The 142,633-nt window shown below is 39.2% G+C and overlaps 11 protein-coding genes across 13 annotated transcripts; 4 read left to right on the forward strand and 7 right to left on the reverse strand.

Moving 5' to 3' along the window:
- Positions 1-23,667: 23,667 nt before the first annotated feature.
- Positions 23,668-25,792, reverse strand: LOC130720875 (photosystem II reaction center PSB28 protein, chloroplastic). The gene is made up of 2 exons (XM_057571576.1): positions 25,633-25,792; positions 23,668-24,386 (listed from the first exon to the last, which is right to left on the reverse strand). The coding sequence occupies exons 1-2, from the start codon at positions 25,748-25,750 to the stop codon at positions 23,920-23,922; spliced, it is 585 nt and encodes a 194-aa protein (XP_057427559.1). The 5' UTR covers positions 25,751-25,792; the 3' UTR covers positions 23,668-23,919.
- Positions 25,793-32,026: 6,234 nt separating this feature from the next.
- Positions 32,027-36,053, forward strand: LOC130720919 (MDIS1-interacting receptor like kinase 1-like). Its single transcript, XM_057571627.1, has 2 exons — positions 32,027-34,978; positions 35,437-36,053. The coding sequence occupies exons 1-2, from the start codon at positions 32,173-32,175 to the stop codon at positions 35,841-35,843; spliced, it is 3,213 nt and encodes a 1,070-aa protein (XP_057427610.1). The 5' UTR covers positions 32,027-32,172; the 3' UTR covers positions 35,844-36,053.
- Positions 36,054-36,718: 665 nt separating this feature from the next.
- LOC130720920 (auxin-responsive protein IAA11-like) lies at positions 36,719-41,014 on the reverse strand. The gene is made up of 5 exons (XM_057571628.1): positions 40,420-41,014; positions 39,028-39,356; positions 37,974-38,109; positions 37,264-37,325; positions 36,719-37,185 (listed from the first exon to the last, which is right to left on the reverse strand). Exons 1-5 carry the CDS (start codon positions 40,671-40,673, stop codon positions 37,136-37,138), a joined length of 831 nt encoding a protein of 276 aa, XP_057427611.1. The 5' UTR covers positions 40,674-41,014; the 3' UTR covers positions 36,719-37,135.
- Positions 41,015-55,492: 14,478 nt separating this feature from the next.
- LOC130720788 (uncharacterized) lies at positions 55,493-57,054 on the reverse strand. Of its 2 annotated transcripts, XM_057571485.1 has the most exons (5): positions 56,944-57,054; positions 56,425-56,535; positions 56,222-56,317; positions 56,031-56,126; positions 55,493-55,770 (listed from the first exon to the last, which is right to left on the reverse strand). In XM_057571485.1, coding segments are annotated over exons 1-5 (465 nt in total). In that variant the 5' UTR covers positions 56,945-57,054; the 3' UTR covers positions 55,493-55,609. The 2 variants fall into 2 exon arrangements, with proteins under 2 accessions (XP_057427468.1, XP_057427467.1); XM_057571484.1 differs by lacking the exon at positions 56,944-57,054 and having other exon boundaries at positions 56,425-56,928.
- A 1,956-nt stretch (positions 57,055-59,010) lies between these two features.
- Positions 59,011-59,763, forward strand: LOC130721214 (mitochondrial import receptor subunit TOM9-2). Its single transcript, XM_057571977.1, has one exon. The coding sequence runs from the start codon at positions 59,106-59,108 to the stop codon at positions 59,427-59,429; it is 324 nt and encodes a 107-aa protein (XP_057427960.1). The 5' UTR covers positions 59,011-59,105; the 3' UTR covers positions 59,430-59,763.
- A 2,337-nt stretch (positions 59,764-62,100) lies between these two features.
- LOC130721199 (plasmodesmata-located protein 2-like) lies at positions 62,101-63,087 on the reverse strand. Its single transcript, XM_057571953.1, has one exon. It carries the CDS (start codon positions 62,994-62,996, stop codon positions 62,178-62,180), a length of 819 nt encoding a protein of 272 aa, XP_057427936.1. The 5' UTR covers positions 62,997-63,087; the 3' UTR covers positions 62,101-62,177.
- Positions 63,088-63,529: 442 nt separating this feature from the next.
- LOC130717471 (uncharacterized) lies at positions 63,530-66,573 on the forward strand. 2 transcript variants are annotated; one of them, XM_057567702.1, is made up of 2 exons: positions 63,530-63,860; positions 64,074-66,573. In XM_057567702.1, the coding sequence occupies exon 2, from the start codon at positions 64,396-64,398 to the stop codon at positions 65,320-65,322; it is 927 nt and encodes a 308-aa protein (XP_057423685.1). In that variant the 5' UTR covers positions 63,530-63,860; positions 64,074-64,395; the 3' UTR covers positions 65,323-66,573. The 2 variants fall into 2 exon arrangements, with proteins under 2 accessions (XP_057423685.1, XP_057423686.1); XM_057567703.1 differs by having other exon boundaries at positions 63,533-64,447; positions 64,589-66,573.
- Positions 66,574-69,014: 2,441 nt separating this feature from the next.
- Positions 69,015-77,117, forward strand: LOC130717638 (probable inactive histone-lysine N-methyltransferase SUVR2). The gene is made up of 10 exons (XM_057567953.1): positions 69,015-69,281; positions 70,203-70,456; positions 70,547-70,594; positions 70,707-71,100; positions 71,920-73,085; positions 73,221-73,483; positions 74,417-74,483; positions 74,602-74,652; positions 75,893-75,989; positions 76,603-77,117. Exons 2-10 carry the CDS (start codon positions 70,271-70,273, stop codon positions 76,632-76,634), a joined length of 2,304 nt encoding a protein of 767 aa, XP_057423936.1. The 5' UTR covers positions 69,015-69,281; positions 70,203-70,270; the 3' UTR covers positions 76,635-77,117.
- A 2,104-nt stretch (positions 77,118-79,221) lies between these two features.
- LOC130720993 (uncharacterized) lies at positions 79,222-81,902 on the reverse strand. Its single transcript, XM_057571718.1, has 3 exons — positions 80,092-81,902; positions 79,683-79,932; positions 79,222-79,594 (listed from the first exon to the last, which is right to left on the reverse strand). Exons 1-3 carry the CDS (start codon positions 80,889-80,891, stop codon positions 79,415-79,417), a joined length of 1,230 nt encoding a protein of 409 aa, XP_057427701.1. The 5' UTR covers positions 80,892-81,902; the 3' UTR covers positions 79,222-79,414.
- Positions 81,903-114,548: 32,646 nt separating this feature from the next.
- On the reverse strand, positions 114,549-115,010 carry LOC130719535 (uncharacterized). Its single transcript, XM_057570156.1, has one exon. It carries the CDS (start codon positions 115,008-115,010, stop codon positions 114,549-114,551), a length of 462 nt encoding a protein of 153 aa, XP_057426139.1.
- A 19,456-nt stretch (positions 115,011-134,466) lies between these two features.
- On the reverse strand, positions 134,467-135,911 carry LOC130719536 (uncharacterized). The gene is made up of 4 exons (XM_057570157.1): positions 135,552-135,911; positions 135,283-135,507; positions 134,662-134,943; positions 134,467-134,550 (listed from the first exon to the last, which is right to left on the reverse strand). The coding sequence occupies exons 1-4, from the start codon at positions 135,909-135,911 to the stop codon at positions 134,467-134,469; spliced, it is 951 nt and encodes a 316-aa protein (XP_057426140.1).
- Positions 135,912-142,633: the final 6,722 nt, after the last annotated feature.

Genomic DNA, 142,633 nt, shown 5'->3' on the forward strand with positions numbered 1-142,633 from the left:
TATAGACAATAAGTTATGTGTTAAGCCGTCTACCAATAAAACATTATCAATGCATGGGCTACTATCTACACAAATAGTACCAGTACCAACAATTTTACCCTTTTCATTTCCTCCGAAGCCAACTTCGCCTCCAGGCTTAAGTTTCAGCTCTCGGAACATACGCTTTTCTCCCGTCATGTGACGCGAGCATCCACTGTCCAGATACCATGATTGGTGTTTCAGTGGAGCTATCAAGGATATCTGCAACATAGATAATCTTGTCCTTAGGTACCCACTTTCTGGGTCCTCTTTTGTTAGTTACCCCAGAGGTTCTGATCACCTTGGGTGTCTCAACATAATATTTTAAAGGAATATTTGCATGATATTTAGTCATAGAGAAAGATCCCTTTTTAAGAGGATGTTTAGCAACTTTAGCAGGTACAGGATCAGGCAATATGGTACCAGAGGGAACAAAGCATTCATACAAGGATTTAGCTTTAGACACAGAAGGCTCATTTCTAATTGGTTTAGAATAGCCAATGCCATGCATTCCATTTCTGCTTACGCCATAGATCATTGAAGCCATTAAGCTTCTATCCACGCTTTTAGCTAGGAATCTTTGAAAAGACTTTTCATACTTAGATTCATTCCTACAATCAGAGGCATCACAGGCAACAATTTCTTCTAACTTAGCAATCTGGTTCTTAAGCACAGAGTTAGAATTTACCAAAGCATGATTTTCATTTTTCAAATCAGAAATAATTTTCTCATGTTCAGAAGGAGTCTTGGAGACAGCAGATAAGTTCTTTTTCAACTTTTTATGCTTAGACAATAAAGAGTTATACTTATCCATGATATCAGACAAAGCATGTTTCAGTTCAGAGGTAGAGAAAGAAGCAAATACCTCATTTTCATCGTCTGAGTTAGGATCTCCTTCTGATTCTGAGTCAGAGTCAACAGCTTCCTTTGACTCTGCTCCTTTGTCTTTGACAATGGCCATGAGTCCTTGGACTTCACCATCAGAGTCAACATCCTCTGACTCTGATTCATCGAATGTCACCATCAGACTCTTCTTGGCCTTGAAGTGCTTGTTTGGCTTCTTGTCTTTCTTCAACTTTGGACAATCACTTTTGTAGTGCCCAGATTCTTTGCACTCAAAACATGTGACTTCCTTGATTGAAGGCTTCTTCTGGCCTGAGGACTCATACTTTCCTTTTGCCTTTCCAGAGCCTTTGAACTTGCTCTGCCTGTGCTTCCAGATGCGGTTGAGTCTCTTGGAGATCAGAGTCAGCTCATCTTCATCAGAATCTTCTGATGCTTCTTCAGATTCTTCTTCTTCAGCTTGAAGAGCCTTTGACTTCTCAACCTTAGCCTTTTCAGATTTGGATTTCAAGGCTATGGACTTTTTCCTCAGATCTTGCATCTCTGAGCGCTTCAGCTGATGGCATTTCAAAATGCTGATGAGTTCTTCTAAACTCATATTCTCAACGTCTCTCGTGAGCTCTATTGAAGTCACCAAGGGCATCCAACTTTCAGGAAGACACCTGATGACCCTTATGACATGATCTTTTGTTGTGTAGCTCTTGTTGAGAGGTCGTATGCCAGCTACAAGCAATTGAAATCTGGAGAACATTTCTTCAATGGATTCATTTGGCTCCATGATGAAGGATTCATACTTTTGGATCAAAGACAATGCCTTTGATTCTTTGACTTTCTTGTTTCCTTCATGAGACATCTTCAGAGATTCAAAAATGCCTTTAGCAAACTCACGATCTGTAATCTTCTGGTACTCTTCATAAGAAATAGCACTTAGAAGAATTGCTCTTGCTTTGTGATGTTGTGAGTACAGCTTCTTTTGATCTGCAGTCATCTCTGACCTTGGGATCTTCTTGCCATCTGCATCAACTGGACGCTCGTAGCCATCCACAATAATATCCCAGAGATCTGCATCGAAACCCAGAAAGAAACTTTCCAGTCTATCTTTCCAATATTCGAACCTTTGACCGTCGAACATAGGAGGCTTTGCATTGTAACCATCTCTTTGAGTTTCACTGGTGGTGGCAGCCATTGTTTTTCACACCGGCCCGGATCACTGAACACTGTTAGGTGTGGTAATCAGAACTTGCGCTCTGATACCAATTGAAGGTATGAAAAACGGTAGAAAGGGGGGGTTTGAATAACGTTTTCAGTACAAAACTTCCACCTTAAAGATTTTGACAAATCTTTCGAGAACTTAAGTGCTAAAGATAAGAGATAGAGAAGCACACAAGGATTTTATCCTGGTTCACTTGATAAATCACTCAAGCTACTCCAGTCCACCCGTTAAGGTGATTTCTTCCTTCTTAGAATGAAGACAATCCACTAATCAGGTAAGAGTTACAACTGCACTTGAAACCTACAAGTGACTAACAATTACACTGACTTAGCTCACACTAAGATTCACTCTCTTAGTCTTCTCTAGGATCCGATCAACCTTGATCTCCTAAAGGAACTAAACAAATTGTTTATCAAAGAAATGTTTACAAGAGATTTGCTTCTAAAAAGCTAATAGTAAACTCAATGAATTTCAGATGAAAGAAAGCTTAGAATATTTTGAATATGTCTTGCGCGTATGTGTTACTTCTTCTCGCCGCTTCTTTCAATCTTCAGCCTCTATATATACTCCAAGGATTAGGGTTGAGCGTTGCATGGGAAATGCTACCGTTGGAGGGCAGTTCTGGAAAATCCAGCTTCTGCTGTGGCTGAGAACGTTAGGTAGGTCGTCAGGAAGGTACACTTGCTTTTGTACTTGGATAGCGACTTGACCTTTTAACCTAGGAGACTTCTGATCAGAGGAATGCTTCGTATTGGAACTTGTGAAGCCGGTTGATCAGAGTCAGAGGGAAAGCACAGATCCTCTGACCATTGTATCTTCTGATTCTGAACTCAGAGGGAAGAACATGGCCTTCAGAGTTTCTTGCTTCTGGACTTCAGAGTTTCCACTATTCAGCTTCTGGATCTTCAGAGTCTTCTACACCATCAGAACATCTGAACCTTCAGTGTTTCTTGGTTATCAGAACTTCTGGATCTTCAGAGCTTCTAGCGACTGAGTCCACATCAGAGTTTGTATAGCTTCAGAACTTCTGAAGCTTTTCCACTGTTCATACTGAACATGGTGAATGCGAAAGCGTTGCTTGGGTTACCCTTTATACACAGTGCTTCTGATTTGTGTGAGATTGAGTTGAGGTCAGAGCCTGTAAATAGCACACTCAGAAAAACACGTTAGAGTACCACAATTGTTCATATCAAAAGATTAACTTGTAATCATCAAAACATAGAGTTGTACTACTAGATCAAAACTTGATCTTACACTTTGTGATTTGGGGGCGAGCATCAACTTGATGCCGCTTACCATGTTTGAGAGGTTGGATCTAGGAGAGGTGACACCAACAATGCTTTCTTTACAAATGGCGGATCGGTCCCTCAAGACACCATATGGGATTGTGGAGGATGTTATGGTGAGGGTGGACAAGTATGTGTTCCCCGTGGATTTCGTTGTGCTTGACATGGAAGAAGATGAGAAGATTCCGCTCATTCTTGGCCGACCTTTCTTAGCTACTGGTAGGGCTAAGATTGATGTCGACAAGGGTCATCTCATCCTTCGTGTTGGTAAGGAAAAAGTAAGATTCTCTGTTTTCAATCCCATGTTAGAGACTAACCATGTTGATGATTTTGTCTGTGATATGATCAAAAGTGTTCCAAAGGTTCAAGAAGAGACCCCCAAGGTGGGAAAGAAAGATGACGAGCTCCCTTCGACTCTCATAAAGCTTGTGAGTGGTAACAAGTATGGGGGGTCAAAGCACGAGAATCTCCATGCACATATGGTGAAGTTTTCCCTAGCATGTTCTCTTGGCAAGAAGGAAGGAATGAGTGATGATAATTTGAAAATCAAACTTTTCCCCCACTCCTTGACCAAGGGAGCAAGAGCATGGTTTGATGAGCAACAAGATATAACCTCATGGGAAGATTTGTTTCGAAGGTTTTGTGCAAGGTTCTTGCCTTGCGATTGTGGTAAGTCATTTGGAAGTAAGGAATTTCCTTCCTAACATCAAAGGAAGGAGAGTCTACCTTGGACTATAACAAAGGGCTGGATGGGAGACAACCCATTGTTTTATTTTTGTTGAAAATGCTTTAGGATAGTTTTTTTTTAAAAGAAAAAAAAAAGAAAAAAAAAACACATATTTTGCACTGGGCTGGCGCTCAAGCGCCAGCCTGCCCGTAGCTTCTGGCTGGTTTGGGCACCCAGGGTGCTCAAGCGCCCCTACTCAGCGCTTGAGCGCCCCAACACGCACACACACACAGTTTTTTTGTTTTAAACACTTCTAACTCTTCATTTTCCCACTTTATAACTTCCCTTTCTCTCTAAAACTGCCCCCCCTCTCTACATATACCCATTTTCTACTCTCCCCATCTCACTTACACACACTCTTGCCCACTCTCCTCTTCCCAAGTTTGCATTGCATCAAGAGCATCTCACTTGCACCCACTCACTCCAAGTTCAAGGTAAGTTCCAATTTTCCACTTCCTTCCATCTAAGTTTCATGGGTTTGCAAGTTTATGACTCTTGGGGGTTATGGGTGAGTGATTTTGAGTTTGTGTAAGTTGGGTTTGGTTTGTTTTTGCTTTTCATCGGTATTTTGTGCCAAATTTAGTAATGGGTGTGAGATTTGTGAGAGTTGGGTAGTTAGATAGAAGTAGTGTAGAGTAGCTTTGTTTTGTGCCTTCTAGGTGTTTGATAGAATGCTCCAATGAGTTTTTCTAGTCGATTTTGGGTAAGTGCTTTGTGGTTTATTTCTTCTCCTTGCCAATTTCACTAGAAAACTTGATTGGGTGCTCTTAGGGGTTCAAGTTTTAATTTTTGTACATACTTTTTATTTATTTTTGGCTAACATGACTAATGGTTTTGTGCGGCTTGTGGTTGTGCTAACTTTTGTGCAGATGCCTGCTAAGAGAGCAAGATATCCCACAAGGGCCGCGAGGTCCTCTTCCACTTCCCAGAAACTTTGACCGCTCTCGCTTCCTTTCGGCATAAAAGGAGGAATTCTATCAATCCGTCCTAGCACACAAGGGGTGTGTGAAGGAGCGAGGAGTATTTTATAGGGATGGAAGGAGAGACCCCCTCGGCATGCAAGAGGCCATGGAGACAAGGAGATGGAAGAATTGGGTGGATCCAATTCTTATTGCTTGTGAAGTCATGGTTAGGGAATTCTATGCGAATACCTACTGTGATGATCAAGACGACAAACCGGATCCCCCCACCTTCTTGTCATGGTTTAGAGGTGATGTGATTGACTTTGGAGCGGAAATGATTCGTAGCTTCCTTGGCCTTCTCACGGAGCATGAGGAGAATGCCATTTTCCCATGGAAGAGTAGGAGTACCTTCCACTACTTGCTTTCAGATCGTTCTTCTGAGTTCTTGAGGGATTTGGAAGTAGTGGTGGTTAGGCCTGGACAACATTGGGAGAATGATGATAGAGGTTACCCCACCTACTTGCTGAGACAAAACATGACACCGCTGGCTCGTGTGTGGGCTGAGTTTTTGCAGAATTCCTTGTTCCCTAGCTCCCACAAATCTGAAGTGAGAGTGGTGGTCCTAATTGCAATTTATTGCATTATTAGGGGCCATCCCATGGATGTGGCGATGATCATTTCTGAGAAGATTTACTCACACTACAATGTGGGTAAGGAGAAGCCACATCCTATCTTTCCTCACTAGATTACTGCTTTGATCCATGATGTTAGGGAGAAGGCTAGGAGACCTGCATTTCCTGTGCAGCAGAGGTTGTTGGTTTCCCCCATGCTGAGCAAGGGTCGGGTGAACCAACTCTTTCAAGATTGGATGTCTAGGATGCCTCAAGAGGAAGAAGAAGAGGAAGATCCGACAGAGCCAGCGGAAGAGGAAGAAGAAGAAGGAGGAGATTAATGAAGTGGTGAATGAGGTTGTTACTCCACCTCATGCTGATCCTTCACCGGCTTGGATGGAGGCCGCTTTCGGGCGGATGTTCATGAGACAAGATCGCCTTCACCGGGATCTTGATCTCCACTGGAGGGGAGGAAGCACCTCAGATCCCGAATACCAAGGCCCGATGGATTTCAACACATTGGAGCAGGGGATGATTGATTTGAGCATAATGCATGACGCCGGAGTTCATCCGGATTATGGTGGTGGAATGGGTGACCATGGCCCCATGGAGTGATTGTGATGAGGTAATTCTATCTTAGTTTAGGTCATGCATCTTTAGCATATATTTTTCATTTGTAGATTTTGTTTTCTTTTTATCATGCATCGTTTAGTTAATTGTTTTTATTTGTTTTGGGTCTTTTACTTCCCTATACTCACATATTTTTGCCCGCTAGTTGTGCTTCCCTACTTGTGTCGGTTTTGGAAAATTTGTTTCTTGTGGATACTCAAGTTGTTTTGGGGATGAGTGATTGTATGTTTGGGGAAGAGAGGAGGAGACTTCGGTCTTCCGAGTGATTCTTTAGAAAGGAGTTGGTTTGAGTCCATTAAGGGTGTATCTTTGACCCTTCACCATAAAATTTCCCTGGAGGATCCCGACTCACTTGCAATTCTTGGTTCTGTGTTGATTTCACTCATAGCATGCTTAGTGATTCTTGCTTTATTCTTGAGACTTATAGGATTTCTTGGGATTCTGAATTTGTTGGTTGAACATTATCCTTAGTTGCCCCATTTGAGCTTTATTGGAGAATTTGTTGTAGCCAAATGATTGGGGTGGATGTTTGGTTGGATTATTGGGGAGTGTTGGTCCTTGATTTGTTGTTATGGAGCTGAATAAGTTGCAAAAAAAAATTAGTCTCTTGCCCCAAGTAAAAAAAAATTGTTGAAAAAAAGAAAATGAAAGAACTCCTAAACAAATGTTGGAGTTGGAAAAGAAAAGAAAAAAATTGGAAAAAAGGGGGTCAAGAGACTTGTGCTGAAAAGTTTAATTGTTGAAAGCTCCGGGGGTACTAAGTCGGGACCACACTCATTGTGCTTTGAAGCCTAGATTTTCCTTAGGGACCGCCCACCATCAAGGTTAACCAAGCCAACGTTTCAACCTTTTGAAAGTCTCTTTGAATTTTTGCATGTTTGATCTTTGTTGCTATTTTGTGAATGACACCCAGAACCTATGAACTTGTTTGTGTGCTCAGTGCACTAGATTTATATCTCATCCTAGGATTTTTAGTTCTATATGCTTTCCATGAACGGGCTCAATATTCTTCTCTTTTCGAAAAGTTGCATGAAGTAGGTTGTTGGATTTTTCCTCTTGGAACCGGCTATAGTTACTTTGTCCCCCAGTTTTGTGTTGGGTATCCTCTCGAAAATTTGCACTTGTTTAGGGAGCATTTCTTGCGCTTGAGGGCAAGCGAGTGTATTCTACGCTCGAGGGCGAGCTGTCGTTGAGTATAGTGGTGTGATGACCCTATGTTAGTAATGGTTTTAGGGTCATTTCTTTGAGTGTTTTGAGTCTTTTTCTTTGTCTCATGTAGTGTTTCATGCATTCTCATGCATTTTTGTGTTTATTTGATGTTGAGTTAAGTTTTGGTAATTTTATGGTTTTATGAGGGTTGTTTTTGCATTTTTATAGAGTTTAGGACTTGCATGTGTTTTGTCATGGTTTTGTGAGGACTAAGGTGATTAAAAACCCTTTGAATTTCTTGATTTTACTCCTTGTCTTGGTCATTTAGTGCTGCAGCAGGTAACTTATGGAAAAGGAAGGCCAAGATGCAAAAGAATTGATGAGAACATTCAAAGAGGGGGTTACAAAAAGCTGAAAAGTCCCCAAATCCGAGTGTCTGGCGCTCAAGCGCCCTAGCCTGGCGCCTGAGCGCCAGCTTGCCAGAAGGGAAAGTGAAGCTTCTGCTTCATGGGCGCTCAAGCGGTGACTCGTCCAGAATGCCTATAAATAAGGCTTTAGGCCATTTTGTTCAGAACTTCTGATTTTTCCTTAGATTTTTACCAAGTATTGAAGCTTAGGAAGTGCTTTTGGGGCTTGTGTGAGGCTTCCACCTTGTATTTTCCAGGTTTTCTTTACATTTCTTGTATGGATTCACTAGCCATGAGTGGCTAGTACTCTCTTTTGCTTTGGGTTCAATGTGATTTCATGAATTTCTAGTCTTAATTCCTATCCCTATGCTCTTGTTCTTGAATCTACCTTGTATTTCAATTCTTTTATGCATGATAAGCTTGGGTGCACCTTTGCTTAAGGCTAAATTGCAATCATATTGGAAGATTGTTGTAATTTAGGGACTTGGGTTGGAATTGACCTCTCTTTGCTTGCTTCTAGGAATAGAGTGAGGAATTGGTTTTGTTGGCCTGAAAATTGCATGCTTATAAACCTCATATAAATGACTAAGTACACAAAGAATTGAACTTAGCTTTTAGTATGGGAGAATTGCTCATGTGAGGAATCAATGAGTGAATATCTAGGCTATAACAATAAGGGAATGATTCAAGGTTTCAATTGCATAGGGTAGGTTGTCTAGGAAGGATTGGATGAACATTAACCCAGAGCATTTTAATCAATTGATATTTTCATTTTCTTTACTATTGCTTATTTTGCAAACTCTTGTCACAAACAAACAAATCCAAGAACTGAATTTTATTTGCTTTCAAACTCACAAGCTTTGAGCTTAAACCACAATTCTCACTCACGGTCCCTGTGGATTCGATATTAAAACCCGGAGATATTTGTGCACTTGCAGATTGAACCAACACTAATTACATAAAATAATTAAACAGATAACAGTAAATGATACTGTTTGACTACAATTTTATAGAACATTGATAATATAATTTCCAAATGAAACAACGAAAATAAATGACATTATTAAGATATGAGTTGTATAGTTAATAATTATATTCATGTGTAATGTTAAAAAAAATTATATTGGTTGCTAATAAGTCAAACTTGGGGATGACCTAAATATCATGGACTCCGTCGCAAAATCGGTCACTATTTGTGACTGAAATATTTCGGTCGCTAAAGAGCAAATTTCTGGTAGTGATAATTGTTAAGATGATGATGTGGTTTTGATTTTTTGATTGATGCCTAGATATTAAAGTGATGACTTATTGTTTTGGATATATTCAACTCTTGGATTTCATGTCAATAATTTCTGGATTGTGGTATTGTAATTGTTGATTGTTGCAACTATTTGATGCCCTTTGTTTGACAGGAAGAGATTTAGAAAAAATGGGCAACATAGTAATTCTATACGAGGCTTTATTCGATGTGGATGAAAAATTGAAAACACGTGACACATCTATGATTTATTGATCAACTCACTAGTTATTGTTACTCTACTCTTTCTCCAAGGGGCCTTTGTATTATAAAATCCCAATGATTTTAAAAAAATAAAATAAAATAAAACATCAGGCCCTAGAGTTGTTTTTGGGTGGCCAAAGAGAAGAATATATTAACACAAGCACCAGAGGTGCAAATCACACAATATAGCTCTTTTGTTCCCTCATTTATCACGATTTTTCACTTTTGGTCCCCAATAAAACAATTAGCACTTTTGATCCTCCACATTGCTTAATATTTTGCAAAAATGATACCTATTTGGGACTAAAAGGGCAAGAGTCTGTAAATGTGAGAGACTAATTTTGCAAATTATTTTCTAGAGGGACCAAAAGTGCAAAATCGTAATAAGTGAGGGACCAAAATAGCTATTAAACCTATCGAGTATTTGCTATTATTAAGTAGCTTTGAGAAAAGAAAAAAAAAACCTATTCTCCCCTCAAACTATATTTTGGGTACTATGAATTAAATTCAATTTGAAAGTAAAAAGAGTAGTACTTGCAATTTGTAGAACAGAAGAAGGGTATTCACCTCAAAAGTCAAAATGGCGAAAGAGATTGAAACTTTGTCAGAAGAACAAAAGGATAAAGGATAAATACAAAAGAATAAATAAATAAAAAGAAAGATATAGGTACTGCGGGTACCCGGTCCCGTTTAATACTCGTTTGTTCAATGAAGGGTCCAGGTAAATACTCGCGAGTATCGGGGCGGGTACCCGACCCGTTGCCATCCCTAAATGTTAGAGACTTTGATTTTTATTTTAAACTACCGTCGGTAATTTCTTTCTAGATTTAGTGACGGATTACAGTCCGTCGCTAATATTCTCACGAATTTTTTAATAATAAATGGGTACCCGCCCCGCCCCACTTTCTTACTGGGTAGTTAAAATACCTGTTTCATCTGCCCACGGGTCCAATTACCCAAGCAGGTATTTACCCGCGGGTCCGAGTATTTTTGCCACCTCTAGTTCAAAGCTTATAATCTGCTGCTAGTATCTTTCTAGGTTTAGTGACGGATTACAGCCCGTCGCTAATATTCTCATGAATTTTTTTAATAATAAATGGGTACTCGCGGGTACCCGGACCTTCCCCGGGCCCACTTTCTAACTGAGTAGTTAAAATACCTGTTTCATTTGCCCGCTGAACCCGCGGGTCCTATTACCCAAGGAGGGGTATTTACCCGCCGGTCGGTAACACCTTGTACTCAGGCTTGTTTTCAATTTAATAAGTTCATTTGGTTTTAAAAAAAGATATTGTCTTATTTTTCTCTTGTAAAATGAATTCTATAAAGTGAATATTATGTGTTATATTCACCAGTCATCACTCATCACTAATTTATTATAAAATACATTGTTAGCATAGCTCATAAAATTCCTAGAATGAATACTACTTTATATTCAGAATGAGCACTCCTATATTCTTACTTTACAAACACATTTCAGAGAAGTTTTATCCTATTTTACTATTATAATTGGTTCTATTGCTCCATGCCTCATCTCATAGTTAAAGGTTCATCCACTTGTGGACTAGGCGGGACATAAAGACCTTCATGGGCGGAAGAACTTCCAGGCGTCCTATGGGCATACAACACGACTGAACAGACGAGCACGAAGGAAACCCCATATCGTCTAACTTATGGAACTGATGCCATGCTCCCAGTGGAAATTGAAAACCAAAGTTGGCGAGTAGCTCGGTTTAATGAGGACGACAATGGGTAGAATTTGATAGCAAATCTAATCATGCTGCCTGAGGAACAACGGGAGGCACACTTAAGGAATGAGGCGGGAAAGCTGAAGATTGCAAGGAAGTTCGCAACAAAGGTGGTCCCAAGAACTATGATGGTAGGAGACTTAGTGCTTCGAAAGAAGACTATACCTGTCAAGCATGACAAACTCTCGCCCAATTGGGGCGGGCCTTACAGGATAATTGGCGATGTTGGAGGTGGAGCCTATAAATTGGAACAACTTAATGGTCAAAAGATTCCACGAACATGGAACGCCTCACATTTGAAGCAGTACTTTAGTTAAGTGGAACAACAAAAATGAATGAAGCCGCACTCTTTTTCCCTTTCTTTGGAAAGGTTTTTAATGAGGCGGCATATGTAAAAATGAAGGGACAATAGCTCCCATGTATTGAAAAGCAATGAAAAGATCATTCCAAGAGATTGTTTATTTTTGATTTATATTACGAATTTATGCGGCGTAAGTCGTATCAAGGTATAAAATACCGCGAATAATCCTTTCGGAATAAGAAAGTATCGCCACCGAGTATTAAAAGCCTTGGCAATTCTAGTGGCCAGTAGAAACCAAGCCTCGTCGAAAAATCGGCTAAGGTACATAAACCTAAACGTTGGTAAAGCTCAGTAAATAACAACTTCAAAGTAACAACATAGTTAAACTGAAATTAACTTCATTAAAGATAGAAAATGGTGTGGCCCATACATGCTTTAAATAATGAAAAGAGGTGAAGCCCAAAACAAAGCTTGGCCCATAAACAAAATAAAACAACAAATAAGATCAAGCCAGGTTTTCATTGTTGGCATTGTTGTCTTGGCTTGCAGCAGCTTTTGGGTCCTTTTCCCCTTCATCCCCATTCTTGTTCTCGCCATGACCATCTTCACCATTTTCTTCCTCAGAATCACTTTCAGAGTTGAATTGAGGAAGAAGGTCAATATCAACATCATCATCGCCGACTACCTGCCCATCCTTAATCTCCTTCAAAAACCCAATACGGGAAAGGTCAAAGCCTGGTTCAACAACACTGATTTGCTCTTTAGCTTTGAGAAAGCCTTGAGCAAATTGAGTGGATGCACGCCCTAGAATGGAAGCATTCAGGCGGTCATACTTCTCTTCCATCTTCCGGCACTTGGCCTGAGCAGCAGTGTGTTTGACATTAATGGCTTCCTTCAACGATTTAGTTTTTTGAAGGAGTAAGTCAGAAGTCGCCAAGTCCTCAGTTAACTTAGCACATTTTTCCTCGGATGACTTCAGGTGCTTGTTAGCGGTTTCGGCGTCGACCTTCGCTCGCTCATACGCAGCCTTCCAATCAGCCGCCTTCTTTTCAAGACGATTCTTGGCTGAATGCATGTCCTTCATGTAATGAGCCATACCCGCCACGGTACTGGCGGCAGAAAGAGCATGGTGAATGGCCATGGAAGCAATGTTGGGGGGACCTTGACCAGAAATGTCTTTGTGGAGCCTGTTGTTGTAAGACCCAAGTTTTTAAGTTTAAAATAAGTGGAAGAGATTTCCATTTACAATTAGGCTTGATGCATCGTGAAGGAAAGCCTGAACAAGAGTTTATTGAATGAAATAAATTTATGAAGGAGAAAGTTCAGGAAAAGTCTTAGGATTGTATCAAAATCGATAAAAGTTATAGCACGATTGATATACGCTTAAACCTAGGGCAAAAACACTAGTAAATAGCTAGTTTACACTTAAAGACACGATGGAAACTAATTCCATAAATCTTCAGAGAAATGTTAGAACTTCTCTTAATCCATATATAACAAAAGTTTCAAGGCGAAACCCTAGAATGTACGAACGTCCGATTCCAATCCTCGGAAGTTTTCCGAAACTAAAACCCTGATAGTTCAAGAAACCTAGAATGAACGGTCGATGAAGACTTTTTCTATTCGGAGCTTCAAACGAAGATTCCACACGCGTACACCATTTCTCTTGATGTTTTCAATCTTTCTTCAGAAGGAAGTTTTCTCTTCCGACATCCACTGCAAAAAGTAACTTATCAGGTAAAATAGATTTACACCGACTTTGAATTATTCACCTTAATTCCAAGAAACCTCTTTTGAGTTTTGGAATTCTGTCGCCAAAACCTATCTTAGAATTCACGGAGAATGAAGCCGGAAAATCGGAATCGCGAAACTTTCATTTTCCCGCGTTTTCCCATCCTCTATATATAGCAAGAAAATGAGAAATTTTGGCAAAACGTACCCATTTCTCTCTCAAAACCCGCGAGCTTCATTGGAGGAGGAGGAGAAGAAGATTTTCGCCATTTCTTGATTGATCGTCGATTCAACAATTGCTACTTGAAGGTATCGAGGTATAGTTGCTAATCATTACCTCTGATCGTCGTTTCCGTAGCTTTTTACTATGTCTTTCTGTGCTCTTAGTTTTGAGCTTTTTGCAAAACTATCCAGATAACTTCTTCTTTCTATCTAAACATCTTCCCTACGTGCCCAAGAGCATGTTTAGCGAATAATATTACGCCGATTCTCGAAAAACTACCGTTGAGTTTCAATTCTGCTCCAAATACCCATTTTGAGACAAAGTTTCGTCCTTTGGGCTGAAAACTATCGACTTAGCTTAGTGCTAGTAGGAGTAGTCGTCATAAATGTCGTTGGTGACGTCCCCATCCAATTTGTTTTTCGATTGTCCAATTTTGAAATTCTGAGCTAAAAATATTGACCAAAATACCCCTGCGACATTTTTCGATCCGATAATTTTTCCGAGTTTAGATTCACCTTAGTTACGACTAATGATAACCTAGGAACCAAGTTTGATCGAAGAAAAATCGACACACACAATTGTGATGTGTGGCCGTGAGCTACCCTAGGGGAGGAGGAAAATTTCTTTTTCAAAAACTTGTCCTTTCGCGCTAGATTATCGTACCTCGGAGTATATGCTACTTCGTGTAACCTTAGTGAGTATTGATTGCTGAGTTTCTGATAGATTTTGATGGAATTTTGTGGTTTTTGCTCTGAAGGTTCTTTTGAGGAATTTCCCGAAGAACAAGGCGTTGATTGTGAAGGAGCGTTTGAAGAGAACCCTGGAGGAGCTACAGGTGAGGGCTACTCACTGAACTACTAGTTAATGCTTTAGGTGTCGACGCATTCGACTTGATTTACTGTTTATGCACTTGTTTGTGTTTGACTGGGAAATGTTTTCTTAGGCTTCGGCTGACAATGATGATTATTCATCTATTGACTGTTTTTGAGATTGATTCACATGCTATTGTGCTAAGTGGTTAATCTAGGATGTGTGATATTTGCCTATATGCTAAGTGCTACATGGTTAATCCAGGATGTGTTGATGTATGTGTCATGGTTGTTGGACTGTGCTAATGTAACGATGCTATAACACATATATCTGTTCGGGCATGTCATGCCGATTTTATTTTGAGATTTTGGGAAAGTTTGACGGGACGAACGGAGGTTCGGGCCTTGTTATTGTTTTAGTGGACCGAGACATTCTCTGGGAGTTAATTGAGATTATGGGATCTTGAAAACTCATAAGATTTGCGATAAGACTAAATGGAAACTATTTTATAAGGAAAATTCATAAGACATTAAACAACCTCTAAATCTTCAAATAATGATAACAAACTCGAAAGAAAGCTTAGGATTCAAATCATAGTTTTGGAAAATGAGAAGTGTCGTCGAGTCCAAGAGTTGAGAAAACTAATAAGTTCTGAGTATGTTGATACTCCTTTGCTCGAGGAGCAGTTGTGTTGTTGAGGCTATCTGAAAGATAGGCCGGGAAACGGGTAGTTTTCGAGTATGATGATACTCTTTGCTCGCTGAGCAGTTTGACCATCGGATGGAGATGAGTCGGATGATTTTGGAAATCATCATGAGATATTATGTTTGTAAAGAATTGTCTTTTGTCGCAGAATCGACTGTTACCTTAGGGTATTCTTTCTAGAGACAATAAGATAGTTAGAACACGTGGCGACGTGTCGAGTGAGGTCGGAGACGTTGTTTGGCTAATCACTTTGCATTGCATGCACGCATTAAGAGGTTTAAACACGGTGAGATGCCGGACCTCGGTGGATTCCAAAATGGTCATAAGACCCGGATTTCCGCGTAAGAGCATTGTTAGGTGACTCTTAGTAGCAGACCGAAATGGCAGGCCTTCGGGTCTTATGCTGATCTGACTACCGTTGTTGTTGGAGTAAGAGGCACGCGGGCCAAAATGGTCCCACCGTGGATGGTGCTAGGGCTAATCCGTTGATGTCCATCCCTCCGGAATGCATTTGGTTAACTGGGTTAACCGGCATTTGTATTTCATGCAACATGCATACTGACTTAGTTGCTGAGTGTGATTGATAATTGTTAATCCTTTTTTATGCATGCTAATTGTGAGACCCAAGTTTTTAAGTTTGGAATAAATCGAATAAAATTTCTTTTCACGATTAATTTGATGTAACGTGAAGGAAAACCTGAACAAGTGTTTATTGAAGGGAGTAAATTTGTGAAGGAGAAAGTTCAGGGAAATGTTAAGGATTGTATCAAAGTCGATAAAAGTTATAGCACGATTAGTATTCGCTTAAACCTAGGTCAAGAACGCTAGTAAATAGCTAATATATATTTTAAGACACGACGGAAACTAATTCCAAAAATCTTCAGAGAAATGTTAGAACTTCTCTTATTCGTCTATAAACGAGCGTTTCGTTACGAAATCCTAGAATGTACGAACGTCAAATTCCAATGCTCGGAAGTTTGCCGAAACCGAAACCCTGATAGTTCAGAAACCCTAAAATCAACGGACGATGAAGACTTTTTCTATTCGGAGCTTCAAATAAAGATTTCATCCGCGTGTGCCCACTCTAATCGACGTTCCAAATCTTTCTTCAGAAGGAAGTTTCTGCATCCGAGGTCAAAACCATAAAGTGCATAAAGTGCATTTTAAGCCGGTAAACATTAAAAACAAGCCTCGAAAACCAAAAATCATACTGATATTTCTTTGAAGAATTAGAAGATTCAGCGGGAAGAATATCGTGTCTAAAATACGTTGGAATCAGTAGGAAAAATCGGAATCGCGAAATTTTCATTTTTCCGCATTTTCCATTTCCTATATATAGTTTGAAAAATGAAAAAAAAAATCAAAAAAAAATTCACAAACACACACACACGGCCGAGGGGTGCAAGGAGGAAGGAGGAGAAAAGTGATTTTGCCAATTCTTGCCTGATCGTCTCACAGTTCGTTGCTACGCGTAGGTCTCAAGGTACTAATGCTTTTCCTTACCTCTGATCGTAAATTCTGTCACTTTTCTCTATGTCTTTCTGTGCTCAAAGTTTTGAGTTTTTTGTAAAACTGTCCAAATAAGCTGATTTTAGTGTCTAAACATATTCCCTGCATGCCCCTGAGCATGTTTAGCGGATTACATTTCGCCGAATCTCGTCGAATCGCCGCAGAACTTCAATTCTGCTCAAAAACCCATTTTTATGCTGAGGTTCCGCTTTTAGGATAAAAAAACTCTCGACTGGGCTTAGCTTTAGTAGGATTAGTTGTTATAAATGTCGTTAGGATCGACCTCATCTAATTTGTTTTTCGAAATTCTGATTTTGAGTTTCCGCGCTAAAAATATTGACCAAAATACCCCTGCGACAGTTTTCGACCCGATAATTTTTCTGAGAGTTTCCCTGGACTAGATATCGCCTAAGAATACCTAGGAATTGATTTAGATCGAAGAAAAAGTTCGAAAACCCTATTTTCCATAGTGGCCGAAACCTATTTGCTTGGGTACCGTGTCCAAAAATAATTTTTGGGTCTCTATGACCTGAGCCTTTGCGTAACTCTTTCAATTGTCGAAATTTTGGCGCCGGTTTCGTGTCATTCCGAGTTCTGTAGCTCGAGTTATGTACGTTTTAGCGAATAAAGTGTTTTTGTACAAAACTTGAATCGAGTCAAAACTCATCCATTCGGGGGAAGCCCTTCCATTCGTGCCTAAATGTTGTACTCTGAAGCTTCTTGAGCTTTGTCGAACGTTAGTTAGGATTGTTTCGACTGTATCGACTTAATTTGATTGATTTTTGATTTGTTTGCTCTAAGGTTCGTTTGTGGAAACCTTGGGCTTGACTGAGCAAGCTTGTGAGCGAGACCTGCACCGCGAGACTAGAACAACTCGAAAAACTCGAGGTGAGGGCAACTTACCTTGCTAGCTAATGTTTTAGGCGTCGATTAATTCGACTTGATATATTGTTTATGCACTTGATTATTGATTGACTGGGAAATGTTTTCTGGAGGCTTCGGCCGAGTGAACTTATATGAGACGTGTGTCTCCGTTTTCTGAGAGGCTTCGGCCGTTTACTGGTTTCCATCTTATTATTTCCGCACTGAGCTATTGTTATATAGATATTGATATTGAACTAAGCTATATGCTATTATTTCTGCTGAGTTTATGATGTTTTGTATACGCTCTATTGAATTGTACTGATTTGAGATAGTACTTGATTATATGATCTCGGAGTGTGGGGAAAACGTGAAGTTATGTCATGCTAATGACGAGGTTTGAGAAATGTTAGGCAGGCTCTGACCTGAGGTCTAAGCCATTGCCATTTTAGGATCGAGACCTTCTCGGGAATTATTTGGGTTTATTGGGATCTTTCGACTTATAGAGTTTTGAAACAAACGAAACCAGAACTTGATTTGTAAATGAAATTCATAATACATTAATCAAAGATAGAACACTTTTAAATAATGATGATAACCTCTTGGAAAAGACTTAGGATGTGAAAATGGTTTGGAAAACGGGAAGGGTCGAAAATCTAAGTGTGAGGAAAACCTTGAGTGCGATAGCACCTTTTGCTTCTTTAGCAGTTTATCTAGCCATCCAAAGGATGAGCCAGGGATGATTGGAAAGTCCCCAAGTGCGAGTGCACCATCTTTGCTCATTGAGCAGCCTTTCGGCCATCGAGCTGATGAGCTTGAGTAAATTGAAAAGTCATTGAGTGCGAGCAGCATTCCCTTGTTCGTTGAACAACTTATTTGGCCATCGAGCTGGTGAGCCAAAGTAACTTGAAAAGTCACTGAGTGCCAGATGCATTCTTTTGCTCGTTGAGCAGTTTGGTTGAACATCGAGACGGTGAGCCAAAGTGACTAGGAAAGTTACCAAGTGTAACTAGCACTTCCTTGTTTACCTTAGGGTATTGTAGAGACAATGTACTCTAGCTAGACACGCGTACCTTGGAGAGGAAGATCCGTTGTTTGGCTAACCATATTGCATTCATGCATACATTTTTGGGGAGCGTGCTGCTTTCCGAAGGACGATCTCAGATCGGACTTCAATGGAGCTAGATGCTTCACAAGAGCGTCCTGCTTCACAGGAGCGTGCTGCTTCATAAAAGCGAGGTGCTTTAGCGGAGCGAGATGCTTGGCTTGTCTCATCCATCGAGATGGTGACATTTTATCCAGATCATCTTTTGAGCATGACATTGCATTGTCACGCCATGCACCTATCTATATTTGTTGATGTGTTGAAGATCCAATTGCCATTTGTGATTTGATGTTGATAAACATCGTTATATATCTTGATGATTTGATGTTGATAAATATGCTATGTATATACCTTAGGGTAGGCAATACATAAGTTATACGTATATATACAACATCTATATATACCCCCTTATTCTTCACATGTTGCTTGTATTATCTACTATATTCCGTGAGTTGACCCTCGCGCCTTGGCTTTGTGTTCATGTTTGTGTTTGGGCGGTCGGCCTGCTGCCAGACGTTCAACAGCTGATTCGAGATGGTTCGTCGTTCGGGGAGGACCCGGAGCGAAATGACTACTACTGAGCCCTCGACGTGGACCCGGACTTCATGCAGGATCAGAAGAGGTTCGATGTTAGGAGTGTAGTATATCGGGTGTCGTTGTCATAGCTCTGATTGTCATTTCTTATTTTGGGGCAGGGTAGGTCCCCGACTATTAGCTTTTTGTGTGATTCCCTTCCATGAGGATCACAGGGAGTTTGTCGGACGTAGGAAGTCTTTTGGAGGCCGTTTTGGGCCGACTTACTTTCGTTGGAGGACTGTATTCAGAATACTTGACCTTTTGTTTTAGTTTGTACATATTTGCCCACGGGCACTACCTTTCCGTCACTGGAGGTTACTCGTGACGTGACATGCTACTTACAGCAGGGGCTGTAAATATATTTGTACATTAGTTGTTTTCATTTTTCGTCGATAAGTTTTATTTCGTCAAGTCTTTATTTACTTAGAACAAATATCGAAAAAGAAAAAAATATTCACGTTTTTCCGCTTTATTTTCTTTGGTTACTAAAGTGACGCCATCAAAATCGGGGTGTTACACTAATTGTTATTACTGTCGTTTATATTCATTGTGGAATATACAACCCTAGGATGTTATCTTTAACTTATAAGCCTAAGTGGCTATCTCTTATCTGTACCTAATGGAATTATTATCTACTTAATTCTTTGGAGTTGACCCTCGCGTCTTCTGTGTGTGTTTTGGCGGACTACGCCCATTGTCAGATGTCTTTAGCGGATTGGTTCACGATGGTCCACCCTTCGGGGGGGACTAAGTACGAAATGATAGATCAGGATGACCCCGGCGCATGGGTGGTCGACCCTGCTGGCCATCGAGCGACGTACTCGGGGAGGATCATGGAGGATCGTGTCGACAGCGTAGGACACTTGACGGAAGGAGTGCTGAGGAGGTGCACTGTCAGTTTCAACTTGCCACCCGGCGTGCTTTGCGGACCCGGAGTAGGAGCACCACCACCACCGTCGTCTTCGGATGATGAGGACCCCTCAGAGGAGGAGCCTGTGGGAGTGACTTCTTCAGAGTCCAGCTCACCCATCGTTGCTATCATTGATGATCATGGTTCGGGCCCTAAGCCCGTGAGGCCAGCACCGGAGCGCATCGCGGTTGCGAGAGGAGGACGGATGGTGTACATAGACTTGGTCGTTCTGGATTCAGATTCGGACGACGATCATGCTAGCATATAGTTTTGAGTGCTGGTGTGAGCTCCTCGAGATAGGATTAGTGTAGGAGTAGAGTCTTATCTCTGACCGTCATTGTTACTTTTGGGGACAGGGTAGTTTCCCGCCGATAGCTTTTTGTGTGGTTTCTCTACGGGAATCACAGAGAGTTGGTTGGGCTAGGAGGTCTTGTTTTAGGCCGTTTGAGCCAACTTATTCTCATTTTTGAAGGTTGTGTTGCGGACACTTAACCTTTTCTTTTGGATTGTACATATTGCCTACGGGCGTTACTTCTGTTACTTTCCGTCACTGGAGGTTTACTCGTGACGTGGTTTGCTACTTACAGCGGGGGCTGTAATTATTATTGTATATTAGTTCTGTTATCTTTTGTTGTAGAGTTTTATCTCTTTCAGTCTTTGGTTCTATTATCAAAAAAAAAATATTCACGTTTTTCCGCTTTAAGTTTCTTTTTGGTTACTAAAGTGACGCCACCGAAATCGGGGTGTTACAGTTGTCAAAGGTTCGATTCATGAAATCCAAACCGTTGAAATGAGGATCAGACAAACTCAGCAAGGTAGGAAGTGCCTCGCCTCCAATGGCTGCACTAGAACCGACATGAGCAAACGGAGTCAGCGGGCGGTTAATCATCGCTTTTGGATCTCCCCGGGGTGGCGGGACATTATCATGTCCCGTCTTTTTCTCCAACGGTTTACCTCTTGAGGCCAAACCGGATTGATTTAGAGTCGTCTGGTGCAAGAGTTTGTCACTAGCAGCTTTTTCAGTGGCGCTTGAAGTTTTATGGCGCTTAGGGTCTCTGATATTGTCTGAATCAGATGTACCTTCAAGTTTTTTCTTCTGCTCAGCATCAGCAGCTCTTTTTCTCGCCGCCTCAGCAGATTGGGCGAGATATTCTTTCATCTTCAAAGGGCTGGCATCGACCTTACCTTTACCCATCGTTGCTACACAGGAAAGTATCACAGTTAGAAGTGAGGCATGAATGAAAAAGCAAGTTATGTGTAAAGATCATTAACTTACTAAAAAATTGATTTAAGGTGCCAGTTTTTGACGCCTCAATCAACTCATGACCAGAGAATACCGGCAATGAACGAAGATAATCGGCAACCCCTCGCTCAGAATCGTCTAAGGCGTCATACGTAACAGAGATTTTTCGGCGAGGATTTTTTGTCCAGTAAAATGGGAAGAGAGGACAATTGTTGGAATCCCGGAACAAGTTCTTTACTTCAGGCGACTCAGCAACTTTAAAATATTTTTTCTGCCACACTTTGTAATGGCTCTTAAGAGCAGTAAACTGACTCATTTTCTTGCGGGCTAGGAGAGGAACCCACTTCACGGAAGTAGGTTTCTTAGTAATAGATTTATAGAAAAGAAAAAACAAAGGGTAGGTGGGCGTGAAGCTCAAATGATCACATAAGATTTCGAAGCAACGGATAAAGCCCCAGGCATTGGGCTGGAGTTGGCAAGGCGCCACATTCAGAAAGGACAAAACATGACATATGAAAGGCGAAAAATGAAGTTTAATGTTCAAATCAGTGAAAAAATAACCATAAACGAAAAAGAAGTCGGGCGACTCATCTGATGAATCTTTTCGCAAAAGAACACAGTCATCCTCGCCACAGGGAAGAGCATTTAGCTGAAGGTCCTCGTTACATGAAGTGGCGGGATTTACCTTTGTAAACCCTTGAGCAGATATTCGAAGCGAATTAATGCTCCCAATACTACCCCAGATAGAACGCCACAGACATTTGTCTTCAACCAAGTGTACATCTGTTCGCCATTCAGGCGAGGATAAACCTTCATTGGAGGAAAGGACTGAATCAACAGAACCGGCTGGTCCGGAATCCTCGTGAATGGAAGGCGAGGAATGAATTTCAATAACAGAGGGGGCAGAAATTTCCCCCTCCGTTGAAGGTGACGAAAGCTCTAAGGAAGAAACACTAACACTATTCAATGACATACTGGGTAATTTCATGAAAGTTAAAAGAAGAAGATGAACTGTGTCAAAGAAAGAAAAGAAAATGAGAAAAAAGGGTGTAAAGAACTCACCGGAGGAAGGGATGAGAGATTGGGTAAGGAGAATGTCGGCTAAAGGAGAACACCGCGCAATGACGACGGCCGGAGTAAGCAAGGATTCGCCGGAGTTCGAAGAGGAGAAATTGAGAAAGTTTCAGAAAGTAAAAAAGTGAAGAGGTAAAAGCGGTTTTATAGGGGAAAAGACGAGAGAGAATGAGTGGGACAAATAGCGAAACGTCGTGGGATTTGAAATTTAAATTTTTTTTAAAAAAAGGTGCGAAGTGAAAAGGTATAACTCCTCGAGACACACAAATAGAAACTGCATTCATGGCAAATGATGACGAATCCCGGAAAACAAGGATTGCGTGTGTCAGTGGAAAAGACTTGATTAACGGTTGAGACAATGGCGACATATCTCTATAAACACAAAAGTGGCGGCATAACAACAAAACATAAAAGTGGCGGCATAACAACAAAACAAAACAAGTGGCGGTATATCAACGAATATGGAAAGTGGCGATATAATAGCAAACGTGAAGGCGGTAGTGTAAAATAACCAATACATTCACAAACAACTTCACCAAAAATCACTCAATGAACAATGGAGGCATGCGACGAAATAGCATATTGAAGACATTTCGACTCAATCTACCTGAGCCTCATGTCTTGGGGGCATGTGGACTGGGCTGGACATAAAGACCTTCATGCCCGCCCAAAACAAGCAATCAGCTGGACGAAGGAAGACATGGCGGGAACTGGCGAAATACCGAGGATTGTCGCCCCCTTTAAGTGGACCCGCAAGCCAGCTGGAAGATTCTCTTGGATTTGTCCTATGTGCGTAGGGATTTGGGCCTTGGTTGTCAGGCCCAAATGTAGGAAAAGTTCACATCATGACCGTACCCTCTATAAAAGGGAAGGTCATCACCTTGTACCAGGAACTTTTTGACAATTAATGAGAATATTCTCTTTTATTACATCTTTGTTATTTTAGTGCTCTGCTAGGGTTTACTTTTTGTACCTTTCTTACTTGAGCTTACCTTAGAACGCAACAACTTGATTAGGATATATGTCTCAAAAAGTTTTCTTTAATAATAAACACCCCTTAGTAGAACATCCTTTGTCATTCTCCTTCCCCTCCCTCATCCTGACCCCCTAGACCCTAGTTAAAGGTTGTGAGGCATCCCCATAATCCCGAAAGGGTCTAGTACCACAAAGAAAAAATCATGCCACTCCTGTATATCCTAGAAGAAAGAGACTTATAAGCTTAATTTCTTTTGGACAAAGAGACGTAGATCCATTATTAGCAAGATCGACCAATAAATGTGTTTAAATACCGGATGAGTGCAATATGAACAAATTTTCATCACAATTGATAAGAAAAGTTCTATTAATTTTGAATTTCAAAGTGAGTGCTACTATTTGTTTGCACCAGTGCGTATCCAAACATAGCCTAAATCCCGGCTAAATTAGTCTCAAGCATCCGGGCAAAGGCATTCCATAATTATAAAAAGGGTAAATAGACACAAATGAATAAGTTAAGCAGATAGAACAGCAGACAGAATATGGTCAGAAATTACCAAGCATCATGCTGGGCATTTCATCCTTAATTCAAAACATAACAAAAGGAAGTCATTGAAAACAACAAGCTTTCCAACAAGCTTTCCAACTCTTTTATATAAAAACAGTCACATGAAAACTAATCAGCCGCAAGACAATGACCATTTTATAAAACAAAAATGGTTGTCAATAGGGATATGTGGACTTGAATTGAAGTTATGAGTCCGCCAATTTTGCATTTCACTCAAGTTCCATCTAACTATATTACAGAAATCAAACTTCTTGACAGAGGAAAAAAGAATAGAAGGGAAAAGTTAGTACATCAACTCATTTCTTTATGAATTGCAAACCATTTGCATTCGAGTACCGCTCCATGAATCTCATGAATCTATCCCACTCCCGTGGCGTCCGCATTATGTACTTGGCTTCAATTATTGAGGGCTTTCCATTGATAAATTTAGCACTTACATCAGTGGACTGAAGGACTCCTTCCTCATCAATCATGTACAAACCAGTGATATCACCTACTTCTCCAGAAGCGTCAAAGACCGAGGGTTGTTCGAACTTGAAGATCGCCATGCCGTTTGTTCCATCCCTTGATTTTGTCAGCCTCACATCCGGTATTGTTAGTTCATCATTTCCTTGAATGAACTGAATTGCTGGTTTCACCATCATGATAACAGGCGTGTGCATCGCAGTGTTTTGTGTTAGCTTAGGTAACCTCAAATGTGGAAGGTGTAAATGTTGACCATTAAATGAGGAGTTGGAGCTTCTTTGGACAATTGAAGATGGGACTGCATAAACAAAGAGTCTATCATGTTCACAATGAATGAAATCAGGCCATTAGCATTACTTTAAATTGCTAGTGATAAACATCTTCAAAGAAATCATATGCACTTCAAAAGTCCAAAGAACTTTTATAATTTTAGGGGCTAAGGGAAAATGGCACCCCTGCGAAATGTAGCTTGAGACTAAGAGTGTGTTTGTGAGTTGGATTTCCTAGGGGAGGGGAGGGAAGGGTGAGACATATGAGAATCTCTCCCCTTGTTTGGGAGATTTTAAAAAGGTGTGAAAGGTTTGAGGAATTCTTGAAAATCCTCCAAGACCCTCATTTAGTTGTTTTGTCGAGTTCCCAAAATTGGGGGGTTTAGAGGAATTTTGAACTTGCAAACAAGGCAAGGGCTTACCCCCCTTCACTCTCACTTGCCCTCCCCTCCCATTCCCCTCAAATCTTTCCCCTTCCCTCCCCTAAAAACTCACAAACACACGCTACTCTAAAGGAACTTATACGATTACTGCATAAAAAATACTTGATGGTGAGAATTTTTTAAAGTAGCATAAACAACATGTTACTTTTAATGAAAAAATCAAATCCTGCCTGTATTGTCAACATTACCCTGTATGTCACCGAAGCCATGTGATAGGTTTGTTGTGATTTTGTGTACACAGTCTATTCATAATATAGCTGTGCTCTTATCATCCCATATGCTTGAAAACTTCAGGATAGTGCTAATTCTGTTGTTAATTGTAGATTTTCAGTTTTCAAATTACTTTTCTCCACAACATGGGTACATCACTCCAAACTTACAACCGAAATCCTGCTTCTTCTTAAGGTTGCACAAATCAATGTATCACACTTTTTGGTCCTTCAATATGTTTATATTATACTATTATTCTAAATGCTTTGCTCTGACAATTTTATGATGTCAAGAAAAAACAATGAAAATGAAAAGAATGCCAGCCTCCTTTTGTTGTACAATAGGGACAAACCAATCAACCAATACAATGTTAATGACAATCCATACTATAATGCCTTAACACTAAAAACCCAATCTGAATGAAATTGTGGAATTTCAGGTATAGAACTTAAGATGAACAATAACCATAAATTTGAATCCCCAAGCAAACATGCTGACATAAATATCATCAAATCCATACAATGTCTAACATAATTGCATCATCCCAACTTGTATGAAGAGTCTCAGAATCTGAGTCTTTGCACACTTCATATACTAAGAAAACATAAGTGATTGTGTTTACCTGAGTATAAGCGTGGCTTCTGAATTGAGTTGGAAAGCGGAGAGGACAATGCAAGAGAGTGCAGAGTTGCCATTGAAAAATGAACTGTGTACAAAAAAATGGTTGCTCTGGTAGTCATAAAAGAGTAAAATTGTGGTCCACAAAAGGCTGGTGTGTAATGAAGACAGCCATTCATTTGTGAAGATAATCCTTTGCTTTTTGCAAAGGATTTTGTGTGTGACAATTGTTGATGCTTACATGGCAGCCCAGGAATAATACACGTTACAGGAATTATGATACTTATTATGTCAATTACACTCTTTTAATTTTTTGAGTAAAATACACTTACCCCTTCAAGGTTTGCTAGAAAAACACTTCACTCCATTCTTATTCAAAATATACACTCCACCCCACTCATTTTATCATGTTAACTCCAGCCAAAAGATGCTAACGGAATATTTCATTCAAATCAAAATTATTTAATGTAAACTTATTTTTTCATTTCTTTTTTTTTCTGGTTATTTTTTATTTTATTTTTTTCAAAAAAAAAACCTCAATTTCAAATAAAAATCATTTAACGTCAGTTCCATTTAAAAAAAAACGTTAGTTTCAACAAAAAAGAATATAACATCACAATTACTAGTAATACCCAATTTATAAAGGATTTTTATATATAGTGAATTATATAAAAATATTTCAAAATTAATTTCATACTAATTAAAATTTCACCAAATAAATACTAATTAAATTTCTTTTTCCTAGCTTTATAAAAAAATGTTGCTTATGAATTCATTGAGTAGTGTATGAATATTATTTAATAAAATTCTCTTATCATATATCAATAACATCCCTCATTTTCAATTACTAAAAGTAATATATACTTTAACATTTAACATATTATAACCAACACCATCATATTATCCAAATTAATTAATTAATTAAAATAATAATATAACTTTATATTCTTTTATGGAGTAGAAGTTTAACGTACTTTTACCATAAGTTTTAATTTAAAACTATTTCATACATATTTATTATTGAATTATTTTATAAAATGATTACTTTATATACCAGCTCCAACAGTATGTAAGCATTGAGAATATTTGTTTGGTCAAATATTAGAAAGTGACGTTTTTTTCTGGAAAAAAAAATAACCATAAAAAAAAGGAAAAATAAGTTTACATTAAATAATTTTGATTTGAATGGAATATTTTGTTAGCATATTTTTGAATGAGGTTAACTTGATAAAATGAGTGGGGTGGAGTGTATATTTTGAATAAGAATGGGGTGGAGTGTTTTTCTAACAAACATTGAGGGGGGTAAGTGTATTTTACTCAATTTTTTAGTTCCTAACGTACACTTACCGTTATAGACTGATCTCAAGTCTTAGGGACGACATTAAGTAAATAAGTTTCTTTCAACAAATTAATCTCCTGAGGAATCCAAGCTACACTGGTTAAAAACAGAAAAAAAAAATAGAAAGGAAAAGGATATATTAAGACTTTTTTTTTTTTTTTTTTTTTTTGGTCAATAATATATTAAGACTTAAGAGCTTCTTTTTTGGACCAATAGAGCTTTTTTTAATCCTATGCTGCTGACTGTTGCTATGGCCTGGTGTTTTGGGCCTTTGTTCTTCTTGGCCTGGTATTACTTTGAAAAAATATATTAATATGAAAATTATCATTTAAAATATTTTTTCTTTTTTGGTAGGTGAACAAAAAGATTCATAGACATAGGAGATTTCCCACATCTTAGCGACACATGATTTTAGGGTTGTGGCAGTGTGAAATTGCCACAAAATGTGCTCATGCAAAACATACACGCACTTTTTGTCGAGGTTTAAAAGAGCCATAGTTTTGTTTCGTATGTTTCTTGCAATGCATCCAAGTTGTAACAGTTAAAAATTGTCACAAACTAAGATGTCATCAGAGTGTCGATATATTCATGTATAACGACTCATGTGAATATCACGAGTCCAATTCATCTTTTCATTTTGTCGACCCCTACAACCTACGTCAGCTCATTGCTGAGAATTCAAATGTGAGTTGAAGTCTCACATTAATTAAATATGAATATAGTTGATGTTTTATAAGATGTGATGTGACTCATACACTCAATACTAAGATTTTAAATAAAAATATGTGGCATGTTTGATTACAGTTTTCATTTTCAGTTTTTAAAACAGTTTTTAGAAATAATTTTTAAGAACAGTTTTCATAAGAAAAAACAGTTTGAATGACATGTTTTTAAACATTTAGAAAACTGATATCTGAAAACTAAAAACAGAAACTGAAAATATCTTTTACTTGTTTTAGTTTTTTAGTTTTAAAAACTGAAAATGAGAACTGTTTTCAAAAATAATTTTTTAAAACAGATCGTACCAAACAGGACTGAAAACTGTTTTGAAAACTTCAAACAGACATGCTCATGATGTCTAGTTTTCTTGATGTCATTGCACATTGGCTCTCTCCAACACTCTTTATTTTTTGGTCCAACACTCTTTAACCACTTGAGCTGTTTAGATGGACTTTTAATTTTGTCCCTTCAGCCTCAATTATATATGCAGACCAAACTGAGGCCCTGATACTAAGTTGGGCCTGAAACACAAGAAAATGAAGAGATCAGTCCATCAAAGATCTACTTATTGCTCGGAAGTGTGAAGTATAAAACATACTATATATCATACATGTGCGATGCACAGGCTTACTTAAAATATTGTTTAACATTATATAAAAATTATTATAGTTAAATAATTAAAATTAAAATATTTTTCACTATAAATATAAAAAAATTATGTCAAGACATTTCAATAAATATTAATTATAGTTCATTTTGTATAAATAATTAATATTACTCAAATTTAATTATTAGCATAAAATAATTTTAACAATGAAAATTTTATTTATTTAATAATATGAAAAATTATTAAGTTAATTTGAAATATTTAAAATACTAAAAAAATGTTAAGTAGTAAGTGTTTAATGTCATGAAATAAGTTTTAATATCATTTTTTATATTTTTTACCTGGAAAAGTCATTTGGTGTGACATGTCAAGACCAAGAAGAATAAATTAATTTTAACTTTTTGAATTATAATAAGTGATAGCTTAAATAACCTTTTTACAAAAAAAAGCCCAAAATATTATCTTGTGAATATAATTTTTTTCAGCTTATTTGGTTTGAGAGTATTTTCTCACAGCCGATAGCCATGAGACTAATTCCTTAAGGCTCTACGATCACGTTAAGTGGATAGACCAGGCCTCTCACAGCAAACATTTATTCAACTTTGACCATTATTATTTTCTCTATTATGCTTCCTTGAGTAATTTTTATTAATATATCATAGAAAAAAAAACATATATTTTTTTCAATAATGCACATATATGTTATAGTTAATATTAAATACCTTGTAGCAGCATTTTTCAATTTTAAAATAATTTTAATTTTTAATATTTGTCAAATGCAAATAAATATTTATTGTTTTATGATTTAATGTTTTTAATGTAATACTCAAGTCTCCTTTACATTTTTTTTGGTACATCGGAAAGATAAATTGCACTCGCTAAGAATTGATTCCTGAACCTCCCCCTATCCAACTCATATGTCCCCAGCTCTTACCACTTGAGCTATCATACGGGACCAAATCTCCTTTACATATAAACTCAAATGCACATATTTGTTTTTAATTGTATTTTTTGATTGTAAGATCTTTATAATTTATAATTTTTTATAAATACAAGAAATATATTAAATAGAAGAAGAGTCACTATTTCCTTCACTATTGTCTTATAATTTTATTTTTTTTAATTAGTTAATGGCTTTAAACATTGCAATTTTATTAAGTTTTTAGAGTTGTGGTATACCACACGATTTCAAATTATAACCTCATTATTTTCTAATAACTGATGCTTAAATTTTTTTAGTCGGTTACATCTCCATGGATATGCATCTAGTATAATTTTTTGCGAGTTCATTTCATTGACCTTTCATTAAAAGAAAAATGCAAATACATCAGAAAACACAAATATATTCTAGGAGTACATTATTCATTGTATGTTGATTATACATATTCATCTATTTATTTATTTAACCATTATTTGGGACTTTTCATTTCTGTGAGTTTCTTAATCCTTACTCCCTCATATGCCAACTTACTAATGTGGATTATTATGCTTATAAAAAAAACTAATGTAGATTATTATTTTAATTCAATCTTTGTATTTAATACAATGATGAAGTCTCTTGTACATATACACATTTAATGCTTAAAAAAATATAAGTGTGTTTTACATATATATAGATAGATATGAAGATTTTGATCAATAACAAGGAGTGGCATGCAAAGAAATCTATTTTTTAAAAGTACAAATATGAGTTACATGTGCAATTATTAGAACCATGAACACTTTTGATCCCGTTTTAGCATCTCTTTGCTGGATGTATCATGTAATAAGAGTTTTCATTCTATCTTTTTTCCTTTTTTTTCTTTCTAGTTTTGCTTGGCACAGAGTCATGTGGACGTACGCACGTAAGTAAGGTTTTAAACATCCTCTCCAATCTAATCCTTCGGATTCCCATATGAAAAAATAAAAGGTTTATGAGAAAGAACAGCCATCAAATAATTCAACATGACCAAATTCATCATTATTTGAGATCTCCACTATGTGTCTCTCTCTCCAATAATAAGGAAAGATGGATGTACTTCACTAGGAAGCTGCTATTTCACATGGCTTCCATAACGTGGACAGGTGCCAAATGTGTTTCAGTTTCAGGCAATAGAAACGGCAGTGCATGCCACTAATGCTATCATCACTTAATACTACTTTCTTAAGTCCAACACGCCCACATGCCTGCATGTGAATATTGTAAGTCTGGAAACTGCAAAAACAATAAACAAATTGAAAACTTACCAACAAATTCCATTACAGTTGATAAATAGCTGAGATTCTTAAACATTTAGTCGAAGGGACCCTTAGTTGAAATGTGTGATCTCTTATCAATGTGTAAGGAAGGTGACAGAAGCCTACCCAAGAGTCTCGATAATATTAATCTCATGATTTCGAGAGTAGGAATACTTGATGCACACTAAAAAAAATTAAGAATTTAGATCTCAAAGAAGTGGCAGTTGGTGGGCTCACACCACACCATGATTGATTCAGTGCACTACTTTGCCCCCATTTACTTGTAGTTGTTGATTTCCTTTAATAATTTATTCTCTACTCTTGAGGGCATGCTACTACTTTCATCTATTGCAGTTTTGCCTTCTTATTTATCTTCTAATAAGGGAAAAAGAAGAAAACCTTCATCTATTGCAGTTTTACCTCAATCATTTTTTTTGTACTTTTATTTTCTTAAGAAAATCAATGAACAGTAGAATTGTCTTATTTTCATGTTACTTTCGCCATGTAACATGGAAAGATTCCCTTCTCTAAATCATATTGAATAATCAACATTTATGGGGGCTAAAACCATCAGGGGGAAAAATGGATAATGGTTCTGATATTCCCATTTGAATATTATCATATTGTTTTTATTTCACTCTTGTCTCTTCCTTCCTTCTTCTATACTCTTTTGTTAAAGGGTTTTGATATATTCATACCCAAATTTTCTTCCATCCCATTTCAACTGGCTTTCACTTTTTATCACTGTCTTGTTTTTCAAACACATCTCTCATATCTCTTTCTTCTATACTCATAACTCTCTTGGTGTAGGTGGATTTGTGATGTTAAATACAAAAAATTCCTCTGTTTAAGGATTCCAGTTTGGATTTTGTTGAGACAATTACAAGTACATCCATGTTCTGGTGGAACCTACCATTAACCATATGTTAGTTGGGCCACTTATGCATCATTTATGAATCTTTGTCATGGTTAGAACTTAGAAGTTACCTTCCAAATCCGCTGGAAATTCAACTTTCACAATCATAAAACACCCTTAAAGTTAGCTTAATGAACATTTTTAATGAATGTTTAGGTTCTGGCATGGTAAGATGCTTTTAGTTTAGATACTATTTATTAACACCCCATAAGGAAAAGGCTCTGAAAGCAGCCGTTGTAAAAGCACATACTTATAAAGTTCCCTCAACTGTAACTTTTTTTGTCACTTCTACACATTCCCCCACAACAGGTTGAATCTCAGTCATAGATTGCCAAATTGATATAATATAAATACCTGTGAACTGATGGAAAAAAAATGTACTGTTTAAATAGTTTCAATTGGGAAAGAAAGTTGAAGTGAATTATTTGGATCTTACATTCCTTTATTCTCCAATCTTCTTAGCAAGAATTAATAGAGACTCAAAATAAACAAATAGGAGAGAATCAATTGTTTTTAATAAAAAAAGTACAACAACTGCACCATTATTCCTCCTTCAAGTTGACAAAGATAAGTTGATAACAAACAAAGCAAGAAGTAGAAACTAACACAGTGTATGAAGGGTCACATTCTCTCCCATGTTTTATGTCGGAGAAACTTCCAATAAGTCCAAAGCTTTGCTGTCACAACTTTAACATCACTATCTTCTAATCAAAAACCAGTTCATAAACCTGACAAGACCTTAAAAATGATCAAAACTAATCAAAGGTTTATAATTAGACCAACCTTATCATATATCAAACCACATTTACATTCTCAATTACTACTTCCTCAAAAACTAGAGATAACACTCTCTGTCAATATTGTTCTGTCGACACCCTCAAATGGTGGACAATTGAGAGACAGATCAAGCAAGAACAAAATGCAGCTGAAACCTCAGTTTTCCTTCTTCTTCTGTTGCATTTGGTGTTTCTCTTATGCTGCTTCTGCTAATGATGAAGCATCCACTTTGATTTCTATAAAAGCAGGTCTCAGTGATCCACTGAATAGTCTTCATGATTGGAAAATGTTGGATAAAGCACAAGCTCATTGTAATTGGACTGGTGTTCAGTGCAATTCAGCTGGAGCTGTAGAGAAGCTTGATCTCTCTCACATGAATCTGAGTGGAAGCATCTCCAATGAGATACAAAAGCTTAAAAGTCTCACTTCTCTCAACTTGTGCTGCAATGGATTTGAGTCATCGTTGTCAAAATCCATAGTCAATCTCACCTCACTGAAGAGTCTTGATGTGAGCCAGAATTTCTTCACAGGTGACTTTCCTTTAGGCCTTGGAAAGGCTTCAGGGCTTGTGACCTTAAATGCATCCAGCAACAATTTCTCTGGTTTTCTTCCTGAGGATCTTGGAAATGCCTCTTCCTTGGAGACACTTGATATCAGAGGCAGCTTCTTTGAAGGGTCAGTTCCGAAATCGTTCGCTGGCTTGAGTAAGTTGAAGTTTCTTGGTTTGTCTGGGAATAATCTCACTGGGAAGATCCCAGGAGAGCTGGGAAAACTTTCATCACTGGAGTATATGATCATTGGGTACAATGAGTTTGAAGGTGGGATTCCAGCAGAGTTTGGAAATCTCACCAATTTGAAGTATCTTGATTTAGCAGAAGGCAATCTTGGTGGTGAAATCCCTTCTGAGTTGGGAAAGCTTAGAGTGTTGGACACAGTTTTCTTCTACAAGAACAATTTTGAAGGCAAGATTCCACCAGAGATTTGCAATGTGACTTCATTGGTGCAGCTGGATCTCTCAGATAACATGTTATCTGGAAATATTCCAGCTGCGATAGGTCAGCTGAAGAATTTACAACTTCTGAACTTCATGCGAAACCGGTTATCCGGTCCCGTGCCTTCTGGCCTTGGGAGCTTGCCTCAGCTAGAGGTGCTTGAGCTCTGGAACAATTCGTTGTCAGGGTCACTGCCTAGTGATCTTGGCAAGAATTCCCCACTGCAGTGGTTGGATGTATCATCCAACTCACTCTCTGGTAAGATTCCAGAAACTCTTTGCAACAAGGGAAATCTCACCAAGCTTATACTTTTCAACAATGCCTTTTCCAGTCCAATTCCGGCAAGCCTATCAACGTGCCCTTCGCTCGTTCGTGTTCGAATCCAAAACAATTTTATATCCGGGACTATTCCTGTGGGTTTTGGCAAGCTTGGGAAGCTTCAAAGGCTAGAATTGGGTAACAATAGTCTTTCTGGTGAAATTCCCCGTGACCTTGCTTCTTCCACATCCCTTTCTTTCATAGATTTCTCCAGAAACAACCTGCACTCTTCTCTTCCTTCCTCTATTATTTCCATTCCAAATCTGCAAACTTTCATTGTCTCCAACAACAACTTGGATGGTGAAATCCCAGACCAATTTCAGGACTGTCCCTCACTCGGAGTCCTTGATCTCTCATCGAATCGTTTCTCTGGAAGCATTCCGCCAAGCATTGCTTCATGTCAGAAATTGGTGAAACTAAACCTGCAGAACAACCAATTGAGTGGTGATATCCCAAAAGCATTAGCAAGCATGACCACATTGTCCATTCTTGAACTTGCTAACAACTCTCTAACTGGTCAAATACCTGAAAACTTTGGTATGTCTCCTGCTCTAGAGACATTCAATGTTTCACACAACAAGCTAGAAGGTCATGTCCCAGAAAATGGCGCGCTAAAGACAATAAACCCAAATGATCTAGTAGGCAATGCTGGCCTATGTGGTGGTGTTCTCCCTCCATGTGGCAAAACCCCTGCATATTCATTTAGGCATGGGAGCTCAAATGCAAAGCACATCATTGTGGTATGGATAATTGGAATATCATCAATCTTTGCCATTGTGGTTGCAACTTTGGTTGCAAGATCTGTATACCTAAGGTGGTACACTGAAGGATGGTGCTTTGGAAGAAGATTTTCTAAAGGTAGCAAAGGATGGCCCTGGAGATTGATGGCATTTCAGAGGCTTGATTTTACAAGCACTGACATTTTATCCTGCATCAAGGAAACAAATGTGATTGGCATGGGCGCAACTGGGGTTGTTTACAAGGCTGAGGTACCACAATCAAGCACCGTTGTGGCAGTCAAGAAATTGTGGAGGTCAGGATCTGATATTGAAGTAGGAAACAGTAGTGATGATCTTGTTGGAGAGGTGAATCTTTTAGGGAGGCTAAGGCATAGGAACATTGTTAGACTGCTAGGATTCCTTTATAATGACACTGATGTGATGATAGTTTATGAATTTATGCACAACGGAAACCTTGGAGATGCCTTGCATGGTAAACAAGCAGGGAGGTTGCTCGTAGACTGGGTTTCGCGGTATAACATAGCTCTAGGAATTGCTCAAGGACTTGCTTATCTTCATCATGATTGTCATCCACCCGTTATCCATCGTGACATCAAGTCAAACAATATACTGCTTGACGCAAATCTTGAGGCAAGGATAGCAGATTTTGGGTTAGCCAAGATGATGATCAGGAAGAACGAGACAGTCTCCATGATTGCTGGATCCTATGGATACATTGCCCCTGGTGAGTTACTAGTTCATAAATATGAGTAATGACTACTATGGTTTTTATAATAATGTAGGTTAGTAAAAAGCTCAAAGAGCATAACTGCTCATAATCAATTCTGGCACCCAGAAGCTACTAATAAAAGCTTCTCCCCCACAATTGATTTTGACTTTAAAACCAATTATAGAAGGATTTCCAAATATGCTATGATAGCATGTTTATCTGATTGACTTTAAAATCAATCAAATAGAAGAGAAGCCTGCCTATTTGTGAATAGAAGTTTCTTCATTAGTATAACATGTTTGGATCAGCTTCTAGTTCCTTAGAATCAATTCTGTCACCTAGAAGCTGCTCACAGAAGCTTCTTCCAAGAATTGATTTTGGCTTCAGAATCAATTGTTCAAGAATTTCCAAACATGCACTTAGATGTATAGTATTTACATTTCTAACTATTTCAGTGCTTTATTTTTTGGCAGAATATGGATACTCCTTGAAGGTGGATGAGAAGATTGACATATATAGTTATGGAGTAGTTCTGTTGGAGCTTCTCACAGGAAAGCATCCTTTAGATCAAGAGTTTGTAGAATCTATAGACATTGTTGGATGGATTAGAAGCAAGATAGACAACAAATCTCCAGAGAAAGCATTAGACCCCAGTGTAGGAAACTGCAAGCTTGTTCAAGAAGAGATGCTTTTAGTTCTTAGAATAGCACTTCTTTGCACTGCTAAACTCCCCAAGGACAGACCCTCCATGAGGGATGTTATAATGATGCTAGGAGAGGCAAAGCCAAGGAGAAAGAACAGTGGCAGCAATGAAACATTAGCAGCTAGCAAGGAGAGGCTTGTGATTAACACATCATCACCGGTTAATGGCCTTCTGTAAGAACTCAAACTGAAGTTTTTGCAAAGTCTCCTCAATTGTACTTAGAACTATTGTTAATTTCCTCTAATTTTGTAATCAGTCAAATCTGTAATCAAAATAGATTAGTTTTTGCAAATAAATATTTTTTCTATGTATCATGCTCAGTCACAAAACCAAAGAAAACAATTGTACCTACCTAATTTTAATAAGATTGACAGATTTTTAATCTCATTTTAGGTATATATATCCGTTACATAAAGTAATTATAAAGTCAATAGTTACTTATTAATGATCCGTTTGTGCTTGTCTAAATCAAACACCAACTACATCAAAATGAGTACCACAGAAGAGATTACTTTAGGTCAAATTTTCCTGGCAAGCATTCTTTACAAAACCCCATGATTGCTCGTGCTTTAAGTTTTTAACCACAAAAGTGGCGACAGACATATCACAACAAACATTTTAGCTTCATCTAAAGCCATAACCATTAATCCCTTTAGGTTCAGGCCTGCATTAAAGCAGACAGTCTTTGAATATTTGTTTGCACTAGTGCAATGTTAGTACACATTTCAAGACAAAATGTGAGCACATATCTTATGGAGCGATGAAAGTTTGTTCACATTGCACTCAATTAGTTTTCAACTTAATTAAGCGCTTATAACAATAAGCATTTATTGCATAAGCGCTTATTCATAAGGTAATTTAGAAACTCATTAAAATAAGCTGAAAATGTTATATGTAAGCATAAGCTCTTATTTAGAAGCTAATTTCTATGTAAGCATAATGTCCCCTTGAAATATTAAGGAATAAAAAATATTAATTTACCAATTTTAAATAAATATTTCATCATTTTTTTTTTCTTTCTTAACCCTATACTCCTGAAGAACTCATTAGCATTTGCCTCAAGAATGTGGCAAGAAGATACTTTCTCAAAATAGGTGTTCCCTCAAAGGAAAATTTGAGTTACAACAGTAAGAAAATTCAATCAGTAACTAAATGGCTGAGGAAGTTAGCAAGCATCCAACATTTACAGCATTAATAAAGAGCCTGACTTTTATGATCAGTAGTATAATATGAAAAACTATGATGCCTGCACCCTCCAAGTATAGAGAGGCAGTGACAAAATATACCAAGTTAAGCAAACACAAACTGAATCAATAAAGAACCAAAAAAGGGAGCTGGATCATTTAAATCTCAAAATCCATGTACTTCCTGTATTCCTTTGCTCTTCTCTTGTTTTTTTGTTTTCTTCTTCTTCTATTGCAGTTACTAACGTGATAAGTTCTCCTTATCCTTAGCCATTAAAACAATATCTATATGGGCTTGCTTTTCTGTCTGCTGTTCTTTTCTTCCAATCTTGGGGCTGCAAAAAAGTGATCACATTAGTAAAAGAATAATATATAGGGTGAGTTCAGGTAGGAATAATAATGCATCTATTTACCAAGTCCATTAGCCTCAGATGTTCTCATGATCCGTAGTCTCCTCACTGAACCGGTGAACATCCTGATTGCAATTTGAAAGAGTAAGATAAGTAAATATCAAACCAGAGAAAACAGAATATCCTAATTTTCAGCACCAAATGTTAAAAGACAAGCTAACTTGAAGCATGGTGTTAGAATATAATATAAAACCATTCATAAAACCCTTACCCAATAGCTTAAGCTTTTGAGATAATTGGTTGCTTGACATGGTATCAGAGTCTCTATGACTTAGCGGTCTAGAGTTCGATCCTTGCTCCCTAACTTTCTAATTAAAAAGTGGAATTTAAGCACATGGTAGGTGAGCCTGTTCATTTATCCACGCTTTAAGCCCGAAGGGCTCTTGCGTGAGGGGCGTGTTAGAATATAATGTAAAACCATTCATTTAGTCCCTACCCAATAGCTTAAGCTTTTGGGATAACTGGTTGCTTGACACACGGGAACATATGGATCCTCACACATAAAACCCATCCCCGGGCGTCATCCGATTTTAAAAACATTACTTCTTAGCGCACAGATACAATCTCGTAATTCTCTAACCAAATTAACATTACATGTACTATTTGACAGTCAACTGACAAATAAATTTTCCTTTTACAAAATGCAGCAGTATCAGTAAAAACATCACGGATTTGAACCTGAAATAATTGATGATTACAGAACAGTTTCTTACCCCCAAGGAACATCCCCGACCAGCATCCAATCTCCTTCCTTGTCTTCATAAGTGAGCACAAACTTGGAAGATCCATCCAACAACTTTGAATGCCTTTCTCCTCCAAAAATAATGCCACGATCATCCCCATTTGAACCTATTGACAATGATCATGTCAATACCATTGGGGAAAAACTAATAGAGCACAATTAAAATACAAGATTAATTGGTCTTTTCTAAATAGAAAATAGCATGGCATACACAAGAATTATTTTGTCGTATGTTGTTCACTTTTTTCCCTATGCCATTAGGAATTTGGGAAAGTTGAAAAATGTTTGCTCCATATCAAAGCTCTTGCAAACAGTTTATGAATTGTAGTTGAAGATAACTTAAACAAACAAGCTACTGTTTGGTAGTTTTTGTCTTTCAGGGTACGTTTGAATTGACGGCAGGTCATGGAACAGAAATCGGTGAAACATAATTAAACAGAACAGAATAAAATGGGAAAAAAAAAATCATACCACTGTTAGGATATTTTAAATTGAATGGAACATAGTGATTGAACAAAATGAGTTACAACATTTTTTATTCCTGTATTATCTTTGCTTTTAAAAACACTCATTAAGATTTATTTATTATGCTTTTATAAACTGATTTTCAACCTCATATATACTCCAACCAAAGGCTTTTACTTGGTATAATACTATAAAGTATAATATTCATGTCATAAGGCTTTTAAATCTAACCCAGATTAGGAGAAGAAGAGAGAGGAAGAGTAAAAGTTGAAACCCCTATCATCTCCACCCGCATAAAGTAATCCATACATGCTTGTTGGTTTTTGATTTTTCATTGATCTTCAGAATATATCATTTTTTATTAATCACAGCATATCACTAGATTTTCTTAGTTATGAAGAGAGGAAGCAACATGCTAAAGCAGATAGAGAAATGGTATACAATCAACAAAATATCCACAACACTGATGAAATCCTAGTGATCATGAAAACATGACACAAATCAATGAAGGAGTTGCATTCAGTTATCTTTATTATGAGTAGGAAGTCAGAGAAAGTCACCTTTGCAAGTGATGGATGCAGTTGATTCATTAAACATATCTTCCAATGTTTCTGCTAAGGTTTCATAGGAACTATGGGCGCTCAAATCAACTTTCCTTCCAATTGGTGTACCGTCCATGTTTACCTTGATGAACGGGGAACTCCTGATGTGTCTTTTGTCTTTGATATTGATTACGCTATTATCATTGCCATTTTCAGCACCCTTCCTTACCACAGTATTGTTGCTCTTACTCTTCTCAGCAACAGGGTCAAATACTTCAGTTGATTTGGCCTGGCTATTAAAGCTGTTCATTCTACATGCTGGAAGGGGAGGCCATCCAACTACTTGACTGTACGAGAAATTAAACCACAAGAGAAATGACAACACCATCAGTGAAGAAATGAGAATAAAATTGTTAAACATTTGATTCATAAAAAAGGCATAGCAACACCATAGACATCATTGAGAAAAATTATAATCATCTACATCACAAAATAGAAGTGTTATTTGCACATGGAAAACTTCTAGTTGAGAATTATTAAATTGCTAACCAACTTATTTAAAACAGTAAAAAGATGGCAATATAAAAGCATGAAAAATCTTCCACAACTTGTAGCAGGTTTGGATCAACTTCTTCTCTTTCTTATCAATTCTGAAACATGGAAGCTTCTTCCCAGAATTTATTATGGCCTCCAGAATTAATTGTAGAAAAAATTTCAAACATGCACTTAGTCTACTGATGCAAATCAATAACTCTGCACAGTACTTCATACACTAATGGGTAACTCCAACTCCAGAAGTTCAGTTGTAGCTTTGCTTTTGTTACACTGATTCTAATTCTGCCCCTGATAATAACTTTCCTTTTATCTCCTTTTTTCTTAATTAGGTGAATCTAATTATAAGGAAACTCTTAAGTTGGCATTAAATGAGAATTTTTAGGTTGTATCTTTATAAATAGAACTGGACCAAAAAACTTAATCAATCAAATTCCAGTACCATATAGTTTAAGCTAAGGAAAACTTCAGCATTCTTGCTCTTCTGAGTTGAAAAGTAGAAATTAACTGCTCCAGCTTTTGAGAATTTATGATACAGATTTTTTTCCATATATATGCAATCAATTGGGTCTAGATTATCATAAATATATAAACAGTCACTTGTAAATACACTATTTACTAAACCCTCTAGCGGATTGTGGCAAAACAGAAACAAAAGAAGTTCTCAAAGGACAAATTTGCTGTAATTGGTAACCTCACAATAAGATCAAAAAATTTAAAGCAACTAAAATTGCAAACATGTCCTCAAACTCATTCTATCCCATTGAATTTCTTAAGGAAAGTAACACCATGTGATCCATATATGAACAAAAAAAAAAGCTGAATTTCTCAAGGAAAATGGTGTTAAAGAAGAAAAACCTGGGCCGGTTAGTAGCAACAAGAGATTCAGCAGCTCTCTTGGTCCCAGCAGCAACGTTGGAGGAGGAGGGTGATGGTGCTGAAGAAGAAAAATCCTTAGCTGTGAAAATTCTAGCATAAGGGGCATGTTGATGATGAGACTTTGCATGGTGAGAAAGGCTTAACCCAAGACCCAAATCAAGCTCAGACTCATCTGGGGATGAAGAATCCTCAGAAGAAAGGGCCAAGTTATCATCTTTAGACGCCGTTGACATGACCAACCACAGAAAAAACAACTGGGCAGCTGAAAAATCTGGTTTTTCTGAAGATTTGAGGGAGACAGACAGAGGGAACAAAAGGGGTGGATGGATTTGAAGGTAAGATTTGAGGTTTGTGTTGTGTGTAATAAATGGTTAGGTGAGAGTGGTAATGGAATGAGACAGAGGGAGAAGGAGTAGAAGAAGAAGAAGAAGAAGATGAAGAGAGAAAGGAAAGGAAAGGAAAGGCAAAGTGACCCCACCTGTCTGGTCAAGTTTGTGCGTCTCCTCCATCAATGTTTTGCTTTACTTTTTCTATCTTTCCTTTTTTTTCTTTCTTCTCCTTCTAGATTCTCTCTCTCACCCTTGTTTTTTTCTTTGTCTACACTCCAAACTCGTGAATGATATTCAAGATTTTTTCAATTTCTCCTCCTCCTCCTCCTATCACGAGAAAGATAACATGGGGATTCTATTGGATTGGAATGGAAGGAATACTCCCAAGTCCCAACCTATACAATATTGGTAAGAACAAACTTTTGGTCCATTTATTTATTAAAAATGTATGTAATGTTCTGGTTGGCTCAAGTGGCCACAAGGTTTAACATTGTTTTGGATGGTCTAAGAAGTTTTATAAGTGAACATCATGTTGACTAAGTTAGGACAACTAAATGAAGGTTCTTCTCATCCAACTGTTATTAGCCGAATGAAACTAAATTGATACATTTTATTGAATAATTGCAACTCAAAGATAGTCATCATTTCATAAGCCATTCGCGAAGGTTTCATTAAGGGTATGTGCCTCAATTATGACTCTCACCTTGTTTATAAATACAAGTTTGATAGTTCATTTGCACAAGTATTACTCATTTTGTTAACTTTTGGTTCTTGTAAGGTTTTGAGTTTTATTATCTTTGCTCTAATACTGACTTAAGCGTCCGAGTGTCTTTGCAGGTACCCGTACCTCATTGTTGTGTCTACACCACACCACCATCTTAGTAGAATCATCCAGGATCGTGCACCACTGTCGAAGATTGAGAGCATCTGTCAGATCAAATTTGGAAAGAACATTTTGATGCGATTTGTGGGTAAAAGTAATCCAATCTGATGTCAATGATTCAAACGCGTAGAAGATAACAGTTTGACAGAGAGTCGCCGTCGAGAGAGCATTCTTTGGGAATGCCTCATGTGGAAGACGTTGAGGATTAAACTATTCACAATCAAATTAGGAATCATATTTCAAAGCTTGACAAATTCGTCAAGTGAGTCGAGCAACGACTCGGTGATTTAAAGAGGTCAATCCACGTGTCTCAAATTCCTAATTATAAAGAACTGATTAGAAATTAAGGGAAACCAAAAGACAGTTAGAAGTTGTTACAACGTGAGTTTAAGGTAGTGTGTCTTTGAAGTCACCTAAAAGGCAGTTAGAAGTCTCAAGTTTTTAACATTCTCTTAAAGAAAACAATTTGTATATATAGGGGTTATAACGTCTTTTCATACAAAAAATAATCTTCTCTTCTTTCATTATTTACTCAACCAAACAAGAAAATTCACATTATTTTTTCTCTTCTCTTTCTTATTTTTTTTTTATCAAACAACTTATAAAATCTACTCATTTTTTCACTTATATCTCTCTATTTTTCCTACGTATTTTCTCTCATAAACCAAATAAAATTGTAGAGCCTGCTTGGCCACTAAGTTTAGGTCTTCGCTATGGTCCTCACTCACTCATGCAGGGCCGGCCTTGGGCCTGTGCAAGCAGGCCCACAGCCCAGGGCCTCCAAAAAGAAGGGGCCTAAAAAAAAATTTGTGAGATATATTTCCAAACATATAAATTATTAATGTTCGAAAATACTCTAATATAGTGAGCTAGTTCAATGGAAAAGCACTATACTCTGGAACCTGAGTGGTACAGGTTCAAATCCTCCTCCTGGTGGCAATTTTTTAGCCATTAATTCGAATTTAAATTCAAAATTTATGCAAAAAGTCAGGGGTCTCTGGGATTCGAACCCGCGAGATTTGAACTGCATGGCCAGGAGATGCGTTGCCAAGCGAACCAACGCATTGCTAGTTGATGATTCCAGACATTAATTGTATATAACCGTGTTTTAAGAGCTTAATTAGCATTGGAATCTAGAAGGTTTCCTTGGGTTCTTCTACCTAATTTACTAGATAAGTGGATATTAACTGGTGAACCAATTAACTCTGAAAATGCTTAATGGGTTAGCATTGATAGCAATTGAGAATAATATGTTGGAGAATATATAATATGAAACTTGATTGAAAATTTTGCTTCAAAAAATGCTAGGAGAGAGGCTTTTTTTTAGTTAATTTTTTTTTGGCTTATTAGCACTTTTGGTCCCTCAGGTTTCAAAAATGTGCAAACGGAGTCCCTATAGTTTAAAAATAGCATTCTGCTACCCCAACGTTTGTCTCCGTCAACAGTTTTGGTCCCCAGGCAATTTTCCGTCAAAAAACTAACGGATCTGAGGGTAAATATGTAATTGAGCCAAAAAAAATTAATTAAAATAAAATCCAGAAAATTCATCATCTCCCTCTTGATCTTCCATCATCTTTACCATTTTCTCTATCATCAAAAACCCAGAAAATTAAAAATCAAAATCATCTTCATCTCCTTTTCATCTTCGTAACTCGACCCACTCAACCACCGTAACCACTCTCACGCATACAACCACCCTGTTCTCCCTCTTCGTCAAAACCGTCAACCCCAAAACCCTCCTCTTTGAAGCTGATCTGCACGATCTATGAAGAAGGATATGGATTTCTCATCGATTGGCATAGATCTTCTCAGAGGAAAAAGAACCGATTGTTCAGGGATTGTGGTGTTGGATTTCCCACCGATCTGTTCACCTTCATCCCCAACGGTTTAAAAGAAGGCAGGGATCTGTTCAGAGGGAGGAACGAGTGGAAAATTTGGGTCTGTTATTCAGCCTAGAGTAAAGAAAAGTGTGAGATTTGCAGAGAATGGGAACACTTATGAGGTTTATAACAGAAGCACTAGCGAACCAGATCTGAATAGGGATTTGACTTGCTCGGAGGGAAGTTCTTTTAGCGATGACCAGGTAGATATTTTGGAAAATTTTGAGTTGTGCAGTTGAAGATGCTGTGGATTCTTCTCAGGGTGCCAAAAAGGATGATAGTGGAGGATCACCACATAGCAGTGATGATAGGGAAAAGAATCTAATTGGTCTTTGGTTCTGTAAATGGACTTGTAATGTTCCACTTTAGTTGTTGTTTACTAAAAAAAAAGATGTTTCTAGTACTACCCAGTTTGAGTCGAACCTCTTGTTTTGTTATTTTGTTTCTCTACTTGTATTTGGGTTCATGGGGTTTGGGAAAAATTATTTTTCTGGGTTTGTTTTTAACTTTGTGGGTTTCAGGTGGTGGTGGGTGAGGAAGTAGGAGGAGTGGTGGTTGAGGGAATGGGTTTTGTGTCAAACTCAGTTTTGGGTTTAAAGATGATGAAGATGATAGAAGAAGAAGATGAAGATCAATGATTTTCTGGGCTTTAATTTTTTTTTCTCTTTTTTAAATTAATTTTTGGGTTCAATTGCACTTTTGGTCCCCGAATCCGTTAGTTTTTTAACGGAAAATTGCCCGGGGACCAAAACTGCTGACGGAGACTAACGTCAGGGTAGTAGAATGCTATTTTTAAACTTTAGGGACTCCGTTTGCACATTTTTGAAACCTGGGGGACCAAAAGTGCTAATAAGCCTTTTTTTGTTGATTATATTGACTAGAATATGACATTTTATTTATGTTATAAGTCACATATTTTTTAAGTTGTTGATGCTATTTATAATTTAAATATATAATGTTCTTTAAAAAAATTTATTGGGGGTCCATTTTTATTATTTGCCCAGGGCCTCCAAAATGTCGGGACCGGCCCTGCACTCATGTCACAACGATTTTCTCACCAATATAGTGCAACAACTACCCTTCTCAGCAACATATCGCGCGAGAACATAGAAGAAGAGATGATGTGGTTGGAGAAATGAAACGAGAAAATGATGAGATGGGTGGAAAGGAAAGAAAGAAAACAAAAAAGATGGGCAAGTGTGGTAGGGCCCAGGGACCAACATACATGCTTTCCAAACGACAAGCCGACAAGAGGTGGGACCCAACATCACAAGGCTCGGGGAAAGTAAGCTGCGTTGTGTGGAATGGGGACAGCCCACCGCACTACCCCCATTCACCATTATTACGTTAAAAACCAACTTTATTACTATTTGCCAAGGTGAATAAGGAAACATTTTTTTTATAACCAATATATTAGAAATTGGGAGGTCTATACTCAACCACAAAAGTTAGCTTAAGAGTTAAGGTTTGCACTACCCTTATAAAGGTTATCTATGCTCTATCTCTAGCCAATGTGGAACTTCTAACACACCCCCTCACGTCCAAGACTGAACAACCTGGAACGTGGGATCAACAATAACGGGTGACCCAATAATGGGAGGTCTCCACAACAAATAACAAATGAATCTAGGATAGGCTCTGATACCATATTAGAAATTGGGAGGCCTATACTCAACCACAAAAGCTAGCTCAAGAGTTAAGGTTTGCACTACCCTTATAAAGGCTATCTATGCTCTATCTCTAGCCAATGTGAGACTTCTACACAATCCAATATATTGAAATAAAGTACAAAGGGTACTTCAACCCAATACAAGAGAATGAAAAAGAAAAGTACAGGATAAAACAAATACAAAAAAATACAGCTCCATAATCCTGCTGAGAAAGAAACAAAACCCCATGGAGGTAAGACTCTATAAAAAATGTCTCATTAAAACCATACTAAGAAAAACTCCCTTGGGTAAAACCTAGATGGAAAAAGAGAACATAGATTATATAGACACAAACAAAACCTCTAAGGGGAATTAAAATACAGATTCTGATCCTATTCAATCCTTCAATAGCCAATCCAAACCATCAAGAAACTACAGTTTCGCATTCCTTCCAGCTCCACTGTGTATTCCACCAGCAAATACTTGAAAGCTATCCATTTTAAAAGCACAATATCCTCTGTATAATGGCAATGAATCCCCAGGCAGCACACAAAACGTCAACACATAGAATGCATACACTACGGTAGCGTTTGGTATACACGTTTGAACGGGACGGAACGGGACATATGAGTTATGTTCTACGTTTGCCACGTTTTTAAGATGGAACGGAACAGGACATGAGACTCTAGGAACGAGACATTTTGGTTCCATGAAAAAGGGTCGAACGAAAGAGAACGGAACGGAACACTTATTACAAAGACAAAATTACCCTGAATCTATTCTTGTATTTCCTTAACTTTTAACCCTTTCTTCTTCTCTATCTCATTGAGCCACCTGTGTTTCTCAAATTTGTCATTTTTTTTTACAAAAACAAATTGCCTCTTCACCCATCACTGGTTACCACCATTCATTTGCCGTCGTCGGCCTCCATTCTTCGCCATCGACCTCGGCGGCAGAACCACCATGCATTGCTGGGTGCCCAAATCGCCCAAGGGAGAGGGACATATGGTGCAGGAAGAGATCGAGGTAACACACTGGTTCACGATTTGGCTTCGTTTGCAGCGGCCTGAGTATCCACGACGACGGATCTAGCCATTGGGCGTAATGGTTTCTTGTTGCGGCGTGGCGGATGTCCGGTGGCGGACTGGTTGCGCATGATGGGGGCTCGACTTGATGGAGGCAATGCTTGTCGGTGGCTGTAGCAGTGCAAGGTCCTTTGGCTGGGAGAGGAAACGACCATGAAAGGGGAGAGGCCATTGAAGCTGTTGTTTCAGGCTTGCAGCGTTATGTTTAATTTGGGGAAGAAGCGTCTTTTGTATTTTCTTTTTCGCTTATTTGCACTTTTGGTCCCTGATGTATCACCTTTGTGCGATTTTCGTCCCGGATCTTTAAAACGAGCGATTTTAATCCCAAACGTTTACATAATGTGCAATTTTGGTCTTGCCGTCAATTGAAGACAGAAAAAGCTGATGTGGCCCTTTTAAATGACGTGGCACCTCTAATTAATTTTAAAAAATATTAAATAAAAAAGTAAAATGTTTTTTTTAAATAATTTTCTTCTTTCTTCTTCATCTGCTCTCTTCTTTCTTTCTCTGAAACCCATAAAACCAGAGAAGAAGATGCCATTGAGAAGAACCAGCAAACAAAAATTAAACCCAGAAAAAAAGACATGGAAACAAAGGAAAAATCCAGAAACAAACCCAGACTTCATCTTCTTCCCATCATCATCTAAAACACACTTGAAACTAACCCCCAAAACCAAAACACATCGAACCCCCAAAAACCCAAACTTCATCTTCGTCCCAGAATCAAATTCATGTTTTTCCCAAACCAAAAACCTAGAAACATCGAACCCCCATAAAGCCAGAAACACAACCTGAGAAATCTTCTACAAATCTCAGATTGATGTTGAGTCCAGGAAAAAAAAAAGAAATCGAAACAGGGAGAAAGAAGAGGAAGAAGAAGAGGGAATAAAAAGAGAGAGATAGAAAGAAGAAGAATAAACCGAAAGAAAGAAAGAAAGAAGAAGGGTGGTGTGGTGGCTGCGAGGGGTGGAGGAAGAGCCAGACTCAGAGAGGATATGGGGAGCTTCGGAGGCGGATTCAGGAATGTAGATGAAGAAAAAAAAGTATTGCAAAAGATTCTTTTTGTTAAAAAACATTTAGTTTGTTATTTTTTTAATTTTTACTAGCGCCACGTCACCTTTTTCCGTTTTCAATTAACGGAAAAAAGACGGAAGGACCAAAATTGCACATTATGAAAATATTTGGGATTAAAATCACTTGTTTTAAAGATCTAGGACGGAAATCACACAAAGGCGATACATCAGGGACTAAAAGTGCAATTAAGCCTTTCTTTTTTTTTTTGAAACTGACTTTATCTTTTTTTTTTTCAATGTGTTATCTTTTTATTCAATCCAATTTTTATATTTATCTTTTTTTTAAAGGAGTTTTTATGTTTATATGTATAAAACAAAATGTAATATGATATGAATTTTTTTTCTTTTGTTTGAACGTGGATATGAAAAAAATATTCTATTTGAAAAAATGTTTTTTAAATACTTATCTAATATATATAAACCATTATTAGGGGTATATGTGTAATTAACTTGATGGTTCTCATCTGTCCATAATGTATTTACCAAACGCAGTGTACAGAACATTATTGTCCTGTTCCTTCCCGTCATGTTCCGTTCTGTTTCGTTCCATTCCGTTCTGTACGATTTCCAAACGCTACCTACGTATCCTCCAAGCAAGCAATTGGTTCACTTACCCATTCTGACAAAGCATGATTAAAGTTCCTACTCTTTGATTTGAGCCAAAGCCAAGCTTTTGTCAGGAAACATGCTTTTTTTTTATGAATAATAAGGAAATATGCATAACAAAAATCAAAAGATTCTATAATTCTAATTCATTTTGAAACAATTAAAATAAGAAGAAAAATATTAGCGCTTGAATTTTTTTCCCGCTTCTTACCAGAAATTTTTTTTTGTTAAAATGTCAAATTTATCCATATTTTTCGTGTCTTTCAGAAAGTGCTTTCTTTACTAAACAATTAGACTGGGTTAAGTTTTATGTGTATTCAAATTTATATCTTTATTTAATTCTTTATTTTCTATTTTAAATATTTTAATTGTTAGACTGTGTAAATGTATAGTGTGATTAAACTCAATTTAATATTACAATTTCCCTTATGGAGCCCACTGGTTTGAGTCCCCGGTTGGTGAGTGCCATTCTCTTCTGTTAAAGGACTCTGGTTCCTTGCCCCCTCTGTTTGGTTTTAGTGAGCCTTAGTCAGTGGCGGAGTTTGACCGAAATCTTTAAAGGGGCCAAAATGAACATACTTGAAAATAAATTTCTCATAGAGTGCAGTACAAGAATGTTTTAAGAATTAAGAAAAATTTTAATAGACAACTTTTAACCTTTAATTATATTCATTGAAAATTTTTCATCAAGTTCAAACTTGTAAAACTTGTAAAACTTGTATCAAACGTCCCCATAAAAGTTTGTGTAGAGACAATGAGTATTGTCCAAGTTCAATATGTTGCAGCATGAGAGAGAAATACTCAATAATTAGACTTTAGAAGGTTTGATCTAACTCAACCTAAAAGCTACGCGATACCATATTAGAATTTTAGAGGTCTAAATCAACCAAAAATTTAGTTAATTCAAGAGTTGAAGATTGTTCTACCATATAAAAGTTATCTATGTATGCATCTAGACAATGTGAGACTAGTAACAATAATATTCAAAAAAGAGTTTTCAGAAAAATAATAATAACATTCGAAAAAGAAAGAAATTGAAACTCTTGTGAGAAGCTATATTTTTAGTAAATACAATTTTGTGAGAATCACACTTTAACCACTCCAATAAAATCTCAACTCAATCCAATTTGTGAGTTTTTTTTTTTTTTTGATAGGCAATAAGAATTATATTGAATAGAAGTACAAGGGGTACTTCAACCCAATACAAAGGAGAGAAGGGATAAGAAAAGAACTAACAAATACAGACAAAGATCCTACAACAACAAAACTACCCCACCTAATACTTCCAAGAAAATAGACTTCACAAAAAAAGCCTCATTAAAACCTTGCTAGGATAAAACCCCCTTGGAAAAACCTAGCAAGGAAAAAGAATACCAATTTTGCAAAGCCAAAAGAGTATCTTCAAGGAAGCTTACAAAAAGGTGTTTTGATACCAATATCTCGTCATAAAAAAGGTGTTATTAGTATTATGTATATTGATAGTACTGTTTTTTTCAAAATTTTGGGAGGGCCTAGGCCACTCTATGTCCTCAAGATAATCTGCCACTGGCCTTAGTGCTCGGGGGTCTTAGCCCCCTCCTTGTAACCAAAAAAAAAATTACAATTTACAATACTCCAAAAGCTTAGGGAGAGGGAAGCGTTAAAAAATTGAAACTCTCCTCCTATAGCCCTATAGAGTTTCTTCCTCTATTAGAGAATGTATAGTTTTTTTTCCTGCTTGTTCTGTTTTTTTTTTCTTTGAAAATGAAAGATATAATATATTAAAATATAAAGTTGAGAAACATTTCCTTGGGTACAGTAACCATGCCAACAAAACGTCAGCGAAAGCTCAACAACTATAGCCAAAAACCTCTCAAATACCTCAAAAAAACACACCGCAATAACCAAAACCCCCTACACTTGGCATCAAGGAAAGACTCCCATTTGAAGTCGAAAAAACAGTGACAAGAACAAACCTATCAAACTGCACGACACCTGTAAAACAGAGATATAACCTAGCCAACCAAACCAAAAAACCGAACAACCAACCCCCACAAAAGCGCCATAGAGCTATAGAGTAAGACAAAGAACCTAAAAGAAAATCAATATAAAATAAAACTAGATGTAGACAAGGAACTGGACAGTGGTTTTATAGCTTTTCAATCTAAAAATAATGATACCCAAAAAGAATATATTCATTTTGAAAGATATGTTAAAAAATTATCCAATCTAATAAAAATTGAAAATTGGATGAGAAATTAAAATATTCCAAATAAATAAAAACACAAATAATTATAGGGGGCTTATCAAGTGAGAGGAAGAAGAGCGAATAGCGTGATGAGGAAAATAGAGGCGCGTCTAGGATAAGGGGTTTTACCTATGCGTTGATTATCATCCAATGGTTAATATTAATTTTTCTCATCTCTCACAATAAAACATTCCTCTCACTTGATACGCCCATGTAATTATATAATTCGTAATTTTAAATTTATCTTCAGGCTTTGTTTTATTGGGAAAATTTTTTCACCGAGAAGGATTTTTGTTATTCTTTTTAGGAACCAATCTCTACACCTATATTTATATGTTCATCAACTTTTACAACTTGAATTATCCTTTAAGACGTAAATTTATCTATAAACTTTTTATAATTTATTTTGAGAAGAAGTCTCTCTTTGTCCATGATAGATTTGTTTTAAATAAAGACAACCACTTAGCAAGTTAGCATGAAGAAAGAAAACACCTCTCAAGCATAGTAATTTTACATTTTTTTTGTGCCGATTGTTTTTCTAGGTTTGGCCGCGTTTTGGGGTTCTTTATTGCCTATGAGTTGTATTCTCTTTGACTAATATATATATATATATATGGATCAAGTGAGAGGAGGGTTTCTTATGTGAGAGTGAGAGGAATGATTTTCAGCCTTTAGATCTAGATTAATAATTTCTGCTTTCTAAAAAAATTTACATTTTTTTTAATTTTAAATTTCATGTATGCATGCGTCATTATTTGATTTTTCATCATTTTCTCTATTAGAAATTGGTAGGTCTAACTCAACCCAAAAACTAGCTCAAGAGTTAAGGTTTGCTCTACCCTTTATAAGCATTTGGTTGGCCACACCCCCTCACGCCCAAGGCTGGACATCTGGAGCGTGAATTAACATCAAAGGGTGACCTAATTTCGGGAGGTCTTCACAACAAATGAATCTAGGATAGGCTCTGATACCATATTAGAAATTGGTTGGCCACATCTCTAGCCAATGTGGGATTTCTAACAATGTTAGAAATCCTAAGTTAGAACCACACACCACAAAACCTTAGGCTTAAGGCAATGGGTGTGTGTTCTTTATTATATATGCACTTGTGCACTTGCTAATTTAGGCAATGTGAGACTTTTTTGAGTCACCACTTTATTATCTCTATTACTCCCCCTCAATTGAGACTCCATTTTTTTTTTTGCCTGTGCCTTGCACTCCAGCGGGAACATCAGTGGTCGTCGGACTTGTGCTCCTTCGTCTGAGTCTGCCTTTCAACTTTCTTTGTCTGGGCTAGTACTCTAGCGGGAACATCGGAGTTCCTTGGACTTGTGCTCCTTCGTCTGAGTATGAGGCATTGGCTTGCGCAAATGGGACTACCATTTTTGCTTTTTTTTTCAATCTTTTTTTTTGGGAAGCGGAAGTCATGGCTTGGATCAGACCAGCTCTGATACCATGTTAGAAATCCTAAGTTAGAACCACACACCACAAAACCTTAGGCTTAAGGCAATGGGTGTGCGTGTTCTTTATTATATATGCACTTGTGCACTTGCTAATCTAGTCAATGTGAGACTTCTTTGAGTCACCACTTTATTATCTCTATTATTCTCTCATTTAATATGAAAATATTGTCATATATGAAGACAAATATGTTTTCTCTCATTTTCGTGGCGGTTTTTGGTTTATGGTTTGAAAATTTTAAAAACTAAAACATGATTTTTCAGTTCTGGTTTATAAATTTAATTTTTGTTTTTTGTGGTTTTCAGTTTTAAAATTGTTAACTTTGTAAATCTATAATAGTCACAACAATTAACAACTTTGTGGATCCACGACAATGGATGGTAGTTATGACTTCATAATGGAGGGGTCAGGTCGAAGTGGTGTTAGAGTTTTGATGTTACCTAGTGATGGTAATAGTGACAGTTGGGGTGGTGGAGGGTGGTAGTACAGTGACGGTGACGATGGAGGCTGTTATGATGGCGGTGAAGGTGTGGTGTTGGAGGGGGATGTTACCAAGTGGTTGAGGGCAGTGGAAGCGACATGGTGGTTGTGGTGGTAGTTGTAGTGGAGTCAACAGGGGTGGTGGATGTGGAAGTGGTAGAGGATGGTGGTGGAGGTGACAACGGTAGTGATGGAGGGTGGTGGGGCAGCGAGTGATTGTGGTGGTGGTGGTGGTGGCGCAAGTGTCAGTGGTGATGATAATTAATAATTTACATTTTCATGCATTACTAAAAATTCTTATTAGTGTAGATATTTTAAACTTACTTTAATTCTTTTTCATTGGTTGGTTGAAATTTATGCGGGATCCTCTAAAAATAAGGGTGTCACTTCCAATTCAATTAGAGTGTAAGACCCTCATGAATTTCAATTAATTAATAAGAGAGTGTTGAAAAGAAAATGTTAAATTAAGTATTATTGACATTCCTCAAACTTTTTTCTCATTAGTATCAACTATGTCTTGTAGGCTTGTAGCATAAACTAATGACATTATTATAAAACAATTATAATACCACTGTAACAGTGTATATTTATAATATATAGAAAATATTTTTTCCCAATATATTCCATAACAGGTAGCCACGAAACTAATCCATCGAGGTTTTGAGATTATTCATTTTAGTAAATCGTATAACTTATTGGTAAATTGCCAAATCACTTCTCAGTGTACCGTTTCAATCCTAGTATATTAGCAATAACAACAATTACAAGTGCCTTCAGTTGGACATACCAACTCACAGTGACAAAGATATGGTTAATGTACCCAAATTGTCACCATTTCTAAAACACAGAATCCTTGAAATGGCATGCATGATCTGCCAAAACTTCACTCGCATAAATGTTTCTTATTTTAGATTATACCCATGAAAGATTCAACTCACGGAACCTTGGACTATGTTAGGATTATTAGTATTTAATTTAGGAATCTATCTTTATAGTATCTTTTATATTAAGATGTTATCTTTTATTCTAGTATTATATCTTCTGTATTTCTTAGGGATTAAGTTATTGATATTAGGATTAATTATGATAAATAGGAGTCCTCTCCTTAGGTTAGAGTGATGGATTAGTTTATTGAGTTTGTAAAGGGAACCAGCCCTATTGAAGAGGAACCAGCCTCTTGGTTCTAAGAGGAACCAGCCTCTTAGTTCTTATCTATCTTTATTTTCCAGTCCTTTATAATAAAATACCAAAAATATTCCCTTTTTCCCTATTTTCTCTATGGTTTCTCCACGTTAGGATTTTCGGGTCCTAACAATTGGTCCGACCTGTCGGATCGAAATTCCGCCAGCCACCATTACCCTTCCTCTTGCCTTTACCACACCCGCCGCTGAAAACCCAAAAAAAAAACTATTTATCTGCGACACTGTTCATCCCGCGAGTACTGTTCATCGCACACTATTCACATCTGCATACTTTTCGCTGTTCTGGCCGTTTCTTGCTGTTTTTTTCCATCATGGAGGAATGGCAGGCTATTGTGCAAAAGTTTCCAAAGTTTGATGGGGTGGATCCACTATCTTGGATTGCTCGGGCCGAGAAAATCTTTGAGGTCCACAATTTGCAAGGGCAAGTCAAGGTGCAATTGGCTTCCCTTAGCATGGACGGGGAGAAGGCCAATAATTGGTTTTATTGTTACTGTTATCAAGATCTCGATCTCACTTGGAATCGCTTCATCTCCCTCTTGCTTCAACGTTTTGGCTACGGGTATCGAGCTAACATTTACAAGAGGCTGAACACTCTCCGACAAAGCAGTACTATTGACGCTTATGTGCGGGAATTTGAAGCTGTGGTGGCCCATGTTCCTTGTCTTTCTGAAGAGCGGTTGTTGGAGTGTTTTCGGTGGGGCCTCAAACTGATGGTTCGTCATAGGTTGCATTCTTTCCGTCCTACAACTTTGTTGCGTGCCATGGAGATTGCTAGGGAAATTGATGCAGAATTTAGCCTTGCTGAAGAACAATCACTGGCTCCAGAGGCTTCTCTCCCCCCTCCTTCTCACACTGAAGGGGAAACCGTTGCTAGTATTTCGGTGGAAGAAGAAGGCATACTCAAGGATGACTCAAGCGAAGACGTACTGATGGAGGACTCAAGCAATCAACATGTTGCGCTTACTTCTAAGACTTCTAATGAGTCCAAGCAAGACACTACTTTTCCTCTAGAAGGTCCCCAAGAAGATGTTGCCAATATGCCTCACATCAGCCCAATCTCTATGGTAGATGCTCCGTTGTCAATGTCTGTGAATGCTGTTATGATTGAAAAATTTGGCAATACAGACGATTTCAAGCATCTGGGTACACAATTAACATTGGTATTTGTGGACAAAGTTGATCATTCAATGCGGAGGGGTGCACCCTCAATACCGATGCCACTATGGGTACTCAATGTGTTGTCCAAGCGACCTCCTCCAATGCCGCCAGATCTGGACACTTGGACACTTGCTGTTCTGGCGCCTCGCTCGGATTGCCGCCTACAATGGGACCCGGGAGGGGAAGATTGGATCTACTATGCTACTTCCAACCTTGAGGACAAGGTTGATTTTAGGGGGGGAGTATTGTTAGGATTAATTATATTAGTATTTAATTTAGGAATCTATCTTTATAGTATCTTTTATATTAAGATGTTATTTCTTATTCTAGTATTATATCTTCTGTATTTCTTAGGGATTAAGTTATTGATATTAGGATTAGTTATTATAAATAGGAGTGCTCTCCTTAGGTTAGAGTGATGGATTAGTTTATTGAGTTTGTAAAGGGAACCAGCCCTATTGAAGAGGAACCAGCCTCTTGGTTCTAAGAGGAACCAGCCTCTTAGTTCTTATCTATCTTTATTTTCCAGTCCTTTATAATAAAATACCAAAAATATTCCCTTTTTCCCTATTTTCTCTATGGTTTCTCCACGTTAGGATTTTCGGGTCCTAACAATTGGTCCGACCTGCCGGATTCGAACCAGCGACCTAAGGATATCGGACCAATTGTTAGGACCCGAAAATCCTAACGTGGAGAAACGATAAAGAAAATAAGGGAAAAGGGAATATTTTTGGTATTTTCTGAATATAAGATTGATATTAAAATTAAAATGATAAATAGGAACTGAGAGGCTGGTTCCTCTTAGAACCAAGAGGCTGGTTCCTCTTCAATAGGGCTGGTTCCCTTTACAAACTCAATAAACTAATCCATCACTCTAACCTAAGGAGAGCACTCATATTTATAATAATTAATCCTAATATCAATAACTTAATCCCTAAGAAATACAGAAGATATAATACTAGAATAAGAGATAACATCTTAATATAAAAGATACTATAAAGATAGATTCCTAAATTAAAAACTAATATAATTAATCCTAACAGACTACATGAATCAAATTCCAACAAAGTTTTGATGCCTCTTCTTTCAAGTAGTATGACCTCTTTTATGATTGGAATCAAATGTGCACTTAGTTTTTACAGGATTGTTTCCTTTGAAACCTTAGTTTTTCCTAGCTTGACATTGTTACACAAATCCTTAGCTGGAGATTCGATCTTCCCTCTTGTGTCTTTCTTTCTCTGAGTTGAGGATACATTGTTGTTCAAGTCATTCATAATTCCGACTAATTCATCATTATCTGAAAGCAAAACAACAGTTCAAATCATTTAAATTTTTTGTTTCCATGTTTGATCCCCAACCAGATAGCAGCTAAGCCTATTGTTGCATGTAATCACATAACATAATGACTTCCACTATTTTTTTACCCGGTGTTAACCGGGTATCCTCAAGCGATAACCATGAGACTAATCATTCATCTCATTGTCAGCGCACTAAGTAGATAGTTGTGAGACTACATCGTCGCTCCACATAAACATTTTTCGACTAATAAAAATTTACCTGGACTAGATAAAACTGCACGTGGACGCATAACAGAACTAGCTCTCGCATTTTGCTTTGGACTCTCACCAACTCGTTTGCTACTCTTCAATATTCCTGTGGAAGTTGAAACATCACTAAAATCTACATCAGTTTTTCCCTTTACCAAAAGAAGCAATGCTAAAGTGACATCTAATAAGGGAAAACTCAACCTTTAGTTGAAGGAGTGGATCTGATTGGTCTATATTGAGGACAAGACTTGGTGTCTTTTGAAATTGATTGTGAACAGTTGCTCTGATTCTTCTCTTCTGCTCTCAAAGATTAATAATTTCGTTTTTGAAGCCAAAGAAACTAAATTTGCAGCGGTAAAAGATAGACATTGTGGCTAAGCCAAATCAAATTATAAACGAATTACCTTTGTAGTTAAGGGACTCAATGTACTTCAAGATCATCCAAGTTCCACTATCATTTTGAGGATAAACAAAGTCTTTTTGCTCTGGGACTCTCACTTTCACTCTTGGATACACTTCAGAAAACAGCTTAAGGTTATACATAATAGTATAAGATATACTGGTTCTGGTATACATATCTACAAAATTACCCAAAATCATTTAAGGAAAAAGAAGAAATTAGTCAATCCACCTAGCAAGAACTACAGAGTGATAAACCAATAAAATGAAACTGACAAATTAGTAAGAAATTAAGAATTGAAGAATGGTTGAAACCAGAAAGATCTTCTGCCATTTTGTAAATTCTGTAGCTGAAAATTCCAAAGGATGGTATCTCATTTTCAACATATGAAATCAGTATAACATAGCTTTTCAATACACATGAAATTCTTCATAAGCTAAACAAAGAACCATAGGACTTTGACAGAATTCAGATAAACATGCATAATGCATTGCAAACGAGAAGCCATGTGAAGGAAACTCACTTTTGTGTGCTCTTCTGAAATCAAGAGACTAGAATAGATTTGCTATGTGAAAAATATGTAACACTTGGAAAGATAAAAGTATAAAACTTCTTGTAGGTTATAAAGCTCAGCCCCAAAGCACAACAGCCTGGGGAGATTTGGTTATTTGAGTGAAAAAGAAGTCACAAGGGTGGGGTTAACTGAAAAGTGCAAATTATGTTCCTTGACTTAAACATCAAGTAGGTTGGATTTGTCAGATACATACATGTGAGTGGTACTGAATGAGAATTATGAGTTTTATAACATTCTAAATGATGATATGGAGTGCTGAGTGTGAACTCTTCTCCCCTCCTTCAAGAAGTCTACTGGTGGTTCCACACAGGCAAGGTGGGTCTGTTGGTTGCATTCGGGTAAGGCGAGAAAGTGATGATATTGTGGACTACTAGTTCCTATGGAACCAAGATGCATAAGCATTAAGCAATAAGAACTAAAAATTTTCAATTTTTAATCATTCACTTGCATCTATTTTCACCCTGCTTTTTTCTAATCTCATTTTCTATCTTATCACATTATTAATCATTTCTCTCATATTTTATAACCCTATTGTTTTGTTTGGATCGGCTCACTGGTCGACTTGGTATCCAATTGTGTTAACGATCCGGTCTTCAAGCTACGATAAGAAGGAGTGGGGGGAGGGGTCACCTACAAAAGAGACTCAAATTAGACTATGATTGAGATAGAAAGTGTGTATACCTTAACTATGGATAGTGACCCCATATTTATAAGTAATGTTATTACTTTGACGGTTTGTTCCCTCTCCCTCGATAATCCAAGATATTCATGGAGCAGTTTTTGAAATTGAACTATGAAGACAAATAACATTGATTTTTTTTTTCTTTCTGTAATGACTTATTTGTGTGATAAAAAATAAATTCGGAATAATTGTACACTCAAAATTGTTAACTGAGTTCGGCTAATAATTCATACGTCTGGTTTGTCGCAGATCTTTTACTGAAAAGTAAAACATACACAATGTCTACAAAATCACTCATAACTCAATTACGCAGAAGCTAAGCTCTTCATTCTCCTTGTCTTGGTTGTGTATTTTGTTGCTTCGTTCTTGCATCAATTTATTGGTAAAATGTTTGACATAAGCTTTGTAATTTGTTGTGAGATTTTGATGAGAATCCAACCAGAACCTCTATTAACTTGAGGCCTAAGATAGTTCTGGTGTATTCTAGAAGGGGCAGGAAGGGAACTAATGAAAAAATCCTTCTAATGGTAACTTCCCGTGCTGAGTCGTAGGAACTGTGGGAGGGGGGAAGGAGAAAATAGGGGTGAGTAAGGAATCTAGGTATAACGTAATGGTTCGAGTTGGCTCAAGTCCATCAAACCTGAATCCTATTATGTTTCTTAAGGTCCAGGGACGAGTTTGAGTTTAAAAGTTAGACCCGATCAATATTTCGGGTCAGATGAAAGGTAAGCACAACTCGTCTTAACCTGTTCCACAAACACCTCTTACCAATTAGTTTCAAAACATGCCTATGTAGGAACTATGCACGAAGGATTACAATTTCTTAAATTAACATCACACTGATACAATTTCATGTAATAGTAGCTTCAAACCTCTAAGGCTTTAACGATCTGCTATGTATCTTTGATAAAATATTACATTAGAAATACATCTCATGATATAGTTAGCTTGGAATTGTGTGCTATGTAAAATTTAGTTTAGAAGATCTAATAATTGTATAATTTCTTTAATAAATTATTAATATGATTAAAAATTAGTTTTTTTTGCATAATGAAAAATTATTTATAATTTAAAATATTTTATAATTTTTTTATGGGAAATTGAAATTGAAATTTACATCCAATTTTTCATCTCGACCAACTCAGACTCATCTTTTTTATGGTTCAATCTTAGTTAAATCCGTACATTTTAAAATTTCTTCGAATACGAATTCAGGTTTAAAACAGACCCGATCAATATTTAGGCTTGGGTGAAAGACAAGTCTGACCCACCCTAGAAGGTGGGTGTGATTGTGACTTGTGAGGGCCGCACCCGCACGGTACCAAAATAAAAAGCGCGAGAAGGGGTTATCTGATCAAAGCTAAAACCCTAGCTACCTGGTGTCGCTGCAGCCATTTTCGACTCGACTCTCTCCAACTCCGATCCATCCATGGCGTCGCAAGGCCGAAGAGGTGGAGTGTCTCTCCCAGACAGGCCAAGCAACTCCTCCTCCTCCTCCTCCATCATCTCCAGGATCTCACGCTCCCCCATCGTCTCCCGAGGAAGGCTAGTCGCCGGCGACGCCGGCTTCGTCGCCAAGAAGCTTCTCAAGAGCACCGGCAAGGCCGCTTGGATCGTCGGCACCTCCTTCCTCATCCTCGTCGTGCCGCTCATCATCGAGATGGACCGCGAGCAGCAGCTCAACGACCTCGAGCTCCAGCAGGCTAGCCTCCTCGGTACTCCCTCCGCCACCGGCATCCCTCCACCCATCTGATTCAACATCATCACACATCTCTCATTGATTGGTTTGAGAAGAACAATTTAGTTTTTGGGTCTAGGGTTTTCAATTGCTATTAATAAATTTATAATCATCTATTATAGGGTTTTGTTATAGGGTTTTGTGTATGCTTAATCTTTAGTATCTATTATTAATTTTCATAGCGCAATGCGGAATGCTTGATTCTATTTAGCTGATAGTACTCACTATTATTAGTGAGTGTGAGTGTTTGTGTTGTGGTTTTGCCTCTGTTTTGGAGGTTATTTTCCCATAATCATTGGAGTAAGACAATTTCTTAGTCTTACTAATCATGTCTCTATGTTTATATGTTTATACCTCTTGAAGAATGCAAAGCACTTTGCATTGTTCTTTCCCTTATATTGGTTTTGGTGTTTTATTTGGGGGATTGAAAAATGATCTATTTTGGAAATCAAATCAGTTATGGGCTTGGAAACACATGTTTCATCATATCCTTCTTTTTTTTTAGTATTGTCTTCTGAAACGCAATCTTGTTTATGATTTGGTTGTGCTTAATATCACTCTATTGCTAACTTCTTAGAGTAGCTTTGGCTACAATGCTTGGTGTTAGGATTTGTTTCGAAAAGGAGAGGTGAAGGAGACATCTCCTATCATGGTTTCAAATTACTGTGGATGTGTTGTGCCTGTTTTGTAAATCACATGAAATTTTGCAACTCTCACAGGCCATATAATGCCAGACATGAACTTCTTCCATTCATGTTTCGGTGCTGTTAATTCTTTCTCTTTACACAAAAACATGAACCAGGGTTGGGTGGAGTCAATTGATACTACTAGTGAACTTGTGTGATCACCTGAAACAGAGAAGAACAACTCTATAAATATTGCAGACTTGTGAGTTTAATTTTATTCAACCCATTTTTCCTTAGTTTCTGAGCTTGCTCTGGCAACCTTTGTTCAATTAGCAGAGCTGCCGAGGGTAGTTTTAATTTTTCCCTCAATTAGTAGATGTGCTGAGCAGGTCTGTGTCAGACCCTTTTACTAGAGCCCTATAACCTTTATTTTTCACACACACTATTGGTATTTCTTTGCTCTGGTTTGGTTGGGTATTTTTCACACACACATGATGTTCTGCATTGTCATTTTGTTCATGCCCCAGCTTGAGCTTGACTGAGTAAACCACCAGGTATAGATACCGGTTTCTGGTCTTGCCCTGATGCCCCTGTTCTTGGTCTTGCCCTGATGTTAACGTGCACTGTCCTTTTTTGCTCCATGAATCACCTTATGTGATTTTTTACAATTGATATGATGTTTTGATATATATTAGTGGATCTGTGGATGTTTTAGTAAAACCTATTATGAGTTTACTAGAAATTCTTACAAGAAGCTGTTAAAAAAAACCTTATTGTAATAAAGCCAATTTAAACGCCTATTTTTTACAGTCGAAAAATATTTTTTGGTTTTTATGTTTAATTTCTATGCACAAATATTTTTAATTTGATCTTCCCTAATGTTGCTATACTTATTACTGAGGCTACTATACATAGTATACTTCCTCCATTGTATCTCCTAATTTGCCGATTCTACCAAAACGGCAGACTTACAACATGTTTGTTTTTACATCATTGATGTAGTAAAAAGTTACTGATACAATTTGAATTTGTTAGCGTTGAAATGTTTAATTGAGTGCTCATGACACAAGTTAGGGCGTAGTTCTGAATTGAGTTTTGGAATGGAGTGACTAATGAGAAATCTTTCCCTTGTTGGAGAGCTAATGGGTCAGCTGCATATTCACGTACGTAAGCAAGTGATCCTCTTCTTTCGCAAGAAGCATTACTCATTTCCTAAATTGTTTGATACTTACACAGTGGAAGAGCTAACACCTCCCTTCCCCCTCACTTGCCCTCCCCTTCCCCTCAAAACCTTTCATTCCCTCCCTTAAAAATCACAAAACACCATTGATTTCATTTACACTGAATGTGTGCAAGGTGAAAACAAACACGCTATTCTTGGTTGGACAACATCAAAGCAAACACACTGTTAGAAATGCATAAAAAATAAAAGTTGGACCAACAATGGAGTTATATCTACCCAAAACAGAGAAGACCATAATAAAGAGAAATATGTCATATAGTTGTTATCTCGCTGGTAAAATCAAATGGTAGGGATAGAGAACCATAACACATCAATGCATCATCCAATAATACGTAGGCCTTACTTTCTCCTATCATACCACAATGGGATTCACCCGTGTTAGAATATAATAGAATATTAGGTAGAATATTCTTTATTTATTTAGCTATGTAATTAAGTATGTAATCAGGTTTAGATTTGTTTAGCTTTTATTAGTCAACTATGTAATTGTATAAATAAAGTGTTTGCTCATCAATAATATTCCCGGAATACAATTCCTTCAACCCGTTCAAAAAAATATGTATGTAGAACAAACACTAAATTATGATAATATTATCGTAACTTACTAACTTTGACCCCTTGGTCCTATACTCCTATTCCTAGCTAGAAGCTCCAAGTATATTCACCTAAAATTTGATCAACTAGATCTATAGACCACTGAGGTTTACTTGATATATGCAGTCCAATTCAGTTGTTACCTATCTCTTTTCTTCAACAAACGGACTTGAGATATAGCAAACAAACAATCAAGAACCCCAGAGCTGCAAATACTCCCACAACTATAGCTATGGTTTTCTGCTGGTCTTGTGCCCCTTCTGACCCTGTGATCCAATCAAACACAAAACACAGGCTTTTTTAAATTAGATCAAAACATGGTAAAGAAGATATTTTCTCTAATGTTGTACCTGGAAGAGAAGGTGACAAGCAACACACTCCATTGTTGGGGTAAAAGGTGTAGCTGATGTAGCACTTGTGCAGATAAATTTCTGCAGATGTTGAGTCCCCGCACTCAATTTTTGCCTGATCCTCAGCACTCTTCACACAATCCACACAGTCATTGTTGGCCAAATCACCCTCACATTGGCCCAACACGTAGAAAGACTGTGATGAGTTCACTGTGTAGAACAATTTCCCACCATTTCTCACTCCACTTTCCACCATCCCAAACACCAAATCCCTTCTCTTCTCAAAGCCATCAATACCATTCACCTGCTTTGGCCCGCAAACCTTGTAAAGCAGTAGAGTCTCTGGTACCTGCTCGAACCCCACCACCTCGTATCTCAGGTAGCACTCGCTAAGCTGAACCCGCGCAGCCGCAGCCAGATTGCTACAGAGCTCTCCACGCTCCAGCATATCAGAAATCTTGCTGACACAGCTGCAGCATGCAGGGTTCGAGAGGTCTCCTCTGCATTGGAACATGCCCATGATCACATTCTCGCCGGAACCGGAGGTTGTGGTGGAGAAGGCCTTTTGTCCAGATAGCTCCACTAGAGAAGCCAAGAGGGCTTTGAGGTTCTGTGAGAAAATCCCTGATGGGTCATGCAGTTTCTGTTCTGCACAGTCCTTGTAAACCAACTTTGTGCTGTTATCTTCATCAGACATAGGGTGCAGAAGAAGGAGCCTGGAAACAGTGAAGAGAAAAAGAAAGGGAATGTGGTAACGTTTTCTGATCATGCTGGTGCTGCCTATTTGATGGGTAGAAGAAAAAGGGTAGTTCTTTTTTCCCTCACACACAAAATGGAAGATAGCTCTGGTTTTATTTGGTTTTGGGGACTTTTGATTTCCTCATTTTCCTTCTTTGTGTATATATCAGTCTCCACCATAGTGATGGATCATATTGCAATTGTGGTCATGTTAATTGAAAACAAGTTTTACATTTTATCCATCTTTGGAGTCATGAATCAGAGACTTGTTACGCATGATATGTAAGTCTGAGAATTTTGACCAGAACGTATGATGAAGGTAACAATTGCTTTGACTGAACTAATGAGAATTTCAACAATGATTTTGCAAATTTTACCCAAAAAAGAAAACAATGATTTTGCCATCACATCACATGTAGACCATCTTCCAGCGTTGAATGGAAGCAGCTAGGCATCACATGTAATAACAATGATTTTACCAAAAAGAGTAATGTTCCAGAGTATGCATAATCTGGGAGTACACCGAAACACCCTCCACCATAACCTAATAACCTCCATTGCTACTATCACCACCATTTAGTGTCCTTTGCCACTGTCTTCCCCATACTTTCATACTCAACCACCCAACACCCTCCACTGGCGCCACCCTCCATCACTACACACGCTGCCATTGCTATTATCGCCAACAATTATTCTTTCTTGCAATGGTGGTATTAGAATATAGCTAGAGTGCAAGGACCAAATCTTCAAATACTTCCTAGTTAGTTAGAAGAGTTAGTCTTGTGTATAAGTATCAGTGTCTTTGTAATGTTCAATTAACTTTTTACAATGTAAACCTTTACCCTTTGCTAGGGCTTCTATTAGCTTTTGGGTTTGGGTTTACAACTTTATCATGGTATCAGTAGACAAATTTCCGCATCTCTTTCACTGATTTCATCAATTGCCCACTGCAATTGATCATCTTTTTGACTGATTTTATCAATTGCTCCCTGCAATTGATCTTTGCTTTTGATTCCAGTTTCCGTTTCGATTTCGTTCTAGTTCCTTGTGATTTCCAGAATCATTACTCTGTTTCCTAATCTTCAAGCTCGTTTCTTGATGATTTCAGGGCGGAAACCTCCGATTCACCATCGCCACCGTCATCGCCTTCGATATACAGCGTTCAATCAGCGGAAACCACCGCCACTGTCATTGATCTCAGTTCATCTTCATCATCGATTTGAGCCTTCTTTTCTCATTCACAGAGGGTTTGATTTTGGGGTTTTCTACTTTTCTTCGATCAATCTGTGAGCTTCACTGCGATTGCTTCTTCAAGCTTCGGTGGTTGAGCTTCTGAGTTCGTCTTCTTTGTCGCGTGCTTCAAATTCGCGATTCTTCATCACTGCCTGCAAGATTGAATTTCAGATTCTTGATTTCTGGTGCATTCATCCATGGCGGCTCCTGGGATTCCGTTACCGTTCCGGCACCATATTCACAATCAAGGTTTTCAATCTTTCAGTTCTTTGATTAATTCAAGATTGCCTATTATCTTTTCTCGATTTCGGTTGGTTTTTGCGATTTCTGAATCGCCACCTTCGATTATCGATCATCAGCGTTCAAGTCTCAGATTGGATTCCATTTCAGAGTATCCATCTCGATTCTTGAAGCTTCAACCAAGATCTTTCGATCTTTCATCAAATTCTTATTGCGATTCTGGAGAATGCATGGTTTTTGATTTTCAAGCTCGAGTGTTGAGCTTCCATGGCGGCTATCCGTCATCATCACCGTTGACTGGTTCTACGGTTCATCAGTTCGATCTGCACAGGTTCTTCAATGGAGTTATCTTCTTCTCCGACCATTGCAACATGAACTTCATCGGAGTCATCGACTTCTCCGATTCTCAACGCCACCGGAGTCATCTCCTTCTTCGGTTGAAGTCTCTTCCCGGTGTCCATAGGAGATTCCGATCGATCCTTTCGTTGCTTGGCTCCTTCAGAAAGGGCTTCTTGGATTCTTCTTCATTTTCGGCATCGTCTCTTCTGCACACAGATTCATGGTTTGTGCATCAACCCTCTGCCATTGTTGTTCAGCCTGAGATTGTCTATGATCACACTGTTTCACAAGTTGTGGAGGTAACAATTTTCAAGACTGAATGTTCATTTTTAATGACTGAAATTCATCAATTTGTGAAACTCTGGTTTGGATTATGGAATCATTTTCTTGTTTGGCCGATTGTTTTGATATTGGTGTTTGATCCTGGAGGATTTTGGCTTTGTTCACAAGATGTTTGTGAAAAGTTTTTAGAGAATTTTTTCATGAAAGTTCAGTTTGATATTAGAGGGGTTTTCTGTTGTTCACAAGTTGGTTATGATAATTAATGCCACTGGAATTCACGATGTATATGTTATTGTTCCTGCTTTATCAACACCTGATGATAATAGAGTTGTTACTTTGGAAGTATATGTCTATGCAAGGAAATCTTCTGAGATTGGGATTGTAGAAGCCATTGTAGATCTTCAGCATCCAGGACTTAGCTCCCCTGATCTGGTTTTCACATGTATCACCTTCAAGAACATTGTTGTAGATGATGAACTATGTAACTTCATTACTGTTACATGTGGTATTGATGCAGTCCTCAGCTATATGAATGACAGTGGTGCACAAGGCAACAAAGTTGTAATCACAGATTGCTGCACGTTATTTTTTGCCTGAAAGAATCCAAGATTTCACTCGATGAAGATTCTGAATTTCCTTTTCTTTTACAAGATGTTTATCCTCAAAGTTTGCATAGAGAGTACCAGGTAACCGTTTTGGTTGTGAGAATTCAGAATCTAACACAAGTGAGATAGATATTGCCTCATGCAAGGGAGTGGAAACTGAACTAAATCAGCCAAGAGTGCAAGTCTCTTCTCCCTGGATCTCTTCTGGGAAGCTGTTTGGCCTTGTTTTTTTTTTTTTAGCAAAAGGACCAGTTACAAGTTCTGTTGTTTAGCCATTGAGGATTGCACTAGGAAATTCTATCAATTTAGCTAGAGTGCAAAGAAGTCAGAGTTCTCTTTCCTGCTGTACTTGCATTGTTATTGGTTCTGGTTGTCTCACATAGGTAAGCATTCATGCTGGGCTTGTTCTTCTGGAGCTACAAGGGATCCAAAAGCTAGCTCTGAGTAGATTCAGCCTTGTTTTCTTATGGTTTGGCATCTCAGTTCCACTTGTGTTTGTTGGTGGTCACATTGATTTTAAAAAAAAGTGATCTAGGATCTTGTGGAGACAAGCAAAATCCCCTGGCAGATACCAGAGCAGCATTGGTACATGAACTCATCATACTCATTGTTACTTGTGCTGCGATCACAATACTTCTTTGCTACTTCCAGCTGTGTAGTGTTTTTTTTTAGTACTTTTGTTCCTTGTATTTCAGCTCTGTTGTGTATTGGATAGTTATGTTCTCAAGCTTGGTAGTGTTAATATTAACCACTTCCAAGCTTGCGGGGATATTAGAATATAGCTAGAGTGCAAGGACCAAATCTTCAAATACTTCATAGTTAGTTAGAAGAGTTAGTCTTGTGTATAAGTATCAATGTCTTTGTAATGTTCAATTAACTTTTTAAAATGTAAACCTTTACTCTTTGCTATGGCTTTTATTAGCTTTTGGGTTTACAACTTTATCAGGTGGTGATAATGTAAAGCTACAAAGTCCACAACAACTTTAAATCCAAATCTAAGAATAAGAAAGAAAAAACTAACTCTGTATTTATAATATTGAAATAATATTTTAATATTTAATTTATTAAAATATAAAACTAAAACTCAACTCTAAGAGAGTCATACTTTTCAATTATCAACAAAATTATCGGTAGTTAAATTAGGCGTAATCTTAGCCTTGTTTAGTTTGACGTTAGAGTTAACGTACATGTGACTTCACGTATCTAAAGACGCCAACAAAGAAGTTAAAATTTGACATGTTGATCTACTGTGAATGGGAAAAACAATATTTTAACACATTGACTTTAATATAAATCTACGTTAAGTTGAACTCCATTCCTAACATCTTAAATTTTGGTTTTTAACACTATTCATGTAAACCATATGAATAATGTTAGGCTTAATTGCACTTTTGCTCCCTGATCTTTTATGTGTGATTTAGGCCCTTCCGTTAGTTAGCCGTCCAATTGCTAACGGTGGTTGCTATTTTCACCCTCCCTTTTACTAACCAAACCCCCTTATCAGAAATAAAAATAAAATAATAAAAAATAAACGAAATAAATTAAATAAAATTAATAGAAAATAAAAAAAAATTATAAATTAAAAAAAACTGAAAAAATATTTTTATAAAAATCAAAGAAAAAATAATAAAATAAATGAAATAAGTTAAATACAATTAATAGAAAATGAAAAAATATTTTTATAAAATCAAAGAAAAAACTGAATTTTTTTATAAAAATCAAAGAAAAAAATGTTTTTATAAAATCAAAGAAAATAACATATTTTTTTTAATTGAAGATAAAAATTTAAAAATAAAATAAAAGAAGAATTTGTTTCTATTTGCACCACCTACACTAAATTAAAAATAATTATTCTTTTATTTTATTTTTAAATTTCTATCTTCAATTAAAAAAAATATTTTATTTTCTTTGATTTTATAAAAACATTTTTTTCTTTGATTTTTATAAAAATATTATTTTCAGTTTTTTTTATTTTATAAAAATGTTTTTTCATTTTCTATTATTTGTATTTAACTTATTTCATTTATTTTATTATTTTTTCTTTGATTTTTATAAAAATATTTTTTTCAGTTTTTTTTTTTATTTTCTATTAATTGTATTTTATTTATTTCATTTATTTTTTTATTTTTTTGTTTAATTGCACTTTTGCCCCCTGATCTTTCACCTTTGTGCGATTTACCTCTATTTTTTTATTTTATTTTTATTTTTATTTCTGATATAGGGGTGTGGTTAGTAAAAGGGAGGGTGAAAATAGCAACCGTCGTTAGTAATTGGACGGCTAACTAACGGAAGGGCCTAAATCGCACATATTAATAGAAGAGGGAGAGAATTCGCTCATTTTAAAGATGAGGGAGGTAAATCGCACAAAGGTAAAAGATCAGGGAGCAAAAGTGCAATTAAGCCATAATGTTACTAACTCAAAATTAAGAACTCGGGTTGTGTGACTAGATAAATAGTCATAAGAAATCAATGTTAAAAACTCTTCTTCAATGCTTAAAAACATAATTTTTACTCACTTCGTTCATTTTTATAAGAACCAAACTAACTTTGCACATCCCTTAAGAAAGTTGGTTTGTATAATTTTTTGCATTAAATTTATTCTCAAATGTTGTTGAATTTCTAAAGTTATCCTTAAAATATCTCTTTCCATCATTAATGTATTTCCATATTTCTATAATTGAAATAATTAATACTATGACACAAAGTCTTATCTTATCCATGTAAAAAGGAACAACTCTCACCCCTCCTTAAATTTTTATAAAAATGAACGAAGGGACTAGAGAGTATTTATTAGTCTAATAACTCACTTCTGAAAACCAGGGATGAAGTTGCCCTTAATTCCCCAAATAAGAGAGCAATTAAATGAAAAAAGTAAGTTACAAACCGTTTTTTTTCTTCCATGAATACTACTCCCTCCGTTCCTATTTATAAGTCCATTTTACCCAATTCTCTTAGATTAAGAAAAATAGTTACAAGCAATAAATTTGTAAAAGAATTTATTCACTTTCCTAGATTACCCTTATTTAATTTCTTATAAATTTATCTCTCCAAGTTATTATTTCAAAATCTCATTGTCTTTTTCATATTAAATATGAGGATAGTTTTGAGAAAAAATAATTAATGCTTCATTGATATTGTAAATTGACTTATATTTAGGAACAAGAAAAATACAAAAAAATGACTTTATAATAAGGAACGGAGGGAGAAGAATAAGATGAAAAAAAGTACAACAAATGATTTCATGTTTTGCAAAACAACACCAAGCAAAAGCAGCAAACAACACTCACCAAAAAAGTGGATGAGTGGAAAATACAAAAAAAAACATATAAAATAGGGAATGTGAAAAGGCTGAAAGTGAAGGTAAAGTGGTGAGTGAGCAGTACACAGCATTGAGAAATGGTCAGCATTTCCATTTGGTGCCCTATTTTCACCCAGCTCGTCTTTCTCCCTCTCCCTCCCTCCTCACCACAATGATCACCATTCACAAACCCACCTCACTCTAGATCTTCTCCTCTTTCGCTTCATTCTCATTTCACATTCACATTCACAGTGTTGCTCTCACTCCGCAAAAATCGTCATCGTTTTCAACCCCCTACATTGCTTTCTCTTCTCCCGAGGTTCAAGATCTTCTCTTTTTCGCATTTTACTGTGAAATATAGCATCTGCATGCCTTTGTGTTTGTGTTTTTTCTTGTGGGTCGTTTGTGGTTTTGAGTCGCTTCCAGGTTTTGATTGTTGGACTGAATTTCTATGTGGTAAAGTTAGTGTCTTTTGTGTTAGAATCTTCCATCCTTGAGGTTTTTAAATAATGGGTATGAATCTGCATGTGTAACTACTGACTCTGAGAAAAAGGGCTTTTCCAAGTTTTCCTTTTTCAAGAGCTTAATTCAGGGAATGAGGGTGTGTTATTGTGCTTAATTTTTCTTTGGGTTGTCATTTCCCTTTTTGGGTTGGCATTAACACATATTACATGAGGAGCAAGAGTACTTGCTGTCTGTTGCACTAGCTCCTTTGAAATGTGCTAGATGATATGGATAGTGGTTGCTCTGATTATTCAGTTATGTGTTAATTTTATGTGGTGTGCTTTATTTCTCTTTAAACTTCAAGTCAAGGTCCTATCTATGGACATTGGAGCCTCCTAAAAAAGATCTAATTGAAGGAATATGGTGATTGAGAAGTTGAAAGATACCTTCGATTATGATTCCTTTGGAATGTATAGTTTATTGTAAGAAAGGAGGCCTAGAAAAGGTTTATATTCTGCTAATTTGGTTTCCTTAGAAAGGATTTTGATGGTGTAAGAATCTGTACTGTATCTATGTCAAAATATGAAGTTTGCACGGCATGGCACTTATCTTCTTATTTGTTATCTGGATTTCAATTATATGTGTCTATTTTTCCATTTCGTTTTGAATAGTTGGGTTACTGATATTTTTTATTTTCCCCTGCTTCTGCTTTCTATGTTACTACCAGTAGAATCTGTTGGGCATCTAGCTTAATTACTATTTACTAATAAATCATATTTTGTATTTCCTATAATAGAAATCCTTGGAATTGAAGCATTTTACATCTGAGAGCCTGAAGTTAAAGAAGCTGTTGGCTGATTTTAAATGGCGCCTCCCAATCCAAAAGTTGTAGCGGCCTACCGTGCAATGGCACCTCTTGGGATCACTGAATCACAAGTGAAACCAGCATTAAAGAAACTCCTCAAACTGTATGATAAAAAATGGGAACTTATTGAGGAAGATAACTATAGAGCTCTACTCGATGCTATATTTGATGATGACGGACCTAAGGTGTATTTCCCACTTGCTAATTTCTTTTTTTGGCTCCACACACTATGATCATCCTGCGAGTACTTACTTCTGTTGGATTTTTATTAACAGGAGCCAGAACAGGTGCCAGAACAGAAAAAGAGAAGCAAGAAAGTTAATGTACATAATATACATCATTCCAACATTCTTTTTTGTCTGAGTTAATCTGCATTACTTTATTGGTTTCATGCATATAGCTGATGAAATGTCTTCTGCATTTTCAAACATCCAGGAAGAAGAGATGGAGTATGAAGAAGCGCAGATGCATGTTGAATCAGCCCGACCTTTGAAAAAGCTACGTTTAAGAGGCCAAGAGAGTCAGCCTTTGCATCCTCTGTCAAACAGTTCTCCTAGCTCAGCTGGCCCTTCAGTAAGGAACGATGCACGACCGGTTTCATCACAAGATGGTATTGTTGACAAGGGAAAGCAATCTGTATCTCCCCAAGTTTCTCTCAGAGGGAGAAGACATATATCTGAAAGGGCATCACAAACAGTTGACCAAGGAAAGTTTCTGTTGTCGGACAACCAAATGCCTCATACTCATGCAATGATCATACCCAAGGATGAACCTATTGATGAATTGCCTGATTATGAGCTTCCCATTTCTGTGATTCCTCCTCAACCTGGTATTCAGTGAACTTTTCCTCGATGACAAGTTTCTTGCTGTTTGTTTTTAGTGACTTGACATCCTAAGTATGATTGGCATGCTCCAATTATAGTTTGCGAACCATGGTTTTACTCATTAGGGAAGCAACTTTCTTTTTCTTCCTTTCAAAGTTCAAACAGAACCCAACTGTAGTTTTGTCAAACATGTTATTTGTGGATGAAACTCTGTTTGCAAACCTAAAACCTTGAATTACAATTCAAACATGGTCAACTTTAGTTTATTTGCTTGGTAGTATTGTGAATTAGGCAGAAATATTTTCTTATGGAAATGCAGGAAAATCTTTTAACACCACAGTGCCTCAAAGTAATAAAGAAGTCTATGCTCAAAAAATTGTTTTGGCTGTAAATCGGCTTTTCACCTGAATCTGAATATTATCCAGCTCTTTAAGTCCCAGCATTTTTGTCATGGTGTTTGACTGTTTGTATAATTGGATCGCATTAGTTGTTAACTGATAGAACTGAGGCGTTGTGGCCCTGCCATATGCTGTAATTAGCATATGCAACTTGCAATTCTTTACTGAGCTATGACTTATCTAGAAAGTTTGTCATAAGATGCTCTACGGTGGCCGTGCTTATATGTGTAGAAGGAGCAATTTTTCTGGTCTGGCATCTGATTGGTCTTATTTCTAAGTCCAAAACCAAATAGAACGTCACTTCTGTGTCACACACATTATTATTACTATTGTTGGATTGCCATTTTTTCTTTTAGTTACTCTGTTGCCAATCCATTTAACATTCGTTCTGTAATGAGGTTGTTAATTTTTTTTCCCTTATTGAAGATCCATCAAGTTTAAGGGGCTCATCAGTGAAGAATGGTGTAACTGGAATGAAAGATGGCCATGTTAACGCGGCATCATCACACCGCAGTGATGGAGATATTCTTCATTCGTCGAATGAAGAAGCAACATCTAATGTAGAGATAGCATCTTCAACTCTGGGAGAAGTGAAACTTTCTCTGAGCTGCAGCTCAGCTCTCTGGGGACCAGATTTTCATATGCCTAGTCGAGATCATCTTCTAGAAATGCTGGAGGATAAGTGTCTGCGATCATATAAAATCACTGACCCAAAGTTTTCTGTTCAGAACCTGTTGAAAGATATATGTGACTGCATGCTGGAACTCAGATCTAATTCAAATGATGACTCACAAGAATGTTCTTTAACAAGGGTTGATACATTAAAGGAATCTGAGGCACATGGCACTAGTGTTGGGGAAAATAAAAATCTGGACGTGTTTACTCATTCATCAAATGGATCAATCAATATTAAGTCATCTGCAAATATTGTTTCACCCCGAAGTCCCTTTTCTTTAGCTGACCTGAATGGTCTGGATGATACCATAGCAGTTACGAATATTTTTTCACAAAATGATGTCAGAAAGGAGTTGGAGGATCCAAATTCACGTAGTTTAGTGGTTGTTCCTCAGCATCAGCTTACAGAAGATAATATTAGGTCATTTCATGATGTTAATGATCTTACCAAAGGAGAAGAAAATGTTCAAATTTCATGGGTGAATGAAGCTACTAATGATTTCCTACCGTGTTTTAACTACATGCCCCAAAACCTTGTTTTCAAAGATGCTTGTGTTAACATTTCTCTATCTTGTATCGGGGGTGAGGATTGTTGTTCAACATGTCACGGCAATTGTGTCTTGTCGTCTACACCCTGTGCCTGTGCGAATAAAACTGGGGGTGAATTTGCATACACAGCTCAAGGCCTACTGAAGGAAGAGTTTTTGGAAGAGTGCATTGCCATCGGTCGCAACCCTCGTCAACATGACTTCTATTGCAAGGATTGCCCACTTGAAAGATACAAGACTGAGGGCTGTTTAGAACCATGTAAAGGACACTTAAAGAGGAAGTTTATTAAAGAATGCTGGAGCAAATGTGGCTGTGGTAAACTATGTGGAAATCGGGTTACCCAACGAGGAATTACTAGCAATTTGCAGGTGGGGTGTTTAAGAAATCTTTGCCACTAGTAAATAAATACATTTTCTTGAATCTTGATGCTTGGCTTATATTCTTATGTTGCTTCTTAGTATAACATTATCACAATGTTTTCTCTAATAATATCCGGATCTCAGGTATTTTTCACTTCAGAAGGAAAAGGATGGGGTCTTCGCACCTTAGAGGACCTGCCAAAAGGTGCATTTGTGTGTGAGTTTGTTGGAGAGATTTTAACCATTAAAGAGTTGCATGAGAGGAGCATGAAATGCACTGAAAACGGGAAACACACTTACCCCATTTTGCTAGATGCGGATTGGGATTCTGTATTTGTAAAAGATGAAAAAGCTCTATGCTTGGATGCAACATCCTTTGGTAACACTGCTAGGTTTATCAATCACAGGTATCAACTCTCTCACCTATGGTTTCAGATTCGACAATTAGGGTTCAAGTGTAGGGTAAGCAAGCAAGCAATTAATTCAGACATTCATGGTTGCAAAATGTTGAAAGTCAATCCTACAGCTCTAAATTTGGTTGTCATGTTTTAAACAGATAACTTGTGCTTTGTAGTTTATCCAGTATAAATGATGGTTTTGTTCTAATACAATTTCTTACTGCTATTTTTCAATGGACATGATTACGTGGTCATGCTTTTTCCTGATGTAGGAAAAAACTGAAGCCAAGCTTGCTTTCTTTTTTCTTTCCTGGATGCTTGTTTGTACTATTTGGCATTTGCCTATTATATATAGATTTGGTATTTCCAAAAAAAAAATCATTCATGCAACTGTTTGTTCTATATTCACATGAGGAAAAATTATACTTATTTTGAATTTGGATGCTTCATAGGATAACAAAATGACCATCCTAAGAAAAAATCAGAAGGAACAAATTCAACTCAAGCAATGAACAAAAAAGGCGAATATGAGAAAAATTACTTGAGTTTTTAGAAGTAGTTTATATATATATATATATATCTTTTTAATTTATAACTTCTAATTATCTGAAGAGCAAAGGAAACTTTTTTTATGTAATTGTTATGCATGAGAATTAATTAATTCTCTGTAGACTGAAGTTATGAAATACAAAATCTGAAAAAGAATTAGGATAGAAGGGGTCCAAATTAACTAAGTACTGATAAAAAAAGATAGCAACTGCATTTGAGACTAAGCTTTGTTCGATATGCATGTTTCAGATGTTGATTATGCATGCATATGGTTTGATACTTGTGATTATGTCCTGTCAATGTTGGGCTTCTGTGAAAGAGTGGCTAGGCAATCATTTGCCACATTATTCAGACATTTAACCTCTGTAACTTTTTGTTTTCTCTTTTTTCCAGATGCTATGATGCAAACTTGGTTGAGATCCCAGTCGAAGTTGAGACCCCAGATCATCACTACTATCATGTGAGAAGTTAGCTATTCCTTGAAGTTCCATCTGCAGTTTTTAGAATTGCTTTTTATTGGCATGATAGACTCTATAGCATATTGCTCACTGATGCTTTTAAGGTGTTACAATGTGCAGTTAGCCTTTTTCACTTCCCGAAAAATAGCTGCACAGGAAGAGCTCACTTGGGTAAGCATGGTTATGTAACTTTGTTTTTGGTGAATGGGCCTATCTTCAAATCTTTTTGGTCTTTATTATTATTTACTTTTTTCAAGTAGGAGACAAATTAACAACTAACTATGAGGCACAGATATGAACATTGGACACGGCACAGACATTGGCACGTTAATATCTGAAATATAGGACCGGACACTATACATGTGTTTGTTAGAGAGGAATTAATCTTAACCATCCTTGCATTATTGCATGGTCAAAATTAGCTTTTCTTTCTTGTCATGTTCTCACTTGATACACCCCTCTGCACACATTATGCAGGGGTGCAAGAGTGAACATCGGAAGAAATGATATTCCCAAATGTAGTGTAACGGTGACCTATTGTAACATTTTTCAGGTTTTAACCTATTTTTTATAATTTAACTTTTTTTGCAAGTTATTTAAAAAAAATCATTTTTTAAAAGGAGTTGTATCATTCAAGTGTCATACCTTATTGAGTAGTGCTAGCAACACTATCTTTAACAATCTCTCATTGGTTGATTGAAATTCATGGGAGTCCCACTAAATTAGATGTGTGGCCCATATTTTTAGTGGACCCCACATGAATTTATACCAATCAATGAGAGTGTTGAAAAAAGTATTGCTAGCATTTTTCTACCTTATTTGAATGTCGGCTGGGTGTGTCTAAGCCGTGTCGGTTAAGTGTCCAAGAGGGGTCAGCTAAGTGTCCAAGTCGACAATCTTTTTTTTTAATAGGACACCTGATGAGGAGTGTCTGAGTCTCTGAGACATGTCATATGTGTCCAGTGTTATCGTATATCAGCCATGGCGCCACCATTGTGGAATCTCATGGCAGGTTTTTGGCTCTCTGCTATGGCCGATATCCTGCCTTAATCTGCCATCATCTGCCATCATTATTTGACAAATATGGTGGGATTTTGGCTCTCCGCTATCCACCATTAACAACATGTGTTATAGGGGTGCTGGTAAAGTGTCCGACATTCTAACACCTTAAGAAGTGTTTGTGTATAGGAATCAGGTAACAAGGTTGAGATAATTTGATTTGTTCATTTTCTAAATAATTTTCTAGTTGTTTATGTTTATTTAGTTGACAAATGCTATGTACTCTGGTTCTTGGTTAGTTGGCAGACCATTTAGTATGTCCTCAATCTGGGTAGTTCATGTTCTTGAAACCATTTAATTAATCTAGTAATCAACTGTTTCCCTAAAGCTTATGTTCGAGTTGTTTCTGCAGGATTATGGCATTGACTTCCATGACCATGATCAACCTATAAAGCTGTTCGAGTGCAGATGTGGCAGTAAATTCTGCAGGAATATGAAGCGGTCAAATAGTAAGTTCAGTCTGCCCCTGATGGGTAATGGGTAGAATTTCTCTCATCATTAGGAAGGGGACCCACCCTTCATCTTCTCTATTGCTATTGTCAATTCCTAAGCTTTAGCCTTCTCTACTTTATTGCTATATTTGTTTTTTTGTGTTGCGTATGTTTAGTTTCAACTACAATGATTATTATGAAATACGATGCATCCACTGGTGTATTGGTCTGGCTTTCTATGTGATTGATGCTAATCTTTTTTTCAGCAGATCTATATATGATTTGTGATGTCATTTAATATGAAACTCTAAATATATTTTTATAAAATATAGCCATATAGGAATACCGAATACCTACAAAAAGATCATATAGAAACCTTGATTATTACTTCAAGCTGATGCCTGATTTGATAGCATTAGGCTTTGCGCAGCTTTGCTGGGTTGATTGTTGGAAAGGCTAGTCACTTATGAAATGGAAATTTTAAATTTGATTTAGTCTTTTGTTGTAGGAACCGTTAGGTAACTTGTTGCCTTCCTTCTTGAGGGTCCACATAGCTTATATATTGACTTGCAGAGTGCAGACTTATATTTGATTGTTTTCAGTAATTACTTTTGTCACTGTTATCATGCAGGGTCCATCAGATCTGCTTCGATTGCAAGCTGATAGCCATTCTCTGTGAAACCAAGTTTTTTGTCTCACCCATGCTTACTGCATTGGTGCCTTTGTCCTCTATCTGGGATCTTTGTTTAGTCTGTAGTTGAGGACTATGTATAGTACAGCTTTCTGAAAACTACTAGGCACTCTTGTGTGGCCAAGAAAGAAAAGACTTAACGTTTTGGTCCCTTCAGATGCATGTCTCGTCAGTTTGGACATCCCTTAAAAATATATCGAAATCGTCATTCAATGTTAAATGTTAATTTGATATTGAAGGATAATTTTGATATATTTATCATATTTTGTTCAGATTAATGACATTTTGTTAGGTGAGACAAAAGTAGATGTTTACATAGAAAGATCATTTTGTAGTAGTGAAGTTGAATATGTATGTATCTAACTGCGGCATTTGTAGGGCTTTTAACCTTTGAATATCAACTTGCAGGTGTTTGGAATTTTATTTTGTGAAAAATTAAAAATATTAAAAATGTATGTTATATCGTTTTCGACGAATTGGCCATGATTTATTGTATTGGCTGTTATTAAATCTGTAATTTTTTTACCAAAAAATATTTTCTAAAAACAATTCTTAAGACCAAAGTAGATGTTTGCTTAAAATATGTAGGGCAGTGCTGAACTTAATTGTTTAAATGTCTAACGGCAGCATCTGTAGGTCTTTTTTTCAAAATCTTTGTTGAATATCAACAAGTCAACATACGTTTGGAATTTTATCAAGTTATGCATTTCTACGAACGAATTGGTAAAAAATATTTTTCAATTATTTAACGGGTGAATGGTCACTTTCGTCCCTAAAGTTACAGGCGTCGGGCATTTTAGTCCCTATTCTGTTGAAATGTCGCCCGTGGTCCCTAAAGTTGCAAAACGTCAATCACTTTAGTCCCTAGCTCAGATTCCGTTAGTGAACGTTAACAGGAAGGGTGATTTGGCACGTTAAGTGCCCTAATAGACTCGCCACGTGGATTTAAATATTGGAATTTTTTTTGGAAAAACTTAAAAAACTTCAATTTAGTCCCCAACCAAAATCCACATATCAGAAATGCTTCAACCTCTCTATCATCTTCTTCCTCCTCATCTTCTTCCCAGGCTTAGATAACAATCACAACACAAAATTTTCATCCCAGCAAGCAAAATGTACTGTATATGTTTATGATTTCACAAAAGAACATTGGCACCAAAACAAAAAAGAATTATAAGACACACAATAGATAGATCTAACAGGAAAAAGCCTTTAACCCCAAAATATACTGTCCAAACAACAATCCCAATCAGATAGGCGTTGAATAAATCTTTCAAAGTAAAAGAGTAGAATTCAATCAACCACAAGTAAATGAAATTGATGGGTATAGGTGTTAAAATTCAAAACCCACGACCTCCATCTCAATAATTCAATGTTTATATATGTCTTCTCCATATTTCTCCAATTATTTTCAAAAGACCCAAAACTTGACAGACCCATTTTTATTATTCGTTCAATTTGAAGTCAAAGCACGGAAATTTGAAGTCAAATTGAAAAAATTGATCAGAAAGTCTCATCAGTAAAGTGTAAATAACACCCAGAAACAAATCAAATCAAAGATGAAAACTTTGCATCAAAAAAATCCGAAATAAAAGCTTCATCATCAACTCATTTGGCCTCACTATTTTCATTTTCACATCCGAAACCCTAAAACCAAAACCCATAAACAAAATAACTCTAAAAACACTTTCTTTCCCAAATCCTCTACACTTTTGATGCAGCATGTTCGCGAATCTGGGTTTTGGGGTCATATCCGGAATCCACCCTAAACCCAGAAACCCCATAAGACTATTTTTCCTTTTCGTTCTTATCCTCCATAAATGGAAATGGTGGTAGCTATGGGGTTTCACAGAGTCTAAAACTCAGATCAAACCAGATCTACTTTTGCAGGGTCTCAAACCTGGATCGAGAGGGAGAAAGTGATGGTTATGGTGGATGTTGAAGAAGGGAAATTGGGTATGGTGGTGGCTATGGAGTTTCACGGTGGGGTTACATGGTGATTTCTTAAATTTTTTTTTTTTTTTTGATGATCTGGTTCATGAATGAGATGATGAAGAAAAAAGAGAGTTTTTATGTTTATGTTAATTTCCTGGGTTTTGAAGAAGTGTAATGATGAGGAGGAAGAAGATGATGAAGAGGTTGAAGCATTTCTGATATGGGGATTTTGGTTGGGGACTAAATTGAAGTTTTTTTAGTTTTCCCAAAAAAAATTCCAATATTTAAATCCACGTGGCGAGTCTATTAGGGCACTTAACGTGCCAAATCACCCTTCCCGTTAACGTTCACTAACGGAATCCGAGTTAGGGACTAAAGTGATTGACGTTTTGCAACTTTAGGGACCACGAGCGACATTTCAATAGAATAGGGACTAAAATGCCCTACGCCTGTAACTTTAGGGACGAAAGTGACCATTCACCCATTATTTAACAGTTAATTTATTCTATTCATAAATCCTTTTCAGTTTTTAAGAAGGGTATTTGTTTATGAAAGAATGATGATTTATACCATGGAATATGGCATTTTTCATTCGTGTACATGAAAGTTTGTCTGATTCGCAACTTGAGGTGAAAATATTGGCGATAATGAGTTGAGGAAATGGATAAGAATACTGAGTGCTGATAGTATCAAGCAATATTATTATGCTATACACTTGATCGCCAAAAGAACAGTGTGCTGCTACTGCTAGAAATGCGTTATAAACAGAAGCAATGAGTGACAGATCAATATTTGTTATGTGCTTGGAGTTTGTTAACTATTTGACAGAAACAGTAGCTGATGATAGTGATTCCCTGCCATGAGGCCTGCAAAGGATTTCATGCTCTGAAGTAGAAGGCATGATTGGTCTAATGCCCCCTGGATTGAGAGGAAAAAGGGTTTTGTAGTAACCATCCATGATTTCTTCAAAATTACAAGTAGCTGCAACATTAGGAATCTGTCCAAGAACAAAAACACACACCTTAGTATATGTTATCTTATTCATCACAAATAACACAATTGAGAGGGTAACCTCCATATCATACCTGATAAATGTCACGCATGTAAGCATGCAGATTGGTGTACTCACACAACTTCTTCTTGGTACATCTGAAAAGAACATTATAAGCAAGATCAAACCGAATCAAAGTAGTGAACAGGCACACATCTACAAGGGTCAGTGTCTCTCCACACAAGTAGCGAGAATTCCCCAAGTGAATCTCCAACTTGTCCAATGTAGAAAACAAGCCATTCACAGCTCTATCATAAGCTTCTTGACTCTGAGCAAAGCCACACCTGCAATCAATTGCAGCAACACACCAAAATTCAATAACCAATCAAACAAGAATCTCGAACCTTTATTAAGGGATAATTTGTACTCATTTACTAACAACTAACATTTGCTTTAAAAAAAAATAAAAATCTAGTCTCAAATTTTGGATCTTTTTACCATACCTGTAAACCCCATTATTCACATTTGGATAGATCACTCTATACCATTCATCAATCTTATCTTTCAATTCAGGGGGTGAGAGATTCAAACCCGGGTTCCGGGCCAACCCGTTTAACCCGGAATTGAAAAACTCGATTATGTCATAGCTCTCGTTGCAGACAACGTCTTTTGAATCGCTATCCCACAACATTGGCACTGTGGATCTTCCATCATACCCATCTCTTCGAAGCTTGTAAACTTCCTTCAATGTCTTGCATCCATTCGCCCTGTCCAAACTCGGGCTAATGACCCGACCCGTGTCTGACCCGTTTGCTCGTTTGAACTCCCACGACCCGTCCTGACCCGGCGACGCAACGGAGACCGGCACGGCGTCTTCTAGACCCTTCAGCGCGCGCACTATGAGGGTGCGGTGGGCCCACGGGCACGGCAGGCCGACGTAGAGGTGGAGTTTGCCGCGCGGCGGAGGGCCGGAGAATCGGAATCTGGAAGCGGGCCTGGAGTAACCACCGGAAGGGTCAGAGGGAGCTAGCTGGGACATCATGAGCTTCCATGTGGTGTTCCAGGCGGTGCGCACGGTGGCGACGAGGAGTCCCGGTGGCAGCGACTGCCCCCAGAGAAGTTTGGTGATCGAACTCACCACGGAAGAAGAGTTAACGTTCTGGTTGTTGCCGTCGTTGTTGAGTGACATTCTCAGGCTGGGGCGGGTGGTGTGGCGTCCGGTGAGTCTCCGGCGACGGGAAGAGGTCGCCGGAGGAATGGCAGAGAGGTGATGAGAGAGAGTGGGAGAAGTGCAGGACGACATCGTTTCGGGAATTAGATTTCCCACCCCCTGTTTTAGAATTGCCACCCTAGCCTTTTTAAAAAAATGTCGGGACTACCCTCCGGGACTTAAACCTCCATACCAGTCCAGAGGTTGATGTTCTGGACTAGTCCGAGAGTTAAAAGTTCGGATTCTTTAGTTACAGTTAAAATAACATGATCGGTGTCGTGGTCGTCTTGGAGGACTTGCCTCACGAATTGTTGGGTTGAAATGTTTGGTTTGTAATTGTGGTGGTGGTTGAGATTGTAATTGATGAATATGCCTTTTGGTTTGGTTTTAACTTACTGCATTCTGCTGCTTGGTAAGAGTTATCCAGGACTTTAAGTTTCGAATCTATCCAGGACTTTAAGTTTCGGATCAATCCAGGACTTTAAGTTTCGGATCAATCCAGGACTATAAGTTTCGGACTGCTTCATAATTAAATTTACCACCCCCTTTTTTAGACGTCCGAGAGTTGAAAAACCGGATTAATATGAAACTTCAAGATTCGGATCTTTCAAACCAGATACTGTCACAAAGACAGAAACGTGAAAATGCAGTGACAATAATATGGGACAAACAGACCTCGTTACAATACTGAAAGAAAATATTCTTGCTAATAATATGGTTACAGACATGGTTACAGACATGGTTACAACATTACAAACATGAATCATATTATCAATCTTCTGTTATGTCTGTTAAATCAAAGTTGGTAATAACACGAGGACCCATCCAAACAGTGTGTTCAGCCATAAATGGGGGGTGGTTGGGTGGTTGAGGAGTTTATGCAGGTCATAATGGTGGTGAGGTAGGTGAAGCTATGGAGTAATGGTGCTGAAAAAGGTGGTAGAATCTGTCAGAGGTGTCCAGAAGTTGAAGTTTCATACTAATCCGAAGGATGAAGTTTCGTACTGATCCGAAGGTTGAAGTTTCGGACTAAAACACGGAGGGACAATATTGGTTTTTCCCCACTTTTAAATGGGGTGGGAAATCTAAAACAGGGGGTGGGAAATCTAATTCTCCATCGTTTCTGAGCGGCGCCACGTCATTCATTGTATTTTATTCAGTTTAAAATTTAGGCTTATATATGTTTTAGTCATCGAAAATCTAGCAAATGTTAATCGTCCCCCAAATAATAGTTCAAGGTGATACGTGGGTTGAGTGAGTGAGGTCTATGGATTAATTCGTGAAGGTTGTAATTTATCTTTCTGATGTAGCTCTTAACTTTTACTCCCTTGAAATATACATTGTTATTTGTTTTAGTGTTTGTGATTATGTTTTGCTTATGCAACTCACAAAATGATGACTAACACTTCCAACTAAAAGTGCATACGAGTTGAGTTGGATGAAACTAGTTCGGATTTGGTTGGGTCTGATTTTAAGAGTTTTTACCTTCGAACTCGATCCGATCCAACCAGAGGTTGTTCGGGTTGGGTCAAGGCATCGAGCGGATTGATCATATCACAATTAAAATAATACTAAATTTAAAATATAAAAAATCTATAAAGTTTTAGGAATGAGTCCTCTAATGATGACTCAAGTGGAAAAAACTAGGGAATATATGAGTTGAGTGGAGGAGGTCCATGAATCAATATCTTGCGGGTGCAATTTATCTTTCCGATGTAAAAAAAAAGTTTTAGGAATGGAACAATGAATAAGAAAAGTTTAGGCTTTGGACATATAGATTTAATGATTTATGTTTACAATTTTTTCTACAAGCATTTAGTATCATTATATATTACTAGCATTTTTTACCCGTATTCAGTTTTGTTTTTCGTGTGTAATTTTTTAAAAAAATTGTGTTAATTTTATTATGTTTATTCAAATAATTATAAAATGCACTATCAAGTGTGAGTGTGAGACCCAAGTTTTTAAGCTTAGAATAAATTGATAAAATTCCTATTCACGATTAGGTTCGATGTAACGTGAAGGAAAACTGAACAAGTGTTCATCAAATGGAATAAATTTATGAAGGAGAAAGTTCAGGAAAAGGCTAAGGATAACATTAGAATCGATATAAGTTATAGCGCAAGTATTATTCGCTTATGCCTAGGACAAGTGCATTAGTAAACGACTAATTTACCCTTAAAAGCACTATAGAAACTAATTCCAAAAATCTTCAGAGAAATGTTATAATTTATCTTAATCCTTTCCATGAAAAGCGTTTCGATACGAAACCCTGGGATGTACGAACGTCCGATTCTAATTCTCAAAGGTTTGCCGAAACTAAATCCATGATAGCTCAAGAACCTTAAAATAAACTGTCGATGAAGACTTTTTCTATTCGGAGCTTCAAACGAAGATTCCACACGTGGGTACCGATTTCTTTCGATGTTTCTAATCTTTCTTCAGAAATAAGTTTTCTCATCCGACATTCAACTGTAAAAAGTAGTTTTTCGGGTAAAATCGATTTACACCGACTTTGGATCGTTTGCCTTAATTCTGAGAAACATGTTTGGAGTTCTGGAATTCTGTCGCCAGAACCTATCTTAGAATTTACAGTGGAATGCATAGGAAAAATCGAAATCGCCATTGCAAATCAAAAAACTTCATCACCATTGCACCTTGAACTCGCGAGCTTGGAGGAGAGAAAGGGAGGAAGAGATTTTCGCCGTTTCTTGCCTGATCGTCGCACTGACAGTTGCTACGCGTAGACCTCGAGGTATAGATGCTATTCCTTACTTCTGATCGTGAATTATGTCGCTTTTCTCTATGTTTTTCTGTGCTCAAAGTTTCGAGCTTTTTGTAAAACTGTCCAAATAACTTGATTTTAGTGTCTAAACATATTCCCTACTAACCCAAGAGTACTTCTAGCGGATTACATTTCGCCGAATCTCGCCGAATCGTCGCCGAGCTTCGATTCTGCTCAAATACCCATTTTTCGACTAAGGTCTCGACTGAGCTTAGCGCCAGTAGGATTAGTTGTCATAAACGTCGTTGGCGACGTCCCCATCCAATTTGTTTTTCGAAATTCCAATTTTGAAATTCCGAGCTAAAAACAATGACCAAAATACCCCTGCGTCAGTTTTCAATCCGATAATTTTTCCGAGCTTTAATTCGCCTTAGTTACGGCTAATGATAACCTAGGAATCAAGTTTGATCGAAGAAAAAGCGCCGGAACACATTTTCATGTGTTGTGGCCGAGAGCACCCTAAGGGGGGAGGAAAATTTCCTTTTTCGAAAACTCGTCTTATCGCGTTAGGTTATCGTACTTCGGAGTTTATAATGTTTCTTGTAACCTTAGTAATTATTGTTTGCTGAGTTTTTGACTTGTTGTGATTGAATTCTGTGATTTTCGCTCTAAGGTTCGTTTGAGGAATTCTGTGGAGCGGAAGGAGGAGATCGTGAAGGAACGCTGCAGGAACGCACTGGAGGAACTACAGGTGAGGGCTACTCACTGAATACTAGCTAATGCTTTAGGTGTCGACGAATTCGACTTGATTTATTATTTATGCACTTGATTGTGATTGACTGGGAAATGTTTTCTGGAGGCTTCGGCCGAGTGAACTAATTGAGACGTGTGTCTCCGTTTTCTGAGGCTTCGGCCGACATTGTTGATTGAGATTTACTTATCGCTTGATTGTTGTTGATTGGTTCACATGCTATGTGCTAAATGGTTAATCTAGGATGTGTTGATATATGTGCCATGACTGTTGGATTGTGCTAATTTGATTATGCAATTACACATATATCTGTTGTACGTCAGAGTGAGGATAACGGGCAGTTATGCCACACTCATCATGAGATTTTGGGAAAGTTTGACGGGACGAACCGAGGTTCGGACCCTTGTTATTGTTTAGTGGATCGAGACCTTCTCTGTGAGTTACTTGGGATGATGGGATCTTTTAAACTCATAAGATTAGAGACAAACCTAAATGGAAACTATTTTCCAAGAAAAACTCATAAGACACTAAACAACATCCGAACACTTTATTTAATGATAATGATCTCAAAAGAAAGCTTAGGGCTTGGAGTTAAGTTTTGGAAAATGAGAAGTGTCGTCGAATCCAAGTTTTGGGGAAACCAATAAGTTTCTGAGTACGTTGATGCTCTTTTGCTCGATGAACAATTTATTGTTTGGCTATCTAAAAGATAAGCCGGGGAACTATAATTTACGAGTACATTGGTACTTTTCACTCGTTGAGCAGTTTTTGACCATTGGAATTAGATGAGTCAGATGACTCGAGTAGTCATCAAGGGTGATTGCACTCCTTTTTATAATTAATTATCTTTTGTCGCAGAATTGACATTTACCTTAGAGTATTCTTTTTAGAGACAATAAATTAGCTAGAACACGTGACGAGTGAGGTCGGAGATGTTGTTTGGCTAATCACGTTGGATCATTCATACATTTTGAGGTTTATACACAGTGGGATGCCGGACCTCGGTGGATTCCAAAATGGTGATAAGACCCGGATTTCCACATAAGAACACTGCGGTGATTCTTAGTAGCAGACAGAAATGGCAGGCCTACGGGTATACTGTTGATCTGACTACATTTTGATTGGTATAAGAGACACCCGAGCAGAAATGGTCCCACTATGGCCGGTGCTAGGATTGACTCGTTGGTGCCCATCCTTCCGGATTGCATCTTGTTCCTCGTCATATCATTCATGCACCATGATACTTGTTAATCTTACTTGATATATGTTAATTGTCAGTAATTATCATTTATATTCAATTGGAAGATATACAATTTATAATGCTATCACAAACCTCTAAGCCTAAGTAGCTATCCCTTAAACTTTATCTACTGGGTGTATTATTTATGTAATTCCTTGAGTTGACCCTCGCACCTGCTGTTTGTGTTTTGGCAGACTACGCCCATTGTCAGATGTCCATGGCGGACTGGTTTACGATGGTCCACCCTTCTTTAATCTCTGTCTCTTTCTTAGTCATCCCCTTCCTCTTCTAAAGGTACTCATCCCCCTGTTGAGCTTTCTTGCTCTTATCCATGAAATCATTAGATATCTTCAAGATTCCCAACTTTAGACTTACTGGAGTGGATTTCATTGCAAGTCTGAGGTCTCTGAATTTCTCGATTAGCGCCAACTCTTTCACCATCATAGCGGAAGCATGAAGAGATTTACGGCTTAAAGCATCGTTTACTACATTCGCCTTCCCCGGGTAATACTGTAACCGAAAATCATAATCTTGCTGGAAATCCGCCCAACGTTTTTGCCTCATATTCAACTCATTCTGGTTAAATAGGAATTTTAAGCTCTTGTGATCACTGTATACTATAAACTTCGCTCCATACAAGTAATGTCTCCACAGTTTAAGAGAAAACACAATTGCAGCTAACTCTAGATTGTGAGTTGGGTAATTCTCCTCATGCGACCGAAGTTGACGAGCAACATAAGCCTATACTTTCTTCTGCTGCATCAGGACACAACCAAGTCCCTGCTTTGAAGCGGCACAGTATACTTCAAAATCCTGGTTAGGGTCAGGGATAGTTAAGACTGGAGCAGACGTGAGCCTGGTCTTCATTGGTTGGAAACTTTGTTCACACTTGGTGGTCCATACGAAAGGTTGACCATTCCGAGTTAGTCTTGTCAAGGGCAAAGCTAATCTAGAGAATCCTTCTATGAATCTCCGGCAATAGCCAGCTAGGCCGAGGAAACTTCGTATCTCCATCACGGTCTTTGGCCTTTCCCAGCTTAGTACAACTTCTACTTTGGAAGGATCGACAGAAATTCCTTCCGCAGTGATCACATATAAGAGGAAATTCACCCTGTCCAACCAGAACTCGCACTTGGACAATTTTGCGTACAAATTAGTTTCCTTCAATACTTGCAAGACCTCCTTGAGGTGATCTTCATGTTCCTCCTTCGTCTTAGAATACACAAGGATGTCATCTATGAAGACTATGGAAAACTTGTCTAAAAACGGTTAGAAGATTCGGTTCATATAATCCATGAACACAACAGGGGCATTAGTCACACCAAAGGGCATCTCAAGATATTCATAGTTCCCATAACGCGTCCGGAAAGCAGTCTTTGGGATATCTTCGGACTTCACACGTATTTGGTGATAGCCAGACCTTAGGTCGATCTTGGAGAATACTGTCGCTCCTTTTAATTGATCCATGAGATCGTCGATCCTAGGTAGTGGATACTTATTCTTAACCTTCACTTTGTTCAATTGACGGTAGTCGACACACATTCTCATACTACCATCCTTCTTCTTCACCAGGAGGACAGGTGCTCCCCACGGTGATACACTTGGACGGATAAAGTTCTTCTCAGACAACTTCTCTATTTGCTTCTTCACTTCAGCCAGCTCAAGAGGGGACAGTCTATAAGGTGCTATTGATATTGGTCCCGTTCCAGGAATGAGATCGATGACAAATTCTACTTCTTTTTCCAGAGGTAGTCCAGGAATATCCTCAGGAAATACTTCGGGGAAATCTTCAACTACGGGTATGCTTTTTAGCTTATTCCCACTTTCTCCTTCCAAAGAACATAGCAACATGTAGACTCGTTCTCCTCGTTTTATTGAAGCCCTTACTTGGTTAGCAGAAAGAAGTCTCATGTCGTCTTGAACTTGATTTGATCCGAAGATTATGACTTTATGATGGAAATCCAGAAGGACATGATTAGCAGAAAGCCAATCCATTCCCAGAATAATATCAATGTGGGACAGCGACAAACAAACTAAATTAATTACAAAAGCCTTGTCCTGAATCAAAAGCGGACAATTCGCACAAACGGCGAAAGTATTCACGGTAATCCCTGTAGGAGTAACTAACGTGAGTTCACAGGATAAAGATTGTGTGGACAAACACAATCGTCTCACAAGATCAATAACAATAAAGGAATGAGTGGCGCCAGAATCATACAAAACAATCAAAGGGATGCCTTTCATAAAACATGTACCTTGAATAAGATCTTCAGCTTGCTCCACATCAACGTAGTCAGAGTGAATACTCGTCCTTTAGTAGGTTGTTTTCCAGCACGATCTCCTTCATTCTTGTTGTTGTGGTTGTTTCCCCGATTCTCAGTGCCTCCTCGTCCACTGTTGGAATGATCTCCCCTTTTACCTGAGCATTCTGTGCTGATATGTCTTGGCTGGTTGCATTTGAAGCACACCACTTGAGACGACAGACAATCCCTACGAAGGTGACTACCCCCACAATTATAACATCTCAGAGCTGGGGCATTCCCTTGACGATTCTCCTGAGCCTTGTTCCTCCCTCCAAATGACGACCCTTGAAATATTGGAGGCTTTTGATATGACTTATTCTTGTCTATCCCTCTTTTGAAATTCTTCCGTGGGCCAAGATTCATGAGATACTGTAACATCCCGACTTGATGACTGGCCTCACGGTAACAACACGAGTCTTTTCAGTGCGCTTTGTCCTCACTCGCGCACTTCTCAGGAAAACTTCCCAGGAGGTCACCCATCATAATATTGCTCCAAGGCTAGCACACTTAACCATGGAGTTCTTATGAGTTGGGCTCCCGAAAAGAAGTTGCAACTTGTTGTTATGGGTAGTACAATCAAATCATATATGTCCTCCTCAACTGTATAGTCAATCCCTACACAGTCTCAGAATACCTCTTGTTCGGGTGTGGTGCGTCCCTCTACATAGAAGGTGATCAATCCTCGCCCTCGTCAGCTCAGGGCGTCATAGGCCGGCGAGGATTGATCGCCTTCTATGTGGAGGGACGCACCACACCCGAACAAGAGGTATTTCGAGACTGTGTAGGGGATGGACTATGCAGTTGAGGATGACATATATGATTTGATTGTACTACCCATAACAACAAGTTGCAACTTCTTTTCGGGAGCCCAACTCATAAGAACTCCATGGTTAAGTGTGCTAGCCTTGGAGCAATATTATGATGGGTGACCTCCTGGGAAGTTTCCCCGAGAAGTGCACGAGTGAGGACAAAGGGCACTGAAAAGACTCGTGTTGTTACCGTGAGACCAGTCGCCAAGTCGGGATGTTACAGTTGGTATCAGAGTTGACCTCTCCCAGTACGGTGTGGTTCGAGGACGAACCAAGCAGAAGTTGGTGGGCCTGTGACGCCCTGAGCTGACGAGGGCGAGAATTGATCGCCTTCTATGTGGAGGGACGCACCACACCCGTGTAAGATTAAGTTTTGATCGAGTAGTACAACTCTATGTTTTGATGATTACAAGTTAACATTTAAGTATGTACAATTATGGTACTCTAACGTGTTTTTCTGAGTGTGCTATTTACAGGCTCTGACCTCAATTTAATCTCACACAAATCAGAAGCACTGTGTATGAAGAGTGACCCAAGCAACGCTATCGCAACATCTATGTTCACTCTGAACAGTAGAAATGCTTCAGAAGATCAGAAGTTATACAAGCTCTGATATGGACTCAGGCCCAGTTTGGAAGAGCTTATTTGAGCTTATCTGACAGCATAAGCTCTTATGCCAGTGTTTGGGAGGGCTTATGCAAACAGCTTATGACCTGCCATAAGCTATTTTCAGCTTATTTTCATAAGCTACTCAGGATAGCTTATGAAAAACAGCTTATGCTTATATACAACTTATTTTTAATTTATTTCAATAAATTTTCAAAAATAACTTATGAATAAGCACTTATGTCATAAGCGCTTATGACCATAAGTGCTTAATTAAGCTGTTTTTCCAAACGGGGCCTCAGTCACTTGAAGTTCTGAAGATCCAGATGTTCTGACAACCAAGAAACTCTGAAGGTTCAGATGTTCTGATGGTGTAGAAGACTCTGAAGATCCAGAAGCTGAAAAGTGGAAACTCTGATGTCCTGAAGCAAGAAACTCTGAAGACCATGTACTTCCCTCTGTGTTCTGAATCAGAAGATACAACGGTCAGAGGATCTGTGCTTTCCCTCTGACTCTGATCAACCGGCTTCACAAGTTCCAACATGAAGCACTCCCCTGATCAGAAGTCTCCTAGGTTTAAAGGTCAAGTCACTATCCAAGTACAAAAGCAAAATGTACTATCCTGACGACCTACCTAACATTCTCAGCCACAGCAGAAGCTGGAATTTCCAGAACTGCCCTCCAACGGTAGCATTTCCATGCAACGTTCAAACCCTAATCCTTGGAGTATAAATAGAGGCTGAAGATTGAAAGATGCTGTTGGAAGAATTACACACGCGCAAGCTATATTCAAAAACCTTCTAAGCATTCTTTCATCTGAATTCATTGTGTTTACTATTAGCTTTTCAGAAGCAAATCCTTTGTAAACATTCTTTCTTAAACAGTTTGTTTAGTTACCTTTAGGAGATCAAGGTTGATCGGATCCTAGAGAAGACTAAGAGAGTGAATCTTAGTGTGAGTTAAGTCAGTGTAATTGTTAGTCACTTGTAGGTTTCAAGTGCAGTTGTAACACTTACCTGATTAGTGGATTGCCTTCATTCTAAGAAGGAAGAAATCACCTTAACGGGTGGACTGGATTAGCTTGAGGGATTTATCAAGTGAACCAGGATAAAAATCCTTGTGTGCTTTTCTGTCTCTTATCTTTAGCACTTAGTTCTCGAAAGATTTGTTAAAATCTTTAAGGTGAAAGTTTTATCTTGAAAACGTTATTCAAACCCCCCCTTTCTACCGTTTTTCATACCTTCAATTGGTATCAGAGCGCAAGTTTTGATTACCACACCTAACAGTGTTCAGTGATCCGGGCCGGTGTGAAAAACAATGGCTACCACCAGTGAAACTCAAAGAGATGGTTACAATGCAAAGCCTCCCATGTTCGACGGTCAAAGGTTCGAATATTGGAAAGATAGACTTGAAAGTTTCTTTCTGGGTTTTGATGCAGATCTCTGGGATATTATTGTGGATGGCTATGAGCGTCCAACTAATGAAGAAGGCAAGAAGATCCCAAGGTCAGAGATGACTGCAGATCAAAAGAAGCTTTACTCACAACATCACAAAGCTAGAGCAATTCTTCTAAGTGCTATTTCTTATGAAGAGTACCAGAAGATTACAGATCGTGAGTATGCAAAAGGCATCTTTGAATCCCTGAAGATGTCTCATGAAGGAAACAAGAAAGTTAAAGAATCAAAGGCATTGTCTTTGATCCAAAAGTATGAATCCTTCACCATGGAGCCAAACGAGTCCATTGAAGAAATGTTTTCCAGATTTCCGTTGCTTGTAGCTGGAATACGACCTCTCAACAAGAGCTACACAACAAAAGAACATGTCATAAGGGTCATCAGAAGTCTTCCTGAAAGCTGGATGCCCTTGGTGACTTCAATAGAGCTCACAAGAGATGTTGAACGTATGAGTTTAGAAGAACTCATCAGCATACTGAAGTGCCATGAGCTGAAGCGCTCAGAGATGCAAGATCTGAGGAAGAAGTCAATAGCCTTAAAATCCAAATCTGAGAAGGCTAAAGCAGAGAAGCCAAAAGCTCTTCAAGCTGAAGGAGAAGAATCTGAAGAAGCATCAGAAGATTCTGATGAAGATGAGCTGACTCTGATCTCAAAAAGACTCAACCGTATCTGGAAGCACATGCAGAGCAAGTACAAAGGCTTTGGAAAGGCCAAAGGAAAGTCTGAATCCTCAGGTCAGAAGAAGTCCTCAATTAAGGAAGTCACATCCTTTGAGTGCAAGGAATCAGGGCACTACAAAAGTGACTGTCCAAAATTAAAGAAGGACAAGAGGCCAAAGAAGCACTTCAAGACCAAGAAAAGTCTGATGGTGACTTTTGATGAATCAGAGTCAGAGGATGTTGACTCTGATGGTGAAGTCCAAGGACTCATGGCCATTGTCAAAGACAAAGGAGCAGAGTCAAAGGATGCTGTTGACTCTGACTCAGAATCAGAAGGAGATTCTAACTCAGACGATGAAAATGAGGTATTCGCTTCTTTCTCAACCTCTGAACTGAAACATGCTTTGTCTGATATTATGGATAAGTATAACTCTTTATTGTCTAAGCATAAGAAGCTGAAAAAGAACTTATCTGCCGTTTCTAAGACTCCTTCTGAACATGAGAAAATCATTTCTGATTTGAAAAATGATAACCATGCTTTAGTAAATTCTAACTCTGTGCTTAAGAAACAAATTGCTAAGTTAGAAGAAGTAATTTCTTGTGATGCCTCTGATAGTAAGCATGAATCTAAGTATGAAAAATCTTTTCAAAGATTCCTGGCTAAAAGTGTAGATAGAAGTTTAATGGCTTCATTGATCTATGGCGTAAGCAGAAATGGAATGCATGGCATTGGCTATTCTAAACCTAATAGAAACGAGCCTCCTATGCCTAAGGTTAAATCATTATATGAATGCTTTGTTCCCTCTGGTACTATATTGCATGAACCTTTACCTGTTAAAGCTGCTACCCCCCCTCTCAAAAAGGGAATACTCTCCATGTCTAAATATCATGCAAAAATTCCTTTACACTATCATGTTGAGAAACCCAAGGTGATCAGAACCTCTGAGGTAACTAACAAGAGAGGACCCAGAAAGTGGGTACCTAAGGATAAGATTATCTATGGGTCAGATATCCTTGATAGCTCCACTGAAACACCAGTCATGGTATCTGGACAGTGGATGCTCGCGTCACATGACGGAGAAAGGCGTATGTTGCAAGAGCTAAAACTTAAGCCTGGAGGCGAAGTTGGCTTTGGTGGCAACGAAAAGGGTAAAATTGTTGGTACTGGTACTATTTGTGTAGATAGTAGTCAATGCATTGACAATGTTTTATTGGTAGACGGTTTAACACATAATTTATTGTCTATAAGTCAGTTAGCTGACAAGAGTTATGATGTTATTTTCAATCAAAAGTCATGCCGGGCTGTAAGTCAGATCGATGGCTCTGTTCTTTTTAACAGCAAGAGGAAGAACAACATTTATAAGATCAGATTATCTGAGTTGGAATCTCATAATGTGAAGTGCCTTCTTTCTGTTAATGAAGAGCAGTGGGTATGGCATAGACGGTTACGACATGCCAGTATGAGAAAGATTTCTCAGCTCAGTAAGCTCAACCTTGTCAGGGGCTTACCCACTCTGAAGTTCTCTTCAGACGCTCTTTGTGAAGCATGTCAAAAGGCAAATTCACAAAAGTCCCTTTCAAGGCAAAGAATGTTGTCTCAACCTCAAGGCCGTTGGAACTTCTGCATATCGACCTGTTTGGACCAGTGAAAACTGAGTCTATAGGTGGCAAGAGATATGGGATGGTCATTGTTGATGATTATAGCCGCTGGACATGGGTAAAATTTCTAACCCGCAAGGATGAGTCTCATGCTGTGTTCTCTACCTTCATAGCCCAAGTGCAAAACGAGAAGGCTTGTAGGATTGTGCGTGTCAGAAGTGACCATGGTGGAGAGTTTGAGAATGACAAGTTTGAGAGTCTGTTTGATTCCTATGGAATTGCACATGATTTCTCTTGTCCCAGAACTCCTCAACAAAATGGTGTTGTTGAGAGGAAGAATAGAACTCTTCAGATGATGGCTAGAACCATGCTCCAAGAAACTGGCATGGCTAAGCACTTTTGGGCAGAGGCAGTAAACACAGCGTGTTACATTCAGAACAGAATCTCTGTGAGACCAATTCTGAATAAGACTCCCTATGAATTTTGGAAGAACATAAAACCCAACATTTCTTACTTTCATCCTTTTGGTTGTGTTTGTTATGTTCTTAATACTAAGGATAGATTGCATAAATTTGATGCTAAGTCTTCTAAATGTCTATTACTTGGTTACTCTGAGAGATCTAAAGGTTTTAGATTCTATAATACTGATGCTAAAACAATTGAAGAATCTATTCATGTTAGATTTGACGATAAGCTTGACTCTGACCAGTCAAAGCTAGTTGAGAAATTTGCAGATTTGAGTATAAATGTTTCTGACAAAGGCAAAGCTCCAGAGGAAGCTGATCCAGAGGAAGATGAACCAGAAGAAGCTGGTCCCTCTGATTCACAAACTCTGAAGAAGAGTAGAATCACTGCAGCTCATCCTAAGGAATTGATTCTGGGCAACAAAGACGAACCAGTCAGAACCAGATCAGCCTTCAGACCCTCTGAAGAGACCCTGCTCAGTCTGAAAGGATTGGTGTCCTTAATTGAACCCAAGTCAATTGTTGAAGCTCTTCAGGACAAGGACGGGATTTTGGCCATGGAAGAAGAATTGAATCAATTTTCTAAGAATGATGTTTGGAGCTTAGTGAAGAAGCCTCAAAGTGTCCATGTAATTGGAACAAAATGGGTGTTCAGAAACAAGTTGAATGAGAAAGGAGATGTAGTCAGAAACAAGGCAAGGCTAGTTGCTCAAGGCTACAGCCAGCAGGAAGGAATAGACTACACTAAAACATTTGCTCCAGTAGCAAGACTAGAAGCAATCAGACTGTTGATCTCTTTCTCAGTGAATCACAACATAATTCTACATCAGATGGATGTTAAGAGTGCCTTCCTAAATGGATACATATCAGAGGAAGTCTACGTTCATCAACCCTCAGGTTTTGAGGATGAGAAGAACCCAGACCATGTCTTCAAGTTGAAGAAATCACTCTATGGTTTGAAGCAAGCTCCCAGAGCATGGTATGAGAGACTCAGCTCATTCCTTCTGGAGAATAAGTTTGTAAGGGGTAAAGTAGATACAACTCTCTTTTGCAAAACTTACAAAGATGATATCTTAATTGTGCAAATTTATGTTGATGATATTATATTTGGTTCTGCTAATCAATCTCTATGCAAAGAATTTTCTGAGATGATGCAGGCTGAATTTGAGATGAGTATGATGGGAGAACTCAAGTACTTTCTGAGAATACAAGTTGATCAAACACCAGAAGGAACATATATCCATCAGAGCAAGTACACTAAAGAACTTCTGAAGAAGTTCAATATGTTGGATTCCACAGTGGCCAAGACTCCAATGCATCCTACATGCATTCTGGAGAAAGAAGATGCAAGTGGCAGAGTATGTCAGAAGCTCTATCGTGGTATGATAGGATCACTTCTATACTTAACTGCATCTAGGCCAGATATATTGTTTAGTGTTCATTTATGTGCTCGTTTCCAATCAGATCCAAGGGAAACCCACTTAATTGCTGTTAAGAGGATCCTAAGGTATCTGAAAGGTACCACTAACCTTGGCTTGATGTATAAGAAAACATCAGAGTATAAGCTTTCAAGTTATTGTGATGCTGATTATGCTGGAGATAGAACAGAGAGAAAAAACACTTCTGGAAATTGTCAATTTCTGGGAAGCAACTTAGTCTCATGGGCAAGCAAGAGGCAATCAACCATTGCACTATCTACTGCAGAGGCAGAATATATCTCAGCAGCAATATGCAGCACTCAGATGCTCTGGATGAAACATCAGCTGGAGAATTATCAAATCCTTGAGAGCAATATCCCAATCTATTGTGATAACACTGAAGGTATGAAAAACGGTAGAAAGGGGGGGTTTGAATAACGTTTTCAGTATAAAACTTCCACCTTAAAGATTTTGACAAATCTTTCGAGAACTTAAGTGCTAAAGATAAGAGATAGAAAAGCACACAAGGATTTTATCCTGGTTCACTTGATAAATCACTCAAGCTACTCCAGTCCACCCGTTAAGGTGATTTCTTCCTTCTTAGAATGAAGGCAATCCACTAATCAGGTAAGAGTTACAACTGCACTTGAAACCTACAAGTGACTAACAATTACACTGACTTAGCTCACACTAAGATTCACTCTCTTAGTCTTCTCTAGGATCCGATCAACCTTGATCTCCTAAAGGAACTAAACAAACTGTTTATCAAAGAATCGTTTACAAAAGATTTGCTTCTAAAAAGCTAATAGTAAACTCAATGAATTTCAGATGAAAGAAAACTTAGAAGATTTTCGAATATGTCTTGCGTATGTGAATGCTTCTTGCTTCTAGCCGTTTCTTTCAGTCTTCAGCCTCTTTATATACTCCAAGGATTAGGGTTGAGCGATGCATGGGAAATGCTACCGTTGGAGGGCAGTTCTGGAAAATCCAGCTTCTGCAGTGGCTGAGAACGTTAGGTAGGTCGTCAGGAAGGTACAGTTGCTTTTGTACTTGGATAGCGACGCGACCTTTAAACCTATGAGACTTCTGATCAGAGGAATGCTTCGTATTGGAACTTGTGAAGCCGGTTGATCAGAGTCAGAGGGAAAGCACAGATCCTCTGACCATTGTATCTTCTGATTCTGAACTCAGAGGGAAGAACATGGCCTTCAGAGTTTCTTGCTTCTGGACTTCAGAGTTTCCACTATTCAGCTTCTGGATCTTCAGAGTCTTCTACACCATCAGAACATCTGAACCTTCAGTGTTTCTTGGTTATCAGAACTTCTGGATCTTCAGAGCTTCTAGTGACTGAGTCCTCATCAGAGTTTGTATAACTTCAGAACTTCTGAAGCTTTTCCACTGTTCATCCTGAACGTGGTGAATGCGAAAGCGTTGCTTGGGTCACTCTTTATACACAGTGCTTCTGATTAGTGTGAGATTGAGTTGAGGTCAGAACCTGCAAATAGCACACTCAGAAAAAACACGTTAGAGTACCACAATTGTTCATATCAAAAGGTTAACTTGTAATCATCAAAACATAGAGTTGTACTACTAGATCAAAACTTGATCTTACAATCTCCCCCTTTTTGATGATGACAAAACTAAAATTTTTGATGAACAATTCTTAAACATTAAACTGAATTCACTCAGAGTTTAGAGATATAGAATAAGACTTATCCTGATGTGAATAGTTTATCTTGCTCATTCTGAATTCAAGTCACTGCTTGATTCTGAGCTTAGCTCCCCCTGAATCTAATACTTGATGAAAACGTTAGTAAAGTCTAGATTCTGAGCTAAATAATATAAGAGTTCAGAGTGAAAAACTTATGACATAGATGAAAATCGAGTAATCAGAGCGCATAAGTAATCAGAGTCATGGACAAGGTATCAGAGTCTTGGGTATCAGAGTCAACTTATAATCACTTCAGAAGAAGTGAAATGTATTCCTTGTATTTGCCCAGTGACACATCTATGGTCATGAAGGTGGAACTCTTAAAATCTCCAAAAGAAAAAATAAATCACACTAACACATCTTACACATCAAAAACTGGGTTTACTCCCCCTTTTTGTCATAAGCAAAAAGCTTGGGGTGTGAAAAACTTAGCTTGAAGTACAAGGTACTCCCCCTTAGAGAAGGTCTAAGTTTAAAGAAAAAGAAAATGATGCAAGAATCAGAGTTAGGCGAAATAAATGGAAGAGTTAATGCAAGAGAAGAACGTTTACCACCGGTCAAATGAGTAAAGAGAAGGGTTAGTTACCAAGAACTTAACCTCGAGAAACCGTAGGAGCATTAACTTTCAGAGAGAAAGTGAAACCTATATAAAGCGTTGGAGAGAAAGGTAAGCTTCACACTTCGAACAATCTCAGAAAAAAATGGCATCATACATCGTAGCACTAGAAGAGCTGAGGAAGAAGGCCTTTGAAGAGGACTTGTTCCTGAACATCAGGCATCCAGAGGGTACAACTACCATCGCGGAGCTGACACGGACACTGCTGGAAGAGGACCTGCGTCCAGAGTTGGAGAGAGACCTGAAGGAATTTCTTGCCTTCGTGGAGGAGGTGCAAGAACTCAGCCGGCTTGAACTCAAGCTGCTGGAAGAAAAAGAAAGTTTGGAAGAGGAGCTCAATACTGCAGAAGAGATTCTGGAGAGGGATGAGCTAAAGGACAGGCTCAACAACATCCAGCATGTACTGGAGCGTCTGGAGAAAGATAGGTCAGAGCAGCGCCAGGAGTGCAGAAGAATGAGGAGAGATCCTCCATTCTAGATTTTATGAAGTAAAGAAATATGATGTAAACATAGAAATATGATGAATAAAAAAGATTTTTGCAAACATATGTGACACAAAGATATAGATATGCAAATAGAATCACAAACGAATAAAATAGAATAAGTAAATAAAAAGAAACAGAGTTTAAATAAAACAACGTTAAATAAAAAGAAAGAAAATGAAGAGATCCTAAAACTAAGGTTTGTCAGATCGTCGCAGAAGTTCCATCATCATTTGCTTCATCTCAATCAGCATGGATTCATGAATGTCAAGACGCTGTTCCATGATGTCGAGTCTGGATGAGCTTGTCTGAGTAGAACTGGAAGGAACATTCTGAGCAGCTTGAGGATCTGGAAAGGAAGCAGAAGCAGCAGGAGTAAACACAACTGGTGCAAGTGCTTGGCATCTAAGAGCTTCAGCCTCAGCTTCAAGTCGCTCTGCCTCAAGTCTGGCTTGTTCAGCGTGAGCTGCTGCTAGACGTGCAGCTTCTTCTGCTTGAGCCTTCTTTCTCTGGGCTTCTTCAATGGCTTCAAGAAGCTTATTTCTCTGTTCTTGTTCATGAAGAGCCACCCTTCGAGCAAACCTTTGCTTTGCAGCCTCAATGCTCTGACTTCCCTCTGCATGCAGGAGCTGCATCATAATTGGAACTTGAGCCACTAGCCAAGTGCCCAGATTGTTCCACTCATCAGCCACACATTCAGCATTCTCACTGAGGTCAGTCTGACCGTGCACATTGCGGAGCCTCAAAGAGGCTTCATGATAGAAAATATTGATGCACTCAGAGAGAGATGTGGGTTGGAGGTGAGTATAGGGAATTATGGAGAGGTTGGGTTCAGGAGAGGCTGGGTGATTGCTGCTATGAGCTTCAGAGGCACCTTGTGGAGAACCAATGTTAATCATTTGAGCATTGGGGTCAGAGGTTCCAAGGTGAGGGTCTGAAGTTTCAACCAGAGGATGGGGTGATCTAACCGAGGATTGGTTAGACACTGAATGTTCGGGTTCAGGTTCTGGTTGAATAGGCTCTTGTTGGTCAGGGACAGGGTGAGCTTGTTGAGCCAAAGGGTCTGCCTCTTGTAAAGGATTAGCCAAGATAGGTTCATCTGGGTCTACTAGACGTTCAGGTCTAGGGCTTGGATAAGTTAGGTAATATTCCTCTAAGGTAGACACCTTTTCTTTTCTAACCTCCATGAATTTTCTAATGGATTCAGAGTTATTGGAGGGAGAAGAATCAGCAACATTGGTTGGGAAGGATACAGGTGTAAAGGCTGTTGAAGAGTCTGTATCCGTGGTTCTGGCAGCAGGACGTTCTGATGCTCTGGGAGCAGAGTGATCAGACGTTCTGGGTTGTGGTTCTGTTTGGTTTGGCTCTTGTTGTTCATGGATGATTGGCTCATAAGATAATGGGTCGTACGGAATGGTAAGGAGAGAGGTTGGTTCATCTGACCTAGAGGGTTGGTTCTGAAGCAAATTCCAGAGAGGTGCTTCAGTAGGGGAAGGTTGAAAGAAGGAAGATCTTGGGGAATGTGGTGGAGTGGTGGTTTGTGCGGCTGGTTGGGATTCAGGAATAGGAGTGAGGGGATTTGAGGAGTGTTGGAGCAAGACAGAAATAGGGAGTGCATCAAATAAATTCAAATCATCATCAGAAGCAAGTGCAGGCTTACTTGAATGTGCTGATGATCGAGTCACTCTGGCAGGAGGTTCAGTCCTTCTGACCACTTCAGCAGCTGGTTCCACCCGAGTAGGCTTCACCACGATTCTGACCTTCTTCTTCTTCTTCTTGGGAGGACCATCCTCATTGTCACTATCATCATCATCATCAGGCTTTCTCTTCTTCTTTTGGACCAGAGGGACATCGGATTCCTCAGAAGATTCGTCCAGTAGCATCTTCCTCTGAGCTTTCTTCTTGGGAGGAGAAGGAAACTCTGGAGCTGGCGGTAGTCTGCTGACGAAATCATCAAGGTCAATTTCGAATCCTTGAGCCCTGAGGTCTTCAACATAGCATCTGATGGCGTCAGGATTGTCTGCCTGAGTCCACAGAGGGTAGTCATTCAGAGGCATCCTTCTACCTCTGATCTCAGAAGATGTGTCTTCATGAGCAGGAGCAATCTTCTTCTGGACCAAACCCATCTTCTTCAGAGAGTTTGCAGTGAAGACATCACTGACAATTGTGCTCAGATCCTCTACACATCCAGCATTAACCAGATCTTGCACCAGGTTTCTTTCAATGAGAAAGTCTGAGAGCAGCCTCCCAAAAGGGATATATTTGATTGCAGACTTGATGGAGGCGGTGGTGCGAGACTTCCGGATGCATTCCTTCAAGTAGGAGAACAGGAAGTAGGGAAGGCAGATCTTCTTCTGATCTTGGATGAAGAACAACATCACCTTCTGGTTGAAGTTGATGTAGTCTGGAGAACTGCCCTTCGGTCTCTGGTTTATGCAGTGAAGCAGGATCTTGTGCCAGATCCTGAGTTTGGGGTGAAGATCCATCACCTTGTAACTCGTCTTGCCCGGTTTGAAAGTGGTGTACAGGGCCTGGTTGATTGTGTCCTTGGTGCTGGGTTTCAGCTTCGATTCCGTCAGTTGGAAACGATACCCATAAGCAGTATCTGCACCCAGCAAGTTCACGAAGGACTTCTCCGTGATGATGATCTTTCTGCCAAGAATATGAGATACCACCTGAGTATCATCGCAGTCGGCGTGCTTCCAGAATTCCTTGACCAATTTATCATATACCGGTCCTCGAAGTCTGTTGAAGTAATTTCCCCAACCTTGAGCTTGGACTTCAGGACGAAGATCATACCCATTTGTAGCCAAGTTGTCGAGGTTGAATCTCCATTCTGCCAGGACTTGGAGTTCCTCAGGAGGATATACACAGTGAACGGCACAGCCCCGTTCTGCAATTGGAATACTCTGTTCTTGAGCTTGAACTTGATCTTGAGTTGGATTCTCAGGGCCCCTTTGACCCGTTGTCAGACCAACTACCATGTGAGGGAACTGAGGTGCATCTGCAGTAGATCTTCTGGTTTGTCTCACCATTTTTGAAGAGGTTGAAGGTTTGAGGTAGAAGATGAAGGTTGGAAGATGAAGAAAGATCGAGAGAGAAATCGAGAAGAGCGGTTTTGAAAAGCAAAGAGAGCGAGAGTAAAAACCGGAAGTGAAAGAGAACGTGTGTGTATAGTGGGTTTTATCAAATAACCGTTGTTGATTCAAAAAGCACTTTAAGATCAACGGTTGAAAATTAAAGATAAATAGTAACAGTAAAATACACAATCACACACAGGAGAGAAGCACATCTACACGCAATCATAACAGACTGTCACACGGGCACAAGGAACTATGCATCAGAAAAACTGACACACGCGTTGTTGTCTCAGCTTCAGAGTCAGTACCAGTGGGCACACACACTCTGATTGAGTTACCTTTTGGACTAGACATCTTCTGATCAAGAAGTATCATAGTCAGAGGTTCTGATCCATCTTCACTCTGGACAAAAGTCCATGTTTAGATTTTTCAGAATAAAATTAAATCTATCCTCAGCTAAGGGCTTTGTAAAGATATCTGCCCATTGATGGTCAGTATCAACAAACTTCAGAAGAAGTACGCCCTTCTGTACATAATCTCTAATAAAGTGATACTTTACCTCAATGTGCTTTGCCCTTGAATGCAAGATAGGGTTCTTACTCAATGAGATTGCAGCAGTGTTATCACAATAGATTGGGATATTGCTCTCAAGGATCTGATAATCCTCCAGCTGATGTTTCATCCAGAGCATCTGAGTGCTGCATATTGCTGCTGAGATATATTCTGCCTCTGCAGTTGATAGTGCAATGGTTGATTGCCTCTTGCTTGCCCATGAGACTAGATTGCTTCCCAGAAATTGACAATTTCCAGAAGTACTTTTTCTCTCTGTTCTATCTCCAGCATAATCAGCATCACAGTAACCTGAAAGCTTATACTCTGATGTTTTCTTATACATCAAGCCAAGGTTAGTGGTGCCTTTCAGATACCTTAGGATCCTCTTAACAGCAGTTAAGTGGGTTTCCCTTGGTTCTGATTGGAAACGAGCACATAAGTGAACACTAAATAATATGTCTGGCCTAGATGCAGTTAAGTATAGAAGTGAACCTATCATGCCACGATAGAGCTTCTGACATACTTTACCACTTTTATCTTCTTTCTCCAAAATGCATGTAGGATGCATTGGAGTCTTGGCCACTGTAGATTCCAGCATATTGAACTTCTTCAGAAGTTCTTTAGTGTACTTGCTCTGATGGATATATGTTCCTTCTGGTGTTTGATCAACTTGTATTCCCAGAAAGTACTTTAATTCTCCCATCATACTCATCTCAAATTCAGCCTGCATCATCTCAGAAAATTCTTTGCATAGAGATTGATTAGCAGAACCAAATATAATATCATCAACATAAATTTGCACAATTAAGATATCATCTTTATAAGTCTTGCAAAAAAGAGTTGTATCTACTTTACCCCTTACAAACTCATTCTCCAGAAGGAATGAGCTAAGTTTCTCATACCATGCTCTGGGAGCTTGCTTCAGACCGTAGAGTGATTTCTTCAATTTGAACACATGGTCTGGTTTCTTCTCATCTTCAAAACCTGGGGGTTGATGAACATAGACTTCCTCTGAGATATAACCATTTAGGAAGGCACTCTTTACGTCCATCTGATGTAGAACTATGTTGTGATTTACTGAGAAAGAGATCAACAGTCTGATTGCCTCCAGTCTTGCTACTGGAGCAAATGTTTCAGTGTAGTCTATTCCTTCCTGCTGGCTGTAGCCTTGAGCAACTAGCCTTGCCTTGTTTCTGACTACATCTCCTTTCTCATTCAGCTTGTTTCTGAATACCCACTTCGTTCCAATAACATGGACACTCTCAGGCTTCTTCACTAAGCTCCAAACATCGTTCTTGGAAAATTGATTCAGTTCTTCTTCCATGGCCAGAATCCAATCCTTGTCCTGAAGAGCTTCATCTATGGACTTGGGTTCAATTAAGGACACCAATCCTTTCAAACTGAGCAAGGTCTCTTCAGAGGGTCTGAAGGCAGATCTGGTTCTGACTGGTTCGTCTTTGTTGCCCAGAATCAATTCCTTAGGGTGAGCTGCAGTGATTCTGCTCTTCTTCAGAGTTTGTGAGTTAGAGGGACCAGCTTCTTCCTCTGGTTCATCTTCCTCTGGCTCATCTTCCTCTGGAGCTTTGCCTTTGTCAGAAACATTAATGCTTAAATCTGCAAACTTTTCAACTAGCTTTGACTGGTCAGAGTCAAGCTTATCGTCAAATCTAACATGAATAGATTCTTCAATAGTCTTAGCATCAGTATTATAAAATCTAAAACCTTTAGATCTCTCAGAGTAACCGAGTAATAGACACTTAGAAGACTTAGCATCAAATTTATGCAATCTATCCTTAGTATTGAGAACATAACAAACACAGCCAAAAGGATGAAAATAAGAAATGTTGGGTTTTATGTTCTTCCACAATTCATAAGGAGTCTTATTCAGAATTGGTCTCACAGAGATTCTGTTCTGAATGTAACATGCTGTATTTACTGCCTCTGCCCAAAAGTGCTTAGCCATGCCAGTTTCTTGGAGCATGGTTCTAGCCATCTCCTGAAGAGTTCTGTTCTTCCTCTCAACAACACCATTTTGTTGAGGAGTTCTGGGACAAGAGAAATCATGTGCAATTCCATAGGAATCAAACAGACTCTCAAACTTATCATTCTCAAACTCTCCACCATGGTCACTTCTGACACGCACAATCCTACAAGCCTTCTCGTTTTGCACTTGAGCAATAAAGGTAGAGAACACAGCATGAGACTCATCCTTGCGGGTTAGAAACTTTACCCATGTCCAGCGGCTATAGTCATCAACGATAACCATCCCATATCTCTTGCCACCTATAGACTCAGTTTTCACTGGTCCAAAAAGGTCGATATGCAGAAGTTCCAACGGCCTTGAGGTTGAGACAACATTCTTTGCCTTGAAAGGGACTTTTGTGAATTTGCCTTTCTGACATGCTTCACAAAGAGCGTCTGAAGCGAACTTCAGATTGGGTAAGCCCCTGACAAGGTTTAGCTTGCTCAGCTGAGAAATCTTTCTCATACTGGCATGCCCTAACCGTCTATGCCATACCCACTGCTCTTCATTAACAGACAGAAGGCACTTCACATTCTGAGCCTCCAACTCAGATAATCTGATCTTATAAATGTTGTTCTTCCTCTTGCTGTTAAACAGAACAGAGCCATCGATCTGACTTACAGCCCGGCAGGACTTTTGATTGAATATAACATCATAACCCTTGTCAGCTAATTGACTTATAGACAATAAGTTATGTGTTAAGCCGTCTACCAATAACACATTATCAATGCATGGACTACTATCTACACAAATAGTACCAGTACCAACAATTTTACCCTTTTCATTTCCTCCAAAGCCAACTTCGCCTCCAGGCTTAAGTTTTAGCTCTCGGAACATACGCCTTTCTCCCGTCATGTGACGCGAGCATCCACTGTCCAGATACCATAATTGGTGTTTCAGTGGAGCTATCAAGGATATCTGCAACATAGATAATCTTGTCCTTAGGTACCCACTTTCTGGGTCCTCTCTTGTTAGTTACCCCAGAGGTTCTGATCACCTTGGGTGTCTCAACATGATATTTTAAAGGAATATTTGCATGATATTTAGTCATAGAGAAAGATCCCTTTTTAAGAGGGTGTTTAGCAACTTTAGCAGGTAAAGGATCAGGCAATATGGTACCAGAGGGAACAAAGCATTCATACAAGGATTTAGCTTTAGACACAGAGGGCTCATTTCTAATTGGTTTAGAATAGCCAATGCCATGCATTCCATTTCTGCTTACGCCATAGATCATTGAAGCCATTAAGCTTCTATCCACGCTTTTAGCTAGGAATCTTTGAAAAGACTTTTCATACTTAGATTCATTTCTACAATCAGAGGCATCACAGGCAACAATTTCTTCTAACTTAGCAATCTGGTTCTTAAGCACAGAGTTAGAATTGATCAAAGCATGATTATCATTTTTCAGATCAGAAATAATTTTCTCATGTTCAGAAGGAGTCTTGGAAACAGCAGATAAGTTCTTTTTCAGCTTCTTATGCTTAGTCAATAAGGAGTTATACTTATCCATAATATCAGACAATGCAAGTTTCAGTTCAGAGGTAGAGAAAGAAGCGAATACCTCGTTTTCATCGTCTGAGTTAGGATCTCCTTCTGATTCTGAGTCAGAGTCAACAGCTTCCTTTGACTCTGCTTCCTTGTCTTTGACAATTGCCATGAGTCCTTGGACTTCACCATCAGAGTCAACATCCTCTGACTCTGATTCATCAAATGTCACCATCAGACTCTTCTTCGTCTTGAAGTGCTTCTTTGGCTTCTTGTCTTTCTTCAACTTTGGTCAATCACTTTTGTAGTGCCCAGATTCTTTGCACTCAAAACATGTGACTTCCTTGATTGAAGACTTCTTCTGGCCTGAGGACTCATACTTTCCTTTTGCCTTTCCAGAGCCTTTGAACTTGCTCTGCCTGTGCTTCCAGATGCGGTTGAGTCTCTTGGAGATCAGAGTCAGCTCATCTTCATCAGAATCTTCTGATGCTTCTTCAGATTCCTCTTCTTCAGCTTGAAGAGCCTTTGACTTCTCAACCTTAGCCTTTTCAGATTTGGATTTCAAGGCTATGGACTTTTTCCTCAGATCTTGCATCTCTGAGCGCTTCAGCTCATGGCATTTCAAAATGCTGATGAGTTCTTCTAAACTCATATTCTCAACGTCTCTCGTGAGCTCTATTGAAGTCACCAAAGGCATCCAACTTTCAGGAAGGCACCTGATGACCCTTATGACATGATCTTTTGTTGTGTAGCTTTTGTTGAGAGGTCGTATGCCAGCTACAAGCAACTGAAATCTGGAGAACATTTCTTCAATGGACTCATTTGGCTCCATGATGAAGGATTCATACTTTTGGATCAAAGACAATGCCTTTGATTCTTTGACTTTCTTGTTTCCTTCATGAGACATCTTCAGAGATTCGAAAATGCCTTTTGCAAACTCACGATCTGTAATCTTCTGGTACTCTTCATAGGAAATAGCACTTAGAAGAATTGCTCTTGCTTTGTGATGCTGTGAGTACAGCTTCTTTTGATCTGCAGTCATCTCTGACCTTGGGATCTTCTTGCCATCTGCATCAACTGGACGCTCGTAGCCATCCACAATAATATCCCAGAGATCTGCATCGAAACCCAGAAAGAAACTTTCCAGTCTATCTTTCCAATATTCGAACCTTTGACCGTCGAACATAGGAGGCTTTGCATTGTAACCATCTCTTTGAGTTTCACTGGTGGTGGCAGCCATTGTTTTTCACACCGGCCCGGATCACTGAACACTGTTAGGTGTGGTAATCAGAACTTGCGCTCTGATACCAATTGAAGGTATGAAAAACGGTAGAAAGGGGGGGTTTGAATAACGTTTTCAGTATAAAACTTCCACCTTAAAGATTTTGACAAATCTTTCGAGAACTTAAGTGCTAAAGATAAGAGATAGAAAAGCACACAAGGATTTTATCCTGGTTCACTTGATAAATCACTCAAGCTACTCCAGTCCACCCGTTAAGGTGATTTCTTCCTTCTTAGAATGAAGGCAATCCACTAATCAGGTAAGAGTTACAACTGCACTTGAAACCTACAAGTGACTAACAATTACACTGACTTAGCTCACACTAAGATTCACTCTCTTAGTCTTCTCTAGGATCCGATCAACCTTGATCTCCTAAAGGAACTAAACAAACTGTTTATCAAAGAATCGTTTACAAAAGATTTGCTTCTAAAAAGCTAATAGTAAACTCAATGAATTTCAGATGAAAGAAAACTTAGAAGATTTTCGAATATGTCTTGCGTATGTGAATGCTTCTTGCTTCTAGCCGTTTCTTTCAGTCTTCAGCCTCATTATATACTCCAAGGATTAGGGTTGAGCGATGCATGGGAAATGCTACCGTTGGAGGGCAGTTCTGGAAAATCCAGCTTCTGCAGTGGCTGAGAACGTTAGGTAGGTCGTCAGGAAGGTACAGTTGCTTTTGTACTTGGATAGCGACGCGACCTTTAAACCTAGGAGACTTCTGATCAGAGGAATGCTTCGTATTGGAACTTGTGAAGCCGGTTGATCAGAGTCAGAGGGAAAGCACAGATCCTCTGACCGTTGTATCTTCTGATTCTGAACTCAGAGGGAAGAACATGGCCTTCAGAGTTTCTTGCTTCTGGACTTCAGAGTTTCCACTATTCAGCTTCTGGATCTTCAGAGTCTTCTACACCATCAGAACATATGAACCTTCAGTGTTTCTTGGTTATCAGAACTTCTGGATCTTCAGAGCTTCTAGTGACTGAGTCCTCATCAGAGTTTGTATAACTTCAGAACTTCTGAAGCTTTTCCACTGTTCATCCTGAACATGGTGAATGCGAAAGCGTTGCTTGGGTCACTCTTTATACACAGTGCTTCTGATTAGTGTGAGATTGAGTTGAGGTCAGAACCTGCAAATAGCACACTCAGAAAAAACACGTTAGAGTACCACAATTGTTCATATCAAAAGGTTAACTTGTAATCATCAAAACATAGAGTTGTACTACTAGATCAAAACTTGATCTTACAAACACTGCTGCAATTTCATTGAGTAAGAATCCTATCTTACATTCAAGGGCAAAGCACATTGAGGTAAAGTATCACTTTATTAGAGATTATGTACAGAAGGGCTTACTTCTTTTGAAGTTTGTTGATACTGACCATCAATGGGCATATATCTTTACAAAGCCCTTAGCAGAGGATAGATTTAATTTCATTCTGAAAAATCCGAATATGGACTTTTGTCCAGCATGAAGATGGATCAGAACCTCTGACTATGATGCTTCTTCATCAGAAGATGTCTAGTCCAGAAGGTAACTCTATCAGAGTTTATGTACCCATTGGTGCTGACTCTGAAGCTGAGACAGTAAACGTGTGTCAGTATCTCTGATACATAGTTCCTTGTGCCCGTGTTGACAGTCTGTTGTAATGAGTGTTGATATGCTTCTCTCTTGCGTGTGATAGATGTATTTACTGTTACTATATATCTTTAATTTTTAACCGTTGATTTTAAATTGCTTTTTGAATCAACAACGGTTATTTGTCAAAACCCACTATACACACACGATCTCCTACACTTACGGTTTTACACTCTCTCTCTTCAGTTTTTCAAAATCTCTTACCCACGATCTCTGTCGCTCTCTATTCATCTTTCACCTTCAACCCAAAACCTTCAACCGACTCCAAGATGGTGAGACAAACCAGAACTGAAGCTGCCGATGCAACCAGGTTCCCTCATATGGTAGTAGGTCAAGCTACATGCCAATTGGGTCCTGAAAATCTAAATCAAGGTCAAGCGTCAGAGAAGATGATTCCAATCGCAGAACGGGGCTGTGCCGTTCACTGCGTTTATGCTCCGGAAGAACTCCAAGTACTTGCAGAATGAAGATTCGACCTAGACAACATTGTTGCAAATGGGTATGACCTGCGTCCTGAAGTTCAAGCTCAGGGATGGGAAGAGTACTTCAATAGGCTCAGAGGTCCAATTTATGATAAATTGGTAAAGGAATTCTGGAAGCACGCGGACTGTGATGATACACAAGTTGTCTCCTACATTGCTAGAAGGAGAATAATCATCACGGAGAAGTCCATTGTGAATCTGCTGGGTGCAAACACTGGAACTGGGTATCGATTTCAACTGACTGAATCGAAGCTGAAACCCAGAACCAAGGATGAAACCAACAAGGCTCTTTACACCACCTACAAACCAGGCAAGAGCGACTACAAGGTGGTGGATCTTCATCCCAAACTCAGAATCTGGCACAAGATTCTTCTTCACTGCATCAATCAGAGGCCGAAGGGTAGCTCTCCTGATTACATCAATTTCTGCCAGAAGACAATGTTATTCTTCATTCAGGATAAGAAGAAGATCTGCCTCCCTTTCTTCTTGTTCTCTTACCTGAAGGAATGTATCAGGAAGTCAAGAACCACTGCCTCCATCAAGTCTGCCATCAAGTACATCCCCTTTGGAAGACTGCTTTCAGATCACTTCATTGAAAGTAAATTCGTAGAAGATCTGATCAATGCAGGATGCACAGATGATCTGTCCACAATAGCCAGTGATGTCTTCACAGCCACATCCTTGAAGAAGATGGGCTTGATCAAGAAGAAGATAGCCCCTGCTCATGAAGATACTTCTGATGAAGTAAGACAAAGAAGGGTGCCTCTGAATGACTTCCCTCTGTGGACCCAAGCAGACAACCCAGAAGCTATTCTATGCTATATTGATGATCTGAAGCAACAAGGGTATGAGATTGATGTAGATGAGTTCTTCAGACGACTGCCACCAGCTCCAGAGTTTGACTCTCCTCCCAAGAGGAAAGTTCAGAGGAAGATGGTCTTGGAAGAATCCTCTGAGGAGTCTGATGTTCCTCTGAAGAGGAAGAAGAAGGCTGACCAGCCTAAGAGGAAGCATGCTGAAACCACTAAGCCAGATGATGGTGATAATGAAGATGGTCCTTCTCCTCCCAAGAAGAAGAAGAAACAAGTCAGAATAGTGGTGAAGCCTACACGTGTGGAACCTGCTGCTGCAGTCATCAGGATGGAGACTTCTGCCAGAGTGACTCGGTCTGCCGTGCGTACAAGTAAGTCTGCTATCATTGAATCTGATGATGATTTAAATTCTATTGATGCACTCCCCATCTCTACTCTTCTCAAACGCACATCCACCCAACTCACTACTATCCCAGAGTCTCAACCGGCTACCCAAACCACATCTCCACCAAATTCCCCAAGGTCTTCCTTTTTCCAACCTTCCCAGCAAGAAGCCATTCTGTGGAATATGCTTCAGACCCCACGTCCAGATGAACCAACCTCACCCATCACAATCCAACAAGAACCCATTATTCTTGAACCCTCTGAACCTGAAACCATCATTCCTGAACAACCTGAACCTGAACCAAGAACGTCTGATCACTCTGTCCCCAGAGCATCAGAACGTCCGGTTGCTAGAACCAATGATACAGATTCTTCAACTGCCTATACTTCTGTATCATTCCCAACCAACGTTGCTGACTCCTCACCTTCCAACAACTCTGAGTCACATCGTAAATTCATGGAAGTCAGAAAAGGAAAAATGTCTGCCATCCCAGAGTACTACCTTACAGTACCAAGCCCTAGGAGATACCCTGGACCTAGACCAGAACGTCTAGTTGACCCAGATGATCCTATCCAGGCTGATCCCTTACATGAGGCAGACCCTTTAGCCCAACAAGCTCAACCTGACCCTGTCCATCAAGAGCCAATTCAACCAGAACCAGAACACTCTGTGTCTAACCACTCTTTGGTTAGATCACCACATCCTCTGGTTGAAACTTCTGAACCACACCTTGGAGCCTCTGAACCACATGTCCAAACCTTTAACATTGGCTCTCCTCAAGGTGCCTCTGAGGCAAACAGTAGCAACCACCCAACCTCTCCTGAAACCAACCTCTCCATTGTTCCCTACACATACCTCAGACCAACCTCTCTCTCTGAGTGCATTAATGTTTTTAATCATGAAGCTTCATTGATGCTACGCAATGTGCAAGGTCACACTGACCTGAGTGAGAATGCTGACTCTGTTGCTGACGAGTGGAATAGTCTGAGTACTTGGTTAGTAGCTCAGGTTCCTATTATGATGAGGCATCTGACTGCAGAAAGGGATCAGAGGATTGAGGCTGCTAGGCAGCGGTTTACAAGGAGAGTGGCTCTGCATGAACAACAGTAAAGAAATAAGCTCCTTGAAGCTGTTGAAGAGGCCAGAAGAAAGAAAGAGCAAGCAGAGGAAGCTGCACGTCAAGCAGCAGCTCAGGATGAACAAGCAAGATTAGAAGCTGAGAGACTTGAAGCTGAAGCTGAAGCCCTTAGATGCCAAGCTCTCGCACTAGTGGTCTTTACTCCTGCTGCTTCTGCTTCCATTCCAGCTCATCAATCTGCTCAGAATGTTCCTTCTAGCTCCACACAGTCAAGCTCTTCCAGACTCGATATCATGGAACAACGTCTCGATACTCATGAGACTCTGTTGATGGACATGAAGCAAATTCTTAAGGAACTTCTGCGTCGCTCTGACAAGCCTTAGTCTTAGGATTTCTTCGTTTTCCTTCTTAACTTAATTTATTTTTATTTCTATTTTATTTTGTTTAAGTTACATTATTTGCTTTGCTTTGTTAGTTGCTATTTCTCATTGCACATGCAAATATATATATATATATATATATATATATATATATATATATATATATATATATCTATAATTTTGTGATTGGAAAATTTTCTTTATTCATGATAAATTATGCTTTTACATTATACATTTCTTTTTCCCTAAATCTAGAATGGAGGATCCTTCCTCATTCTTTTGCACTCTTGGCGCTGCTCTACCCTCTCTTTCTCCAGACGCTCCAATGAATACTGGACGTTGTTGAGATTGACGTTTAGCTCATCCCTCTCCAGACTCTCTTCTGTCGTCTTGAGTCTCTTTTCTATGGCTTCTTTCTCTTCCAGCAACCTCAGCTCTAGCTGGCTGAGTTCCTGAGTTTCTTCCACGAAAGCAAGGAATTCTTTCAAATCCTTCTCAAGCTCTGGACAAAGGTCCTCTTCGAGCAATGTCTTCGTCAGCTCATGTATTGTTCGTGTACCATCCGGGTGCCGGATGTTAAGGAACAAGTCCTCCTCGAAGGCTTTCCTTCTGAGCTCTTCCAGTGCTACCATGTATGATGCTATTTCCTTTTATGGAATTGATCGAGTGTGAAGCTTACCCTCTTCTAAATCGCTTTATATAAGCTTCAATCTCTCATTGGAAGTTATTGCTCCTACAGTTTCTCGAGGTTAAGTCCTTGGTAACTGAAGTTCTCTTTACTCCCATGGCCGGTGGTAAACGTTTTTCTTCTGCATTAACTCCCTTCTTTACTTCGCGTAACTCTCATTCTTACCGCGTTTATTTCTCCATCTTTTCACTCAGACCTTCTCTGAGGGGGAGTACCTTGTACTTCAAGCTGAGTTTTTCACACCCCATACTTTTTGCTTATGACAAAAAGGGGGAGTACACCTAGTTTTTGATGTGTAAGTGTGATTTATTTTGGAGAATTTAAGAGTTCCACTTTTATGACCATAGATGTGTCACATAGAAGGCGATCAATTCTCGCCCTCGTCAGCTCAGGGCGTCACAGGCCCACCAACTTCTGCTTGGTTCATCCTCGAACCACACCGTACTGGGAGAGGTCAACTCTGATACCAACTGTAACATCCCGACTTGGCGACTGGTCTCACGGTAACAACACGAGTCTTTTCAGTGCGCTTTGTCCTCACTCGTGCACTTCTCGGGGAAACTTCCCAGGAGGTCACCCATCATAATATTGCTCCAAGGCTAGCACACTTAACCATGGAGTTCTTATGAGTTGGGCTCCCGAAAAGAAGTTGCAACTTGTTGTTATGGGTAGTACAATCAAATCATATATGTCCTCCTCAACTGTATAGTCAATCCCTACACAGTCTCAGAATAACTCTTGTTCGGGTGTGGTGCGTCCCTCTACATAGAAGGTGATCAATCCTCGCCCTCGTCAGCTCAGGGCGTCATAGGCCGGCGAGGATTGATCGCCTTCTATGTGGAGGGACGCACCACACCCGAACAAGAGGTATTTCGAGACTGTGTAGGGGATGGACTATGCAGTTGAGGATGACATATATGATTTGATTGTACTACCCATAACAACAAGTTGCAACTTCTTTTCGGGAGCCCAACTCATAAGAACTCCATGGTTAAGTGTGCTAGCCTTGGAGCAATATTATGATGGGTGACCTCCTGGGAAGTTTCCCCGAGAAGTGCACGAGTGAGGACAAAGCGCACTGAAAAGACTCGTGTTGTTACCGTGAGACCAGTCGCCAAGTCGGGATGTTACAGTTGGTATCAGAGTTGACCTCTCCCAGTACGGTGTGGTTCGAGGACGAACCAAGCAGAAGTTGGTGGGCCTGTGACGCCCTGAGCTGACGAGGGCGAGAATTGATCGCCTTCTATGTGGAGGGACGCACCACACCCGTGTAAGATCAAGTTTTGATCGAGTAGTACAACTCTATGTTTTGATGATTACAAGTTAACATTTAAGTATGTACAATTATGGTACTCTAACGTGTTTTTCTGAGTGTGCTATTTACAGGCTCTGACCTCAATTTAATCTCACACAAATCAGAAGCACTGTGTATGAAGAGTGACCCAAGCAACGCTATCGCAACATCTATGTTCACTCTGAACAGTAGAAATGCTTCAGAAGATCAGAAGTTATACAAGCTCTGATATGGACTCAGGCCCAGTTTGGAAGAGCTTATTTGAGCTTATCTGACAGCATAAGCTCTTATGCCAGTGTTTGGGAGGGCTTATGCAAACAGCTTATGACCTGCCATAAGCTATTTTCAGCTTATTTTCATAAGCTACTCAGGATAGCTTATGAAAAACAGCTTATGCTTATATACAACTTATTTTTAATTTATTTCAATAAATTTTCAAAAATAACTTATGAATAAGCGCTTATGTCATAAGCGCTTATGACCATAAGTGCTTAATTAAGCTGTTTTTCCAAACGGGGCCTCAGTCACTTGAAGTTCTGAAGATCCAGATGTTCTGACAACCAAGAAACTCTGAAGGTTCAGATGTTCTGATGGTGTAGAAGACTCTGAAGATCCAGAAGCTGAAAAGTGGAAACTCTGATGTCCTGAAGCAAGAAACTCTGAAGACCATGTACTTCCCTCTGTGTTCAGAATCAGAAGATACAACGGTCAGAGGATCTGTGCTTTCCCTCTGACTCTGATCAACCGGCTTCACAAGTTCCAACATGAAGCACTCCCCTGATCAGAAGTCTCCTAGGTTTAAAGGTCAAGTCACTATCCAAGTACAAAAGCAAAATGTACTATCCTGACGACCTACCTAACATTCTCAGCCACAGCAAAAGCTGGAATTTCCAGAACTGCCCTCCAACGGTAGCATTTCCATGCAGCGTTCAAACCCTAATCCTTGGAGTATAAATAGAGGCTGAAGATTGAAAGATGCTGTTGGAAGAATTACACACGCGCAAGCTATATTCAAAAACCTTCTAAGCATTCTTTCATCTGAATTCATTGTGTTTACTATTAGCTTTTCAGAAGCAAATCCTTTTTAAACATTCTTTCTTAAACAGTTTGTTTAGTTACCTTTAGGAGATCAAGGTTGATCGGATCCTAGAGAAGACTAAGAGAGTGAATCTTAGTGTGAGCTAAGTCAGTGTAATTGTTAGTCACTTGTAGGTTTCAAGTGCAGTTGTAACACTTACCTGATTAGTGGATTGCCTTCATTCTAAGAAGGAAGAAATCACCTTAACGGGTGGACTGGATTAGCTTGAGGGATTTATCAAGTGAACAAGGATAAAAATCCTTGTGTGCTTTTCTATCTCTTATCTTTAGCACTTAGTTCTCGAAAGATTTGTTAAAATCTTTAAGGTGAAAGTTTTATCTTGAAAACGTTATTCAAACCCCCCCCTTTCTACCGTTTTTCATACCTTCAACCCGAACAAGAGGTATTACGAGACTGTGTAGGGATGGACTATACAGTTGAGGAGGACATATATGATTTGATTGTACTACCAATAACAACAAGTTTCAACTTCTTTTCAGATCCCAACTCATAAGAATTCCATGGTTAAGTGTGCTAGCCTTGGAGCAATATTATGATGGGTGACCTCCTGGGAAGTTTTCTTGAGAAGTGCGCGAGTGAGGACAAAGCGCACTGAAAAGACTCGTGTTGTACCGTGAGACCAGTCGTCAAGTCGGGATGTTACAGATACTCCTTCGCTTTGTCGTCCCTCTTATAAATTCTGCACTTATCCACAAGCGCATAGAAGTTGCGTATCTGTTGGTATCCAATAGCAGCTTTTATATCAGGCCTTAATCCATTCTCAAATTTGATGCATTTAGAGTTCTCATTTGCAACATCGCAGTAAGACGAATGGAATTGAGCCAACTCCTCAAACTTGGCTGCATACTGACCAACAGACATGGTTCCTTGTTTAAACTCAAGGAATTCGACCTCCTTCCTCCTCTTTACATCCTCAGGAAAATACTTTTCCATGAATGCTCCTTTGAATACTGCCCAATTGATTGCTTGGTTTGTCTGAAGTAGTCTCTCCTTGGCATAAGTCCACCAATTTTCAGCTTCTCTAGTTAGCAAGTAACCGGTATACGTTACCTTATGGTTTTCAGTGCAAGTGATCGAACGAAGGATCTTCTCAATCTTCATGATCCAGAGATACGCTCCCTCAAGATCATGCTCTCCTTAAAACGTGGGAGGATCCCTTTTCAAGAACTTGTCTAACCCGTGATACTCTCCTGTAGGAATGTTGTTCCTTTGCAAAGCCCTTAATTGTTCCTAAGACACCTCGGCCTGAACCCTCATGATCTCAGCTAGGTCGGCTAGGGCAGCAACAATAATAAGATTACTTCTAGCAGCCATATTTTACCTGTGCCCAACCAAGAGTAGAATTCTCGACTTCACCTATAATCAAATGAGGATTAGAAAAAATCCAACTACGAACACATCCTCTTGCTTACATTAGGAAGCAAGTTAGGCCATAACTCATGCCTAGAAAGATCAGCTCTGATACCAACCAACTTGTCGCGATCCGACTCATTCCCTTCCCTCAAGCATGCATATTAAAAATAAAGCAGAGACAAAGATCAACATATAAACATACTCACACATATTAGTTCACATAGAGTCATGTTACACAAACATAACCATAGCATAGTCTTAAACATCTTAAACAGGAAAGAGAATAAACCTAGTCCCACAAGTCAGTTTTGACAAGCTAATCAAGGAACCAAAGTCCTTATTTATTTACAGGCTATTAACAGCCAGCTACATACTATACTTCACACACGTATGCACAACACACCCACAAGCTGCTCCTGCTAATAGCTACTCAGCTCATCCATCCTCGTGCATTCGATCCCCATCGTTCTTTCTTCACGTCTTCCTGGTCAGCCACTAAAGGTCACTGTAGGCTTCCTTCTTTTCCATATTTCATACTGAGTAGAGGATGTTCGTGCTCTAATAGTAACTCTGTTATGAATATAGCAAGCAGTGTTCATGGCTTCAGCCCAAAACTGATAAGGAATATTTTTGGCATGCAACATAACTCTAGCTGATTCCTGCAGAGTTCTATTCTTCCTTTCAACAACTCCATTTTGTTGGGGTGTGATAGGAGATGATCCACAGAATTCAGAGAATTTGGAATTCTCAAACTCCTTACCATGATCACTTCTAATTCTCACAATGACACGACTCTTCTCATTTTGAAGTTTCAGACAGAGGTTCTTGAAGATTTCAAAAGTATTTGACTTTTCTTTAATGAAGTCCACCCAAATATACTTGGAAAAATCATCAACACAAACAAACACATACCTTTTTCCTCCCAGACTTTCAACTTGCGTGGGACCCATGAGATCCATGTACAACAACTCAAGGACCTTTGTTGTGGTCAGATGTTGGAGCTTCTTGTGGGACATCTTGGTTTGTTTGCCAATCTGACATTCTCTACACATTCTTCCTTCACCCAACTTTAATTTAGCCAGACCTCTTATGGCTTCTTCAGTGATGATCTTCTGCATACTCTTGAGATTGAGATGCCCTAGTTTTTGATGCCACAGATTTATCTCATCTTCTTTAGAAATCAAGCATCTTGAGATGTGAGACTTCTCTTGTGAGATCCACATATATCAATTATCTTTTGATCTGACTCCTCTCATTAGTACTTCTTGATTATCTGTAGTAACTACCCATTCTGTTTTACTGTTCTTCACATCAAGCCATTGATCACAGAGTTGACTTATGCTGATTAGATTAGAAGTTAATCCTTTAAGAAGTAACACATCAGTCAAATCAGGAGATCCAGAATCTACAAGTCTTCCAATTCCCTCTATCTTCCCTTTGGCTCCATCTCCAAAATTGACATAGTTGCTCGAGTGACCCTTGATATCTTCCAGATAGCTCTTGTCTCCTGTCATGTGTCTTGAACATCCACTGTCAAAATACCAGTCTTCCCTTGATGCAGCTCTGAAGGATGTGTGAGCAATGAGACTTGAGAACTCGCCCTTGGGTTTCCATTTCTTCTTCACCTGGGTGCTTTCTGAACTACTTGACTGATTTGGTATCTGAGGGTAACCATATAGCTTGAAACAGTAAGGCCTTATATGACCATTTCTCCCACAATAGTGCATCTCCATGGGGCGCTGTTGACACTTTTGTACCGAGGAGTCACATGTCGAGGTACATGCTGGGACATCTGTCCTGACAACATATAGTTGCTTGGTTTCTTGAATTCAGATTGTTTTGCAGCAGCTACAAATTCCTTTGATCCCTTCTGACCTTCCTTGTTAGCAGTCCTGTAGTCAAAATCAATACCCTTCAAACTTCTCCCTTGTTTGCTTGTTTCTTTAAGTATCTCATCTAGCATGTCAGAAACATTATTCAGCATTCGAAGGGATTTGTGTGTGGCTTCAAGCTTGCTCTTCAGAGATGCTACTTCCTCTTGTAACCCTGCATTAATGCCCATCAAATTTACCTTTTCAAAAGTATCAATATCTTCCAACTTTGATTTCTAGTCATCAAGCTCTTCTTTCAGCTTAGTACTGATCTCATACAGTTTTTCTTTTTGAGAAGTTAGCTGTTCTATTTCACTTTCCTGCTCTCTCACAAGTTTACATGCTTCCTTCCACTTGTTATGCAGTAACCTATATGTCACAGCTAGTTCTTCACCTGTTATATCCTCATCACTAGTGTAAGGTTCATCAACCATTCCAGAGAATGCAGTAGCCATATTAGTAAAAACCTCATCTTCCTCATATGTGTCTTCATTTGACCAGGTTACCACCATGCCTTTCTTCTGCTTTTTAAGATAGGTATCACATTAAGTTCTAATGTGACCATAACATTCACATTAATGACACTGCACTCCTCTATTCTGACCAGATTTATTTTCCTCTTTGGTCTTTCGCTGAAAGTTCATGTCTAGGACCTTAGACCTTGTTCTCTTGTCAATCTTTCTCAAAGCTCTATTAAATTTTCTACCAAGAAAAGCTAGAGCTTCAGAGAGGTTTTCACCTACTCAAACAATATCATCATCCTCGTTAGTGTTTGACACAAAAGCAATACTCTTGTTTTTCTTCTCAGTCTTGCCACCAAAAGTTAGCTCATATGTTTGCAGAGATCCAATGAGTTCATCAACCTTCATGCTACCAATGTCTTAAGCTTCCTCAATTACAGTGACTTTCATAGCAAGGTTTGTTAACAAAGAAATAAGGACTAAGACAAAACATCAATCCTAAAACACTTGATCTTCTCTCTCAAAGCATTAGTAGTCTTCACGTTTTAGGTCTTCATATTTATATACTTCAGCAGCGGCACTAGGGTTTGCAGAGGCTCAAGAAAATAGTCCAACAGCAACAAATCCAAACGCAATCTTCCAGAATTATGATTGCTTTACAAATCAATCCACCATTAAAACAATAGAGACAAATCTTCAATTAGAGATTGTCTCAACAAATAAGCCAGCCAACAACAAATGAAGCCACGATACAACTACTTAAACGACAAGTAACCACAAAACAAATCTTCATCAGTTTTTCTAGGGCACACATAAGCCCTCCAAGTATGAGACTAATGTCCCGTGCTACACAGAGGAAGATGGTGTGACACCCCGATTTCGGTGGCGTCACTTTAGTAACAAAAAGAAAATAAAAGCGGAAAAACGTGAATATTTTTTTTCGATATTTGTTTTCAGTAAATAAAGACTCGTCGGATTTAAAGATGCATCGACGAACAATAAACAAGACTAATATACAATATATACACTCCCCACAGTAACCAGTAAGCCACGTCACGAGTAACCTCCAGTGACGGGAAAGTAGTGCCTGACGGCAAATATGTACAACACAAAATATAGAGTTAGTATCCTGATATACAGTCCTCCAACCAGAAAGTAGGTAATCTCAAAACAGTCCGAAGACCTCCTAAACCGACCAACTCCCTGTGACTCTCGTCAAGAGAACCACACAAGAAGCTATAGGTCGGGGACCTACCCTGCCCCAAAATGAGAAAAGCTGATGATCAGAGCCACGACGCTACTCCTACCCTAATCCCGACTAGAGGAGTACTACACACCACTCCCAACTACGCGCCACCATGATCGTCGTCTGAATATGAATCCAAGACGATCACGTCGATGACGACATCGGTCCTCGCAGCGGGTTCCACGGGTACTGTACCCGAACCCAAGACAGCAGCAGCCGCGACGGTGGGTTAGCTAGACTCAGACAAAGCGCCTCCTACAGGCAACTCCTCTGAAGGGTCCTCCTCGTCCTCAGATGAAGGTGGCGGTACCACAACTCCAGGGCCACAATGCACGCCTGGTGGTAGGTTGAAGCTAACCGTGTGGCGTCTCAAGACTCCTTGCGTCAGGTTCCCCATTCGGTCCACGTGGTCCTCCATAATACGCCCCGTGTAAATGGCTCGGTGACCTGCGGGGTTGACCACCCAAGAGCCCGGGGTGTCTGCATCAAGCAACTCAAATCTGGTCCCCCCCGTAGGGACAACCATCTCGAACCAGTCGGACATCGACATCATCTGACAAAAAGGGCATACATAGCCCCCCATACACAGGTAGCACGCGCAAGGGTCAACTCAAAGAATTACATAATAGTACATCCAATAGGTAAAAATTAAATATTAGCCACATAGGCTTACTTACGAATGTCAACATTATAAATTGCAAAACCTGTCAAATAGGAATATATAACATTTGCTGGCAAATAACATATCTCAAAACATTAACAGGCAACAATTACAAACAGCAACTAAAATCAGCATGAATGGTGCATGAAATGCATATGCAAAGGAACAAGATGCATTCTGGAGGGATGGGCACCAACGAGTCAGCCCTAACACCAGCCACAGTGGGACCATTTCTGCTCGGGTGTCTCTTATACCAAACAAAGTGTAGTCAGATCAGCAGTAAACCCGCAGGCCTGCCATTTCCGTCTGCTACCAAGAATCACCGCAGTGTTCTTACATGGAAATCCGGGTCTTATGACCATTTTTGGAATCCAACGAGGTCCGGCATCCCACCGTGTATTAACCTCAATGAGTGCATGAATGCAAGTGGTTAGCCAAACAACGTCTCCGACCTCACTCGTCACGTCGTCACATGTTCTAGCTAACTAATTGTCTCTAAAAAGAATACCCTAAGGTAAATGTCGATTCTGCGACAAAAGACAATTAATTATAAAAAGTAACTCATGATGATTTCTCGAATCATCCGACTCATCTCCATCCGATGGTCAAAATCTGCTCAGCGAGCGAAAAGTACCAATGTACTTGGAAACTACCAGTTTCCCGGCTTATCTTTCAGATAGCTCAACAACAAATCAGCTCATCGAGCGAAAGAGTATTAACATACTTGGAAACTTATCAATTTCTCGGCTTATCCTTTAGATAGCCCAAACAACAAATCAGCTCATCGAGCGGGAGAGTATAACATACTGGGAAACTCATTAGTTTCCTCAAAGCTTGGACTCGGCGACACTTCTCATTTTCCAAAGGCTAATATTCATGTCTTAAGCTCTTAATTGAATTTGTAATCATTAATTAAAGGTTTAGAGGTTGTTTAATGTCTTATGAATTTTCCTTGTAAAATAATTTCCGTTTAGTTTTATCTCAAGTCTTATAAGTTTCAAAAGATCCCATGAACCCAAACAATTCCCAGAGAAGGTCTCGATCCATCAAAACAATATCAAGGGTCCGAACCTCGGTCCGTCCCATCAACTTCCTCAAAACTCACAATAAAGTCTGGCGTAACAGCCCGTTATCCTCACTCTGCCGAATAACAGATATATGTGTACTTGCATATTCAAAACAGTACAATCCAACAGTCATGGCACATATAACAGCACATTGAGGAATAACCAATTAGCACTTAGCATATAGGCAAATATCACACATCCTAGATTAACCAGGTAGCACTTAGCATGTGAATCAATCTCAACAACAATCAAGCAATTAAAGATTATCAATTGTCAGCCGTAGCCTCAGAAAACGTTTTTCCCAATCAACCACAATCAAGTGCATAAACAATAAATCAAGTCGAAATCGTCGACACCTAATTCATTATCTAGTATTCAGTGAGAAGCCCTCACCGGTTGGTTTTCCAGCTTGCTCCTCCAAGTTTCCTTCACAATCCTCTTCTTGAACTCCACAAAGTTCTTCAAACGAACCTTAGGACAAATCACAGAAATCAAACACAAAGAGTCAGAAACTCAGCAAAAAATACGCACTAGGGTTACACGAAACATTACAAACTCCTACGTTCGACAATCTAGCGCGTTGAGACAAGTTTTCGAAAAAACGAAATTCCCTCCCCCCTTGATGGAGCTCTCGGCTACTTTCCCTAATTAGGGGGGGTCGATTTTTCTTCGATCAAACTTGGTTCCTAGGTTATCATTAGCCGTAACTAAGACGGTTCTAAGCTCAGAAAAATTTTCGGATCAAAAACTGTTGCAGGGGTATTTTGGTCATTATTTTCAGCTCAGAATTTCAAAACTGGATTTTCGAAAAAAAAATTGGATGGGTACGTCAACAACGACGTTTATGACAACTAATCCTACTAGCACTAAGCTAAGTCGTGAATTTTCAGCTTAAAGAATGGAACTTTGCCCAAAAATGGGTTTTTCCAACAGAAATTGGTCCCGACGACATTTCGGCGACATTCGGCAAAATGTAATCCGCTAAACACGCTCAGGAGCATGCAGGGAATATGTTTAGACACTGAAATCAGCTTATTTAGACAGTTTTACAAAAAGCTCAAAACTTTGAGCACAGAAAGACATAGAAGAAGTCGATAGAAACGACGATCAGAAGTTAGATATGGTGATCCTACCTCGAGCTCTTCAATTAGCAACGATCGGTGCAGCAAACGGGCAAGAAACGGCGAAAATCAGAATCCTCTCTTTCTCTCTTGGAGCTCGCGGGTTTGGGGAAGAAAATGGGAAGTTTTTTTTGAAAATTTTTCCATTTTCCCGCTATTTATAGGTTTTGGAAAATTTGGAAAAATGAAAATTTCGCGATTCCGATTTTTCCTGCGTAATCCTCAGAGAATTCTAAGATAGGTTCTGGCGACAGAATTCCAGAACTCAAAACAGGTTTCTTGGAATTTAATCAAACGATCAAAAGTCGGTGTAAATCGGTTTTACCCGAAAACTACTTTTTGCAGTTGATGTCGGATGAGAAAACTTCGTTCGGAAGAAAGATTAGAAATAACGAAAGAAATAGGCGAGCGCGAGTGGAATCTTCATTTGAAGCTCCGAATAGAAAAAGTCTTCATCGTCCGTAGATTTTAGGGTTTCTGAACTATCAGGGTTTCGGTTTCGGCAAACTTCCGAGAATTGGAATTTGGCGTTCGTACATTCCAGGGTTTCGCATCGAAACGCTTGTTTAGAGACGATCAAGAGAAATTCTAACATTTCTCTGAAGATTTTTGGAATTAATTTCCGTCGTGTCTAAAAACGTAAATTAGCTATTTTCTAGCGTTCTTGACCTAGGTTTAAGCGAATACTAATCGCGTGATAACTTTTATCGACTTTGATACAATCCTCAGTTTTTTCCTGAACTTTCTCCTTCACAAATTTATCTCATTCAATAAACACTTGTTCAGGTTTTCCTTCACGTTACATTAAATTAATCGTGAAAAGAAATTTTATTCAATTTATTCCAAACTTAAAACTTTGGGTCTCACAGATGGCACCACATCTGCTTCGACATTAGGTTGTTTTTGACAAAATGCAAGACAACCACAAGAACAACAATGACCCCCTTGTTGAACCCAAGTGGTTACCATTTTTCTTGCTATGATTGTGTTTCAACTGCTCTATAGACTAAAGTCATCTGAACATTAATCTGGTGAACACCATTCCACATTCATTTTGCATTGGTGGTGAACCTCCACCAAGCCCAAGGCTATGTGTACTCCTTGTAATGACACACTGTCTTGGCCAACAACTCAACATCTTATCAAAGGTCTAATTCCAAAATGAAATCTCCTGTAGATGCCTCACGAAGACCAAAAATTTATACATGACACATCTAGTTAAGAATGGAATGGCAAAGAGGTTATCTTATATTTCAAGATTTGTTACTTTTGTATCGAAACAAATGAGCATTGTTGTCCTGAAAAGACTTGCCAACGCCACATAATTAAGGGAACAGAGAGAGAAAGTTAGATCAGAAGCATTATTCAAGGGGAGAATAAGAGAGAGAACATACAATTGTTGATAATTTTATTTTATAGAAAAACGAATATGAGGATAACAAAGAAGAAAGAAAGAGTGGAGGAGATTCTTTGAAGCAAATCATCAAGCAAACATTAAAAATACCATTAAAAAATAGTCTAAATTGCCTTACATTAAAAATACAATAAGATATCTTGTTATATTCTAAGAGATGAAGAAGGGACTAAAATTTTAGAACGAAGAGAAGATAAAGACATGATTTAAAATACCCCTTTTAAAAAACCAAATAGACTTGGCGTGTTCATTACTCATGTAAATTTAATTTGTATGCTACGTACATAGCCCATCCGTGTCAGTAAAATTACTGAAAATTTCTCATATGTGTAGTGTTTCACCATATACTAACATCGACCCCTGACTTCTAGTAGTTGCAGTGGTACATAAATTTTATACTCTATTTTTAAATTAAAATATAAAACATTAGTTCAAGGTGAGGGAAGAATAGAGACAAAATAATAGGAAAATCAACGAAACTGTGAAGAAGAAAATGAACTGATCCACTAAGTATGTGCTGCAAATTCAAGCAAAACAAGAACATAAAGTAATGCACAAAACCAAAATTTGTAGTGGCATACAAATCAATGAAGCAACAAATCTATGAAATCATATAAGAAAACTGGTAAAAAAAAGTATGGAGCAAAGAAATATTTATACCTATAGTTTAAGCTTTGAAGAAGATTGAAGGTTTAAAAAACTGAAGAATATTGAAGGTCTCTTCAAAGGTTCTTGGGATCCCTATGAATGAATGCATTGATTTTTACAATTAAGTTTAGTGAATGAATTTGGGAATGCAAGAGGACAATGAGATAGTTGTGAAACAGACATCTGTGATTGAATCTTGGAGAATAATTTACATTTTTACCAAAATAACCATAGTCAAATTTTCAATGTAGAGTAATAAATTGTTTTTTTAAATGGAAGATATATAATATTAAAAGAAGACCGGTGCAAAAAGAGCAAACATCTGAGTTCAAAGTACAAGAATCTGAATAAAAAACCCACCACCAACCCGCAAAATGGCATCAACGTAATGCCAAGCAAGAGGCTCATTAAAACCTAACTAGGAAAAACCCAATGAGATAAAAACCTAGTAAGGAAAAAGAGTACCACAAGCTTGGGATATCCACTTTGCAACTATAAACATCAAAGTAACACACATGGAAATCACATCTGAAAAATCCTCTTTGCTTAATTTTATAGCTTCATGTGAATTTAGTCCCCAAAAAACAGCAACAGAGCCACCATCAAACAACAACAACATCCAGCAAACAGCAAACTCAGCAACACCAGTAACAGCATCGAAATTAACAGCACCAGCCAATGGCAACCAGCAACAGCAGTAAACAGCAAACAACAAACAACAACCAGCAATAGCAACACAAAATAGCAACAACATCAACGGCAAACAGCAAACAGGACAAACATACAACAAAATGACAACAACAACATGACCCAGCAACAACAATAACAGCAGCAGCAAAACAACAACAACAACTAGCAGTAGAAATAACCGGAGGCGCCTATTGAACTCAGACTGCAAATTGCAATAGATTGCCTCATCAGGCACCAACCATCTGTCCAATCGACTCCATAGGCCATCATTGCGGCTCGAGAACCAAGTATACTTGCCATTCAGAAGAGGCAAATCTGTTAAGTTACTATCCCTGACAAATTGCTGAAAAACTGCATCACCTACATCAAGCACTTCACCTGAAGAACGTTCCGAACCCAGAAGCGCAACGTTAAAGTCGCCACCAAGAAACACCATACCAACATGGCTCAACACATGAGCTTTCAAGGCCTCAAAAAATACTCTGTGTTCCACCAAAGTATGTGGCCCGTAATCGTTCCCCACCAGTACTGTATGTTCATAATTTGGAATTTTTAGACTCAGAAAGATAAAATTAGTATCAGTCACCACTGACTGAACTTGTATGCTGTCCTCTCTCCACAAACACATGAGGCCACCTGCCGCTTCTATTGACTTAACCTCAACATGACTCATCTGCATACTTTGCGTCCACTTTTCAATTGTTCTCTGCCGCTGCTCATTTAATTGCTCAGAGTTGGGCCTCCCCGCGAGGCCCAACTGGCCCAATAGGGGAAGTCGATTCACAAGGCCCAGCCCCTAGCTTATAAATATGGAGCGGTTACCATTTGTAAGTGACTCTTAGCTCATTTCTCAATAACAAACTCTAAATTCAGTTACACTCTCTCTCTAAGCGGTTATTCTCTCTCTAGGTAGTTACACATTCCCTCTCTAGATTCTCTCTCATAGCAATCCCTTCACTATAGGTACTACACCCTATCTCTATGTTCTTGGAAGGAACATTTGGCATCGTCTGTGGGGATTAGTGAATTTCGATTCCCAGACTACGTGGATTTCTTTACAATCGAGAGAAGTTCAGAATTCTGTGAAATTCTTTGAGTTTTAGTTGTTTTCGGTTTGATTTTCTTGTTTGCGATTGATTTTCGATGGAAACTCGTCGTCAGCGCAGTGAGGCTCAAGAGGAGAGGCGCGGTTCACCACTGCGTCGTGTGAGAGGAAGATCGCGTCGTGAGGAGGTTCGTCGCGAGCAATCTGAGAAACTGACTCCTTCTCCGCCTCCACCGCCTCCTCCTCCTCCCTCTCCAAAGCCTTTGCTGCCTTCTCCGCCAACCTCACCTTCGCAGCAAGGAACTATGGAGAATTCCCCGATCCGTGCCGAGAACGGATCCCCACAGCTTCAGTGGCCAGTTACTCATAGAGATTGACGGCGTTTGATCCGAAACGTCGACAGTATTCGGCAACGGAATGACTATTTGCAAGAGCAGCTTGACTACCTCCGCCACGACTAGAAGGACGAGGGAGTGCGAGAGGCGGAAGCTGTAGTGGAATTCGAGCCTTTCTCGGCGGCAATGATAGAAGTCGCAATTCCGGACAATATGAAGAACCTCGTCCTTGAATCTTACAGTGGAAAGACGGATCCGAAGGATCACCTATATTTCGACACGAACATGGTGTTTCCATCAACATTCAAAGGCACAACACGATGGCATGGTTCACCACTCCACCTCGCGGATCCATACTAACGACTGCATCACTCTGAAGAAAGAGATTGAAAGGCTGATCAAGGCGGGATGCTCAGAGCAGTATGATCGAGGCGATCGCTGGCAGAGTGGCCGCCAGCAAGGAGACCACCAACGAGAGGAGCGCCAGCAAGATGACCGTGCTCAACCCCGGTGAAGGATCAGAAGGAGACGTTGGCGACTGGAAAGAAAGGGGTGGTCGAAGAAACCTTTAATAAAGACTTCGAGCCACCAGCTGGAACCATCAATACGATCGCTGGAGGCTTCGACGACGGGGGTGATTCGAAGGCGGCGAGGCGGAGGCACGTGAAGGCAGTAAGAACAGTACAAGAAACTCTGTTTGGTTTCCGACATCCAAATATAGTGGTGTCATCGGCTGATTTTGAAGGGATAAAGACCCATGAGGATGATCCCATAGTGGTCATGGTGAGGATCAATAATTTCAATGTGAGGCGAGTACTCCTAGATTAGGGCAGCTTGGATGATATAATCTATGGCGATGTATTCGACGAACTAGGGCTAACAGATCAAGACCTGAAGCCGTACACAGGAACCTTAGTGGGATTCTCGGGGGAACAGTTTTGGGTGCGCGACCACTTGGATCTGGACACGATTTTTGGAATCGATGACAATGTAAAGGTCTTGCGAGTGAGGTACCTAGTTTTGCAGGTGGTAGCGCCATACAACGTCATCATTGGGCGGAACACACTGAATCGCTTATCTGCAGTAATTTCAAAGGCTCACCTGACGGTAAAGTACCCGCTAAACAACGACAAGGTAGGAATGATAGCAGTTGATCTGCGGAGAGCAAGGGAATGTTACAACAACTGCTTGAGTCTGTACGGAAAGAAAGGAGCTGTTGCAGGTCATAGGTGCCATGAAATTGAGGTCCTAGAAGGCGATCAGGAGCAGAGGAGTGTTGCAGCTGGCTGACACGAGGAACGACGGGCGTAGAGCGAGCAGTTATGAAGAAAGAGTTGAAAAGAGGACATGTAGGGATGGGCAGTTCACCGACCCTCAAGGGGAGGAAGGATGGGCAGGCTTAATCGGCGTCCTTGAGCTTTTCAAGTTCAGTAGGGGAGTTTTGACAATTGAGCCTGGGCTGACGGGGGAGAAAGAATATCGTTTGGAGAAGATGGTAGATTAAAATTTAGACCTATTTGACTGGAGTGAGAAAGACGCGAAGTAGGGACTGGCCAAGTTTAAAAAGATGATTCTCATGGAAAGTAACTCTGAGGGCGACGGAAAGAGGAGCGCGGAGAAACAGGCGGCAGCCCTTTCTGAGTATCGCCAGAGCAATGGCGATCAGAGAAAGTTTGGGAAGTCATCGACGATGATTCCCCGGAGTCATTACGATAAAAACAGGGGAAAAGGAAAAGTTATTCAGCAAAGGGGTGGCCAGAATAAACGTAAGAAGAAGGGGGCGACGAGGTTAAAGCCGGTCCGACAGCAAAAGAGGCAAAAGGGGAAACTCGAGCTTGGTGGAAACCAGTTTCTTCACAAGACATCCGGGCGAGAGGATTGGTCTCCGGAGGATGCAGGGTGGCTGGCAAGCACTTCAGGGGTGAAAGATGGGATCCTTGGCGAGGTGCTCTGAATGGCGATGAAGGAAGCTACCGGTGCGACGGGGCGAGCAGGGCTAGCTGGGAAAAAAAAATTTAGGACTAAAAATAATGATGTAATGTTTTTCTCCACCACGAGAGTTTTTTAATGAGGCATCCCTAAAAAATGTAAAACACTTTTTATAAATCAATACAAAAGGATATTCTCAGCAATACTCCTGCGAAATAACTGAATTGTAGTAGTTGCACGGTCGGAAAACTTCCCTGAAGGTGGCGATCCCACCACGACTTTGATGTCTGGGGATCGCCCCGTAATGTCCGACGCAATCACTGCTACCCGTCAGCGACGTGTCAGATAAGTTTCTTATCCAAAAAACCTCCCCTTATAAGGCTTGGGCTTTGGCGAGAAAGAAGCCACGACCACGCTTTTCAGCGGCGGCGGCAGCAGCTTCGTCCTTCAACCTCTTCTCAAGTGCCTCGACATCGGAGGATGTTTGGGCTTTCAAATCAGCGACAACCTGGTCTTTAGCCTCAGCCCGAGCCACCATAGCCACAAGGGACTCGTCCTTCGACGCCAAATCACTACGTAGGGACACCAATTCTTCATCTTTGGCGGCAAGAATCTCCTCCTTGGCGGCAACCGCTTGAGTGCGAGCGTCCGATTCCTGCAAAAACTCTTCAGATTCCTCCTCCAAGTCTTCAATCCTCCCTTGGCTGGCGAACAAGTCATCTTCAAGCTCATGCACCTCGTACCCCAGCCGGTTCAACCTAATTTCTTGGCTCGCCACCACGGTCAATAGCGTGTTCCGTTCCTCGCCAGCCCTAAGTGTGGCGGCACGGAGTTCCTCCGCTGTCCGACGCAATTCCTCTACCTCAGCAGAGGGCCCAGAATCTTGAAAGGCCTTTGCAAATAGGAAACCAGCGCGAAGAAGACTTAGGATGGCTTCCTGAGCCAGGTCGTCAAGATTTTGTCTTCCATCTCGCCTCCATTTCTCGAAGAAAGGATCAGATAGAACGAAGGAAACAGGGTCTGATTGGCCGTCCCTCTGAGGACCTTATTTTTCCCCCTCCAAAGACACGGTGTGACTTCCTTCGACGCCTTGGTGGTCAGAAGCAGGAGAAGCTTGGTGAAGTGGGCTGACAGTAAACAACGAGGGCGACACCTGATTGACGAGCACCTGGGTTTCAAGTTGGGGATCCGGTGAGCGGACAGCAGGGGTAGAAGGTAGGCTCGTCTCGCCCTGAAGGGAGGAATGTTCAGACACATGGTCTGAGTGAGTGGCAACCGTATCTTCGTGGGCAGGACTAACGACGACATCTCTCTAGTGGGCAGGAGGAGTAGTGACTTCGCCCTCCGGGGCTGCTTGAGTGATAGAAGTGTCGCCGGGCACAAGCTATTTGGCCCTCCTGACCCTCTTCTTAGGCAAGGGACCGACAACCTCACCATAAGCATATGAAGCCGCGGTGCGTCTCTTTTTTCCCCCGTCAGTGTTAAATGTTGGGGGAAATTGGATAGCCTTGGTGAACTTCATTTCTTCTGAAAAGGGAAAATGAAACGTTAGCGGGACTAAAAACAGGATAAAGGGAAAGATGGGTGACAAGAAGAGATCTTGACCTAACAACTGAAGAAGAGTGTTTTCGTGAGCAACCTTCAACAACTTGGAGCAGTCGAGGATGGGGACTTTGGCGAAGAAGCTGAGAATAATCTTGTCTTTATCGCTCAGTGATGCCTTTGACACCTTGGGGACATCGTAAGGGGCCTCAGTCCAGTAGAAAGGGAAGCGGGCAGTTTCGTCCCGCAGAGTGAAAACTTCAGGGTACGTGGGACGGATCACCACCCGGAAGTATCAGCGACCAAATCCATCTTTGGCATTGCTCTTGAAAGGATGAAGACGTTAGCGCCCGGCATGGGATTTTAAAGAAATCCAACCGAGGGATCGCAAGGACTTGGGCACCACGGTGTAAAAGTAGAAGAAGTGGGTGATTGAGGGCTCAAGGCCAATCGCATCGCAAAGCATCTCGAAACACTTCGCAAAAGCCCAGTCATTTGGGTGCAGTTGAGAAGGGGTGACGTTAATCGCCTTCATTACTTGGCAGAGGAACGACGAGAACGGAAATTTTATTCCGAGGTCAAGGTGCAGGTACTCATAGACGTAGAAGAAGTGAGACCTCTTCTTTTTCGCGGCGTTCTCAATCGTGCGGTTCTGCCATACACGGTGTTTACTCTTGCAACCGCTGGCGCAGAGGATAGATTTGAGGGCTTTCTCGGATCAAAGCCTACTGGCACGACGAGCGACGTCGGCGACGCACTCGGCAGTGGTGTGCTGAGAGGGTTGGCGGATGGCCTCTTGAGTAGGCGTCTTGTAGACAAATTATGGAAGGGTGGCGAATACTTTGAACCGGAAGGTCGTGGCTTCCTCCTCGCGGAGGGGAATTCCTCCCGGGGGAGGGGGGTCAACTGGAGCCGTTGGTGCCGGGGTGGAGTTTTGGGAGGAGTTTCTAGTGCGACGTTTGGGAGACATTTTCGAAAAAGGAACGAAAGAAGAAGAGCAAGTGGGAATTTGAGTAGAGAAAGTCCGAAGGGGCGGGGAGCAATGGCGCTGGAGGGGCGATTTTCTGAGGAGTTCTTGAGAGTAAAGTAAGGGTGCAAGGAGTGAAGGTTTGAAATTGGCAAATGGTGGAAGAATAAGGTTTTTATAGGAAAGGGATGACTGTTGGTAAGGGACGCGTGTGGGCCTCCTATGAATGTGTGGAAGTAGTGGAGATTCGTGCCCCATAATGACGAAAGGAAATGATTACTTTGGGGAAGGTACAGAATTTTGGGAAGTGCGAGCGGCGCATTAAGTGAGAAGCTACAACGGTTGATTGGCTTAGAACTGAAAAGACATGCCTTATTATGATTTGAGGGGACGTTTCGAGGGTAGCAGTTGAGATTCTAAGGATTCGCTGACCTTTGCGATTCAACTAACACATCACGCGTGACCCTCACGTGTCAGACACCACACTAACTAGCGCCCACTGATGCTGCAAGGCGAGCGAACTTGCCCTCATCGCCACAAGCGCACCTGTGGACTGGGAAATCTGTAAAGGATATTTTTTATTTACTACACGCTATGTTGGCGATTTAATACACTTCCCAGTAGTCTTAGACTTAGGCTAACTTTCATTATAATATTTGTAACTTCATTCTTAAAGACACACTTAGCTCTCATGCTTCGAGCTCGGTGTCTTGTGGACTTGTGGACTGGGCGAGCTCCCCAGGGGGCCTTGCCCAGGGTCGCCCGCCTCGTGGCGGTCACGCAAGCTCAGAGTTGGGCCCAACTTGCCCAATAGGGGTAGTCGATTCACAAGGCCCAGCCCCTAGCCTATAAATAGGGAGCGGTTACCATTTGTAAGGGACTCTTAGCTCATTTCTCAATAACAAACTCTAAACTCAGTTAAACTCTCTCTCTAAGTGGTTATTCTCTCTCTCTAGGTAGTTACACATTCCCTCTTTAGATTCTCTCACATAGCAATCCCTTCACTATAGGTACTACACCCTATCTCTATGTTCTTGGAAGGAACACTTGCATATTCTGTTCTTAGAAACTGAGAAGATTTCCTAAAATCTTAAAGGGAAAGTTTTTAAACGTAAAACCCTATTCAAACCCCCCTTTCTAGTGTTTTTAATACCTTCAATTGGTATCAGAGCGCAAGTTTTGATTACCGCACCTAACAGTGCTCAGTGATCCAGGCCGGTGTGAAAAACTCTATGGCGACCACCACAAATGGAGAACAGAAAGACAACTATAGCGCAAAACCACCTGTCTTTGATGGTGAATAGTTTGACTACTGGAAAGATAGAATTGAAAGTTTCTTTCTTGGATTTTGATGCTGATCTTTGGGATCAAGTTCTTGATCGCTACACACGTCCATTTGATGAAGATGGTGTGAAGATCCTAAGAGACAAGATGAATGCATATCAGAAGAAGAAGTTCAAAGATCATCACAGAGTAAGAACCATTCTGCTCAATGCCATCTCATATGAAGAATATGAGAAAATTACTGATCGTGAATCTGCAAAGTCTATCTTTGATTCTTTGAAGATGACTCACGATGGAAATGAGGAAGTCAAGGAAACAAAGGCTCTAGCTCTAATCAAGAAGTATTAAGCTTTTAAGATGGAACCAGATGAATCTGTAGAAGCCATGTTCTCTAGATTCCAGATGATTGTTGCTGGAATTAGAGTGCTTGACAAAGGCTACACCACTGCTGATCATGCCAAGAAGATCATCAGAAGCCTTCCTGAAAAGTGGATGCCCTTGATGACTGCTATGAAGTTGTCTAAGAATCTGAACAAGATAAGTCTGGAGGAACTAGTGAGCATCCTGAAAATTCATGAGATAGATCGAGTTGAGTTCTTACCTCAGAAGAAGCCAAAGTCTATAACCCTAAAATCCAAATCCGAGAAGGCCAAGGCTCTCTAAGCTGAAGAAGAATCAAAAGAATCTTCTGAAGATTCTGATGAAGATGTGCTCTCCTTGATCTTCAGAAGGCTCAACTGCATATGGAAGCACAGGTAGAACAAGTACAGAGGATCAGCAAAAGCTAAAGGAAGACAAGAGTCTTCATCTGGTCAACGCAAGTCTTCTTCGAAAGAAGTCACTTGTTTTGAGTGCAAGGAGCCAAGGCATTACAAGAATGAGTGTCCTAAGCTGAAAAGAGAAAAGAAGCCAAAGAAGCATTTCAAGGCCAAGAAAGGACACATGGTGACTTTTGATGCCTCAGAATCAAGAGAAGAAGATTCTAATGATGCAGTTGTTAAAGGACTCATGGAAGTTGTAAAGGACAAGGAAGTAGAGTCAAAAGCAGAGTCAAAAGCTGAATCAGCATCAGAAGCTGAGTCAATATATGAGGATGAAAATGAGGTATTCGCATCTTTTTCTTCTTTTGAACTTAAAACTGCTTTATCTGAAATTATGGATAAATATGACTCTCTTCTAATCAAGCACAAACGTTTGAAAAATGATTTTCTTGCTTGTAATTCAGGTTCCCTGTAGTACGAATGTCCTGCACGATGCTGGAACAATAGGTTCGACAATCGCTTAAGAGTAAAACAGAACTTAAAACAGACAAAACAAAACACAGGAATTGTTAACCCAGTTCAGTGAAAAACTTTCACCTATGTCCGGAGGGTTTGCACCCAAACAAAGGAAATCCACTATCTCAAGATTCAGGAATTACAGACACTCATGAACACAACAATTCATAGTTCACTTCCTAATCTACCCAGTGTATTTCTACTTAGTATCTCAACCTACGTATGAGAGCCCCTCTCACTTTCTCTCAATCAATGCCACAGTGATTGGTGAACACAATCAACAATTAGAGATTGAAAGCAATCAAACACACAGAACCTTTCTTTGCTTTATAGAATCAGTGAGTAAAGAGGATTCACAACTAACAAAGGACAAAACACAATCACAAATCCTAAAACACTTGATCTCTCTATAGCTTCGATAGATTTCAAGTTTTAGGTCTTCATCCCTTTTATAGACTTCAGCAGCGGCAGCATGGGCTCTAGGGTTAGCACGGGCTGAAGTAACAGATTGCAGCAACAACAATTCAAAACGCAATCTTGATAGATCTTGTTACTTATTGCACAAGTAAAGATAGAAACCAATCTTTTAACAAAGATTGTTTCAACAAATAACAACCCATAAATAAAACCCTTCTGGAATAGCTACTTGACCCTCAAGTAACACGGAAAACATATCTTCAAATAATCTTCAACGGGTCCACAACAGAAACTCAAGCTGAGGACTGATGCCCTAGCTTCACAGAATCAGATGCCACGACATTTGCTTCGACAATTGGTTGTTTTGACAAAATGCAAGACAACATGTACCAACAATCTCCCCCTTTGTCAAATTTTGTCTAAAACAATACACAAACCAGAGAGGATAAAAAAAATAGAGAATCAATTCTCCCCCTTAAGCATAGCTCCCCCTCAAATGATGCATCCATACCAACAACTAGCATAATTGGAACATAACACATAGCAGCAAAAACACACAAACAAAAGTACTATAAGAACTTAGCATACGATGACTACTATCAGAAGCTACTTGCACATAAGCTATCCACATAAAAACCAGACGATGCAACTTGAAACAAACATAGCCATTGTCTTGAACTTGTCTTCAAATTAATCAGACCAAAGATAACACTAGCAAAACACATAGTCTTCACAGTAGCAACATAGGTCTGCACAGTAGCAGCACAAATTATTACAAACCATAGCACAAATTTGGCAATGGGTGCACAAATACATCCAAAAACAAAAGAAAGTAGCAAAATAACATAACAGACTAGTCTTCAGAACTGGATTCCTTTCCAGATTCTTCTACACTCTCCTCTTCACTCTCATCAGACCCTTCTTCCTCTCCATTGCTCCCATCCTGAGCAGCAGTAGCAGCAACACTTTGCTCACCTCCTTGGCATTCTTCTTCTTGCAGCTTGAGAAGCAAAGCATCAACCTTGAGCTTCCTGGCAGTGCTCACCCTAATTGTCTCCTACAAAGCCTTGGAGACTTCCTGTAATTTAGCAATGATGGCATGAGTTCCAGATTCAGTCACAGGAGGAGCATATGTCCTGCTGGTTGGCATGGCAATGTCTAGGACATGTGGCTCCATAAACAAGCGTTGATCCAAGGTGATTGGAACTCCACGAGACATAGCCACTTCATCAGCCCTGAGTATCTGAGGATGCTGGTTGAGAATGATCTCCAGGCAACTCCACATCACAAGTATCAGCATACTTCAATGTCTGCTAAAAAACAAAAGCACCAAAATCAAATGCAATAGACTTGCCAATCCTATAGATCAATTTGGCAAGGGTAGCAGAAACACCAGAGGTATGCTGAGTAGGAACCCAATTCACAGCACCAATCCTGTTAAGGATTGCATATTTCACACTGAGATTCCCAGTAGACAACAATTTCTTGTGAGGCCACTTCTTCACATGACCAGCAGTAAGTTCCTTGGCAATAGCATCCATGGACACGTCTTCATCAGCAAATTCAATAGCACTTCTTCCAAGTGCTTGATTGATTATAGCAAGTGAGAACACAGCACATTCAGCCATCACAAAGACTTTCCTGAATTCATCACTCTCAGGAAGTCCAACATCCACAGAGAGATTTACCAAGAATTCTCTCACAAGCTTCTCATAGCACCTTCCAACATTCTGAATAGTCTTTATCAGACCTGCTTTCTCAAAAAGAATAATAATATCTTTACACTCAAGAACATCAGGACCAACTTCCCTTTCCTTGGTCATTCTTCTCTTGCAAACAAACTTCCACTTCTGAACACTCTCTTCTAAGTGAAAAGATACCCTATCAATGGGAACAACAGGAACATTTTGAGGAATACGCTTACCAGAATATTTCTTTTTCTCAGAAGGTCGAATGTCCTGGACATCGGCTTCAGCATCTGACTCAGAGTCTTCAACATCAACTGGAATATTTCTTTTCTTCTTCTGACTAGGATTCTTGATAACCTTTTGCTTTCCCTTACCTTTCACAGTCGCTTGTCTAGACTTGTAAGTCACAGGAGAGGATTTGGATCTCTTTGGCGGAGTAGGAGTGACAACGCTATCAGGAATGGACTTAGCCAGGGGAACATCATCAGAATCATCATCAGAGATGTCCTGAACAGGGGCTGGAGCCTGGGTTGGCTCTTCAGAATTGGTATCCTCAGAATTGCCATTCTTTGGATCAGCATCCTTCGAAGAGGATGAAACAGAAGTATCAGGTTGGGTAGCATCGCCTGAGTCTTCATGAGAAGTGAATCCTTTCCAAGATTTTCTTGATCATAAATTTCCTTAGACCTAGATGTCTCAACATCGAGCACAACATCAGGAGACGATTTCACAGGAGAATCTTCATCATTGATTTCCTCTTCATCAGAAACATCCTCATAGTGAGGAACATTTGTGGGTTCTTTGTTCTGAACCTTGGACATGTAGGTCTTTCTTGCTGGGTTTCTTGTCTTCGTCTTCCCAGGAGCTTTCTTTGACACAGAAGATGGTTGAGAAGAACCACTCTTCAAACCCATGCATTTAACTCCTTTAGCAATTCTTTCAATCTTTTCCTTGACAGAGTCATTCTTTCCTGAACTTTGAGACATGATGAAACGAGAGCAAACACAAACAGAGCACAGAACGATGAAGGAGAATTGAAAATGAGAGACAATGAGACTAGAAGAAGATAGATGCACAAGCGGTTGAGGAAACACAATTTGCCCATTGGAGGTAGTTATAGGGTGAGTGAGCCATAAAGTAACCTTCTCTCTGCTGATGCCACAACGGCAGTTAATGATGATCAAGGATAAACTAGCCGTTAACACGATGTGGCACGCTAATTACTATGCCTAAAAAAGGCAAATCCATAGATTTCCTCTTAATTTTTCAAAAGTGATTGCATCAAGGGGTTTTGTGAAAATATCAGCCAATTGCTTGTCAGTTGTAACATGCTCCAAATTGACAATTTTATCCTCCACCAAGTCTCTAATAAAATGATGTTTAATATCAATATGCTTGGTCCTGCTATGCTGTATGGGATTCTTGGAAATATTGATAGCACTGAGATTGTCGCAGTACAATGTCATGACATCCTGTTCAACATCATACTCCTTCAGCATTTGCTTCATCCACATGAGTTGAGTACAACTACTTCCTGCTGCAATATACTCTGCTTCAGCTGTAGACAATGAGACACAGTTCTGCTTCTTGCTAAACCATGAAATCAAATTATTCCCTAAGAAGAAACACCCACCAAATGTGCTTTTTATATCATCTGCACTACCTGCCCAATCTGCATCACATAATCCAACTAAAGAGGAATTTGTATCATGAGTATAGAGAATACCATAGTCACTTGTGCCACTGATGTACTTGATAATTCTCTTGACTTATAGCAGATGACTTGCCTTAGGAGCGGCTTGATATCATGCACACACCAACATCAAAGGTGATATTTGGTCTGCTAGCAAAAGGTACAACAAGCTTCCAATCATGCTTCTATAGAGACTTTGATCAACATCTTCTCCTTGCTCTTCCTTGGATAATTTGATGTGTGTAGCAGCAGGAGTTCTCTTGTGACCAGCCTTTTCAAGGCCAAACTTCTTGACTAAGCCTTTAGCATACTTACTCTGTGATATGAACATAGAATCCTCCATTTGTTTGACATGTAGCCCTAGGAAATAATTCAATTCACCAACTAAGCTCATCTCAAATTCAGATTTCATTTGTCGGACGAAATACTCCACCATCGAGTTCGACATTCCTCCAAAAATAATGTCATCCACATAAATCTGTGCTATCATGAGCTTACCTTTGTCATTCTTCACAAACAGAGTCTTATCAATTCCACCCTTACAGTAACCATTGCTTACAAGAAACTCAGTTAACTTTTCATACAAAGCCCTAGGTGCTTGCTTCAACCCATACAAGGCTTTCCCTAGTTTGTACACATGGTCTGGATGATGTGGATCTATGAATCCTTTAGGTTGCTCAACATAAACTTCTTCACTCAAATAGCCATTCAGAAAAGCACTCTTCACATCCATCTGATAGAGTCTGAACTTCAAAAGACAAGCAAAACCTAACAAGAGTCTTATAGATTCCAGTCTAGCTACTGGTACAAAGGTCTCATCTAAATCAACCCCTTCTATCTGAGTATATCCTTGAGCAACTAGCCTTCCTTTGTTCCTTGTGACTGTTCCAGTTTCATCTGATTTGTTCTTGAAGATCCACTTGGTGCCAATGATGTTTACTTCTTCAGGTCTAGGCACTAACTCCCACACTTCATTTCTCCTGAACTGCTCTAGCTCTTCTTGCATAGCATTTATCCAGTATTCATCAGTGAGAGCTTCATTGACATTCTTGGGTTCTATCTTAGAGATGAAACAACCATGAGCAATAAGACTTCTGGATCTGGTAGTAACCCCTTCTTGAAGATTACTAATGATGTTTTCTTGAGGATGATTCTTCTGAACCCTGATTGATGGAGCTTTGTTTGATGGGATCTCTTTGTCTTCTTGTTCATCTGCACTTGTCTCAGAATCATTGTCGAGGACGGTTGTTGGAGCATCGGCTGGAACATCTGCACCATCATCATCTTCATTCAAATTTGTTTCTTCCTTCTTACTTGGTTCATCATCCACAATCACATTCACAGATTCCATCATGGTCCTTGTGCGAGAATTAAAAACTCTATAAGCTTTGTTGTTCATAGAATACCCCATTAAAATCCCTTCATCACTCCTTGGATCAAGCTTCCTCCTAGGATCACGATCTGTAAGAATATAGCATTTACTTCCAAATATGTGAAAGTATTTTACAGAAGGCTTTCTACCTTTCCAGAGCTCATACTGTGTAGAGGATGTCCCTGCCCTAATGGTGACCCTATTGTGTATGTAACAAGCAGTACTCATAGCTTCAGCCCAAAACTGGTGTGAAATCTTCTTAGCATGTAACATTACTCTAGCTGATTCCTGGAGAGTTATATTTTTTCTTTCAACAATTCCATTCTGCTGTGGAGTGATGGGGGCAGAAAACTCATGATTGATACCTTCTGTTCCACAGAACTCCAAAAAAGTTGAGTTCTCAAACTCCATTCCATGATCACTTCTGATTCTCACAATCACACAGTTCTTCTCATTCTGAAGTCTTAAACATAGGTTCTTGAATATTTCAAAAGTCTCTGATTTTTCTCTCATAAATTCAACCCATGTATACCTTGAAAAATCATCTACACAGACAAACACATATCTTTTTCCTCCCAAGCTTTCAACCTGCATGGGACCCATAAGATCCATGTGAAGCAATTCCAGAACCTTTGTCGTGGTCTGATGCTGGAGCATCTTGTGTGACACTTTGGTTTGTTTTCCAATCTGACATTCTTCACAAAGCTTTCCTTCTCCCAAGCTCAATTTGGGCAACCCTCTTATTGCTTCATCAGCAATAACCTTTTGCATGCTCCTGTAGTTGAGATGTCCTAGTCTTTGATGCCATACATTCACCTCATCTTCCTTGGTTATCAAACATATAGAAACATGAGCCTTTTCCTCTAATGTCCACATATAACAATTGTCTTTTGATCTGACTCCTCTCATCACAATTTTGTCATCATCAGTGGTCACAACACATTCTATTTTATTGAACTTCACATCAAACCCTTGGTCACAAAGTTGGCTTATGCTGATCAGATTTGCAGTTAAACCATTGACAAGTAACACATTATTCAAATTAGGAGATTCTGTGCTAACAAGCTTTCCTACTCCCTTGATCTTTCCTTTAGCTCCAAAGTAACATAATTGGTGGAGTGACTTCTGATGTCTTGTAAGAAGCTCTTGTTCCCTGTCATGTGCTTTGAGCAGCCACTATCAAAATACCAATCTTCCTTTGATGATGCTCTGAAAGATGTGTAGGCTACCTGACATCTGACTTCACCCTTGGGCTTCCATTGCTTCCTTATCTGAATAGGCTTTGAAGACTTGATATTATTGTGCATCTGAGGATAGCCATATAACTTGAAACAGTAGGGCTTTATATGACCATTCCTACCACAGTAGTGACACTTCCAAGGTATAGTTTTGCCAAACTTAAGCTGGGGGTTCACATGCTGAGGCACATGTCGGGGCAATGGGTCTGACAACTGATAATTCCTAGGCTTCTTGAATTCAGTTTGTTTTGTAGCAGAAACAAATTTCTTTGATCCTTTCTGATCTTCTTTGTTTGTTGTCCTGTAGTTAAAGCCAATTCCCTTAAAACTCCCTCCTTGCTTGCTAGTTTCTTTCAGAATTTCATCAAGCATATCAGAACCACTGTTCAGCATTCTAACAGATTTGTGAGTAGCTTCAAGCTTTCTTGTCAGAGTTTCCACTTCCTCTTGAAATCCTGCATTAATCAACATTAGGTTAGCCTTTTCCATAACATCAGCATTATTAAACTTACTTTGCCATTCCTCCAGATCTTCCTTCAGCTTTGTGCTGAGCTCTTTCAGCCTTTCATTCTGAGAAATAAGTTGTTCTATCTCACTTTGCTTTTCTCTCACAAGTTTACATGCTTCTTACCACTTGTTATGTAGCAGCTTGTAAGTCTCAGCCAGTTCCTCATCTGAGATGTCCTTATCACTTGTCTCAGACTCATAGATGGATCCAGAGAAAGCATTGACTTTGTTTGCAGATATCTCCTCCTCGTCTTCAGTGTCTTCATCTGACCAAGTTACCATCATACCTTTCTTCTGCTTCTTTAGATAGGTGGTACATTCAGACCTGATGTGACCATATCCTTCACATTCATGACACTGCACTCCTTTGTTCTGACCAGATCTTTCTTCTTCCTTGGTCTTCCTCTGTGAATTAGAAAACTTGGGTTTGTTGTCGAACTTCATGTCCTGGACATTAGGCCTGGTTCTTTTGTCAATCTTTCTCAATGCTCTGTTTTTTGTTTGCTAGCATAGCCAGAGCCTCAGAAAGGTTTTCACCATCACAGTCTTCATCATCACCTTCATCAGTGTTAGACACAAAAGCAATACTCTTATTCTTCTTTTCAGACTTTCTACTCAGTTTCAACTCAAATGTCTGCAAAGAGCCAATAAGTTCATCAACCTTCATGTTCTCAATGTCTTGAGCCTCCTCAATTGCAGTGACTTTCATAGCATGTTTCTGAGGAAGAGATCTCAAGATCTTCCTTACAAGCTTCTCATCTGACATAGGTTCTCCCAAAGCAAATGAAGCATTAGACAAGTCACGGACACGCATGTGAAATTCTGAGATAGTCTCTTCTTTAGTCATCATCAAATTTTCAAATTGAGTAGTAAGCATCTGAAGCCTTGACATCCTTACTCGAGTAGTTCCTTCATGTGCAGTTTTCAGAATTTCCCAAGCATCATTTGCCACAGTACACGTATTGATCAGCCTAAACATATTCTTGTCAACTCCATTAAAGATAGCATTTAGAGCCTTTGAGTTTCCAAGAGGAGCTTCATCTTCAACACTAGTCCATTCCTCTCAGGTTTCTCCACAACAGTGGTAGAGGTGCCTTCAACCGGAGGCTTAGTGGGGTGCTTCCAACCCTTGACAATAGCTTTCCAAGTCTTGTTGTCAATTGACTTGAGAAAGGATGTCATGCGAACCTTCCGGTAGTCATAGTTAGTACCATCCAGAATGGGTGGCCTATTGACTGATCCTCCCTCCTTGTTATCCATGAGAACTTGAATCAAACTCCCTGGAGCTCACCCAACTAGAACAGGGTGCCTGCTCTGATACCAATTGTAATTCAGGTTCCCTGTAGTACGAATGTCCTGCACGATGCTGGGACAATAGGTTCGAAAATCGCTTAACAGTAAAACAGAAACAACAAAACACAGGAATTGTTAACCCAGTTCAGTGAAAAACTTTCACCTACGTCTGGAGGGTTTGCACCCAAAGAAAGGAAATCCACTATCTCAAGATTCAGGAATTACAGACACTCATGAACACAACAGTTCATAGTTCACTTCCTAATCTACTCAGTGTATTTCTACTTAGTATCTCAACCTAAGTATGAGAGCCCCTCTCACTTTCTCTCAATCATTGCCATAGTGATTGGTGAACACAATCAAAATCAGAGTTTGAAGGCAATCAAACACACAGAACCCTTCTTTGCTTTATAGAATCAGTGAGCAAAGAGGATTCCCAACTAACAAAGGACAAAGCAAAATCAAAAATCCTAAAACACTTGATCTCTCTCTATAGCTTCGATAGATTTCAAGTTTTAGGTCTTCATCCTTTTTATAGAATTCAGCAGTGGCAGCATGGGCTCTAAGGTTAGCATGGGTTGAAGTAACAGATTGCAGCAACAGCAATTCAAAACGCAATCTTGATAGATCTTGTTACTTATTGCACAAGTAAAGATAGAAACCAATCTTTTAACAAAGATTGTTTCAACAAATAAAAACCCATAAATAAAACCCTTCTGGAATAGCTACTTGACCCTCAAGTAACACAGAAAACATATCTTCAAATAATCTTCAACGGGCCCACAACAGAAACTCAAGCTGAGGATTGATGCCCTAGCATCACAGAATCAAATGCCACGACATCTGCTTCGACAATTGGTTGTTTTGACAAAATGCAAGACAACATGTACCAACATTGCTGCTTCTGAAGTCACTGCTCAGAATGAGAAAACCATTTCGGATCTGAATGAAAACAATTTCTCTTTAGTTAATTCTAACTCTGTTCTTAAAAATCAAATTTCTAAGTTAGAAGAAGTTATTGCATCTGGTACTTCTGATTATAAGAATGAAACCAAATATGAAAAGTCTTTTCAAAGATTCCTAGCTAAAAGCGTAGATAGAAGCTTGATGGCTTCAATGATCTATAGCGTTAGCAGAAATGGGATGAATGACATTGGCTATTCTAGACCTAGTAGGAAAAAGCCTCCTATGCCTAAGCCAAAACCTTTGTATGAACACTTTGTACTTTCTGGTACTTCTATTCCTGAACCATCATCTTCTGAAGTTGCTCCACCACCTATTAAGAAAGGAACATTTACTATGTTAAGATATCATGCTCAGATTCCTTTATATTATCCTGTTGAAAGACCCAAAGTTGTCAGAACTTCTGGGGTAACTAACAAGAAAGGACCCAGAAAGTGGGTACCTAAGGAGAAGATTGTGTATGTTGCAGATATCCTTGATCGCTCCACTGAAACACCAATCATGGTATCTAAACAGTGGAAGCTCGTGACACATGATAGGTGAAAAGTGTATGTTCCAAGATCTAAAACTTAAACCTGGAGGTGAAGTTGGTTTTGGAGGCAACGAGAAGGGTAAGATTGTTGGTTCTGGAACCATTGGTGT

The sequence above is a fragment of the Lotus japonicus genome, chromosome 5 (assembly GCF_012489685.1).
Source record: "Lotus japonicus ecotype B-129 chromosome 5, LjGifu_v1.2".
Classification (NCBI taxonomy): Eukaryota; Viridiplantae; Streptophyta; class Magnoliopsida; order Fabales; family Fabaceae; genus Lotus; species Lotus japonicus.

What these genes read in the sequence shown, in the direction of transcription:
- LOC130721214 (XM_057571977.1), top strand. Translation starts at nt 59,106, where the DNA reads ATGGCGTCGCAAGGCCGAAGAGGTGGAGTGTCTCTCCCAGACAGGCCA.
- LOC130717638 (XM_057567953.1), top strand. Translation starts at nt 70,271, where the DNA reads ATGGCGCCTCCCAATCCAAAAGTTGTAGCGGCCTACCGTGCAATGGCA. An exon ending in AGAGAAGCAAGAAAGTTAAT is followed by an intron (nt 70,595 to 70,706) that starts GTACATAATATA and finishes TCAAACATCCAG; the next exon opens with GAAGAAGAGATGGAGTATGA. An exon ending in GAATTACTAGCAATTTGCAG is followed by an intron (nt 73,086 to 73,220) that starts GTGGGGTGTTTA and finishes TCCGGATCTCAG; the next exon opens with GTATTTTTCACTTCAGAAGG.
- LOC130720920 (XM_057571628.1), bottom strand. Translation starts at nt 40,673, where the DNA reads ATGTCAACGGCGTCTAAAGATGATAACTTGGCCCTTTCTTCTGAGGAT. An exon ending in TGCATCCATCACTTGCAAAG is followed by an intron (nt 38,110 to 39,027) that starts GTGACTTTCTCT and finishes CATTGTCAATAG; the next exon opens with GTTCAAATGGGGATGATCGT. An exon ending in GTCGGGGATGTTCCTTGGGG is followed by an intron (nt 37,326 to 37,973) that starts GTAAGAAACTGT and finishes AATTGCAATCAG; the next exon opens with GATGTTCACCGGTTCAGTGA.
- LOC130720919 (XM_057571627.1), top strand. Translation starts at nt 32,173, where the DNA reads ATGATCAAAACTAATCAAAGGTTTATAATTAGACCAACCTTATCATAT. An exon ending in CTATGGATACATTGCCCCTG is followed by an intron (nt 34,979 to 35,436) that starts GTGAGTTACTAG and finishes ATTTTTTGGCAG; the next exon opens with AATATGGATACTCCTTGAAG.
- LOC130719536 (XM_057570157.1), bottom strand. Translation starts at nt 135,911, where the DNA reads ATGTCTCAAAGTTCAGGAAAGAATGACTCTGTCAAGGAAAAGATTGAA. An exon ending in CACTTCTCATGAAGACTCAG is followed by an intron (nt 135,508 to 135,551) that starts GCGATGCTACCC and finishes TCCTCTTCGAAG; the next exon opens with GATGCTGATCCAAAGAATGG. An exon ending in AAGGTAAGGGAAAGCAAAAG is followed by an intron (nt 134,944 to 135,282) that starts GTTATCAAGAAT and finishes TGCTATGAGAAG; the next exon opens with CTTGTGAGAGAATTCTTGGT.
- LOC130720875 (XM_057571576.1), bottom strand. Translation starts at nt 25,750, where the DNA reads ATGACTACCAGAGCAACCATTTTTTTGTACACAGTTCATTTTTCAATG. An exon ending in GAAGCCACGCTTATACTCAG is followed by an intron (nt 24,387 to 25,632) that starts GTAAACACAATC and finishes TTGTTTATGCAG; the next exon opens with TCCCATCTTCAATTGTCCAA.
- LOC130720993 (XM_057571718.1), bottom strand. Translation starts at nt 80,891, where the DNA reads ATGTCGTCCTGCACTTCTCCCACTCTCTCTCATCACCTCTCTGCCATT. An exon ending in GTGAATAATGGGGTTTACAG is followed by an intron (nt 79,933 to 80,091) that starts GTATGGTAAAAA and finishes AATTGATTGCAG; the next exon opens with GTGTGGCTTTGCTCAGAGTC. An exon ending in ACATGCGTGACATTTATCAG is followed by an intron (nt 79,595 to 79,682) that starts GTATGATATGGA and finishes GTTCTTGGACAG; the next exon opens with ATTCCTAATGTTGCAGCTAC.
- LOC130717471 (XM_057567702.1), top strand. Translation starts at nt 64,396, where the DNA reads ATGGCGGCTCCTGGGATTCCGTTACCGTTCCGGCACCATATTCACAAT.
- LOC130719535 (XM_057570156.1), bottom strand. Translation starts at nt 115,010, where the DNA reads ATGAAGATTGAGAAGATCCTTCGTTCGATCACTTGCACTGAAAACCAT.
- LOC130721199 (XM_057571953.1), bottom strand. Translation starts at nt 62,996, where the DNA reads ATGATCAGAAAACGTTACCACATTCCCTTTCTTTTTCTCTTCACTGTT.
- LOC130720788 (XM_057571484.1), bottom strand. Translation starts at nt 56,620, where the DNA reads ATGATTTTGGGTAATTTTGTAGATATGTATACCAGAACCAGTATATCT. An exon ending in TGAGTCCCTTAACTACAAAG is followed by an intron (nt 56,318 to 56,424) that starts GTAATTCGTTTA and finishes CTTTGAGAGCAG; the next exon opens with AAGAGAAGAATCAGAGCAAC. An exon ending in TGCAGTTTTATCTAGTCCAG is followed by an intron (nt 55,771 to 56,030) that starts GTAAATTTTTAT and finishes TTTTGCTTTCAG; the next exon opens with ATAATGATGAATTAGTCGGA.